Below are 120,317 nucleotides of genomic sequence, written 5' to 3' on the forward strand. Positions count from 1 at the left end.
GCTCTGATCAAACGTGAATGAAGCTTCTATGAAGGATTCTATGAGGCAAAAGTGAGGAAGACATACTTCAGGTAAGGGGGACAGCCTAGGCAGGGCACCTGTGGCACAGAGAATGCCAAATTTAGAGAAATCCATCGTGTTTGTGAGCAGGGAGTACAGAGAGGAATAATGACCAGGGAGTCACGTAAGTAGGCTGTAGCCAAATTGTAAAGAATTTTAGGAGGGGGTGAGGTAGGAAGTGGGAGGGAAGATTAAAAGATGACAAGGGTGACAGCTTTGCCATAGAAGAGAAGGGGACAAACAAGACAGGTGTGATGGATGAAGTATCTACTAGATTTGGAAACGGATTGGATAAGGCAGATGAGGATGTGATTACCATATTTTATTTGTAATGCACAAAAAAAGCTATAAAACAAAATACTAATGACATCAACAAGCCTCCTGAGCCACTGAAATTATGGACTTCATTCTCTTACCACTTTCAATACCTAGAAACTTTTTTTATATCCTTCTTTGTCCTTTGAAAGTAACCCATCTTCTTAGACACAAACTAAAGTCCCTCCATGAAATTCCATGTTCTATGAAGGTCCTCCCAGATCTGCAATTCTATATTCTAAAAAAAATCCCAACCATCCCTGGAATTCCATGTTCTAAGGTCCCTGTCAGCTCCATCATTCTGTATTAGAATGGAAGCCGGTCCTAGCTCTAACAACACTCTCATTTCCAGCTCAGACGTTCCCCGTTCTGGTTTCATTTTAAAGATCCAGAATTAATTTATGCCTTTCTTGCCAGGAAGCCAAGAAAACAAATGAAGTGGTATGGTGATTGTGCTTCCATTTATCCAAAGCCAAATATCCGAGGCCATCCATTACAAGCTCCTATTTCTCTCATTACACAGTACTCATTGATGCCAATGGACTGTTGACATCTTGACAGTGGTTCAGTGTGAGATGTGCCAAATTTCCCTAATTCCACTTAAGTTCCCTGGGTAGGTGGGGGAAGCAACAGGATTGTCAGTGTGGACAGCAGCAGAAATAGCCACCTAGCTTCTACCCAGCTCAGCTACTTCTAATTGTAACCACTCACCTCATAGCTAATATTTACATAGCATTTTATGGTTACTAGATAATTTCAAGGTCATTATCTTAATTGATCTTCCAAGTTGCCCTGTGAGGTCTGTGGTGCAAGAACTATTATCTTAATTTTACAGATTATAATCATCACTTTCATTTCTATAGCACCTTAAGGCATATAAAATAGACCACACCCTCCCAAAATTCTCATAAGTATTATAATCCCTAAATCACCAATGAGGAAACTGAGGCACAAAGAAATGGAGTGCCCTAAGTCAGTGAACCAGCAAACGTCCAGCTTGAACCTAAATCTGGCTTTCTTATGATGCAGTGGAATGAGTAATAACTGACTTCAGCTTGTAAAGACCTGTATTCAAATGTGACCTCTCATACTTGCACCCCAGGAAATTTGGGCAAATCACAACCTCCCCCTGGCCTTCATCTATAAAATGAGGCACTTGGATTAGATGACCTTTAAGGTTCCTTCCATCTCTCCAAGTGATGATCCTATAATGTCCCCAAATTGAGTATTCTTTCCACCTTCATGTTTTCCTTATTTTTCAAGGGGAGGAAATTAAGGTTCAGGGAGATAAAGAGGTTTGTCCAAGGTTACCAGGTAAAGCTGGCAATGACTCCTCAGGACCTCAGATCATCAATGCTACATAATCATAGCCAGCCCTGTGATCTGGGGCCATTTTTCTTTAAAAATAATAATAAGGGGATTTGCCTAATGGACTGAGGAGCCTTTCAGTTCTGGCTTTTCTATTCTGTGCTCCTTTTCAGATCTAGCTACTTTGTTGCACTCTGCATAAACTCAATTTATCAAATGTGGATAAAGCTCATTAAGTCTTGAGGAGGAAAACACATAGATAGAAGCCGCAGCAGCATCCGTTGTAGTGGGGCCAGAATTAGTAGCTGGTTCCAAGTGAAATTTATTTTCTAAGAAAAAAGTTGCTGTCGTTTCTGAAGCTGGGCCCATTTCCCTTTCCTAGCCGCCGTCCTGTAATTGGCAAGGACGAGTACTGAACTTCACGAAAGCTCTTGGTTTTGTCTGCTCTGGCTCGTCCCCCTCGGGATCGCAGCGATTCGAGCTCTGCAAGAAACCTCGGAGTTTCCAACCCAGTTACTCTAGAATTCGAAAAAAAAAAAAAAAAAACTGCGTCCCGAGAGGAGGCTGCGAAAGTCACCTCACGTCTCCTGGCATCCGGTTCCTCATCTGCTCAGAGCGGAGCTGGAGGGTCGCGGGGGTGTATGGTAACTCTTGCCTCACTCGCCCGCGTAGGGTGGAGAGGAAAAGCCCTTTGTGGGCTCTAAAGCTGGAGAAACTCACGGGAATTACTTTCATTCAAGCAGTCCACCCCTCCCCCGAGTTACCTGGGGGTTGGGATTTGCAGTTGGGAGAAACTGAGGCACGGGACGGAGAAATGATTTAACGGCTTGTCTAAATCAGGCTAAAAAATCAAACTCGTTAAAAAAAAACAAAACTTCTTTGGAAGGATTTCAGTAAGAAGAGGCAAAAAAAAAAGGGGGGGGGAGAAGGATGCTTGCGATTTTACAGCTGCGCCCTCTCATCCCTTCGAAATAGTTAATCTTCTGTGCTTTCCCCGGGGCTCCCGAAGAGGAGCCCCCGAAACCGCCTCCGCTGCCACGCAGCCCAGCACTGCACAGGTTAAAGGAAACTGGAGGCTGGTGGAAAGGGTTTGGGAGCACAGGTGTTCTGGTTCGGGTTTCGAAAGGGTTAAAAATCTAACCGTGTTTATTTTTCCTCCAAGGTCTCGGGGTTGTCCTTCCAAACGGGCAGTCCGGGATGGAGGGGAGCCCCTGTCCGAAGGACTTTGAAAAACGACCCGTTTCTGGGGATTCCATTTCGGTAATAACTTTCCGTTCCGGGAAACGTGCCCCGATCCCGGAGTTGTGCTCACCTTTCTCCCCCGCTCTAGGGTGCCCCCCTCCCAGCCCCCACCGCGAACTCCCCCCCGTCCCCTCCCCCGGACTGGGACAGCATCAAAGTCTGCCCGCCCCATAATCAGAGAGTTTCTTCCTCCCCCCGGCTCGCGAGGGCGCCGGGTGGGAGACCGGGGAACTCGGGAGGCGCCTTCTGGGCCAAGTTGGGAAGTGACTGGTGTGTCCCAGCTCCGGCCCCTGATTTGGGGGGTCCGCGTCGGCCCCAAACGCCGCTTTCTTCCGTTTTCCATGTCATTTCCTGTACTAATAAGATGGTGGTCAAAGCTGGGAGGGAGAGAAGCAGCGAGTCGCCGCCGCCGCCGCCGCCGCCGCCGCTCCCAGGCTGGCTGTGAAAGTTTCCCTCGCCTGGGACTAGGGAGCCGGCAGCCGGGGCGCTCCCCGCGGCCGCTGGGGGCTGCCATCCAGGGGGGGCGAGCCGTCCCCGCGCGCCCCTCCGCCCCCGCTCCCGCGTCCACCGAGCCGGGCTGCCGCCGGATTCCCGGGGAAGGTGAGTCAGCTCAGCCCCTCTGGTCGCCAATGTGGCCAATGAAAATGGCTTCGAAGAGCGCTCGGCAGTTTGCCAGCGAGAGCCGGGGCCGCTGGTGCAGAGGCCGCGGGGCCGGATCGCTGGCGGGGGAAGCGCGGGACTGGCTCCGGCCGGGCTCGGGGGCGGCCGGGGGCCCGGGAAGGGGAAGGGGACTGGGATCGGGCTAAGGCGGGGCGGGGGGGAGTAGCCTGGCCCCCGCTCCGAGGTGGGTTAACCCTCGGCAGGTAGCTGCTACCGCTGCGGGATTCGGGGCGGCAGCTGCCTCCGCCTCCTTCTTCCACTCTCGCTCTCTCCTTGTTACAATGTAGCCTTCCCCTTCCCCCCCCCCTTCCTTGCGTTCTTTCCTCTGACGGACGTCCGCCTCGACCAATGGCAGAGGCGCTCCGGGGCCGAGCGTTCGGAATTAGAACGCGGTGACATGAGCTGGGCGGAGCTTGGAATGTTGGAGGGATCGCAGCTGCCGCTGGCCTAGTTCTCCTGGTCAGTTTCACTTCTTGGCTCGGCTCGGGCTTGCACTTGGCCTTGGGGACTCCGAGACTCGATGGGAACTGTAGCGCGGCCTCTTTTAAGGGCGTTCTGGCTTTCCCGCTTAATGTAGCTAAAGCAGCGGGCGGTGTTTTTCATCTTGGGCTTACTTGCGAGCGTTGAGTCTTCAGGAAATCTCCCCCTCCTGAATTTACACACCCCTCCTTCTCCTGCCTCTCCCTAAGGCCCCAAGGTACTTTCTGATGCAGAAACTGCAGAAACTTTGTCATAGGGTGACCTTCCTCTCTAGCCCGGGAAGCCATGTATGCAGGTCGACTCCGGGAAAATAAAGCTGTCACTGGTGGGATGTACAGATGGAAAAGTTGAGGAAGAATACCCTCTCCCGGCCCCTTTGAGCTCAGAAGGGGGGGGGGGGGCCGCGGGGAGGAGGCGTCAACCCCTTTAAAAGCAGGCTAGTCATCTCATTCAGTTGCCTGTTTTACAGAAAAGGAAACGGGGGAAATCCGGGAAGGAAAAGTAATTTGGATCCTGAGATTATAGACTTAGAAGTGGGAAGAGCCTTGGGGGTCTAGCCCAACTTCCCTTTTTTACTATTGAGGAAAATGAGGTCATTAAACGAAGCGATCAGTCCCAGGTTACACAGGTCATTAGTGACAGAGGAAGAATTTGAACTAAGGTCTTGGAACTCCAAAGGTGCTTCCGTTTGCCCCCTACTCCAAGGTCACACAGGTAGTCAGTAGCTGAGCTCACAGTCTAATCAAGTAGCCAACCAGCATTTATTAAATATCTATGAAGCGTACCAGGCACTGAGCTAACCACATTAGGGATTTGGAGTCAAAGAGAACTAACTGTCCCTGCCCTCAAGGAGCATATATTCTACTGTGGAAGGAAGGCTCTGCACGGATAAATATATACAAAATAGGTGGGCATCGGACCTGCGCCTGGGATTTTGCTGGTCTTGGGAACTCCAGGTGAGCAAATTTTTCATGCAGTGCAGGTCAGCGCCTTCTCAGAAATCTATAATCTTAGAGAGCCCCTAGCACTGAGAAGGGGATTTCCCCAGGTGGCACAGCTCGTGTGTATCAAAGGTGTGACATAAATCCAGGTGTTCCCAGCTCCCCGTGTGGAGGTGACACATAGGCTCAGACTGGAAATCCAAGCTTGCTTTCTTCCTGCCTAAGAGTCTGGGGAAACGTCATACTTCCACTGGCAGTTGTTTTGATGTTTGTTCAGATCTATATGGACAATGATATGTAATTTCAAAGGGATATACATCCAATTCCCTGACTACTGTACTGGCGGAGTAATAACGAGTCCCTCTTTTTTCACTTTTACAAGTTTTGTCTAAACTTTGTCAAAAGCACCTTCCGTGGATTTTGGGATCTCTCATTCCTTGCATTGGGCTGTAGTAGAGAAGGCAAACGTGTGACTGCTTGGGCCATAGAATTCCCAGAATGACAACCACAGTAGCCTGCGGTACAAATAAGGAAACTGAGGCCAAGGAAAGTTAAGCAACTCATCTGATCTAGATCTGGAAGTAGAGGAGATATTGGGAGGCATTCTGGTTCAACTTCCCATTTTGCAGATGAGTATCCAGGAATTCACAAAGCCAGGGGATTTGTAGAGTGGTCTATTGGAGTGAGGACTTTAATTTTTTAGACTTAGGTCATACCTGTGATCATAGAACGCAACTTGGAAGAAACCCAATCGTTGAAATCTCCAGTGTAGTGTGTTCAGTTTTGTCAACCCCATTTTTAGGACGTACACAGACAAATTTGAACATGTCAAGGAACCCAGACAGAGTGGCCAGGGAACAAAATGCAGTGCCGTCTCCAGAGAATTTGGAGAAATCGGGATGTTTGTGTTATGTCTGAATTCAGTGAGCCCACAGTAGGGCTGGAAAAGATCTCTGACATCATCTAGTTTACTGGTGTCAAACTCTAATAGAATGGAATCCTTTTAGGCTTTGTATTGACTTGAAAAACCACAAGTCAACATTATGTCTTGTCTTATATTTTTATTTATTTTGTTAAACATTTCTCATTTCCATTTTAGAATGGCGAGGACCACTGCTGGGGAGTTTTGTGAGTTTGATAACTCTGAGTGAGACTAATCCCCTCATTTTACAAATAAGGAAACTGAGGCCAAGGAAAGTTAAGCAACTTATCTGATCTAGATCTGGAACTAGAGGAGATATTGGGAGGTATTCTGGTTCAACTTCCCATTTTGCAGATGAGAATCCGGGACCCAGGGAAGATGGAGATTTATCCAAGATTACTTAGGCAATGAACATGGGGATTCTGGGGATGTTCTCAGGTCTCTGGCTGTCTCCATATACCTGATTACATTCTTACAAGCAACTGAGAGGCCCTTCCTTTGCCCTGATAGCTCTGCTGGGGGAATGATACTTGACTGGCATGTCTCTATAGCGATAGTCCATAGGTGATCAGTCTCAGGGACTCCCAAGTGGAAAACTTCTTCTACCAAAGCAAGTTGTCACTTTCTCTGCCACTCAGAGAATTAACTAGAGCGTTAAGATGATCAGGATCACACAGCTGGCATGAGATAGCAGCAGAACCTGCACCCAGGTTTTTCCAGCTTCAAAGTTTGCTTTCTAACCTCTATATCAGATTGCCTCCAATCCTACACAGATACATGTGTGCACACACACTATTTTTGGAAGGGAAATTTTAATATATTTTTCTAATTAAATGTAAAAAGCAATTTTTAACATTTTTAAAATTTTGAGTTCCAAATTCTCTCCTTCCTTCCCCTCTCCCTTTCTTGAGAAGGCGAGCAGTCTGATATAGATTATACATGGGCAGTCAATGCATGGACTATTTCAAGGATTAATGACTTCATCATTGTGGATACTCAGTTTTTTGATGTAGATCCCAACCCTCCCCCCCTCCCCCCACATAACTCCCCTTCCCCCCCCACACACACACACCTTATTCATTTGTGATTATCGTGAGTTGCTTTGGACAGAAACCATCACACCTTGGCCAATCAGGTGATGGGTGACCCTGGATGACCCTCTCCCTGCTTAGCCAAGATTCTGTGCTCTTCTGGGCCCACATCTAAAGTCTTTCCAGATTTGTAGGAAGTGACAGAGGTGATATTCTGCTAATACAGCCTTCAAGAACCCTGGATAATCCCCATTAGATGTATAGAGTTGTGTTGGAACCAGTTCAAACCAGTTATCCAGTGAATTTTTACATTTTTCAGGACGAATATTTACACCTCAGAAATCAACAAAGCTACACATCAAGGGCTGATTTATTGTTTTGTGGGGGTTTTTGTTTTTGTTGTTTTTTTTTTGGGGGGGGGGGTTGCCTGCATTTAAGAAAGTAGTAATAATTCAAATTAACTTTGTGATTTGGGTTTAGGATTTTCTACTAAGTCCATTGTTAAACATTTATCAAACACATTACTGCACAGGATCAATCAGTCTATAAGTGTTAATATCATTAAGTGTTGGTATGTGTGATAGCTAGATGGCTCAGCAAATAAAGACCTAGATCTGGAATCAGGAAGAACTGAATTAAAATTAAAATCTGGCTTCAGACAGTTATTAGTTGTGTGACCCTGCATAAATCAGCCTCAGTTTTCTCATCTGTAAAATGAGCTGGGAAGAAAATGGCAAACCATTCCAATATCTCTGCCAAGAAAACCCCAAATGGAGTCATGAAGAATCAAAGATTCACAACAGCATGTGCCAGATACTGTGCTAGGTACTAGGGATATGAAAATAAAAATAGAATTAACTGTCCTTACCCTTGAGGAGTTTCCATTCTATTAGGAGACATCACCCATACATCATAAGTATATACAAGATCAATACAGCATACATTGGGAAGGAGGCATGAGAAAGCAGTACGGGGATTGGATTTTTGCCTCATCTTGGAAGTAGCCTCTGAGCTACAATTTGAAGGAATCTGGGAATTAAGATTCAAAGGTGAGGAGGGAGTGCCTTCAGCGCATGGGGGACGACTTCAGGGCCTCGGAGAGGAAGGACAAATGAGACTGTGTGGCCTGAATGCAGAATGGGAAAGGGAGTGGTGTATAATTGAGGTAGAGAAAGAAGGCCGCTGCCAGGTGGTAAAAGCCTTTAAATGCCCAACAGAGAAGTTTGTGTCTGAGCTTAGTGCTTAATAGACCAGAGTTTATTGAGCAGCAGAATAACGTTGTCTGAGATGGCTTTGCTGTGGTTGTTCAGTTTCTTCCAACTCTTGGTGATCCCGCAGCACTCCAATGCTCTCTGTGGGTTTTCTTGGCAAAGACACCAGAGTGGTTTGCCATTTTCTTCTCCAGCTTATTTTTACAAATGAGGAAACTGAGGCAAACAGGGTCAAATGATTTCCCCAAGAGCACCCAGCTAGAAGTAGCTGAGGTTGGATTTTAACTCAGGAAGATGAGTCCTTCTGACTCCAAGCTTGAGGCACCCAGCTGGGCTTTAGAAATGCCTAAGTGGGTGGATTCAAAAGGAGGGAAACTTGAGAAATGAAATCCAGTTATTAGCCATCTGTTGAAATAGCCCAGGTGAGAAAGGATGTAGTAGGGGTTAGTCTCATTAGTAGAGAGAAAGTGTGGAACAGAAAGGTGCCACTGGAGAAAGAAACAGCCAGATTCACCAGAGATTGGGATGGTGGGATGAGGGAGAATCAGGAGCTGGGAATGACTCCAGGAAGAGGTTCTGCCTGTAACAGTCATGGGGAGGCTCAGAAGAAGGGAAGGTTCGGGGTCAAAGGTGAGGAGTTCTGTTTTGGATGTGCTGGGGTTGAGACATCTCTGGGATATCCAGTTCAGCAAGTCCAGTAAGTAGTGATGTGAGGCTGGGATTCAGGGGAGGTTTCAATCTGGGAAGAGCATCTCTTCTAACACTTTTATTTTACCAATAATTAAATGAGGCCTTTAAACATTGTGACTTGGCCAGGGTCATCTAAGTGGGAAGGAGTCAGAATTAAAATTCAGGACGTCATTCAGTTACATCAAACTGCCATTATCTAATGATGAGCTAAAATAGAATTGAAGAGGATACTAATTTCAAGGAATATCAAAGAACACTCCCCCTCCCCCACACACACATGATCTATGGTTCATAAAGATCTTTCCTCATAGGAAGAGAGGATGGTATAGTGGGAAAATCACTGGATTTTAAGTCATGAGGGGGAGGGATGGAGGGAAGAAGAAATGAAGGAGGGAAAGAAGGAAGGAAGGAAGGAAAGAAAGATGAAAACATTCATTAAGTGCACTATAATAAATGTTATACAAATATTTTATCCTCACAACCATCTTGGGAGGTAAATGACCATAAAAATCACAGAGCAAAGAAAGAACCTTAGAACACAGAATATCATTAATAGAAGGTTCCTCCATGGGAAGGGATTTAAAAAGGTAAGGAAGCTTGGTCATCCAGCTCCTGTGTGAATATCCCTGTGACAGAGAACTCCTCACTTCCTGAGACTCTAAATCCCTAGCAGGGGCAGTGCATTTTGAATCAGTGATTTGAGTTGATCTCTCTATCTATCTATCATCTATCTCTCTCTATCTCTCTATCTACATCGGTGATCAGACCAAGAACTTGGCATAATAATAGCAGTATGACTTCCCAAGGATTATTGGCAGCAAGCTTAGAGGCCTTCACAGGTCATTACAAGGCTTCCTGGCAGGACCAGCCTTTGGCAGGATTGTAAAATAGGCAATTGGTCTTGAGCAAAGCTTCTGCCCCCTTCCCCTCTTCGTTTTTATGGTGTGCCTTGGGCATTGCTTTCCTGCTATTCTTCTCCCTTGGCACTGAAGAATGCAATGAACTCATTGACCACAATTTCATTTATGTTCTGGACCTGTAGGCAGTCTGGTGAAACCTATGGGCCCTTTCTTCGAATAATATTTTTAAATGAATAAAATAAAATACATAGGGTTACCAAGGAAGCCTATTAGAATGAAATTAAGTCATTAAAATGTTAAACATCAAATTAAAATCAAATTCGGGAGCCCTAGATTAAGAATCCCTGTTGAAAGTGTTCTAGGCTCTCCTCTGAGAGACATTTACACTGCAAAGGTGGAACCTGGAAAGTCCAGCCAGCACCAAAGGCAAGGAGGTACATCTCTGGCTAATAATTAGCACTGCCATTTATCTTGAATTAGATGATCTCAATTCTTTCCTACCTCGGACTTTCTCTTCTAAGATTCTCTTCCACTTCTGATGGCCTGTGCTCTGATGGTCCTAGCTCTGACATCCTCTGTTCTGAACACTGACCTCCTATGTTCTAAATTCTTTCCCAGCTCTGATATTACATATGCTAAGATCCCTCCCCTCTCTAACAGCCCATGTTCTAATGTCCCTTCCAGATCTGGCTAAATCCCTTCCAGTTCTGACATTTCATGTTCAAACGTCTCTCCCAGATCTGGTACCACGCTCCAAGTTCCTCTCCAGCGCTGACATCCCATGTTCTAATGTCTCCTAGATCTGACAGTTTATGTTCCGAGCTCCCTTCCTGCACTGACGTTCTCTTTCTAGAAAGTCTTAGTGGATGGGAAGGAAGCTATTCCTTAAGTTAGTAATGAAAAATAGACTGGTCAAGATAGTTGGGATCCAACATTAGTAACAGAGAGAGGAAGACATCATCAGAGCCCTAGCTCTCAGATATCCACTAGCCTTGTGAATAGACTTGTTTGAGTTCCCCAGACTCCCACCTTCTTTACAATGGGGAGCAGAGAGTTGACTGTTTATGCAGAACTATTTCAAAAATCAGCCAGTTTCAACTCATTTTACTTCAGGCTCTGAGGGTTTGCAAAATATTTATCTACCTTATAGTGACTTATGAAGAAGGTAGCGAACACATTGTTATTCTCGTTTTACAGATATAGAAACTTAGGGTCAGAGACAGTGACTCAGTTCACTAAAGGAGATACCCAGATTAAATAAGGTACAGTCTCTGACCTGGCAGAGCTTACAGCCTAGTGATATTTGAGGAATTCTAAAAGAACCAGAAAGGACATTAGAGCAGGGTTTCTTCAATCTGTTCCACTTGTGACCCCTTTTTGCTCAAGAAATTTTTATATCCCTCCAGCTATCCAGGTATAGAAAATACACACAAAAATCAAACATTTATTGATATTAAACCAAAAATTCATGACCTCCATGTTCAGTTTCACATAACTCACAGTTTAAGAAGTTTTGCCTTAGAACACAGAATATCTGAGCAGAAGAAAATCTTAGAATATATGCTTCCGTATGAAGCCTTTCACTATATTGGTCCTTCCTTCCTTCCTTCCTTCCTTCCTTCCTTCCTTCCTTCCTTCCTTCCTTCCTTCCTTCCTACCTTCCTTCCTTCCTTCCTTCCTTCAGGTGCCTAGTCCCTTGCATCCCACTCTGTCATGTAAATCATGACTTTTTATTGATTTGTATTTATTCTCTTTATATTTATTCTGTTATATAGTTACTTGTCTTCCCCCTGCCAGATGTAAGGTTTTGTACGGGACTGTTTCATTCTCTCTATGTGCACACAGACACAGAAAGAGAAGATATGTACATATATATAATATATATATATATATATATATATATATATATATATAAATATACATATAGTGTGTGATACAATATAATATATACATATTTAGAATAAAATAAAATGTATATACACAAAGAAACAATCCATCCATCCATATACATGTATATATGTTTATGTATATGTGTTTACATGTGTTTATATACATATTTATGTGTGTGTGTGTGTGTGTGTGTGTGTGTGTGTGTATTCCCAGGATTAGCACAGTACCTGGCACATAATACATAATACAAATGCTTTTGATTGATTTTTGGATGTCGGAGCTAGATGGGACCTTACAACATAGAATGTTTGAGCAAGAAAGAATCTTAGAACATAGAATAATATTAATAGAAGGTTCCTCCATTGGAAGGATCATCCATCTAATGCAATCAATTGATCAATAAGCTTTAATGCCTACTATGTGCCAGACACTGGGGATCCAAAGGCAATAGTGTTAGTATCTACCCTCAAATTTACAGTCTATCTAGGGAGACAACATGCATTTATAGATTTACATGCCAGATAGATAGATAACTAGTAAGTAGTAGATATTTCACGTATAGGACATCCCAAAAGTCATAGTACAACTTTAAGTTATTGCAGCTATTTTGAGCTATTAAAGCTTACAGCTGCACTGAGACTTCTGGGACAGTCTATATCTGTAATCTAGACAAGATGTTCTTGGTGGGAAGAGCTCTACCAGCTGTGGGGTTCAGAAAAGGCCTTCCTTCTTCTTTTATCTTTTGCCTTTAAAAACATTCCGAGCAGGGGACCATAGTCTTCCCTAGATTGCTGCCAAAGGGGTCCAGAGACTCGAGGTTTTTAAAGGTCAGTTTCAGTTACAATATTCTACAGCCTTTATTCTAAGCTTTCTTCTGGTTCTGACATTCTGGGCTCTACAAATGGTTTTTAAAGCTAAGGTAAAATGCATCAAGTTACAAAGGAAGCGATTGTTATTATGATTTTTGCAGTTCATCTGTCCCAGATTAAGAACTCCTGAATTAGTCCAGTGTCTCAAATTACAAGTGGATAAATTGAAGCCCAGCATGATTTAGTCACTGAGGTAAGAAAGTGAGGTTCATGGAAAAGCAGAGCCATCACTGTAGTATTAGCAGAAAAAAAAACATGAAATGTGGTGTAAGGAGTTTGCGGAAAGGGAACTTCTACAGGGCTCTGATTTGCTCCTGAAACAGGATTTAACCCCAACAGGAAATAATCTTTATTGTTGTCGTTCAGTCCTCTATATCCCTCTGTGACCCCATCTGAGGTTTTCTTGGTAAAGATATTGGAGGGGTTTGCCATTTCCTTCTCCTGATCATTTTATAGATGAGGAAACCGAAGCACCTTTTCCGTACTTGTTCTCATTCTGAATGTGAAAGCTGTACTGGGACACCTGAAAAATGACTAGAGTCACCCCCGATGACCCCTGAGGTCCCCTCTGAGGTCTGGGCTGTAGGTGTCCCAGTACAGCTTTCACATTCAGAATGAGAAGCAAGTGCAGAAATCTGCTTGGCTTTCAGAACCTTCTTGAGCTCTTCTGAGGTCCTGCCTTATCCAGGAAGCCCTCCTGTCTGTTCCTTCTTACTGCCCCCAATAACCTCTCTTACCTTTCCTGCTGAAATTGCTCTTTGCCCCCTCCAGTTTCTCAAAATGAGTTCATACAACTGCAGGTCTAGAAAAGGCATTTGGAAACAGTTCTATGCTAGGGCCAGCTAGAAAGGCAAGCCCCTTGTTAAATTTTTATTATTAGCATTTAAACCTCTGAAATCATCAAATCCTACAGATTAGGATTTTATTTGTTGTTTTGTTGACTGGATTGTCTAGTGATAGAGAAAAATGTCAATAATATACATTCAACTTAAAGGACTTGTGTACAGTTTTGTTTTATTTTTTGGAAAATCTTTTTCTTACTTTTTTCCTTTCCTTTTCTTCCTTTCTTTCTTCCTTCTTTCCTCCTTCCCTTCTACTTCCCTCCTTCCCTCCTTTCTTTCTTTCTTTCCTCCTTCCCTCCTTCCTTCTTTCTTTTTCTTTCTTTCTCTTTCCTTCCTTCCTTCCTTCCTTCCTTCCTTCCTTCCTTCCTTCCTTCCTTCCTTCCTTCCTTCCTTCCTTCCTTCCTTCTTTCCTTCCTTCCTTCCTTCCTTCCTTCCTGTCTGTCTTTCCTTATGTCTTTCTTTTTCTTTTCCCAAGTCCCCTATTTTACAGAGAAGAAAACTGAAGAACAGACAAATTCTGACTTAGCTAAGGTGTTACAGCTGGTTTATGGATTCTAGCATACCCACTTTCCCATCACTGTTATCTCTTTCTTAATATCTCTCGCTCTTGTATTTATAGTTCAGTACACAGTGTTTAATAAAAGTTTGTTATTGGTCTTACAGAAGCAGCATGTTATATATAGTCCACACAATAGTGCCGAATATTTAGTAGGCACTTAATAAATGTTTAGTGATTGGTTGCTTAATAGTAGGCAGAGCTTGAGTCAGGGAAGATTGTTTGCCAGGACTCCACTTTTCCTGACTCTTAGGGCTGCCCCTCTCTCTTCCCAGCATCAAAATGTCTCTTTCGAAGCAAAAACAGGCAACTTTTATATGCTGTCAGTTTATTGTTGGGTTCAAAACCTGATTTTGTCATTTCCTCACTGTGTGATCTTGGCTAAGTCACATACACTTTTCTGCCTCAATTATGAAATAGAGATAATGATGTCTGTAGTATCTACCTCACAGAATTGTGAGAGTCAAATGAAATAATAAACTTTGGAAACAGGTAAGGGCTTTAAACTTCTTTTAGCCATTATTTTATAGCCCTTCTTCCTATGTCATTCTCTTACTGTCTTTTAGTTTTCTTGGAACCCTGTCCACTTGCCCTGTGGGAGTTTTACAAGTGAGACAGAATAGGTACCTTCTTCTGGTGGTACCAGGTGCCATAGGAAACAAGCTGGTTTGTTTAACACTCTTTCTGTCTCTCTCTGTCTCTGTCTCTCTCTGTGTGTATCTCTCTCTCTGTCTTTCTCTCTCTCTGTCTCTGTCTCTCTCTCTCTCTCTCTTTCTCTCTCTGTCTCTTTCTCTCTCTGTCTCTGTCTCTCTCTCCCTTTCTTCTCTCTCTCTCTCTGTCCCACTCTGTCTCTCCCTCTCTCTCTCTTGTTTCTCTGTTTTTTTTGTCTCTATCACTGTCTCTGTCTCTATATCTCTTATGCACATACAAACACATGTACACACAGACACACATAGATACACATACTCTGTGTGTATCTCTGTTTCTTTGTCTCTGTCTCTACATCTCTTATATACATACACACACATACAGACACACACACACAGACTCTCTCTCTCTCTCTCTCTCTCTCTCTCTCTCTCTCTCTCTCTCTCTCTCTTTCTCTTTCTCTTACTCTCTCACCCCTTCAAAGTGCTACTTTTTTGAAGAAGCACCTTTCTTCCCGCAGATGTAAATCTACATTGAAAGATACAAATGAGAATGTTTGCCAAAAAAAAATCCCAATAAAGGTGACTTCCTGAGCAAAATATCTGGCTAATGACCTTGGAAGGAGGGTGTGGCATGTATAGGGTTGGGGCTAAACAGCTGACAGTGGGGAGGGGCAGCTGGGACTTGGACCTCCATCCTGGGCACCTGTTAGAGGTGCCAGAGGCTCCTTTCCCCTCCCTCCCCACATTATAGAGCCCCATATTGCTCTCCACTGGTGTTTGGGTCGCTGGAGCAGCAACTGGTGCCCCCAATTGGAAATGGCAAGTTGATCTTAAGACTAATAAGAAAGGGGTTGGGGTTGGGGTGGGGTACGTGGGAACGGAGAAAGCTTACCCTGTCAATCCTGGAATCCAAATGAGAGACAGCCTTTCTTCTTAGATACAAGGGAAGTGGCCCCCCGGCCATATTTAGACAGGCTAAGGATAGCAAGGGCACATGGTTTAGTGGGGAGAACTCAGTTTTTCTATCTAGAAGACTTGGTTTTGAGTTGTAGCATCAAAAACTTTTTTAATTAAAAATTTTCAATGAATTTGCATTTATTTCCTCTCTCTCTCCCTCCTTCCCCCCACCCCCCAGCTCCAGCACCATAAATTCAGGATTAGGGAATATACGGTATAATTCCCCTCATTTTGTAGTTGAAGATAGTGAGAAACCAGAAGCTAGAGCACAGAAACACCAGCTTGAAGGAGCTGATGATGTTTAAACTAAAGAAGAGGAGATTTAGAAACCTAAATTACTCTCTTCAGAGTTTATCTTCAGGAAAAAAAAAGTAGCCTTTATTTCCCCTTGTGCAGATCTAAGAGCCTCCCCTTGACTTCATTGGGCACATCTAAGAGCCTCTAAAACCCTCCTCATTATAAAAAATCCAGCCTCCTATGACCTAAAGAGACAGGCTAATTGTAAGAGGGGAGGGGGGTTGTAGACTGACCTCAAGGGGATGTCATCCACCAATCTAAGGGTAAAAAGATTGTATCCCATGCTTGCTGTCATAGCCTATCTTGGGATTTATCTCCTTTGTAGCCACGCTTTCCCCTGTCCCCTTTCACTCCCCCATTCTGTCCCTCTCTTCTGCTGTGTAAGCTTCCAACCTCTCCTCTTCCCAGCAGAATGTTATCCCTGTGGGACTCTCAGGCCCCCACAGCAAGAGCTGGGGGAAATCTGCCCCCCCTCCTCCTCACCTCATGGCAAGATCAGGCACCCCTTGGGTGAGTTCAGTGCTGGAGGCAGAGGGAGAATCCTGATGAGACACAGGGGAAAGAAAGACAAAGGAAGGTGGGAGAGGTCTTGGCAGATGTTGGGCATTGTCCAGTGGAAAGGTCAAATGTCCCGCTTTTGGAAGTTGGATACTCTTTGGTCCCAAGTGGGCAACTTATATGGAGACAAATAACACCTTTATGTGAGAGGGGGGAAAAACTTAACTAAATTAAAATTGAGTTTGCCATTTGGTTCATTGGGATTTTCCATTGTATTTTGTAAAATAGTTTATAAATAGGAAAGAGTATATACAAGGAATGACTATAGTGATGTGAAGAACAAGGACAGTTGAAGCTGAATGCTCTGCAGTGACCAGTTTTCATGATGGAGGAGAGAAAATCCATTTCTCTTCCTCTTTCCTTGTAGAGGTAGGGGATCACAGACTATTGCATATATTGTCAAGCATTGTTGCTGGAGCTCTTAGTTTTGATTAGGTGTTTCTCTTTGCTTCAAGGGAAAACTCAAGGGCACCAAGTTCATGGGGGGAATATTTAGAAGAGATTAACAAAAAATATTAATAAAATTTTAATTAAAAATGAATAAAGTAAGAGTCATTAGAACCAATCCGGCTGACCTAGAACACATGGGAACACAGAAAATGTCAGAGATGAGAGGGACCTTAGAACACAGAATATCAGAAGTGGAAAGATCATTAGAACATGGAATGTCATGGCTGGAGGGACTTTAGAACATAGAATGCCAGAACTGGAGGGGACCTTAGAACATAGAATGTCAGAGTTGGGGAAGAACATTAGAGCATAGGATATCAGAGCTGGGAAGAACATTAGAACACAGAATGCCAGAGCTTGGAAAGCCCTTAGAATTCAGAATTGTCAGAATTGGGAAATATGTTAAAGATCGTTTTATCCCACTTCCTCCCTTTCTAAAGGGGAAGCTGGGACTGCCTGGGTGCTTTGCCCACATTATCTTAGCATGTCAGGAGCAGAGCTTAGATTGGAATCCAAGTCCCTCGGCTCCCCAGCCCAATAGGCTACCCATCCCACCCGGCTCACCTTTACGCTCAGCCAGGTCCCGGGTCTCCTGTGGTCTTCCCCCACAACCCTGGCCAGATTTCCTCCCGGTGGGACAATCAGCCAGCTCCTAAAGGGCTGCCCGGCTCCCAGGTGCGGTGTGCGGTGCCAGTCGCCGGGCGGATTAACTTTTGACTCGGGAGCCTGAGCAGGGCTGGTTTGGACGTCACTGAGGGAATATATATGGATCCACCCCCACAATGTCATTTTTCCCCAAGCGGCTCCTCTATCTCTGCACTTTAACAAAAGGAGAGGGATGGGGGGTGGGGGGTGGGTAGGGGGAAGGAAGCCGAGGGCTCCAGAACAGGCAGATGGACCTACTGTCGTGGATCAGGGAGCACCCGCTCCTGCCTGAAGAGGGGCAGCTCCCGTCCCTGGCGTGGATGAAGCACCTGGGGGAGCCCCAGGTGGGATCCTCCTGGATTGGCTCAGCCTTGCCTCATTCCCAGGTACAGAATCCCGAGTGCCCCGGTGTGCCAGGGGCAGCAGATTGGGTGAGAAAGGAGGGCTCGAGAAAGAGGAATTCCAGCTCCCGCCAGCTTGGGGTAGATATTTCCAGACTTAACCCTAGGGAGAGAAAGGAGAAGGCAGAGCTGCTCCGGCCCCCAAGTCTGGGCTGATTTTTGGCAAGGCTGGCTGAGTTCCCTTCTCCTCCCCAGAACCAGCTGCATGGCAGACTGAGCCCAATGCAGAGGGCATCATCTCTAGAAAACAATAGATGGAAGAGTTAGGGGAAGGGAAGAAATCGGGGAAGTGTGGGGAACTTGAGGAGAGATTAAGGGGATGGAGATAAGGGTGTGGAAAAGAAGAGAATGAGGGAAGAAGGGAAAAAGCACACATGGAAGAAAAAAACAGAGGATGTGGTATGGAAAGAATATACTATCTTTGGAGTCAGAAGATCTGGATTTAAATCCTGCCTCTGCCACTTATTTGTGCCTCAGTTTCCTTAATTGTAAAAAGAGGGATTTGTACTAACTGACCTTTAAGATGTCTTCCAACTCCAAATTTAGAAGCCTATTATCTCTGGGCCTCAGTTTCCTTATTTTCAAAATGAGTGTACCAGACTAGAAAATATATGAAATCCATTTTATCCCCAATCCTGTAACAAGAAAAATTCTTGGAAGGAGAAAAAAGTGAGAAATTGATGGTTTACTATAAATTGATGGTTGGATAGAAAGAAAGTAGATGGATAGACGGATGGATCGATGGATAGTTAGATGGAGAGACAAAGAGCTATATAGGTAGATAGAGAGACAGACAGATAAATGAATAAATAGAGCTACAGCAGCCATATACAGTCTATAAATCAGAGTTAGTCCATCTGGGGCTACTGACAAGCCAATAATTCACTTTTCTTCCTATGCCTCAGTTCCTCATTTGGGAAAGTCTTAAGATTGTAGATTTGGAACAGGAAGGGACCTTAAAAGTCATGGAGTCCAATCTCTTCATTTTCTAGTTGAGAAAACTAAGGCAGAGAGAGTTCCAGTGACTTGCCTAGAGTCACAGAGTGTCAGAGTCAGGAATTGACTTCAGGTCCATCACAAGAGTTCCCATGGGGTCACCTTGACAGGAAAGATTGCTTCAGTTTCTGTCAGAGTAAACATCTAATAATTGTTTGTTGAATTTAATTTAATCGAATTGGTGAATATAGAATATGGCATACCTGATGGAGAGGGTGTTGTGAGGATGTGAGAAGGGATGGAAGAGTGTTGTGAAAAATTTAAAGTCTGATGGTATGTAATCAGAATGTTAGGGCTTGGCAGGACTTTAGAACATAGAATGCCAGAGTGGAGAATAACCTTAGAACCTAGAATGTTAAAACTGGGAGGGCTCTTATAGAACAGAATAGTAGAATTGGTGAAGGACCTTGGAATATGGAATGTTAAAGCTGAGAGGAATATTAGAATATGGAATGTTAGAGCTAGGAGGGACCTTAGAACATGGAATGTCAGAGCTGGGAGGGACCTTAGAACATGGAATGTCAGAACTGGGAGGGACCTTAGAACATGGAATGTCAGAGCTGGGAGAGACCTTAGAACACGGAATGTCAGAGCTGGGAGGGACCTTAGAACACGGAATGTCAGAGCTGGGAGGGACCTTAGAACATGGAATGTCAGAGCTGGGAGGGACCTTAGAACATAGAATGTCAGAGCTGGGAAGGGCCTTAGAACATGGAATGTCAGAGCTGGGAAGGGCCTTAGAATAGAATGTCAGAGCTGGAAAGGGCCATAGAACATAGAATGTCAGAATTGAGAGGATCCTTGGGATAGGGAATGTTATAACTGGAAAGGCTAATAGAACATAGAATATCAAACCTAGGGAAAACCATAGAACATAGAATGTCAGAGGACCTTAGAACATGGAATGTCAGTGTTCAGAGGGATCTTAGAATATCAGAGCTGTGAGGGACTTTAGAATATAGAATGTCAGAGCTAAGAGAGACTTAGAACCGAGAACGTCAGAACTGGGAGGATCCTTAGGATAGGGAATGTCAGAACTGGAAAGGTCATTAGAACATAGAACATCAAACCTAGGAAAGACTATAGAATATAGAATGTCAGAGCTGCAAAAGGACCTTAGAATGTGGAATGTCAGAGCTTGGAGGGATCTTAGAACAGAGAATGTCAGAGCTGGGAGGGACCGTAGAACCTTGAGTATTGCATGTTAGGGCAACCTTGAACATCATTATCATTCCCCACAGAGGCCATGCTGCCCTCTGCCACCCTCCCTCCCCTCCATTTCACAGATGAGGCAATATTGGGGCTGTTATTATTTATCAGTTACTGTTTCTCACTGCCCATGGCTAAAGCTCCATATTCTGATTGTGTCAGCAAATGGAGCTGTTTGCTCCTTCCCCTATTGAGAGCTGGGCTCTTTCTGATGAAGCCAGACGGCTTCTCGCCTGCTGCCCAATGAGTCATTCGGTGAGCTAATATTCCTCGGCAGTTGGGCCTCCCAGGGTGTGAGCGACACACAGCATTCCCTATTCTGTCCAGGTCACTGGATTGGCATCTGGGAGCGCCAGGAGCTGCCGCAACAGGGTCTTCCCTCCAGGCTTTGGCGCTACGAGGGTCCCCGGGGCCCATGGGTCGGTGAGTCAGACTTTGCTAGTGAGCGCCTTGGGGGGGGTTGGCTGTGTCTGAGGACCACAGGGGTGTTGCTTGAGCTGTCAGTGGTGGATGAGGCAGGGTCTGGAAGAATAAGAAGGAGGGGACAGAGAAAGACAATTCCTAAATGCACCTTCTGCTTCTAGAATCAGTCGCGATAAGATTTAGGGCTCGGAAGGACCTTAGCGATCAGTTAGCCTACTTAAGTGAGGAAATTGAGGCTCAAACTGGCAAAGAAACATGCCCAAAGTGACACCGTCCATCAGGAGCAGAGCCATTATTCAAACCCAATTCTCCCGACTGTGGACTCTGTTGTATTTTGATTCCACTGTCCTGGTAGGGAGCCCTTTTGTGGGCCTGGAGAGTAGCATTGAAGACTTTCTGATGGGTTCCCCATATTCCCTAACCGGGCTTAATCTTCCTACAGACTTTGGGTGGGGCTGTGGACTCAGGAGTCCAAGGGCAGATATAAAAACAGAAATACTTGTAGCTGATAGCTCTAAGGAAGCATCTTTGGAATCAGGGGCCTGGGTTCAAATCTCATCCCTAACCTGGGCAACTTTTGGGCAAATCATTTGATCTCTCTGAAACTCAATTCCCTCCTCCTTAAAAGCCCAGATCTCTAAGCTTCTTTCCAGGGCTTCTTTGGAAGACCTTGGGAAAGGGGGAAAGTATGTGTGGAGGGAAGGGTCAAGGTCAATCCCAGAGTTCTCTAGGCTTGGTGGGTATGTACTATTCCCTTCTTTCTGAAAGACGATGAATTTTTCTGCCTCACAGACAGCCAAGGTTCTCCTCTATCCAGATTTAGAGTCATCAAACCTAAGCAAGAATGGTCCTGGCACTTGCTGGTTCTGTGACTTCAAGGAAGTCACCTTCACCTCCCTGGGCCTCAGTTTGCTCCACTATGAAATAAGAGAGCGGGACTTGACAAGATCCCTTCCAGCTCTGTCTCTATGTCCCTGTGATCCATATGACTGGGGCCAAGAGAGGCTGGTGTTCGTCCCTAGATCTCTACCTCTCCCTTTTCCCTCAGCTTGGGAAACGGACAAAAGAAGCTGGTTTACCTTCCCTTTTTTATTTCCCAAACCACACCTTCCTATTCCCCTTCTCACCTCTCCTGCCAGGACTGGATGGTACTTAGCAGACCAGGGATGGCTAGATCTCCTAGAAACGGTGATTGTCCCGGAGCTCCGGTTCCTTGGGAGACTGTCGGGAAGCTGAGTCCGAGACTGACTTCTCTAGACACAAATTCTTCTGTTGTAAAATGAGGGGAGAATGCACCGGACAATTTCTAAGGTCCCTTTCGGAAAGAAATCCTCTGGTGACTAGGCTGGGCTTAAGGGGAGCATGAGAAAAATCCAGTAAAACTTTTATGAATCAGACCAAAGATGACCTCTAAGTAGTGACATTAAAAAAAATTGATACCTTTCTACCATCATCCTTATTTCTAAATATATTCCTTCCCCTGCCCTATGTAGCAGTCTATCCCCTGTAACAGAAAGAGAGAGAGAGAGAGAGAGAGAGAGAGAGAGAGAGAGAGAGAGAGAGAGAGAGAGAGAGAGAAGGAAGGAGGGAGAGGGAGAGGGAGAGAGGGAGAGGGGGAGAGAGAGAGAGAGAGAGAGAGAGAGAGAATAAGAGGGAGAAAGAAAAAAAGAAAGAAAAAAGAAAGAAAAGAAAAAGAGGCAGCTAGTTGGTATAGTGGATAGAACACCAGCCCTGAAGTTTGGAGGACCTAAGTTCAAATCTGGCTCAGATACTTAACACTTCCAGTGGTGAAGCCACTTCCAAGCTTAACCCCAATTGCCTCAGCAAAAAAAAAAAAAAAAAAAAAAAAAGAAAGAAAAGAAAGAGAAAGAAAAAGGGAGGAAGGAAGGAAAAAAAGAAGAGAAAGAGGAAGGGTAGGAGGAAGAACAAAAGAAAAAGAAAAGTCACTTCAGCAAAACTAACCAATACATCAATGTCGGCATATGTACTCTTCCATACCCATAGTCCTGTGCTTCCAAAAAGAAAAAAAGAAAATGCATTTTTATCTTTTCAAGGGGTATACCCTTGCTTTTTATTGTTCAGTCATTTTATCAGTCATGTCTGAGTCTTTGTGACCCCTTTTGGGGTTTTCTTGGCATAGATAATGGGGTGGTTTGCCATTTCTTTCTGCAGCTCATTTTACAGATGAGAAAATTGAAGCAAACAGGGTGAGGTGACTTGCCCAGGGTCATGCAGCTAGGAAGTGTTTGAGGTTAGATTTGAACTTGGAAGATGAGTTTTCTTGATTCCAGGCCTGGCACTCTACCAAACACCAGTGATTCTCACATACCATCTAAGAACTCCACTTCTATTAAATGAGAGGATGATGCGAGTTTACCTTCAAGGTCCTTCTCAGGCTAGAATGCTCTTGAAGTCAAAGCTTTTAGGTCTTTGAATGCTGTTAGGAAATTGTAGCATCATCTACTTCAATGGCTACATTTAACAGAAAAGGAAACTGAGGGAGTAAGGATTAATTAGAAGGATTAATTTAGCTTGACCAAGGTCACAAAATGCTCTGTGGAGGGGCTGAGACCATATCCCACATCTCCTTATTTCCAGTATCATATACTTTAGATTGTGTAATTTTAGTTTTTTGAATCTAAGAAATAGCCATATAGGAAATCAGAAGAAAGGATTAAGACTTGGCTTTACTACATTTTAGCTGTGTCTCCATGGACAAATCACTTTTCCTTGCTGGTCGTCAGTATTTTCAGCAGTAAAATGTGAGAATTAGATTAGATGATAGGTGGCCATACAGATATATAGACAGGTAGATGGATGAATAGATAGGTAAATGATAATGAAGATATATAAGGAGTGGTAATGACTAGATCAATAAATAGATGAATAGATACATACATATATACATACACACATGGATGGATGGAGAGAGAGAGAGAGAGAGAGAGAGAGAGAGAGAGAGAGAGAGAGAGAGAAGAGGAAAGGAGAGGAGAGGAAAGAAGAGGAGAGGAGAGAGAGAGAGAGAGAAAGAAAGAGATACAGTGAGAGAAAGAAAGAGACAGACAGACAGACAGACAGAGAAGGAGGAGGGAGAGAGAGAGAGGGAGGGAAGGAGAGAGGGAGAGGGAGGAAGGGAAGAAAGGAGAGAGAGAGAGAAAAAGAGAGAGAGAGAGAGAGAAGAGAGAGAGAGAGAGAAAAAAAGAGAGAGAGGAGGGAAGAGAGAGAGAGAAAAAAAGAGAGAGAGAGAGAGAGAGAGAAGGAGAGGGAGAGAGAGAAAAGAGAGAGAGAGAGAGGGTGGGTGGGGGGATTAGGTGAATCATTTTATTAAGTTTTTACTATGTGTCAGGCTAAGTTCCTGGGATACAAATAAAAACTTAGGCAAATATAAGACAATCGAAACTGTCAAGAAGGTTACATTCTATCTAGCTATCCAGCACTTAAGGAACTGGAAAATAAGTAGGAGATGTCCCCAGTAGGGTCAAAGTAATTTTTAAGGAGATGGAGAAATCTGATCATTGATTCAAATAAAGATGAAGACAGCATGGCTGAGACCCATCAGGAAATGGTGGTTAAGGGCAGAGACTTAGCTATCATACCCTCCGTGATCCTTCTCAGACTTAGCATTTTATGATTTTTATATCTGATATCTGAAATGAAAGACAGGGTTCTTAGTGGGTAGAAAGATAGCTTTGGAACCAGGAAGGCATGAGTTCAAGTGCTGCCTGTGACACAGATTTGCTATGATTCTCCCAGGGAAATTATTTAATACCATAAATTGCAGTGCAGGGACCCAGAGACATCGGCAAGAGTCACTGGGAATTCTCTAGACGGGTGAAATGTCAGATCTGTGCCCATCAGAAATCCAAAGCAAGATGAGGGTTACCTTGCTTGGTCATTTTTGTGAGCAAAAGTATGATTGTGGGATGGCTGGATGAGAATAAGTGTGAATGTGAGAGTTCGGGACACATCCATGATTGTGGCCAGGCAGACAATTTGTGCTATCCTGGGAAGCTGCTTTCTGAACCAATAGAACCCTCCTTTATAAGGATATAGCCTCTGGACCTGATTGCCAGGGTACCAGGAGCTACCTGAAGGATCAAACTAGAGCCTTGCCAATGGCGGGATGGTTTCGGTTTCTACCCATGTGGAGTCCTCCCCAGTGCTGCTCCCCGCCAGGACCCTACAGGGATCTTAACTCTTAGATGGCCCCTTGGTTGGTAGAATGGTGGGCAGGGAAGTTCAGGGATTAGCTGCCTTCCCTGCTGAAGGGGCTATCTCAGAGAGGCCTGAAAATAGCAGTTTGACAAACCATCATCTCATCTAGATAGGAAGCTTTAGAATTATAGAGCATTGTAAGGAAAGTATTGGATTGTAAGAAAGTGGTACTTATTTGCTGTGTAATTCTGAACAAGTCACTGAGCTTCTTGGAAACTTTTTCCATCTGTAAAATGGGCACAATAATACATATACTAGCTACATTACAGGAATGTTACACGAGAACTGTTTTGCAGAGAGGCAGCATACTGGCATAGCTGGATGTGGAGTTGGGAGGATCCGAGTTCAAATTCTACCTCAGACACTTGCTAGCTTTGTAGCTCTCAACAAATAACAAACTCTCTGATCTTTATAGATTTATCTATTGACAGGTGGAATAAACCTTAGAGATCATGTCATTTATCTCTTCAGCTCCCTTGTTTGTAATATGGTTAGAAAGAGAGAAAGTTCTTTGCTATCAATCCATCAATAAGCAATTATTAGCTATTACAATTACACTCTACTCTTGGAATAAGTCATGACAAAAGGGCTGAAAGTCAGCTACTGATTTCATTCATTTAAACAATCATTCATTAAGAGGGAAGGGAACAAGCATTTATTAAGCACTTACTGTGCACCAAGCACTGTGCTAAGTGCTTTACAAGCATTTTCTCATTTGATCCTCTCATCTAAACTCATTTATCCAACTTGTTTCATTAGGCAAATATTATGTGCCAACTATATATAGGACAGATTTGAACTCAGTTCTTCCTTGTTAAGCAAATATTAAATACCTACTGTTTATGGGCTACCAAACTCATTTCATTTAGCAAATATTAACTACACTGTGTATAGATTACTAGTGCTGAGAAATACTGAAAGCCAAGATAAAAGAAGATCCTATTGATTTTAGTCTAGTAGAGGAACAAGACAAATATAAATTGTGAGGTTCCTTCTAGCTCAGATATATAACTTCCTATAGGGAGTGAAACAAGGTCACTTATCTGGGAAAAGAAAAAAAAAAAAACCCAACTCTGCTTTGCTTCTTAAATGGGACCTGGTGAAGAATGGTGAGGTGGTTATTTAAGCTTTCTAGCTCAGTAAAATTCATCACTCTGGACACCTTGCCGGTGTATCATCTCCATATGACATTGCCAGAACTCTTCAAACAGGAAATGGCTCCTTAGGGAGGCAGTGAATTGACTGTCTCTCGAAGGCTCCCTCCAGACTCATTGAAGATTTGATCTTGGAGGTTTCTGTTCAGATACAGGTTTAAAGCAGATGACCTCTGAGTTCCCTTCTCATGCCAGATCCTATGTATCTGTAGAATGCTTTATTTTTCCCCCCAAAACCCTGTTACTTCTGTTAACCAACAGGATGATGCTGATCCTTGTTAGTAATAAAGGAGTCTTGAACTTATCTCCTAACCTTGGCTTCTCGGAACTTCCTCCTCCCTTCAAAGCAGCACCAGTGCCGTCTTCTTGACATGACTTTGTATTCTTATTGTAGCTCTTTCTCTTGTACTCATTGGTGCTATTTCTTGATATTTACTTATCTGTGTACATGCTATGCCCTCTTCTCCCCACTCCACTCCAGCAGACTGCTAGCTCTGTAGGCAGGAACTATTTTTTGTCATATTCCCACTTAAGTAAAGTAGGTGCTTAATAAATGTTTGTTGAATTGAATTAAATTCCTTTCCTTATACTACAGCGACAGAAAAATCCCTGGTTTTAAGATTGTTATTGAAAGTGATTTATGAGTGAACTTTTTTTGTTTTTGGAAAATGATTTATAGCTAGAGTTCTGGACGCCTTTTTTTTTTCTTTTTTTCTTTTTTTTAATTAAAAAAAATGGTCTTCATTGATACATTTTTGGCATTTTTTGTACATTTCCCAATATACTACTCACTTCCCCACCTAGCTCCCAGGCAACCATCCTTTCTAACAAAAAATAAAAAAAGAGGAGGAAAAAACCATTGAGTAAAGCTGACCAACATTCACATTGCTCACTCCCCTCATCATATACAGAATCCCATACCAGTAGCCCCCTACCTCTGCAAAGAAAGGAAGATGGTACCTTTTTTTTCTCTATTCTGAGGCCAGACTTGTCATTAAAGTTTCACAAAATCCAAGTTTTTCATTTTAAAAAAAGTACACTGGGATAGCAAGCCAATGGATTCTATTTCCCATAGGGAAATAAATATATTCCTCCCTCAACCCTTCCTCTCTTCAATGAATCAGGTTTGTTATTGGGGTCACATGAGATAATTATTGTAAAGCACTTAGCACAGCAATATAATAAGCAATATAGAAAAATTAACTGTTTTTATTTTTACATATTAAGTGCTTAATGGATGTTTGTCAAATTGACAAGTCTTGAATTGCAAGTCTTCACATTTTCCTTAACTGGGTCTTAGTTTCCTCATCTGTAAATCGAGAGGGTTGGACTAACTGACCTCCACGCTCTATTCTAACTTTAGAGCCATGACCCAATGGAAAGAATCCATCCCACTTAGGAAGAGCCTAGAGTCTGAATTATGCCTCTCCTGTGTTAGGGGGTTCTGGGAAGGGAATGTTCCCATGGAGGGCTGCCTCCCAGGGAATGCAGATAGTAAAGATTGAATTTCCTGGCACGTTTAAGCCCTGGAGATTCCAGGCCCAGTGAATGGAAGGGAAGCAGGTCAAACTGACCCCCTCACTTGGCCCTGGTCGCTGGAATACAGTAACCTGAATCCTGGATGGCAGACAGATTTACTGGCTTTGAATGGGGCCTGTTGTACCAGCTGATTTTATCTCTGTCCACATGGGAGGAGCACTGAGGAAGAAATGGGCCAGGCCTGGATTCTTGGCCGGCCTGAGAAGGCTACTCTGTCCACCTCTGCTAACCTTGGCTTGCCCTAGATGGGGACCTGCCTCTTAACCATACTCTAAAAGCTTGTAGTGGCAGGCGTTCAAGGCTCTTCTCCTGTTTTGTGACAGGCTCATGGGTGTTAAAACTAGAAAGATGCTGAGAGATCAGGCTTCTTGATCTGAGGTCTGTGAACATTTGTGTATGTGTATATGTGTAGGTTTATGTGTAGGTATATGTATGTGTAATATTTTGATTCTCAATATAATTGGTTTTCTTTGTAATCCTATTTCTTTTATGTATCTAAACACATTGTTCGGAGGAGGCCATAGGCTTCAGCAAACAATCAAAAGGATCTATGACACAAACCCCCTTATTTGACAGAGGAGAAGGTTGAGACTAGGAGAGGATAAGTAGCTTACTAGTAGTACCTGGCCTGTCAGGTCCCACACTGAAGTAAATATCAAAGGTGAGATTTGAGTCCAGATTTTCTAAATTTATTTATTTTTTTTTAATTTTTAAATCAATTCCACACTGCCCACCTCTATGAACCCAGGAGATAGACACATAGATAAATGGAGAGAAAAACAGAGACAGAAAGAGAGATGGAGGAAAAAAGGAAGGAAAGAAGGAAGGAGGGAGGGAGGAAGGTTGGGAAAGAAGGAAGGAGGAAGAAAGGAAGGTTGGGAAAAAAGGAATGAAGGAAAGAATGAAAAAAGAAAAGAGGGAGGGAAGGAAGGAAGGAAAAGGAAAGAAAAAGAAAGAGGAACAAAGGAAGAAGAGAAAGAAAAGACAGAGAAATGACAACAGAAAAAGAAGAGAGACAAAAAAGAGAGAAAAAAAAGAGAACAGAAAGAAAAAAGAAAGAGGAAGAGGAGAAAGAAAGAGAAAGAGAGAAAGGATGGAATGAAGGAAGAAAAAGAATAGAGAGGAAAAAAGGAAGGATACAAAGGATTGATAGATATAGAGTAAATAAGTATTTATCAAGTGCTTATCATGTTCCAGTATTAGAACAATACAAGCAAAAAAAAAAAAAAAAAAGTCCCTCCCCTCAAGAACCTTATATTCCATGGAGAAACAAAAATGCCTACTGAACAGGAATTCATGAATTGGAGGAAGGACCTAGGTGGGATAAAAGCATCTCTAGGGTAAGAAGGCAGCTGGGGTGGAAATATGAAAATATGGATAGTCAGAATATTAGCAGGAAAGAAGTGGAAGGAGACAGGAATCTCTATAAGGCAGATCAGGCTATTGATTGGTTATCCTACGGGTCTTGGGCTAGTGAGTGTGGTGACTTGGGCTAAGGTTATGGATTCTATGTCCCTAAGGGTTGGGGGGGGGTGGGCAACCCAAAGCACTGCCTTCCATCCAGCCTGAAAAATTGGGTATATAATATAGAAAGAACTTTTGATTTAGAACTGCTACATCTGGCAGTATAACTGATTAGAGATGAGGTGGAGAGAGAGTGAGTGAGCAGGTTGAAGAGAGGCAGAAGGGAAAGCTGGTGGTACCTCCCAAACAAGGACAGAAGTTAGGAAGAGATGAAGGTTTGAAGAGAAATAGAACGAGTTCTTTTTGGAACTTGATGAGTTTGGAAATATCCAATAGTGGGAATCATCAGCCTGAAGAGGATCATTGAACTCATGAAAGCTGATGAGATCACCAAGTGAAAGAGTGAAATTGAAGAAAAGGGGACTCGGGACAGAGCTTTGAGGGAACATCCACAGACAGTGGGCTTGACCTGGATGAAGACGCCACAGAATAGAGTGATGTATAGTTAGACAGGTAAGAGAAGACCATGGAAAGAGTCAGGGTCCCATAAAGAGAGAGCATTCAAAAAAGAATTGTGTCCCATGGCGTCAAATGCTACAAGAGATTAAGAAGAACAAGAACGGAGAAAAGACCTTCAGAGATCATTGATAACTTTGGAGAAGAGTAGCTTCAGTTGAATGATGAATTTGGAAATCAGATTGTGAAAGGTTTGCAAGTTAGTGAGAGGAGAGAGAGCAGGGGTAGCCAGCTTTCCTGCTCCCCCTACACCCTCCCCCCACCTCCAATCCCAGGAGTTTGACTGAAAGGCAGTGGAGAGATGGTGGTAGCATCCAATGGGAGTGCTTCGAAGACCTATGATTCCCCAAGTTTTGGTCTGCTGATTCCAAAACTAGTGGTTCTTTTTACGGAACCAATGCCCAATGCTTTAATCCTTATTCTCAGACCTATTTTCAAGTGAGCCTTCCTCCCCTCAATCTCATCTTCCTGAAGAGGCTGAGTCCAGAGACAGAAGACACCGTCTGGGCAGATCCCTTATGGGAATAGGGGATGCCAGGTGGAGCTGGGAGCGTGGGCTGGCCAGCCTGGGACTGTTGGGACGCATAAATTATTTTGCTGCCTTCTGGCTAATTTTACCCTCTTCGTTTTCATGAATCATTTCCCATCCGGGGGCGGGTGTGTGAGAAGTGGAAGCAGCCCCTGCCAGCTGGAAGGGCCATGCATGCCAGTCTAAGCTTCTTGCTGCACTTGTGTTCTCTCCCTTCCTCCCTCCTTCTCTCTCCCTCTCTCTCTCATATTTTTTCACTCTCCCTCATTCTCTTTTCCTCATCTTTCCTTTTTCTTTTTCTTTCATTCTTATTTTCTTTTCCTCATGCTGTCTTTCTCTTTCATTCTCTCTCATTTTTTCTTTCATTCTCCTCTTCTTTCTCTTTCATTCTCCCTCTCATTCTTTCATTTTTTGCTTTCATTCTCTCATTTTTCTCTCATTCTTTCTCATTTTTCTCTTTCATTCTCTCTCTGTCTGTCTTTCTCTTTGTTTCTCTCATATTTTTCATTCTCCCTCATTCTCTTTTCCTCATCTTTCCTATTTCTTTCATTCTTTTTATTTTCTTTTCCTCATGCCACCTCTCTTTCATTCTCTCTCATTCTTTCTTTCATTCTCCCTCTCATTCTCTCATTTTTCTCTCATTCTTTCATTTTCATGTCTGTCTCTCTCTCTCTCTCTCTCTCTCTCTCTCTCTCTCTCTCTCTCTCTTTTTCCTTCCCTCCCTCTCTCTCTTTCTCTCTCTCTCCTCCCCCCCCTCTCCTCTGGCTCAGTATGAGCCCATTTGGAGATTACCTTTCTAATCTGGTAGCAGATCCCTCTGAATTGATGCCCCCGAATACCCCTGCTCTGGCTATCTTAGCTTAGCAGATCCTGAGACTATTTCTTGGAGAGGATGTGGAGTTTCCCTTTTAGCCATAAGCACACAAAAGAGGAGCAGGAAGAAGTGTGTATGTATTAAAGCAAAAGTGATGGGTAGTAGCATCTGACACTGCTCTTCGTGCCTTACTATTTGCTGTACTCCCCAAACTGCCCTCCAATGCAGGAACCATTGTCTGCTTTTTTAATGCAAGCCTTTAATTTTAGAGCTGGAAAGAGACCTTAAAATATAGATTAAGTATAGTTCAGAGATTTGGAACCTGAAGAGACATTAGAATTCACTTATGTAGCTCCACAGGGAGTACATACTCCCTGCTTGGGATGCCCTTCTTCTTCACTTCTATCTTTTACAATCCCTAGCAGGTGGATGACCCACTGAATGGACCACTGAGCATAGAGTCAGGATGACTTGAGTTCAAATATGACCTCAGACACTTATTACTATGTGGCCTTGAGCAAAGCATTTAACCTCTATCTGCCTCAGTTTTCTTATATGTGAAATGGAGATGATAATAATAACATCTACCTCCCATGATTTTTGTGAGAATAAAATGAAATAATATTTATAAAATGCTTGCAAACGTTAAATGCTATATAAGTCCTATTATTATTATTATTGATTTTTTATTTTTATTAAAAGAAATGTGACCTCCTGTGAGAACCTCTTCTCACTCATTGTCAGCATTCTCTCCTGTCTCCTCCAATCATAGTTAAGGTAGTAGAATATAGCAGAGCAGTTGTAGGAGTGAAGAGTAGCGGTCCAGAGTTCGAATCCTATCATTTCCACTTAAACTGTTTAACATGCTTTTGGTCAATAACCTCAACTCTTCATCTCCTTCATTTGAAAGTTGGAAAGAATGGGCTAGTTGGTCTTGGAGGAACCTTCTCTTTTAATTTTTATTTTATGTTTTTGTATTTTTTTTTAATGAAAGCTTTTTATTTTCAAAATATGTGCATAGGGTAATCTTCAACATTCACCCTTGCAAAACCTTGTGTTTCAATTTTTCCCTCCCTTCCCCCACGTCCTCCCTAGACAGCAAGTAATCTGATATATATTAAACATGTGCAATTCTTCTGAACATATTTCCACAATTATCAGGTTGCACCAGAAAATTCAGATCAAAAAGGAAGGAAAATGAGAAAAATAAAATGCAAGCAAACAATAACAAAAAGAGTGAAAATACCATATTGTGATCCACACTCAGTTCCCACAGTCCTCTCTCTGAGTGCAAATGGCTCTTTTCATCATAAAACCAATGGAACTGGCCTGAATCATATCATTGTTGAGGAGAGCCAAGTCCATCAGAATTGATCATTGTATAATCTTGCTATTGGCATGCATAATGATCTTAGCATCAGTACATGTAAGTCTCTCCAGACCTTTCTGGATATCATCCTGCTGATTGCTTTTTTATAGAACAATAATATTTCATAACATTCATAAACCATAATTTATTCAGCCATTCTTCAACTGATGGGCATCCACTCAGTTTCCAGTTTCTTGCCACTATAAAGAAGACTGCCACAAACATTTTTGTGTGTCCCTTTCCCTTCTTTATGATCTCTTTAGGATATAAGCCCAATAGAAACACTGCTGAGTCAAAAGGTATACACAGTACTATCAAACTGTGTTTGGGGGGGATAGTTCCAAATTGCTCTCCAGAATGGCTGAATCAGTTCACCACTCCATCAATAATGTATTGGTGTTCCAGTTTTCCCACATCCTCTCCAACATTCATCATTGTCTTTTCCTGTCATTTTAGTCAATCTGAAGTGTTTAGTGATATCTCAGAGTTGACTTAATTTTCATTTCTCTGATCAATAGTGATTTAGAACATCTTTTCATATGACTAGAAATGGTTTTAATTTCTTTTTCTATTTTAATTTTTTTGGGTTTTTTTTTTTTGTTTGTTTTCTGAGGCAACTGGGGTTAAGTGACTTGCCCAGGGTCACACAGCTAGGAAGTGTTAAATGTCAGAGGTCCGATTTGAACTCAGGTCCTCCTAATTTCAGAGCTGGTACTCTATCCACTGTACCCTAGCTGCCCTGGTTTTAATTTCTTCATCTGAAAACTATCTGTCCATAACCTTTGACCATTTATCAATTGGAGAACAGCTTGAATTCTTATAAATTTGAGTCAATTCTCTATATACTTTAGAAATGAGGCCTTTGTTAGAACCCTTGAATATAAAATTTTTTCCCAGTTTATTGCTTCCCTTCTAATCTTGTATTAGTTTTGCTTGTACAAAATTTTTTAACTTAATATAATCAGAATTATCCATTTTGTATTCAATAATGTACTACAGTTCTTCTTGGACCACAAATTTCTTCCTTCACAGATGTGAGAGAGAGACTATCCTTTGTTTTTCTAATTTGCCTATGATATCATTCTTTATGTCTACATCATGAACCCATTTCGATCTTATCTTGGTATAGGATGTTAGGTGTGGATCAATTTCCATACTAATTTGCTGTTTCCCAGCAGTTTTTGTCAAGTAGTAAGTTCTTATTCCAAAAACTGGGGTCTTTGGGTTTATTAAACACTAGATTACAGTAATTATTGACTATTTTGTCCTTTGAACCTAACCTATTCCACTGATCAACTACTCTATTTCTTAGTCAATACCAAATGGTTCTGATGATTTCTGCTTTGTAATATAGTTTTAGGTCTGGTACAACTAAAGCCACCTTCATTTGCATTTTTTCACTAATTCTCTTGAAATTATTGAATTTTTGTTCTTCCAGATGAACTTTGTTATTATTTTTTCTAGCTCTGTAAAATAATTTCTTGGGTGTTTGATTGGTACGACATTGAATAAGCAGATTCATTTAGGCAGTATTGTCATTTTTATTATATTAGCTCAGCCTACTTATGAGCACTTGATAATTTTCCAGTTGATTAGATCTGAGTTTGTGTGGAAAGTATTTTGTAATTGTGTTCATGTAGTTCCTGACTGCTTTGGCAAATAGACTCCCAAATATTTTATATTATCAACAATTATTTTAAATGGAATTATTCTTGCTGTTGGATTTTGTCAGTGATGTAAAAAAATGCTGATGATTTATGTGGATTTATTTTGTATTCTGCAACTTTGCTAAAATTGTGAATTGTTTCTAGTAGTTTTTTTTTAGTTGATTCTCTAGAATTTTCTAAGTATAATATAATATTATATGCAAAGAGTGATAATTTGGTTTCCTCATTACCTACTCTAATTCCTTTAACCTCTTTTTCTTTTATTGCCAAAGCAAGCATTTCTAATACAATATTGAGTAGGAATGATGATAGTGGGAAAACTTGTTTCACCACTGATCTTATTGGAAATGGTTCTAGTTTATCCCCATTACATATGATGCTTGCTGGTGGTTTTAAATAGATGCTACTGATCATTTTAAGGAAAACTTAATTTATTCCCTTCCTCTCTAATTTTGTTTGTAATAGGAATGGATGTCAGATTTTGTTAAATGCTTTTTCTGCACCTATTGAGATAATCATATGATTTTTCTTAGTTATTGATGAAGTCAATTATGCTAATAATTTTCCTAATATTGAACCAGCCCTGCATACCTAGTATGAATCCTACTGGTCATAGTGTATTATCCTGGGGATAGAACCTTCTTAATCTGCACCTGAGCTCCATGTTCTCCAAGGTCTCTTCCAACATTAAGTTCATGATCTAAGCATGTAGTCCTCATTTTATATGTGATATTGTCTAGTAGTGTATAAGCTCCTGGAGGGCAGGAAAATAAATGGTTATGAAAGTTTCTATTTCTGTAGGTTTCTATAGCACTTCTCCCATACCTACTATGAAAGGGCAGCAGAACAAGTTTTATTATTCCCATTTTACAGATAAACAAGATTAGGTTCAGAGTGTGCAGGGATCTATAACTAGCAAATAGCTTTGCCAGAATTTGAAGTAAACTTATTGGCTTATAGCCTTAGAAGAGGCATCTGAACCAGCTTTCTAATTTTAGAGTTTAGAAAATTAAGGCTTAGAGAAGTATTCAATATCCTAACTGCCCAGCACACTTGCTTTATAATAGGGATTAGGAAATGTTTGGATTAGATTGGATTGGCTCTAATTCAAAGCCATTCTTTGACAGATAAGGAAATTGACCCCCTTAGTGGCTGAGACAAAACTACAATCAAATCTTGTGATTTTTAAGAATCACAATCACATCTTGTGATTTTTTTTTTTTGCTTCAGTGAGAAAGGAGGAAAGGAACAAACATTTATTAAGTGCCTATTAAGTGCAAAATATTTTACAAATGTTATTTTATTTGATTCTCATGAAAACTCTGGGAAGTAGGTATTGTTATTATCTCCATTTTACAATTGAAGAAACTGAGGCAGACGGAGGTTAATTGACATGCCCAAAGTCACACAGCTAGTGTCTGAGACTGGGTTGGAACTCACATCTAACTACTTCAGGCCCAGTGTTCTATTCATTGCACCCTCTGGCTGCCATTTTTGAAGGACTTAAATTTCTGCCCTTCCTAACACTTTCCTGCCTGTGGTTCGAGGACTTTGCACCTCAGTGGTCTCTCAGCCAAAAACAACTAGAAAGGGAGATGCCTCCTTCTCATCCCTACCCAGACATCTCCTCTGTCTTTTTCTCATAGCTAAAGGACCAATCTTCTGGTCCCAGCTTAGTTACAGGACCAGTCCCAGTCTTCTTAGAGTTGGTGTACAAATGGTTTCCAGGAGACCCTTGCCTGGGCCCTTGAATGTAAGCTTCTTATAGGCAGGGATTTTTTCTATTTCCTTCCTTCCTTCCTTCCTTCCTTCCTTCCTTCCTTCCTTCCTTCCTTCCTTCCTTCTTTCCTTCCTTCCTTCCTTCCTTCCTTCCTTTCTCTCTTTCTTCATTTCTCTCTGTTTTTCTCTTTTCTTGCTTTCTTCCTTTCTTCTCTCTCTCTTTTTCCCTCCTCCTTCCCTCCCTTCCTTCCCTCCCTCCTTCTCTCCCTGTCTCTTTTCCTTTCCTTACTTCCTCATTTCCTTTTATTCTTTCTCTTATTTCCTCTTCTTTCTTATTGTCCTCTCCCTAGACTCCTCTCTCCTCATTGTACCATTACCCACACTACACTACACCATGCATTGGTGCCCATATGAGTAGAAAGAAAGGACTGATAATCCAGAACTGATAATCTTTAAGAATCTTCAGGATGATGACCCGCAAGTACCCCAATCCTGAATTACCCAAGAAAAAAAGTCAGTGATATTTGGTATACATTACTAAAACAGGAAAATGGGATAATGATGCATTTTGAAGATCTCTCTCTCTCTCTCTCTCTCTCTCTCTTTAGGAAATAAACATTTATTAAACTCCAAATATTGTACTAAACATATTCAAAATATTATCTACAGCCTCAAAAAACATGTAAGATTGACAGTATTGTTAGCTAAGTCTCTGCCCTTAACCACCATTTCCTGATGGGTCTCAGCCATGCTGTCTTCATCTTTATTTGAATCAATGATCAGATTTCTCCATCTCCTTAAAAATTACCTTGACCCTGCCCAGGACGTCTTCTACTTTTTCCAGTTCCTTATGTGCTGCCTTCCATACTTAGATAGAATGTAACCTTCTTGACAGTTTCGATTGTCTTATATTTGCATAAGTTTGTATTTGTATCCCAGGAACTTAGCTCAGTGCCTGACACATAGTAAAAACTTAACAAAATGATTCACCTAATCCCCCCACCCACCTTCTCTCTCCCTTCTCCCTCTCTTTCTCTTTCTTTCTCCCTCTCCCTCCCTCTGTCTCTCTCTCTCTCTCTCTCTCTCTCTCTCTCTCTCTCTCTCTCTTTCTCTCTCTCCCTCTCCCTATCTCTCTCTCTCTCCATCCATGTGTGTATGTATATATCTATTCATCGATGTATTCATCTAGTCATTACCACTCCTTATATATCTTCAGTATCATTTACCTATCTATCCATCCATCCACCTGTCTATCTATCTGTCTGGCCACCTATCATCTAGTCTAATTCTCACATTTTACTGCTGAAAATACTGACGACCAGCAAGGAAAAGTGATTTGTCTATGGAGACACAGCTAAAATGTAGTAAAGCCAAGTCTTAATCCTTTCTTCTGATTTCCTATATGGCTATTTCTTAGATTCAAAAAACTAAAATTACATAATCTAAAGTATATGATACTGGAAATAAGGAGATTTGGGATATGGTCTCAGCCCCTCCACTGAGCATTTTGTGACCTTGGTCAAGCTAAATTAATCCTTCTGATTAATCCTTAATCCCTCAGTTTCCTTTTCTGTTAAATGTAGCCATTGAAGTAGATGATGCTACAATTTCCTAACAGCATTTAAAGACCTAAAAGCTTTGACTTCAAGAGCATTCTAGCCTGGGAAGCCTGAGAAGGACCTTGGAGGTAAACTCACATCATCCTCTCATTTAATAGAAGTGGAGTTCTTAGATGGTAGGTGAAAATCACCAGTGGGGTTTTTTTTTTTTAGGATAGTTAGGTGGTACAATGGGGTAGAGACTCCAAAACTTCAGCTAATAAGCTTTTGTCAGGGGCAAAGTGACCTCTTTGTGTCCTACTAACTGGCTAGTAAGCCTTAATCAAGAAAGTCTTTCTCCCCACCCTATCCATTTATTTGTGACTCGAGAACTTGTTTTTTAAAATCTTTAGATAATGTATTTCAGTATAATGGGTTTACTTTGTACCCCTATGCATTTAAAAACATGCTGAAAAGGAGTCCATAAAATTTTCCAGACTACCTGACATACAAAAAGCGTTGAGAAGCCTTGACTTATTTCAAATCTCGTAGATTTCCAGGAGTCAAAATGACAGAATAAACAGTAATTCGCTTCAAAAAAACATAAAATAGCACCCTGAAACAAGTCTTGGAACCACAGTACCAGCAAAAACATGGGGGGAAGCAGTCTTTTAGCCCCCAAAACTTAGAATATTGGCCAAAAAAGGTGTGCTTCACTTAGGCAGAAGGGGAGCCCAGTACAGGATAGGAAACATCCCAGTAAGCCAGCAACAAGCCCCACCTCAGCAAACATCAGGAGATCCTGAGCCCCAGTGTGCTGGCACAGGCAAATGCCCACACCAAAACTCCTCACATGCCCCAGGAGAGCCAGGGGAATGGGCAGACTCCAGCTCCAAGAACCTCCCCATGCTTCGGCACAGTTCAGGGCAAACAGGCAGCCTCCAGCAGCCAGACTTCCTTGTGCTTCAGCATAGCTTCAAGCAAACAAGTAGATGCCAGCCCTACAAGTGCCTAAGCAAATAGGCAGCTGCCAGGACTGGGCCCCTGCCATGTGCTTCAGGATAGTCAAGGGCAAGCAGGCAGTCCCAAGTGGCCAGGCTGCTATGTGCCTCGGTGTAGCCCTTTGAACACCCTACAGACCTCAGCCCATATCAGACGGCAGCGGTAGGACCTTGGCTCAGCACCAGGTACATTGCCAGACCTCTACAGCTGTCAGCAGTGCCAATCACAATCCCATAACATCCCATCAGAACAGCACCAGACACAAGGATCCCCTTTAGGCTTCAGGGAAACATCGGTGCCAGTACTTGGCACAAGAAGCCTGAGAGTGTTATTTCCACCCTAGAAGCAGTGCTCATATTTAAAAGAAAGAGAAAAAGCCAAAAAAGATGAGTAAAACCCAAAAAAAATCTGGCCATAGAAAGTTATTATAGTGAAAGGAAGATCAAGATACAAACTCAGAAGATCACTACAAACACCTATGGGCAAAACCCAAAGGAAAATGGGACATGATCTCAAGCCCAGAAAGAACTCCTGGAAAAGCTCAAAAGAGAGCTTAAAATCATCTCAGAGGTGGAAGAAAAATTGGGAAAAGAAAGGAGAGTGATGCAAGAGAATTATGGAAAAAACTCAACAGCTTGGAAAAAAATAAGACAACTACTGAAAAAGAATTGGCCAGGTGGAAAAAGGAGTACAAAAGTTCACTAAAAGTTAGAATTGGGCAAGTGGAAGCAAATGACTCTATGAGACATCAAGAAAACTCAAACAAATTCAAAAGAATGAAAAAAAACAGAAGAGAATTTAAAATATCTCATGGGAAAAAACAGTTGATGTGGAAAAATAGATCCAGGAGAGAGAATGTCAGAATCACTAGATTTTTTAAAAGCTATAATCAAAAGGAGGACTTGGACAGCATCTTTCAAGAAATTATCAAGGAAAACTGCCCTGATATCCCAGAATCAGAGGGAAAATAGCCTTGAAAAAATCCACCAATCACCTCAGGAAAGAGATCACAAAATAAAAACTCCAAGGCAAAATTAAAAACTATCAAGTCAAGGAATAAATACTCAAGCAGCCAGAAAGAAACAATTCAAATATCAAGGAGCCACAATCAGAGCTACACAGGACTTAAGCAAGTGCAACATTAAAAGATCAGACCTCATGGACCATGATATTCTAGAAAGCAAAGGAATTAGCACTACAACCTAGAATCACCTACCCAGCAAAATTAAGCATAATAATTTGAGGGTAGAAAAAGGTCATTCAATGAAATGGAAGAGTTTCAAGCTTTCATAAGGAGAACAGAATTGAAAAAAAAAATTGATCTCCAATATCAAGACCAAAGACAAGCCTAAAAAGGGAAAAGAAAACATAAGAAATTCTAATCCAACTCTCTCATTTTACACTTGAGGAAACTGAGGCCCAGAAAATTTTAGCAGTTTCCTTACTACCATCCAGGTAGCCAAATTAGGATTTGAACTCAGTTCAAGTTCAGTGTTCTTTCCGTAACACTATACCCTTTGTGGGAAGGCATATCTTTTAAAATCTGCGTAACTTTAATATGGCCTCCATTGATGTGAAGCTCACTGAGAATCATGATGTCAGAAGGGAGGCAACCTAGTACATTGGAAAGGGAAGGAGACATGGATCTGCCATTTGTTGCATGACTATAGGCAATTGATTTCCCCTTTCTGGGATTCAGTTTTCCCATCTGTAAAATGAGAGGGTTAGGCAGAAATTCTTAATCTAGGGTCCATAGATAGATTTTAGGGGTTTAGCAGCTTGATTGAAGGAAAAAATCCATATCTTTATTTTCTTTAACCTCTAACTGAAATTTAACATATCTTCCTTCCAATTATTTAAAACATCATCCTAAGAAGAGAATCATATGTTGGAAAACTAGTGAGCTTCCTTCAGCTTTAGCTAGCTATGAAGTTCTTAGATCCTCATTCTCTTAAAACAATTTTCATATAGTTTATTTGTTTGCTTATTTGAAAACTGGATTTCATCCAGGCTGAAAATGCAGTGACTACTCTGGACCAGATCCCTTTGGTAATTGGCTCAGGAACTTTGACCTCCTTAGGCAGCCTGGTTGCCCTTTCCTCTCAGGAATTCTTTCCTATCAGTGTCTATTTTCTTAATATGGGCATACTCTGGAGTTTAAGTAATCCTCCCGCTGAAGCCTGATGTACACTGTCATACCTAGCCATACAGTTTCTTTTAGTACAGAGTCCGATTCCTTTAGTTGTTTTTTTTGTTGGGTAATTTTTCAATTGAGTTCTACACTTCATGACCCAATTTGGGGTTTTCTTGCAAAGATACTGGTTTGCCATTTCCTTCTCTGGCTCATTATACAGATGAGGAAACTGAGGCAAGCAGAACTGAGTGACTTGTCCAGAGTCACAAAGCTAGTGAATAACGGGGGCAGAATTTGAACTCAAGAAGATGAATATTTTTGACTTCAAGCTAGGCATTTTATATATGGGATCACCTAGTACTTTCCACTAAAGAAAAAAAAAAAAAAATAGAAGCAAAACCACATTGTATCCCTTGTGATTGATGATGCAGGTCAACTCTCTTCTCTTCAATTAGTAATCAACATTAGCCATTGTGGTTCATCAGAAATCTGCCTATTAAACTATTTAGCTTTTGGCATTGCTCTCCTAGCTATATAATTCTCCAGCTCTGGCTTTCTCAACTTTACTCAGCATCATGTTTTGTGAGTCTTCCCTCATTTCACTTACAGCTCAGTAATATTGAAGTCAGCATAAGGTGGTACATAGAGCTCCAACTTGCAGCAGGAAAACCTGAGTTCGAATGTTGACTATATGACCTGGGCAAGGTTATAATTGTCAGAGAAGATGCCAGTTAGCATTGGGAGAAAAAATTCCCTGGATCAGTAAAATCCCTCATCAGGTCCCTTTCTCTAGTCTCTGCTTTCACATCAAAATAAGTATTAGAATGCAAGCTTATTGAAGAAAGGCATCACTTCCTGGTTTTGTTTAGCACTGTGCTTTATTTATTGAATGAATGACTATGTCCTGTTTTGTCCAATCTCTGAGTACTTGATTTATTTTTAGCTTTTGAGTACTATAAGTAGAATCATGAAATATAGTTTTTAAATAGAAAGGAGTCTTGCTTAATTCAAGGTTTCTTCACCTGGGGCTCAAAGCTTTGCAAAGAATCTGTGGATAGATTTTAGTGGAGGGACTGTGAATTTGGATGGGGAAAAATATCTTTATATATCTATATCTGCATGTGTATATGTGTGTATGTATATATGTATATATATGTGTATATATATGTAAATGTGTATGTGTGTGTGTGTATATATATATAAAACATAGTGTGTGTCTGTGTGTGTCTGTGTGTGTGTATGAAATTTTCACTAACTCCTAATTCAAATTTAGGGTTTTTTTCAAACATGAATTTTTAAAAAGGCAGAAATAAAAAATATATAGAATAGAATAAGAAAAGTATAAGAAATGGTCCACAGGTTTTACTAGATGTCCCAAAGGATCCATGACATATACTAAAAGCTAAGAATCCTTGCTTTAGAATGACAACCAATCCAACTTATTAATTTTACAGGTGGGGAAACTGAGGTTCAAAGGATTTAGTTGTTTGCTGGGCAGCATGATGCACAAATATTCTTCTTGGAGTTAGGAAATCCCAAATTTTAATTCCACCTCAGTCACTAAGTGGATGACCCCTAACCTCTCTGCACTATGGTTTCCTCAACTGAAAATAGGATTGATAATAGTACTTATTTCATAGAATTGTTGTAAGGCTCAAATGCGCTCGTCTTTGTAAAGCAATTTGCAAATCTTAAGGCATTATGTAAATGCAAGCTATTATTATTAAGTGACATGTCAGAGGTCACACAGGTTGGAAACTAAAGGATTTGAACCCCATATCTGGTATCTTTTTACTTCTCCACACTGCTTGTTAAGAATAATTTTGTGTACATATCACCTATCTTTCTGTCATTCATCCTTCAGGTTTAGACCCACATAGTGAGATTGCTGGATCACAGGATATGAATAATTTAGTGATTTTATGCACTTTTGCCAGTTATTTTCCAGAGGGATTGGATTAGATTCTTTCCCTGTTGACAGGTCCCGCAGTCCAGAGGTTAACAATAGGTCTACTTCCAAGTTACTCAGGGTTGATGTAAGGGTGAAAAGTATGCATAAGTTACTGTATTATATTATTTATTATTATTAATGATGATACACTGCTCCCATCAAAGGGCTCCTGGCAGAGACAAGGTAGACACACCTCAGCATTCACCAGCACAGAGGGCTCCCCATTTCTTGGAGTTCCAATCCCCCTGGTCAGACAAGAGTTGGCATTTCACGATCCCTTGGGGTTGGGCTGGGTACCCATGCTGGGCTCTAGGATTTTGAGGTGGGGCCAGTTGTCTCCTCTAACCCCTAGGGCCTCCTGGAGCTCCTACTGTTTGCTGGACTTGGAGCCTGACTAATCTCTAAGCCTCCAGACTTTGAGGAGCCAGCTGGCATGGCATGCCCAGCCAGCTGGCACTGAGTCCCGTGCTCACAGAGGGGCACCTGCAGGCCACCTTTCTGCAAGCCCTGGGTGACCTCAGACTTCTCTGCAGGGACGCTTCAGGCAAGAACCTCAGCTAGACTGGGAAGCATTGGACTGGAAATCCAGAGATCTGGATTCAAATCCTGTCTTTCCCAGTATCTAGTCTGTGACATTCATCCATCATTTCCCTTTCCAAGCTTTCTATTTTCTTTCACATCCATGAAAAGTCTGCACAAGGTACTAGTTCAGGCGTTAGGCATCTGGAAGCTATTTATCTCAGAACCTGCATTCTAGGGTCCCTCCTTCTTCTGGCACTCTGTTCTGAGGCCCCTCTCAGCTCTGACATTCCATGTTCTAAGGCCCCCGCTTTTACATTCCACATTCTAAGATCCCTCCCAGATTGGACATTCTGTATTCTAAGTTCCTTCTGAACTCTGACATTTTGTCCTTATGGCTCCAAGATTGTAGTCAATAATATAAATCTATCCCCTTAATAATTTCTGCTGTGGCAGGTTGGGCAGCTTGAGGTAGGAGTGGGCGGGGGCAGCAAATAGCAATGAAACAGCAGCCAGTAAGGCTTCAGACCGGTTTTCTCTGAATAGAATTAGAGTGGTGTGGGGAGGGAGGGGACAGACAAACAAGAGACAGAGAGAAAAAAAGAGAGATGGAGAGGAGAAAGACAGACAGAAAGAAAGCAAAAGGGGAAGGAAAGAGAGAGAGAGAGAGAGAGAGAGGAAGGAAGAGAGGGAGGAAGAGGGAGGGAGGGAGGGAGGGGAGGAGAGAGAGAAGGAGAAGGGGAAAGAGAAAGGGGGGACGGGGAATTGAGTTCAAGTGAGTTCAGTCATCTGCCATCCTCTTTCACCATCCCTGCAGAGGTCTGGAGAGAAGAGGGACCTACTTTCAAAAATAGCACACATACAGAATGAGTATGACCAAGTATTGCCACTAATTCCCAGAGTGACTTTGGACTAATGACTTCCTGCCCTGAATCCTTAATCTTTCTTAGGAGAGTGAAGGGGACAGAGGTCTGATCTTTCAGGACTCTCTAGGCTCTAAAATCTAAATCAAGCTCCAAATGGAAAGAAAGTGACCTGACAGACTGTTCATTCCCTGAAATCTCAGGGATCCTAGCTCAGTGTTGGCTCACTCTGCCATCCAAGCAATAGCCAAGGCCTAGATTCAACCTAGGAGGTTGAAGTTGGCTATTTCACAAATATCTATGTATGTCTTAAATGAGGAACAGATAGGAAGTGGAAAATAAGGATTTTTCCCATAGGAGACAGTGCTATACAGTGGAAATCACCTTGAATTTGCAGTCAAAAGACTTCGATTCAAATTTTGCCTCTGCTCCTGTTGTTGTGATCTCGCTCAAAGCACCAGCCTCTTTGAGCCTTAGCTTCCTCATAAAGTGAAGAGAGTGGACTTGATGATCTCCAAGATAGTATACAACTCACGTTTATATAGAGCTTGTCACGTTGTCTCATTGGAGCCTGCCACCCAACCTGTGACATATGTTATTTATCCTCACTTGACTGATGAGAAAACTGGGGAAGGAAAGCGGTTGTTATTGTTGTTCTTTGTCCTTCATTGTTGAAGAGGACCATGACGTCAGGGAGATGTTGCCATGACATATAAGGGAATTGGATTTGAGGGAGGGCGGGCTGGGCAAAGTCACCTGTCTCATTTTTCCTCCAGAGCCATCTGGGTTCAGTGGCCAGATATAGATCAGAACTAGAGATGGCCCCAGATGAAGAGGGAGACCCAGATCTTTTAAGCTAAGGGTTTTAGTTTGACTGAGGAAATGCCCATTCAGTGACTAAGGCTAGGTAAGAAATGAGGCAGAGAATGGCCTCATATTTAAGATTTTTAAAAAATCAATCTGGGAGGGGAAGACCCTGGCAAATAATAGCAATTACTCTTTACATTCAATCTAGATGAGAAAACTGGGGACAGAAGGAAGGAAGGAAGGAAGAGAGGGAGGGAGTGAAAGAAAGGAAGAAAGGAATGAAAGAAGAGAAAAAGGAAGGAGGGAGGGAAAGAAAGAAGGAAGGGAGAAGAGGGACAGAAGAAAGAAGGGAGAGAGGAAGAGAGGGAGGGGGGAAGTAAAATAGGAAGAATGGAGAGAGAGGGAGGGAAATAGGAAGGAGGGAAGAAAGGGAAAAAGAGAGGAAGGGACAACTAGATGACACAAAGCAATAGCTCTGTTCAAGAAGACCTGAGTTCAAATGAAGATTCAGACATTTGACACTAGCTTTGTGACTAGACAAGTCACTTAACCCTGACTTTCTTTAAAAAGAGAGAGAAAAAAAAAGTGGGAAAGAAGGAAGTAAAAGAGAGGGAGGGAGAAAAAGGAGAGGAAGAAAAAGAGAAAGGAAAGGAAGGGAAGAGAGGAAGAAACTATGCTAAATGTTTTATAGATTACCTCATTTGATTCACACAACAACCCTGAGATAAAGGCTATTATCCCCATTTTACAGTTAAGGAAACTGAGGTAGAAAGAATAAGGGACTTGCTATGTCTAAAGTCAGATTTGAATTCAGGTCTTTCAGATTCCAGCATTCTTAAACACTGTGCTACCTTGCTGTCTTCAGCTCTCATCTTTTGAACTTGCGCTCTCTAGGATTTGGCATCTTCATCTGAGAGGAAAAAAAAGCCTTAAAAAAAAAAAAAAAAAAAAGCCCCTTCAACTTTCCAGGGATTGTCATGTGGTTTATCTTGGGGATGGGAGGAGAGAAACGTAAACTACATTGGAAAACCTAAGTCGGACTTTCAAGGCCACTGAGCCCTACATCTGGCTGCAGGAGGACCTGCAATCAAATCCTGCTCTTGGATATATGCCTCAGTCTCAGTGTTCCTCATCTGTAAAATGGTAGTAATAATAGCTCCTACCACAAAGAGATGTTGTTATCTAATGCTTGGAAAGTGTTTCATAAGTGCTTCATAAAGGTGGGCTATGCTTTTTGTATCATTCATCCTCTGCTTGAATCCCACCCTTGCAGCTCAGTCTGCAGATCCGTTCTGGGCTGGGTGGGATAAACTAGAGGGAAGGCAGACAAAGTCTCTGGGGTGGGGAGCACTCATTTCCATTTGCCAGATTCAAACAGAAGGGAGAAGGGAGCCAGGGGAGTTTCAGCCAGGTACTGTTCAGGGCACTGGCCCAAGGCTAATAAGGAGCAGCTTCCACCGGCAGGCAGGCAGGCAGGCAGGCAGGCCAGCTCTCCCTCTCCTTCCGCCCAAAGCACCCTGGTCCCCGGGGCCTGAGCGAGGCCCCCTGCCCCCCTCCCCCATCCTCAAGCGCTGGCCCTGAGCTCAGCCCTGCCCCCACCCCAGCACCTATCACACAGAGCCAGACACCCAAACACCCGCCTCCTCTTCTCTTCCTCCACCATCCCCCTCCACCCCCTCCTCCTTCCTCCTCTCCTTTTTCCAGTCCTGTGTGTCCTGGTGAGGCTTCAGGCCCCCAAAAGGAGCTCTGTTGATTTCCCCCTACACACACACACACACACTCCTTGGGAAGAAAGCCAGGGGCCCCCAAAGTGGCCCACTTAAGGGGCCCCTCTCCAGCTGGGCCTGCCTCCAAAAGGGCTCCACTGAGGGTGGGAGGGGGAGCTGAGCTTCTGAGGGAACTCCCCCTCTTCTCTCCCCCTCTTGGGCACACAGCAGCCCAGCTGCCCCCCTCCCTGGCCTCCCGGCTTCCGCCACCCTCCCGAAACCCCAGCCAACTGCCTGCCCCCAAGGCCAGCATGAAGGCACATGTCCCTGCAAAGAATGTGGCCCCGCTGCTGCCTGCTGGGAAGGTTAGTAAAAAGCAAAGAAGCTTCCCCCTCTCCCCGCTCTGCTGCCCCTACGGCCTCCTTCCCCCTGGACTGCACCCCCTCCTCCCCTCCTAGGTCAGTCTCCTCAGCCTGGCCTCTCTCTGAGCTCTGTTTCTTGCCTCTTTTTTCTTTCCCTTTTCCTGCCTGGGGTCAGTGACGCGGAGAGTCAGCTGGGAGAATGGGAGCAGCCCAGAATCTGACACCATCTGTTCCTTACCTGGGTGGCCTTGGGGAAGCCATTCAGCAGCAGCTGGTCTCAGTTTCCCTGTATGTAAAATGAAAATGTTATATTAGTTGCTTTTGGAAATCATAGATCCAGTGCTGAAAGTGATCTCAGATGTAAACCCCCTCATTTTAAGGTCCAGAGAGGGGAAGGAAGTGACTCACCTAGAAGCCCTTATTTTTGCCTTCCTCTCCTGTATCCCTGACAGCAAGCCTTCTACATACAACAAGTGCAGAATAAATGCTTACTCAGTGACATTGCATTGATATGGCACATTGCCACCCTGTATGGCTCTGGCCTGTACGGGTTTGTCTTGGACTTCTCTGCCCTGTTTTGGACCCAGGAGGACCATAATTACCTGCTTATGTTGAAGCTTGAGTTTCATTCTAAGATATCATAAGGTATAGGACTCAGAGAGACCTTGAAGATTAATGAGCTTATACAGCCATACAGGTTTATACACACACACACACACATACACACACACACACACACACACACACACACACACACACACACATATATATATATATCAGAGTTGAGATTGGAACTTGAGATGGAACATGACCATACTGGTCATATAATGAATGGATTAGTCACTTTCTGTCCTGTGCCTCAGTTTTCTCTTCTATAAAATGTGACTAATACTGCCTTTATTACCTGCTTCAGAGGGAAGTGCTTTGCAAACTATAAAGAAGGTTGGAGATGAGGGGATAAAAAATAGAGTTAATTGTGTTTACCAGAGTCAGGCTGCTAGCCAGCTGCCTAGCTGGATTTGGGGACCCCAGTATTGTGGCTAAAAGGGACTTGACTGTTTTGAAATGGATATAACCAGGCAAGGCTTACAGGAGTGACTTTTTATGTCTGAAGTGCTGGGAGTCCTCTTTCACAAGATGGAAGACAGTGAAAAACAAACAAACAAACAAAAAAGGATTTGCAGCTGTCAAAGGTGAAAATTTACCTATGCATATATTTGTAAATAAAAAGCTATAAAAAATAAAAATAAAAATAAAAAGGGCCCTAGAAACTTAAAAAAAAAAAAAAAAAGATGGAAGATGGTGGCCTGTGATCCATCCTTCAGGCCTTGAGTTTGAATCCAACCCTATGTTTCCTAAAGAGTTTACAGGATCCTGGAGACATTTCCAAGCAATGGGTCTTAAAAGGAGGGGCTAAAATGTGGGGGGAGATGCCCTGGCCGTGGCAATCGGAGATATGCAGCCTAAACATAAACTCTAAGCTTTTCTCTCCCATTCAAATGCACCATCTCCTCCCCTTAGCTTCTTTTTGCCTTACTTGAGACTTATACTTTGTAGGGAGAGAAGGATCTCACGTGGATGGGCGGAGAGGGAGATAGCCATTGCTGGAGGGTCTGTGAAATGATAGAATCAAATACAGTGTTGATGGAGCTCAATGAATCCAATTATTCTGGAAAATGTTTCAGAGATATTTGAAAGCAGTGACCCCCCCCCCTTTATTTCTTTGTATCTTCAGAGCTTAACACAATACCTGGAACACGACAATTGTCGATTGATGGATTGACTAATTGAAAAAAAGTGATTAATCTATTCATAATTCATACTCTCATCCTGGGATTTTTATCTTGATGGTCAATGGCAGAAAGAAAAACTCCATTTGCCTCAAAACATCCACAGCAGCATTTTTCTCAGGCTAGCTGGATGCCCAATGACTGAGGGAAATGGTTACTGAAACTGCAGAAAATCAATGTACCGAATGGTCACTGAACTCAAGGAACAGCAAAGTTGAAGAGCAGGAGGAGGAGGAGTTTATAAACAGACAACTGCCTGGAGGAGGGGGAGAAAGGGGGCAAGAGAGACCTAAGTTCATGCTTTGCCTCTGGCCACATGACCACTGGCAAGTCCTTGAACTTCCCTGACCTCTCAATTCCAGTGCCTTCCTTCTGTTAATTATTTCCTAGTCACTCTGTATACAGTCTGATACATTTGTTTACTTGTTGCTTACTCTAATACATTGTAAACTCTTTTCCATCTTGGATTGGTTCCTTTGTATCTTTGTATCCCCAAGGAATACACAGAGCCTTAGTAGGTGCTCGGTGATAACTGATTGGTCAGCAGTTCTTAAACTATGGGTTACAGCCTCATATGGGGTCTCTATTAAATGTGGGGGCTACAAAATGTTGATTTATTATCAGCCCGTGTTTGATTTGTGTAACTCTTTTACACACCTCTGTACTCAGTTTGCATAAAAGTTTCTAGGGGAAAAGGGATTATGAGTGGAAAAAGCTTAAGAAGTCCCAGACTAGACAAAGTTCAGCTACTAGAAGCTGAAGAGGAGTTGCCTCTCTTATGTAGTTAGAGGAAATTTTTCCCCCATCAGTTTTTCCAAACTGATTTAATGATAGTTCTAGAGCCCTTTTCCCCTTCAAAGGAATAATGAATATGAAGAATTTTTTTTATTTATTTTTTTAGCAGGGCAGAACAATTTTGTTACTTTCTCTTTGTCAGTTGTCTTTCCATTGATATAGATGGGAAAGGCTCCATTCTTTTTTTTTTTTTAAATAGCTTTTTATTTACAAGTTATATGCAGGGGTAATTTTACAGCATTGACAATTGCCAAACCTTTTGTTCCAATGTTTCCTCTCCTTCCCCTCACCCCTCCCCTAGATGGCAGGTTGACCAATACATGTTAAATGTTAAAGTATAAATTAAATACAAAATAAGTATACATGTCCAAACAGTTATTTTGCTATACAAAAAAAATCGTAGTTTGAAATAGTGTACTATTAGCCTGTGAAGGAAATCCAAAATGCAGGTGGACAAAAATAGAGAGATTGGGAATTCTATATAGTGGTTCATAGTCATTTGCCAGAGTTCTTTCACTGGGTGTAGCTGGTTCAGTTCATTACTGCTGTAATGGAACTGATTTGGTTCATCTTTGTTGAAGAGGGCCACGAACATCAGAATTGATCATCATATAGTATTGTTGTTGAAGTATATAATGATCTCCTGGCCCTGCTCATTTCACTCAGCATCAGTTCATGTAAGTTCTCTCCAGGCCTCTCTGAAATCATCCTATTGGTCATTTCTTACAGAACAAAAATATTCCATAATATTCACGAATGTGAAGAATTTAGAGAAACATGGAAAGATTTATCTGAACTGATGCAAAGAAAGAAAGAAAAAAAAAAACAGTAGAAAATACATTCAGTGCCTACAATAATGCAAACAGGACCACAGAATTCAGGTTAAAAGTAGTGACCAGGGTTGTTCTGGAGGATTGCGAACAAAGAACACTTTCTTCCTTTCTGTTAAGAAGTAGCAAAAAATTGCACGTGCTTCCAGTCACAGTTACCATGTTGGGTGGTGTTTTTGAGTTGTTTTTGAAGAAAAAGCTCTGTACATATTTCTGAGTATCAGGGAGGAGAGGTAGGGAGATTTGCTTATTGGCAGGAAGTTGTATTAAAACAAAATTTGTCTATAATGCATAAAGGAACATTGAAATCTGGATTAGGAACAAGCATTTATTAAGTGCCAACTGTCTTGGCTAAGCTCCTTAGAGATATTATCACATTGGATCTTTGTAGCCCCCTGGGAGAGAAGTGTTGATATCATTTACATTTGAGAATTGAAGAAACTGAGTCTAAGTAGTTTAAGTGCCTTGTCCCAGTGTTGAAGACTGAATTTGAATTCAAGCCTTCCTGATTCTAGGATCAGTGCTCTATCTACTGGGGCCACGTAGTTGCAATAATATTTGAACAACCTCCTATAAATGCTTTTCTGACTCTGGTCAAGGCATTTAGCATTTCTGGGCCTAAATTTCTCATCTGTGAAATGAGAGGGTTTTCCTCTGTGATCTCTAGTCCCTCTCAGAGCTAAAGCATCTGGTGCAAGTGGGACTCGACTCAGGAAGAGTTCACATCTAGTCTTAGTTCTTACTATCTATATATCCCTGGGCTTAGAATACTTACCCTCTCTGTATCTCAGTTTCCTCATCTGTAAAATGGGAATAATAATAATAATACCTATTTCCCCCCATATTCCAGGAGGTTTTGAGGAGAAAATAATTTAATATAAATTAAAAGCCGCATATATGCTAGCTATTATGATGATGGTCATCATCATCATCATCATCATTAAACTCTTGATCCTGAAACCATAAGTATCCATTGGCGGGGCACAAAAGAGGTAGGATTGTCAAAGCTTCAGAGCTATGGATTTGAATTTAAGGCTGCCTCTCTTGTCTTTATCCCCTCTCTAGTCTGTTCTGCTACATGCTCAGGAACTGAGTGGAGCCTTCTTAGCCATGCACTCTATGACCTGGACTGGGGGCATGTTTGAGGGCAACCTTTCCTTGTACCCGGGCCAACCACTGGGCCTTGATGTCGCTGAGTAACTTCCTATTTAGCCTAGGCTGCTTCGTGCCTACTCCGCCTCCAACCCCGTGTCTCTCATGGCTTCAGGCAACCCCAAGACCGGCTTGGGATAGAAATGGCATTTCCTCTTGGCCAAGATACAACTGTTTTTGTCATTGATGTTCTTAGAGTTTCCTCCAGAAATGGCCAGGGTTTACTGGCTTCAAGGGTAATAAGAAACTGATTCCTATCCCCCAGCCATTCCCAACCCTGCCTGCTTCTTCACTCACCCCTTTCCCCTTCCTTCTTTGTTCCTTTCCCCCATCCCCTTTTCCCCTGTCCCTAGAACAGAATGACTGAGAACCTGAAGGCCTGCTTGGCTCATACCCAGGCTTCCATGGGGGAGATGGTGACTGTGAAGACAGAGGTCTGCTCACCCCGACAGGACCAAGAGTATGGCCAGCCCTGGTAAGGCATCTCCTCCCCTCAAGCTGCCAGAGAGGGCATTTAGGGTAGTATCTGGGTTGGGGTTCATTTCACTTATAAGGAAAAAAGCCTCAAGTCATAAGAATCATTGGATTTGAGAGATTACAAAAGGGGCCTTCAGACATAGAATACCGAATTTCCATGAGTACCTAGAATATAGATTTTCTTTTCAAATTTTATTTTTGCTAATTTATAAGCATTTAATTTTTTTTCTTCCTCTTCACTGGAACTTGTAACATGTGCATAATCAAGCAAAACAAATTCCTGAATTAGCCATGTCCAGAAATGCAGGTCTCATTCTTTGTCTTGAGTCCATCCACTTCTTTGTCAGTAGGCGGGGAGCAAACTCCATGATTTGTCCCCTTAGAGTAGTGGTTGGTCCAAATTGCATTAATCAGGGTTCTTAAGTCCCTCCAAGTTCTTTGTTTTTGTGATGTTGTTGTTATTGAATACCTTGTTCTCCTGGTTCTGTTCTGAGTGACCAGTTCATATGGGGTTCATAAGAGTCTCCACATTTCTCTGAAACCATACCCTTTGACATGGGACAATTTCTTGTGGGACAGTAGAATTCTGTTATATTTTTAATTTGTTCACCGTTTCCCCAATTTAATGGACCAACCCTTGGTTTCCAGATTAGGTTTGGTTTGGTTTGATACTACAAAAAGAGCTTCTCTAAAAACCTTGCTACATTTAACTCTTTCTTTGATCTCTTTGAGATATTAGTCAAATAGTTGTATCGCTTCAGAACATAGAAGGTCAGAGCTGGAAGGCCCTTAGAACATAGAACATGGCATCAGAACTAGATAGAACCTTAGAACGTAAAATTTAAGAAGTAGATGGTACCTATTAGAACAGAATGGACATAAGGAAAGAGCATATAGAATGCTAAAAATGACTTGATCCTTAGAAGACAGAATATAGGAGATCAGAGTTAGAAGGGCCCTTGGAACGTAAAACATGGGTTTCAGAACGAGGTGGGATCTTAGAACATAAACTGTAAGGAATGAATGATACATATTAGAGCAGAATAGACTTAAGAAAAGAGCATAAAGAATGTTAGAGATGACTTGGTCCTTAGAAGACAGAACATAGAAGGTCAGAGTTAAAAAGAGTCTGAGAAAATTGAACCTAGAATTTTAGAAACAAAGAGATATTAGAACATAGAATGTTAATACTAGGGAGATGGCAATATCATAGATTGAGATCTAGAAGAGATTTTAGAGATCATGTCATTCACACTCTCCCTCTCCTCATTTTTTTTAAATCAAGAAAAGGCCCAGAGGAGCTGCAGGGAATACCCTAAGATCAAAGAGCTCCCAGAACACAGTGGATTAGCCAAGTCTTGAACCCATTCTACCAACTCTTCCCATACTGCCTTAATATTTACATTTGTCCAATTTTGAACTGAGACCATATAGAGGATTATTATTAGCTTAAAGATCTAGGCAGTCCTTGATCAAGCCAAGGGACATTTATGGTAGGCGGGGCACACAGGACCTACCTTGTCAACAGGTGGGGTGGGTCTGGCTTGATTAACTGGGTAATTAAAGGTGATGGGGAAGCTAGGCTGAGACCTGGAGGGGGTGGAGGCAGGGGGATGCCCTTCTAAGATAGTCATCCCGGCCTCTAGCTTTTCTTAACTATCCTTAGTGCTTGGCCCAACCGAGTTTCTCCTCTCTGTTTCCTTGTCTCTTTACCTGACCTTCCCAGCTCCGGAAGGCCTGACCCTTCATCCATGGAAGTGGAACCCAAGAAACCGAAGGGGAAGCGAGAGCTGATCATGACCAAGAGTTTCCAGCAAGTAGACTTCTGGTGTAAGTGGGGCCTTGGCTGGTATTCCCTGCTCCCTTTCTATGAATCTTCCTCCACCCCGTTGGGGAAGGAAGTTAGGAGGGACCTCAAGTTTGGAACAGGATGACATGCTCAAGCAAGTTCTTAGAGACCCTAGAAGATTATGGTGAGGTGGTAGTCATTGACAATTACTATTAGAACATAGAACCTTAGAACCTTAGGAGATAGGAGAAGAGAGACTCAGAACTGAGGAACTGAAGAGTTCCCTACTCCTTCTCTGGGCCTGAACATTCGGAGGGATTGAGTGGGGCCAGAAACCATGTCAAGGAGACAATCTGGAATCATGGTCAGCAGGCTTCCTTCCGTGCGTTCTCAAGCAATGGGAGCCCAAGTTCTAACTATAAATGAGCCCAGTCTTCCATATGCAGAGTAGTGATGGAAAAAGTCAATCAATCACTTATTCAACAAGTATTTATTAAGGGCTCACTATGTGCAGACACTGGGCTAAGTCAAGGGATACAAATAAAGTCAAGAAAGCAATCCCTGCCCTCTTGGAGCATACAATCTAATGGGAGAAACAAGGTGTAAAGAATCATGTCCTTACAAGGTGTTTTCAAAATAAATAGGCAGTAATCACAGAGGGAAGACATTAGCAGTAGGAGGAGAAAAGGTATCAAAAAAGAGAAGGTGAAAGGGACCATTCAACTCTAGCTTTATACTATGTTTTAATTACAAAACCTCAGAGATAAAAGGAACCCCAAGGGCTTTTAGTCAAACCTGTCATTATTCATTTTTTTTTTAGTCATGTCTGACTCTTTGTGACCCCATTTGGGGCTTTCTTGGCAAAGATCCTTGCTGTTTTCTTCTCTAGCTCAATTTACAGATGAGGAAACTAAGGCAAACAGGATAAAATGAATTGCTCAGGGTCACATAGCTAGTAAGTTTCTGAGCCCAGATTTGAACTCAAGAAAATGAATCTTTCTGACTCCAGATTTAGTCCTCTATGCACTATGGCACCACCCTAGCTGCCCTATGAACCCATCATATCTGGCACAAGGAACTGCATTATAAAGTACCAGAGAAGTGGTCCTCTAGCCTTAGCTTGAAGGCCATCACTGGACGGGGGGCTCCCTACCTCCTATGGCAGCAGTTTGGATAGCTGCAATGATATAGAAGATTTTCCTGACATAAGGCTTAAATTTGCCTCTTGGAAACGTGTCCCCATTGCTCCTAATAAGAGTGCAAGCGTAGCAAGTCTGCTCTGTCTTGTACATATTAATCTTTTAAATGTCAGACAACAGGTACCATGTCTCTGCTTGGGCTTTTTCTCCTTCAGTGGATTGGTTAACTGCCACATGTTTCTTTGGCTGATCTTAAATGGCATGAATTCAGAATCTGGGAATGGCCTTCCTTTAAATGTAAAAGAGAGAACATTAGAGCTTAGAAGAGGCCTTAGAACACAGAATAGGAGAACTAGAAGGAACCTTGAAAAATGAAATGTCAGCACTGGCAGGGATCTTAGAACCAAGAATGTTAGAGCCAGGAGGGATCTTAGAAAATACAATGTCAGAGCTGGAAGAAACCTTAGAACACAGAATTTGAGAGCAGGAGGGACTTTGGAAAATGGAACGTTAGAAGTGGAAGGAAATTCAAAACCTAGAATATTAGCGCTTAGAAGAGGCTTTAGAACACAGAATATGAAAATTGGAAGGAGTCTTAGAACCAAGAATATTAGACCCTGAAGGGATCTTAGAACATAGAATGCCATAGCTAGAAAGGATCTTAGAACATGGAATATCAGAGCTGGAAGAAATCTTAGAACTCGGAATATGAAAACTAGAGGAATGTTGGAAAATGGAATGTCAGAGATGTAAGGAACTTTAGAGCACAGAATATCCTTAGGACACAGGATTTGAGAGCAAGGGACTTTGGGAAATGGAATGTTAGAACTGGAAGGAAATTCAGAATATAGAATATCAGAGCTAGAAGAATAGGACACAGAATCTGAGAGCTAGGAGAGGGTCTTAGAACCAAGAACATTAGAGCCTGGAGGGATCTTAGAGCATAAAATATCATAGCTGGAAAGAGTCTTAAAACATAGAATATCAAAGCCAGAAGAAGCTTTAAAACACAGAATATGGGAGCTAGAAGGCACCTTGAAAAATGACCTGTCAGGGCTGGAAGGGGTCTTAGAGCCAAGAATATTAGAGTCAGGAGGGACTGTGGAACATAGAATGTCAGAGCTGGAAGGGACCTGATGATAAAGAATCTCAGAGCTAGAGGACAGCATAATGGGAAGGCCCATAGATCAGTTATCAAGAATTAGTTTATTTACTATTATTTTTTAAAATCCCTCCTATTTCTGTCCTCTTTGAAAAGAGAAAAACAAAACCAAAATCCTTGTAATGAACGTGTATAGCAAACAGACACATTCTCTCAATGGCCGCCTCCACAAAATGTGCTTTCCCACCTAGGCTCTGGCTCTCTCACCTCTTCGTCAGGAGCTGGGCGACATATTTAATTATGAATCTTTGGAATCGTGCTTGGCCATTGTTTAATAAAACTTTATTTAGTACCTACTATATGTATGCCATGGGCCAGGTGCTGGGGATACAAATAATAAGAATGAACCAATCCCTGCCCTCAAGGAGCTGACTCTAATGGGGAAGGGAGCAATTGTTTCTAGAAATGCCTACAAACTAACTGCGAATAAATACGATGTAGTCGAGTGCTGTGGATTGGGTGGGAGGGAACTGGCTGTGGTGGGGCTTGGGAATGCCTTCTTATGGGAGATGATCTCATTCACGGATCATAAATTTTGAGTTGGAAGGAACCTTGGGACATTGAGTTCAACCTTCTCATTTTATAGATGAGGAAACTGAGGTCCAGTGATGTTACCCAGAATCCCAAAGAAAGAAACTTGGACAGTTGGGATCTAAATTTACCCCAATAACAGCTTTAGAGTAAATCCAACTCTTTGATTTAAACAATACCACCACCACCAACAAAAATAATAATAACTAATATTGCTATGGTACCTACTATGTGCCAGGAACTGTACTTAATGCTTTTTACAAATATTCTATCCTTCGATCTTCATAACAATCCTGGGAGGATAGAGGATATTACTCCTACTTTACAGATGAGGAAACCAAGACAGACAGAGGTTAAGTGTCTTACCCAGGCTCCCACAGGTAGTAAGTGGCAGGTGTGAAATTTGAACTGATTTTTTTTTTTTTACTTGAAGCTCAGTAGGCTATATACACTCTACCGTGCTGCCTGCCCACGCCCAATTGTTTGGTCCCTGCCATCCCTGGTCAGGTGAAGCCATGGAGAAGTGCCCGCTGTAAAAACTAATTCCCTCCTTCTACCTTCTACCCCCTCAGTCTGTGAGTCCTGCCAAGAATACTTTGTGGATGAATGCCCCAACCATGGCCCCCCCGTATTTGTGTCCGACACGCCTGTGCCCATGGGCATCCCTGACCGAGCGGCCCTCACCATCCCGCCTGGCATGGAAGTGGTCAAGGAGGCCAGTGGGCAGAATGATGTTCGCTGCATGAATGAGGTTATCCCAAAGGGGCACATCTTCGGGCCATACGAAGGGCAGATCTCGACACAGGATAAGTCGGCCGGCTTCTTCTCCTGGTTGGTGAGTCTTCCCTCTGCTGCTCACGAGGGGCCTCCTTGGGGGGATTCAGTGCCAGAGAGCCTAGGTTTCAGCTTCCTCCACAACATAAAAGATGTGGGTTGTAGTAAATCCTGCTGTGCCCACAGAGGTCCACGGTGGCTAAGGAGCTCATCCTGCAATAGGATTGGTACATTGGCAAAGACACTGGGTTTGGATTTAGGGGCCCTGGGTTCAAATCCAGGTTTACCACCTCTGTGACTTTGGGCAACTTTTTTTTAACCTCTTTCTGCCTCAGTTTCCATATTTGTAAAATGAGGGAGTTAGAGTCATTGATCTCTAAGGTCCTTCTTAGCTAATATTATAGGATTACAAGATCTGCTTGGTGCAAACAAAATGGCTTCAGGATGAAAAATGTCAGAGTTGGATGAATATGCTACAGCCTTCTGCATTTCCTCTTTCTTCCAAAATTTCTGGGATGCAATATGCCTAAAGCTGGAGGACATAGTGGACCCTCTTCAGCAAAGCTTCATATTTTCCTAACATCTCCCAATAGAACCCTTACCAATTGTGCCAGGAAAATAGGGCAAAAACCTGGACATCTTCATCAAAGAAATTAAGGGGAGGTGGAGGGGCTGAAGCTGGTGAAGACAGGGTGATGGGTATGGTCAGGGAGGGCAAAGCAGAGCTCCTAAAGGAGATCCCTCTGGTAGCGGTGCTCCAGTGGTGAGGAACAAAGGACCTTAGATCTGAGAATGTCAGACCTGGTAGGATCTTTTGTACATAGAAATGCTTTAGGATATAAATGTTAGAGCTGGGCAAGCCTTAGAATGTGGAATGTTAGAGCTGTGAGGGATTTTAAGACAGAACATGGAAATTCAGTGATGGAGGGACCTTAGAACGTAGAATGTCAGAGCTGGGAACAACCTTAGAACACAGAATGTCAGATCTGGGATTGTCCTTAGAACAACAGAATATCAAAGCTAGGAGGAATCTTAGAACATAGAATGTTAAAACCATGAACGATCTTAGGACATGAAATATCAGTGATAAGAAGGACCTTAGAATACAGAATGTCAGATCTGGGATTGTCCTTAGAACACAGAGCTGGAAGAGACCGTAGAACACAGAATATCAAAGCTAGGAGGAATCTTAGAACATAGAATGTTAAAACCAGGACTTAGGACATGAAATATCAGTGATAAGAGGGACCTTAGAACACAGAATTTCAGAGCTGGGAGGGATCTTAGAATATCAAATGTCAGTGATAAGAGGGAACTTAGAACAAAGAATGCCAGAGCTGGGAGGATTTTTAGAACACAGAAGGTCAGAGCTGGGAGAAACCTTAGAACACAGAATGTCAGAGCTGGGAACAACCTTAGAACACAGAATGTCAGAGCTGGGATTATCCTTAGAACACAGAGCTGGAAGAGACCTTAGAACACAGAATATGAAAGCTAGAAAGAGTCTTAAAACAGAATGTTCAAGCCAGCAATGTCTTTAGAACATGAAATATCAGTGATGAGAGACCTTAGAACACAGAATATCAGAGCTGAAAGGGAGATTAGATGTTATTTGAACTAGTCCCACTCCTCTTTTGTGTGCAATAGAAAATTTTCAAAAAGCTTTTTCCAGCTCTAAATTTTTGATCTTATGATTCCAAGCCCCAGAGAGACAAGAGACTTGCCAGAATTACACTGCTGGAGAGGGGAAAGAGCCGTGACTCCAGCCTGGATTTCCTGTCTACCAGTCTGGAGCTATTCCTATGTTGTGACTTTTTCAGAACAAGGGCGTCCCCCAGGAAGCTGGAGACAGGGTGTGTTGGGATGACAGAGGCAGCCTTCTTGACTATGGGCTGGCGAATTTGGACCTCTATTTGGGCAGCGACTGAGGCAAAAAATGGCCCACTTTTGTGGCCAGTGTGGTGTCAGGGCTTGACCTTGAACTCAGCACTAGCAGACTTGGCTTTGAGTCCCTGCTGCCAGCTCTTGGGCAGTTTCTTTCTCTGCGCCTGAGTTTCCTCATCTGTCAAGCGAGGAGTTTGGAAGCCTAGTTTTGAGACTCCTTGTGGCTCTCAATCTGTGCTCCAAGGAAACCACTAGCGCCTGTCATTCGCACTTTTGAAGTCCCATCTCCTTGTAAAGGCTGGAGTGACAAAAATGAAACTATCCCTGCCCTCAGAGAGCTTCTGCTCCTCTCTGCAAGATGACGTATCACCAGAATGGCCATAAATGTGCCTCTTTAAATTTTTCAAAGCACTTTAATGTTATTCTGTGGGATCCTTCCAACCCTTGTGAGATGGAGACTTTGGGAATGGCTGCCCTTGTTTTAAAAGTGAGGAAACTGAGGCTCAGAGAGCCTCCATGGTCACTTGGTTTGTAAGAGCAGGATTTGATCCTTTGTCACTGTAGAATCAAAGTCCGACATCTGCCTCCCAATATCAGTTGCTGGAGCAGAAGAGATCATTTGGTCCAGTCCCCTTCATTTCACAGAGAAGGAAACAGGCCCAAAGGGGCTGGGTAGGGGGGAAAGATTTATCTAAAGTTACCTAGCTAGCAGGAGCAACCCCCAAATTTCTACCCCATTCTTCTTCCAAGTCCAATCTTCTTCCCCCCCATATCACAATGATTTTCTACTCTCTATGGAGACAGATATTTGAAGCTTCACCTTTGTTAATTGTCAACAAGCATTTCTTTTTAAATATATTTTATTTTTTTAAGAATAGTATTTTTTCAATTATACATAGACAATTTTCTTTCCTCTTTTTTGTTTCTCAGTTACATGTAAAAACAATTTTTAGCCTTCATTTAAAAAACTGAGTTCTAAATTCTCTCCCTTTCTTCCTCCCCACCTCCTTCACTGAGAAGGCAAGCAAATTGATATAGGTTATACATGTATAGTCTTGCAAAATATTTCCATATTAATCATGGTATGAAAGAAAATGTAGACAAAAATAAAGAAAACTAAAGAAAGTTTAAAAACTGTGCTTCAGTCTCTATTCAGACACCATCAGTTCTTTCTCTGAGGATGAAGAGCATTTTTCTTTTTTTCTCCACTTGAGTATCTTATTTTTTTCAATTACCTGTACAAATAGTTTTCAACATTCATTTTTATTTCTTTGTTTATTTGTTTGTTTATTTGTTTTTGCTGAGGCAACTGGAGGTAAGTGATTGGCCCAGGGTCACATAACTAGAAAGTGTTAAGTGTCTGAGGTCAAATTTGAACTCAGATCCTCCTGACTTCAGAGTTAGTGCTCCCTTCACTGTGCCACTTGGCTACCTCTTCAATATTCTTTTTTTTTTAAAATAACTTTTTATTGACAGAACCCATGCCAGGTTTTTACAGCATTATCCCTTGCACTCACTTCTGTTCCGATTTTTCCCCTCCCTCCCTCCACCCCCTCTCCCAGATGGCAAGCAGTCCTTTACATGTTAAATAGGTTACAATATATCCTAGATACAATATTATGTGTGCAGAACCGAACAGTTCTCTTGTTGCACAGGGAGAATTAGATTCAGAAGGTAAAAATAACCCGGGAAGAAAAACAAAAATGCAAGCAGTTTATATTCATTTCCCAGTGTTCTTTCTCTGGGTGTAGCTGCTTCTGTCCATCTTTGATCAGTTAAGGCTCTCTTTATTGAAGAGGTCCACTTCCATCAGAATACATCCTCAAACAGTATCGTTGTTGAGATATATAATGATCTCCTGGCCCTGCTCATTTCACTCAGCATCAGTTCACGTAAGTCTCACCAGTCCTCTCTGTATTCATCCTGCTGGTCATTCCTTACAGAACAATAATATTCCATAACATTCATATACCACAATTTACCCAACCATTCTCCAATTGATGGGCATCCATTCAATTTCCAGTTTCTAGCCACTGCAAACAGGGCTGCCACAAACATTTTGGCACATACAGGTCCCTTTCCCTTCTTTAGTATGTCTTTGGGGTTCAATATTCATTTTTTATAAACTTTTGAGTTTCCAATTTTCCATCCTCCCTTCTTTACTATATACATCCCCAACACAATAGCATGTACAATCATTTTTTTAACATATTTCCAGTCATTCAATAAGCATTTTTTTTTTTTTTGGTGAGGCAATTGGAGTTAAGTGACTTACTCAGGATCACACAGCTATTAAGTATTAAATGTCTGAGATCACATTTGAACTCGGGTTCTCCTAACTTCAGCCATCTAGCTGCCCCTCAAAAAGCATTTCTTAAGTGCCTAATGGGTACCAGCCAAGCAGGGAATATAAAAACCAGCCTAAAGAAAATAGTTTTTATCACCAAGGAGCTTGCATTCAAATAGTACTTGAGAGAAAGTTGAAGGGTCAGGATGAGGATGCTGGAGAAAGAAGACAGAGGATGAGGCTCTCAGAAAGGAAAGAAAAATGAGTGGGACTGGCTGGATCTTTCACCAAAATAAGGTGAATAAGTCCAGGAGGGAGTGACCGGTCAGTGAAAGGGGCTATAAGAGCAGTGGATAGTACTCTCTAAGAGCTTCTCAAACGCTTACTTGGTGATGATGTTGATGATAATAATAATAATGTCACATTTGTGACATAGAATTGTAGGATTGCTTCAAATTGAAAGGGATCTTAGAGGTGATTGAGTCCAGCTCCCTCATTTTACAGAGGAGGAAACTGAGTCACAGAGAGGTTGAATGCTTTAAATCTCTTTCTTTCCAATCCAGTGTGGCAAGAATTGGGAGTATCAGCCATTCTGTTTTACACATGGCGAAACTGAAATTCAGAAAGGCAAGCGACCTGTTCAGAGTCAAAGCCAACATGTGTCAAGTTCAGGTGTCCTGACTCTCAAATGGAGCTCTTCCCATCATAGCACAGAGCTCGCAAAACCTCAGATTTCCATAGTGTTCTCAAGTCTCAAGTACTTTCCTTAGGACACCTTGTAAGTCAAGGAATATTATTATCCCATTTACCAGTGCTGTAAAGCAAGTCACTCAGGACCACATTACCACCAAAGCCCTGGGGAGCTGGGACACCAGTTCAGGCTGCCTGATCCATGACCAGTAGCTAACTGGGGGATCACCAACCACATCATGACCTTTCCACAATTTCTTGTATTATCAAGAGGAAGGACAGGAGATTCCCCTCCTCAGGCCTCTTCTAGGCCCAAATCAATGACCCTGTGATCTTCACTCCCCTCCGAGGTCTTGTTTCAGTTCCAGCCTCTCTCCCCCAATTTCCCATTCAGAACCTTTGCTGCCATTTTCTCCCTACCCAGAAGGCTTTGGGCAAAGGAGCATCTATTTCTATTCATAGCCGTGGTGGGGAGCCTTTTAAGAGGAAAAAGGGAATAGCAAATAAGTCACACTGTCCTGTTCAAATCAGAGATCTTCCAAGGCTCCCAGGTACCCAGGCTCCTCATAGCCGGTATACACCATTGTCTGGAGTTACGCTCCAACACTGCAGTTATCACTGAGGAAAGAGTTAAGTAAGCAAGCTTTTATTCAGTTTCTGTGTGCCAGGAACTGTGCTAATTACTGGGGTTACAAAGAAAAGGGAGGAAAAACAATCCCTGCTTTCTAGGAGTTTAGTTGTGGAAGGGCAAATGCAAACAAGCGTGTACAAATCATTTATTCGAGATCAGAAGGAAGCCAGAGAAGCCAGAAGACAGGGAGGGAGGAGGGAGACAATCCCAGATTTCAGAGACCCCGTTTGAAATGCAACGTTAGGAATTGGAGTGTCACGTGTGACTGGCAGCAGGGAGACCCATATCATTGGCCCTCAGGCGTCTGGGAGCATATTTATGAACAGAGGAGGAGAATGTCAGAACTGTTTAGAAGTTGGGCTTTATACATCCCCATCCCCATCCCCATCATACAGATGGGAAAGTAGAGGGTGTTTTTTCCTTAGCATGCCCTAGTTGTTCTATATATGACTGGGTTTAGGCCAGGTCAGGGATCATATCCTATCTAGTAGCACTGTCATCTCTTTGCTGTCCACATAAACATTCCATTTCCCCATTTTTCAGCTTCTTACTGTGGGAACCATAATCAGATTGCTGATATGCCATTTGAGGCAGCTAGGTGGGGCAGTGGATAGAACTTCAGACCGGAATCAGGCAGCTCTGAATACAAATTTAATCTCTCTCAGATACTTACTAACCACGTGACTCTGGGAAAATCCCTGAGTCTCAGTCTCAGTTTAATCATCTATAAAATGGGGATACTGCTCAGGGTTGTTATAAGGATCAAATAAAATAATATTGGTAGAACATTTTGCCAGCTTTAAAACCCTGTATAAAAGCTGATTTACATTATCATTGCTGTTTCCTTGTGTACCACTCAGCATCTCTGGGACTTCCCAGACCCAAACCCAGATCCCTTATCACCACTCCCATGATTCTTTGCTTTTTTTTTTTTTTAATGTCTCTAGCATTTAGTGCAGGAATTAGAGACATATTGTCGTTGTTATTCAGGTATTCCAGTCAGAAATGATTCTCCTTGGGAGCTTTATTGGCAAATATTGGAGTGGCTTGCTATTTCCTGCTCCAGCTCATTTTACAGATGAGGAAACTGAGGCAATCAGGGTTAAGTGACTCGTCCAGGGTCACAGTGACTGATCTCCTTCAGGTTTGAATTCAGATCTTCCTGACCCCAGGCCTGGCACTCTATCCACTGTGCCATCTGGTTGCCTGGATTGGAGATACAGTAAAGGTTTAATAAAATGCTTTCATTCGTTCATCCAGTGAAGGACTTAGAATGTTGACAGAGCCGTGCTGGGGCCTGTTTGCAGGAAAGGGCCCCGTGGAGCTGAGCTCAGGGAGGGAGGGTGAGAGGGGGCTCTTCCCCCATTCTGAGTGTGAGGGGAGGGAGGAAGCGCCTTGGCTTGGCTGGTCCGGTTCTGCCCTGGTTTTGCCAGTCTCTCTCTCTCTGCCTTTCCAGATTGTTGACAAGAATAACCATTACAAGTCTATCGATGGGACAGATGAAACCAAAGCCAACTGGATGAGGTGAGTCCTGCTCTGTCACGGGCGCCTCTTTGTCGCCCCCCTAATGAGGGAGTCAGGGAGTGGGGGGCGTGGGGGGGAGTGCCATGAGAGAGAGGGAGGCAGCCTCCATCCTCTCATCTTTTCCCATGCTTTGGAAATATCTTACTCGGTGTGACTCGACTTCCTGCCACTGCCCAGCCAAAGGGTCAGAAGAAATGACTCTGATGCCATGGGAACCCTGAGAATAGAGAGGAAATTGGCCCGTGGCTGGTTTTCCGCAAGGTTTTCCTTGAAGGGCTACTGCCAGGCAGTGGAGGCTCGGGCCTCTTGGGACCGGGGACGGGCCAGGCCCTCCACCCAGCTCTCCAGGGCCTTGTGCTGCTCCACTGCCCGTGTCCTACGCGGGAGGGACTGGACTCTAGGAAACTGTGGACGAGGGCAGCGGGTGGATTTCTCTGCTTCGCCAGTATGTCCCCAAGCCTCCCAACTGTTCCTAGATAGCTTCTGTCCCCAAGAGGACGCCATCTTTGTCCTAAAACTTAGTATCCTGTCGGGTACATTGGTTCCTCCCATCTTTCATAGCATGTTCGCTGTGGATGGGCCATTGTTGTCAGGGCTGGGAAGCAACTAGACCAACCCCTACATTTCACAACTAGGGAAACAAACTCAACAGGTCAAGCAATATTTCTCCCCCTCCCTTCCCCCGTTCACCCAGATACTAAATAGCAGAACTGAAATTTGAACCCAGAACCTCTGATTCCAAAACCCTTGATCTACACCTGTACACACACAAATATCTGGGGTAGGGGAATTTGGGACTGTGTGTCAGAGCCATGTTCCCCAACAGTCTTAAGTGAATTCAAGCAGGATTCCAAACCAGGCCGAGAAATCCCCATGCACCCACGGGTGCCACAGACACAGCCATGGTGTCTGGCACATGAGCAGTGAACTTGACCTCTCGGGCTGGGGGCGGAGCATCAGTGGCCAAAGTATACGTGTGTAGACCTATGTGTGCAGGGGAGAGGTGGACAAGCTCATGTGGTCCAGCTGCTCTTTGTTCAAGGGATTGCCTGGCGAAGGGGGTACCTAGAAGGAGAGCCACTGGAGAAACCCAAGGGCGATTTGGGGGAGGGGTCAGGAATGGGCTTGACACAAATGAGATGAGACTGTTGGGGGAATTAGAAGCTCCCTGGTTTCAGGAGCACTGCTGCAGTGGAGTGGCTACTGTTCTGGGCTGTCAGAATGAATAAGGATGAACTCCGGTGGGATGAATCGGTGATAAGGGTTAGAAAATCCTTCTTCAGTCTTTAAAAATGCTCCTGTTTATATGCTTTCCTGAGCATGCAAATAATCATGATGATGATTTTTTAAGGTGTGTAAAGCTTTGTATACATATATGTGCATACTAACCAGAACTCATAATATCTGTGTGTGGCTCTATTAGGTAGATGGACATTTAGATAGAATAATAGACAGATTAGATAGATGGATGCTTGGATGGATGAAGAGATGGATGGTTGGATGGATGAAGAGATGGATGGTTGGATGGATGGATAGATATATACATATATAGTTACATGGATAGACCAGCGCTCACCTATATGTGTAATCTTATTTGGTCCTCATTACAACAGGGATAAGTGCTATTATTGTGTTGCCCCCTTCCTACAGATGAAGAATCTGAGACAGAGAAATTAAATATTTTCCCAAGGTCACATAGCTAGGAAGTCTAAGGCAAGATTCAAACTCTGGTCTTTCTTAGTCCAAACCCTGTGCTCGGCCCACTTTGCTCACCAGTTGTGTGCTCTATAATATTCCCCACAAGTGGTCAAACAGCTTTCCATCACCGAAGTGGCTCGGGACCACAGATCTTAGTTTTGGGGGCCAGGAGTCCTGTCTCCAGTTCCATGGAGATGAGCTGGTCACTTTCAGAGAAACAAGATCACTCAGAAGAGCCAGGTTGCCAACCTCCTATACTTTCTCCTTGTACCCTCAAATGTGGCTGCGAGTGGAGATTCTTTGGAGTCAATCGTAGGCTCTAGAGGGGACCCTAGAGGTTATTTCATTCAACTTTCTCATTTTACGAGAGGATGACTCACAGGATTAGGATTTTAGGTTTAGAGGGGGAAGAAGTCCCGAAATCAAGGTGAGTGACTTACCCAGTCATGCTAAGTCAGAAGGGGCAAAGCCAGGGTGGGAAACCAGCTTATTTGGTGACACAGGAAGCAGGTGGCAGAACTTCCTTTGTACCCAGGTCCTCTGCTTTCCAACTCATTGCTTCAACTGTGCCTGACACATGGTAAGCGCTTAATAAATGGGGTGCCTGACTGATTCTGTGAGGAGTGAATGAGCCTATCCACCTAGTCCCCTAGAATGGTTTCTCCAGATGAGCCAAGCTGTGGACTCGACATCGGTTCTCTCTTTTCACTGTTTTCCTCAACAGCCTTTCTTAGGTAGAGATCTCGGGGCTAGTAGGAGGCTCAGCAGCATTGCCCAGGAGCCTGGTCTCCATATGAGTATTCAGGAGAGGTCAGGGACTGTGAGCTTGCTGATGTCCCTTCCCCATCCGCTCAAGGCCGCCTAAGTGCCTGCTTGCCGAATGGAACCTCCCCGATGGGGCTTAGGTTTGAGAAGTTGGTCAATGTGGACCTTGGCGTGAAAGCTCAGGCGTGCCCACATTTTACCAACGGGACATCCAACGATACTGAGTTAAGCCTCCTGCCAACTTGCCCTATCTCCTGTCACCCAGAGCCTTCCTTGAATTCCAGCCAGGCGGCTTCCTCCTTTTGTCATCCCTTTCTTGGTTCTTTGTGTCCTTGGAAGTCATGCGTCGTTCTTGTGGCCACAGGGCTGGTGTGGGCTTGGAGCTCCCCCGAGGTGACTCCTTCGCCCTTGGGGGTGCATTGGAAGGATTCTGGCCAGATTCTTTTCTTTGGGGCCTCCGACAGATACTACATGGCCTGCATTCTTATCAGAATTCATAAAGACCCCCCCCCCCTTTCTGCCTATGCCCTTCTGCCTGTGCGCTTCTGACCATTCTCTCTTGGACTTGGTTGTCCCCTCTATCTGCTGGGGGAAGATAGAGGGGGGCTAACTTAGATAGGAGTGGAGAGGAGGGCAAGAAGCCAGTTCCTGTTGGCTCCCCCTTGGGGAGTTCAGCAGTGTAGGTAGGAGCAGGACCCCCCTTCCCCACCCCTCATTGATTTCTATTTACCCAATTGTGCTTTGTGGGATATTCAACCCAAGGAACATGGCGTCCATGACTGAACGTAAGAGGAAGCCTAAATTCTCCAAGGATGAGCTGGACATTCTGGTCACTGAGGTGACCCACAATGAAGCCGTCCTGTTTGGGAGGGAGACCATGAGGCTGTCCCATGCCGACAGGGACAAGATCTGGGAAGGAATAGCTCGGAAAATCACCTCAGTCAGCCAAGTCCCCCGCTCAGTGAAGGACATTAAGCACAGATGGGATGATATGAAGAGGCGTACTAAAGACAAACTGGCCATCATGCAGAAGTCGCTGTCTGGCCCTGGCAGTGGAAGCCACCCCCCTACCATTATCCTTACTGCCCATGAGAGAGCCATTGAGTCCACGTTGCACACCTCCCACTCGGTCCGTGGCTTCCCAAGAGCAGATGTGAATGGCGTGGACAGTCCTTCGACTAGCTGTAAGTATCACTTCTTTAACCTGCCTTGTTCTCTCTCTCCCACTGATTCTTCCCTATTTTTTCTGGGCCTCCTGGCTCTTTCAGCCTCCTCTGGGCTTTTGTCTGTATGCCTTCTCCTTGTTTTGTCTTCATCTTTTCTGCTTTACAATCTCTCTCTCTCTCTCTCTCTCTCTCTCTCTCTCTCTCTCTCTCTCTCTCTCTCTCTCTCTCTCTCTTTCTGTCTCTGTCTTTTTCTCTGTCTCTCTCTTTCACTTTCTCTTGCTTTTGCTCTTGCTCTCCCCCCATTCTTTTCTGTACTTTCCCACTATCTCTCACTTCTGTCTCCTTGTTTTCTCTAATATTTTCCTCTCTCTCACAATTCCTTCCTGCATATAACAGACTTGACTCTCTGGTCAGGGTTTGGGGGAGCAGAGTATCCTTTCCTAGCCTCTTAGAGTCCTTTGGGACTTTGGTATCAGGTGGAACTGCTCAGCATGTGAGGGAGCCCATCCAGGGACCTGCCTTTCTTCCCATCACAGGACTTCCAAATTCTTCAGGCCCCACCTTGTTCCATCCCCACCATCCTTGCTGAGGGATAACCTTCTTTAAAAGCCGAAGTAGCTCCTGAGGAACTAGAGTGAGGGCAAGGGTGCCTAGGGTACGGGGAGCCCAGCTGATGGGAAGTTGACTTTTAGAGGCCAGAGCCACTTACCCGAAGCCCCGTGCCAGTGGAGTGCAGGCTTGGGGCCAGGTTGGATTTAGTTTTGTCTGGGAGCCTGTTCAAGAGGCTAGAGTTGGATGTGAGTTTACTGGCTGTCTGTCCCATCCCACCCTTTTTTTTTTTTTTTAAACAGATGATGAAACTCAATCTTAGAGAGGTTAAGTGGCTTGTCCAGGATCCAAATGCTAGGTCTTCCTGATTCTTAGTTCAACACTTTGTATTCTGCATGTTTCATGGTCTCCGAAGTCATTCCTTAGAATGATCAATTGAACCCGTGCTGGCTTCCTAGTGTAAGACACATTAGAAATAATAGGATCCAAGATTTCTAGATGGAAGAGATTTTAGAGGCCATTGAGTCCAACTCTACCTATTTTACAGATGGAAAAGTTGAAGGCTAGAGAGGCTATGACTTTGACTTGTCCATCATCATACAAGTATTAAGTTTCCAAGGTGGGATTTGAACCCGGGCCTTCCTGCCTCCAAGTTCAGTGCTCCATCCAGTACGCCATGCTGCCAGCACTCTACAACCCTGCCCAACTACAGGGTACAAAGAGGAGATACTGAACCTTGACTCCCTCGGCCCATCAACTTATGAAATTCCCATTCTAAAGGGCAGGTCCCTCATCATTCATTGCTCGTGGATTTTCTGGTCTCCGAGATCTCGACCGTGGGGCTAGGACTGTGTGCGTGGGTGTGCATGTTCCCCCGGGAGATAAGAGCAGCACTGGGGTGACAGATGAGATTGGGGGGAGTGTAGTCTCTTGAGACTGACTGCCACTCGGAAGCTTTCCATTCCAAGATGGCGGAGAGGTCGTGGAGTCTGCTGCTGTGGAAATCCCTCTCCCAGTTATTGAGGGGCCACATGCTAGCTAGTTGTCTTATTGAGGGGCCACATGGATAAACTAGTTGTCTTGCTCTGGACGGCCTTTGCGTGTGGATCAGGGGGTGCAGAGGTCCAGCCCTAGTCCACATGCTGAAGACAGCCTGATGTGATTCTTCCTTAGTCCTCCCTCTGGTCTCAGGATCTGTTCTAGTGACGAGGAAACGGTAGCGGTGGGGATGTAGACCCCGAGGTGTGATTTCTCCTGTCCTTCACCATTCTGGGCCCACCCCCAGCTTCAAAAACAATTCTTCTCTTCACTTTTCCCCATCCCAATTCCAATGGAAATTGACATTTTCAAACTGCGATATCCACGGTGGCCACGAGGTGGCACCAAAAAACTCGTGAATGGTCACTCAAGGCTTGGAGTCCAGAAAATCGTAAGCCTTTAAACGGAGTCACAAGACATCAGAACTGGATGGAACCTTAAAACATATAATGTGGACTATCGGCACTAGAAGGGAAATACTGAACACAACATATTAGGACTAGAAGGAGCCTTAGAGCCTAGGATGTCAGAACTAGGAGGGACCTTAGAACATGGAATGTTAGAATTTAGAGGGACATAGAATGTCAGGGCTGGAAGGAACCTTAGAACATAGATTATTAGAGTTTAGCAGGACCTAGGACATGGAATGTCAGAGGTTGGAGGAACCTTAGAACAAAGAATGTTAGAGCTTAGAGTCACCTTAGAACATAGAATTTGAAAACTGGAAGGGACTTTCAAACATCTAAAATGGACTATCAGGACTAAAGGGGAAATATTGAACACAACATCTTGGGACTGGAAGGAGCCTTAGAACGCAGAATGTCGGAGCAAGGGAGAACCTTAAAATGCAGAACATTAGAGCTTAGAGAGACCTTAGAACATAGCATGTCAGAGCTTAGAGGGACCTAGGACATAGAATGTCAGAACTGGAAGAGACCTTCAGACATATAATATGGACAATCGGGACTAAAGGGGAAATATTGAACACAACATCTTAGGACTGGAAGGAGCCTTAGAACATGGACTGTCAGAGCTAGGAGGAACCTTAGAACAAAGAACATCAAAGCTTTAGAATGTCAGAGGTAAGAAGAACTTTAGAACAAAGAACATTAGAGCTTAGAGGATCCTTAGAACACAAAATGTCAGCGCTGGAAGGAACCTTAGAACATAGCATATTTGAGCTTAGAGGGATCTTAGAACACAGAATGTCAGAATTGGAAGGGACCTTCCAATACATATATAATGTATATTCAAACATATAATATAGACTATTAGGACTAGAAGGGAAATATCAAACACAACATCTTAGGACTGGAAGGAACCTTAAAACATGGACTGTCAGAGCTAGGAGGAACCTTAGAATAAAGAACATTAAAGCTTGGAGGAACCTTAGAACATAGAATGTCAGAGCTTAGAGGGACTTTGGAACATTGAATGTCAGAATAAGAAGGGTCTTTATAATACAGAATGTTGGAGCATAGAGGAACCTTAGAACTTAGAATGTTAGAGCTTAGAGTGACCTTAGAACATAGAATGTCAGAGCTTAGAGGGACTTTGGAACATTGAATGTCAGAGTAAGAAGGGTCTTTATAATATAGAATGTTAGAGCATAGAGGCACCTTAGAACTTAGAATGTTAGAGCTTAGAGTGACCTTAGAATATAGACTGTCAGAGCTGGGCAGGAACCTTAGAAGTCATCTAGTCTAACATTTCATTTTATGATTGGGAAATTGATGCCCAAAGAGATGTCCAAAATCCCATAGGTCATTGGTGGCAAGACTGGGAATGTCTTGGTATTGTCATCCCTAGTTCAGTGCTTTCTCTAAAGCAGAATGTTCCCCAAGGAAATGGTTCCCAAGGACAGTTGTTGATCCTTGTTTCACTTCCCCAGGTGTACCCCTAACCGGAGAGCATGATATTCTTTCCTACACTGCGTTTCCATTCAATCAGGGTGTCCCAGACACTACTATGAGAAGGATAACAGATTTGGGAGTGGGGGAGGCAGCTGTCTTATTTAGTTTAACTCTGCAACGACCACCATCCCCTGTCCCCGGCAGAATTAAGAAAGACCTGGCAGTAGATACTCTGGAACAGCCAATTTTTCTGCCTTACTAATCCTTTGTATTTCTGATTTCTCTCTCCCAAGATGATGAAGACGAGGAGACTCCTGGACCTTCACATCAACCCCCTCTGACGTCTCTGCATCGAGAACAAGAAGAAGTTGCCCAACTGGCCAGGCCCGCTCTCTTCCAACCTTTGTCCTCCTCCAACCAGTCAGAGACAGTGGGAGTAAAGCCAGAGGATGTGCCACCGCCATCGCCCCAGGCACCCCCGCAGGCCCATTCCCAGAGCCCCCCACTCTCAGGCTTTGACCAACATCGTTTCCACTCTCATGTCCAGGAGTCTGAGCCCTTCCAACGGTTTTGCCAGGAGCTGGTGAACGTCCACCGGGGCATGGCAGACAGTATGCACGCTATAGGCCAGGCTATGGCCGAACTGACTGGGTGGGTCAGCCAGATGTGCCAGATGCTGAGCGAGATCCGAGATGGAGTCCAGGCACTCCAGCGAGGACCCAGCCTGGCGGCCGCCACAGGAACACCACTCCAGCCTCAGCCCCAGCAAGCAGAGCCCGGCCTGGAGCCAATCCCAACCGTACGGACTACTCGATCTCGGAAGCGAAAACACCATTTCTAACCAAACCCGTCTGAGCTGGAGAGAAAAGTATACAGAAAGGGGTTAGCTGTCCCTGAGCATGGGAGCCTTCATTACAGAGAAGGGTTTCCTCGTCTCGATTCATAATGTTTAGGGACATCATCAGGAAAGTCTCGGGTTGATCCCTTAGGCATGTCTAGGGCCAAGCCATCACCTCCTCCTCCTTGTCTCCTGCCAGAAGTGGAGGTTTGCAGGAACCCGTGGGTGCTCGCTGGCTTCAGTGAGTCACTCCCCGGAGTCTTCATCCTATTGGGCAGCCAGCCTACGTTGGGTGGGTCTGGGTGGGAAATCTGACTTTCCACTCCAAAGAGATTGGAATGGTGACTGGCCGAATGGTCTAGCAAGTGGGCTCCACCTTCTTGAGCACAGGCTCCAGGCATGGTTTCTGTTGATGAAAGATGGGGAGAGGGTGGTGGTTAGAGCTCAGCATTCAGACAAGCTGGCCATGTCTTCTGCTCGGTGGTGTCCCTGCCTGGTCACTGTGCCCAGCCAGCTAGCCTGCTTTTGTGAGAGCCATCACATGAGTTTAGTTTTGTGTTTTTGCCTCTGATGGGGCAGGATGTCTTAGAAGGAATACAGAAGGAAGTGGAAGGAAATCCCCCTAAAGCCTTGCCTGCCCGTAGCTGATGCGCTGTACTTTATAAAGCTCACTCATAATATACTGTCTCACTGAATCCTCCGAACATCCTCTGAGACTGGGAGGCAGGAAGAGATTCTGAGTTTCATTTGTGAAAAATGAGGTCCAAGGAGGTTTAAAGTGACTTGTCTTGACTTGACTTGTCAAGGGGCCAAAATGGTATATTTGGGCCTTCTTTTTTCTAGACCCCCATCCTTTCCTTTCCACCAGCCAGGCTATCAATCCTTGATAGAACAGAGGAGGAGGATGTATCCCCCTTTATGGATGAGAGCCTGGCCTTTGTCCCAGCCCCATCAACCTTCCTGTAACTGTTCTTGACCCTGATCCCTTGGCTTTGACACTGAGGAAGCAGACTTCTCAGGAGTCTAGTGGAGCTTTCTACTCTGCTCTAGGAGAGGTCCAAATGGGTCAGGAGTGAGTCACAAGAGAACACTTGAGATGAGCGATTCTCTTCCCTTCCTCCTGACACTCCAGGGACATCAGGACCCTCTCCATTGCTCTGGCTGTCCAGAGCTGTCTTGCAGATAAGCTAACATGTGTAAGGGTATAAATACTCACACCCATAACTTTCGCTGGGTTTTGTTTTGGTGTTTGGCCTCTGGCATGAAAGCTGCATTCATGGTGTCAAGGAGAGAGTTTCGAGGTGGCTTTAATGAACGTGAATGTGGAGGGTTCAGCCCCATGTTCTTTTTGGCCTCCTGTTCCAAAGGCTGGCCCAAGCAAGAGCCCCCTGAATCAGGACTGATACCCTGTGCCCACCTAGACCTGGAAAGCGGGTCCTTCCCAGACTCATCATAACAATAAAGCCCATGCTCTCAAGCCTGAGGTAGGAGAGGAGGTATTAGGTGCCTCAGAGCCTCCCCTCAGCCTTCTCTCTCCACTCTGATCTCTTAGAATAGATAGCATTGCATTGCTACCTGAGCTGAGAATCCCCTTATCCTCTACCCCGTGGCTATGCTTCCCCCCGCCCCTTCCCCTACAAACAATTTTCCTTTGGAAGTATTTTTGTTAAAATGGTAATAAAAAGAAATATCTAACACTTCTAACATACCTAGCCTTCAAGTTCTTTCTTTGGTGTGTGCTCACTTCCTATCCTTCCCTACTCCCATCCAACCCTCACCCAGTTCACCATAATATGTCCTTGAGCCCTTAAGAAACTAGTGTAGTTGGTTGAAAAGAAGCCAAAGGGAATAAAATGCTTTCTAAATCTATATTTAGATTTATCTAATATCCACTCGTCAGGAAGTATCTTTGGAGTACTGTCCCCATCCCATTATACCTGTTCACATCCGACTCATTCTTTAGGGTTCAGGCTACCTCCTCAGACAGAATTCCTACTGGAAACGAGTTCTTCCTGATCTGATCTCATAGTATTTTGTACTCCTTTCATGCACTCACAATATGCCAATTTTTATTATCCATCTGATCCCCTTTAATAGACTGTAAGCTCCTTGAGGTCAAGGACTATATAGCTAATTCTCTTTGTACCTTCCCCAGTACTGTTAGCTATGCATCCCATATAGTAAAACACTTAAGAAATACATGAACGAATGAATGTGCCCAGCTTTATTCTTGATGTCATTCAGGATTCAGAGAAACATAAGATACGGATGGATGGATGGATGGATGGATGGATGGATGGATGGGTGGATGGATAAAAATTAAAGCTACTTTTCCAAAAGACCATGATGTAAATGTAGAAAATAATAAAATGAATGAATGTGTTTGCCCTTGTTCTTCATGTTATTCTAGATACAGAGAAGCATAAGATGGATGGATGGATGGATGGAAATTGAACCTCTTTTTCCAATAGACCATGGTGTGAATGTAGAAAATAACAAAATGAACAAATAAGTCCAGCCTTCCATTGGTGATATAGAGGTTATTGTTTTTCCTTCATTCTGGAAAAGGACTATAACATCAGGAAATGAAGCCATGAAATGCAAGTGAATTGGATTTAAGTGAGGGAAGGCCGTGCAAAGTTACCTGCCTCTTTTTCTCCTCCAGAGCTCTTCAGGGCCAATGGCAACATATAGATCAGGACAACTAGAAATAGTCCTGGATGCAGTGGGAGTTGCAGCTGGATGGCACTGGTCCTGGAGTCAGAAGGACCTTAATTCAATAAAACCTTAGATACTGTGTGACCTTGGGCAAATCACTTAACCCCAATTGCTTCAAAACAAGAAAAAAGGGGAAAAAATGATGTAGAAAAGCATTAGATGAATGAATAAATGAATGGATGGATGGAGGGATGAAAAATTCATCTAGCCTATTCACAAGGCTTTGTGATTGATAAAGAGAAGCATAAAATACACTCCCTATTCTCAAACAGCTCATGGTACCTTTAGGAAGGTGACATACACATGAAACAGGGGAAGTATCAGTTAAACTCTTAGTCAACACAAATTTATTAAACACTTACTTTATATAAGGTCCCAAGGCAAGTATTTAGCACTGGTCTTTTCGATGTACCCAGGTTGGAGATGGTAAAATGTTTTTAAAAATATACCTCTTACTGCTGGGTAGGAAGGAGATTGAGAATCTTTCTTTGATGTGCTTGAAATACCTACTTCCTTTCCTCCCCACTCCCAAACTCCCTTCCCCCATTTTCATTCCTCAGTCAACAACTACCTTAGAAATTTTATTTCTTCAGAAAGATTCAACTTTGAGATCTCCTTCAACTACTCCTTGCTCATGCCCTCCAGCAAAGTGGATCTATCCAGGCTTATCTTTCTTAAGTTGGATCTGAGGACTTTCTGGACCTGACTGGGAAACCTGCTTTGTTTAGAGAAAAGTCCGAGGACAATGGATTGAGTTTTGGAGCCGCTCCATGTCTGAGTCAGCAACATCGAGGGGAAAACTTTGAGTCTGCCTTGAGACATCTAGTCTAGGACTCTTTGGTATTTTATTGATTTGTCTAACTTCAAATGAAACAGAAATAGCCAGTGAGGTTTTCACTATTGGCAGTCATCCGGATTTTTTAAAGGTTTTTGCCTGCCCTTTCCCTTCCCCCTCCCATCATGCATTCTGCCATCCAGGGTTATGATACGACTTCCTCCAACATGGCACCTGCCATAAGATGGCCTTGCCATCTTGCACAGAATCACTCACTTAGAATAATCAGGAAAGATTACTACTTTCTGTGTTCTTTTTACAGGGCAGGGCAGGCACAAAATGGGGGACTGAAGTCATGTGAGATTTATTATGGAGAAATTTATCACATTGGGGAAGACCTGGACTCCTGGGAGCACATCTAAAGGTCTTCATATCTTCACAAAACTGATTGAAACAATAGGAAAACTTACTTGAGAGTCAGAAGTCTCATATTCAAATCCTAAATCTGGTACCACCTGACTAACTGACATTGGCCAAGTTCCTTCCCTTCCCTAGGGTTCAGTTTTCTCAGTGGTAAAATGAGGTCATTGGACTAGGTGGTCCCTGAGGTCCCTTCCAGCCCCAAATTTTTGATTGGATGCTTTAGACCTTTTTTTTTTTTTAAAGGTTCACTTCTGTGGAAAGAAGATGCCCAATTATCTGGAATAGTAAGGCAAAGACTCCAATGATTTGGGTGGATTGAGACTTGTTATATGTACTATGCCTGGAAAACTCAAAAGACATCAAAAGACATTTTGTACCCATTCCATACCTTAAGGCAATATAGGGAACCTTAAAAGTCTTAATTCAGTTTTAAGGCATCGAATCATAACAGCACTAAAGCTCTTGGAACATTTCTAACATGACTCTGGCTAAAATAATGCTATAGGATTTTGAAAGCCCCATGATTTGTTTACCACAGTTACTTGCTCCAGACACAGGTCATAGAAATCCCCCCCGCCATGACCTAAGTAGATGGCGCCATGAGTTGCTATGGACAAAAATTGTTCAGTCAACAAATCATTATTAAGTTCCTTCTATGTGCCAGCCACTGGGCTAGAAAATTGTCCCCTAGTGACCAGCTCTGGTGATGTGCCTTTCCACTTTCAGTGAGCTAGGTCTTTGGATGGTAGAAACACAAACCATTATATGGGACATAGCAGGGTAGAGAAGAGAAGGGAGAAAAGGGGTGTAAACATTTATACAGTGTCTCCTATGATAGCTAGATGTGCAGTAGATATAGGAAGATACAAGTTCAAACCTGAGATACTTAGCTATATGACTCTGCACAAGTCACTTAACCTTTTTTTGCCTCAGTTTCTTCATCTGTAAGATGTGCCAGAGAAGAAAATGGCAAACCCTCCAGTCTTTGTCAAGAAAACCCCAAATGGGACCAAAAGAGTAGTGTACAATTAAATCAACTGGGCAACAACAAAAGTGCCCACTATATGCCAAGCGCTTTACAAATATTATTTCATTTGATCCCAACAACAGCCCTGCAGGGTAGGTGCTATTATTATTCCCATTTTACAGTTGAAGAAACTGAAGTAATAGAAGTAAAGTGATTTGTAAGAGATTGCTTCAAAGACCCAGGGTTACCTTTGTGTCATGATGAATAAGGCATCAAGGCAGAATCAAGGAGGGTGGGCAACTAAAATGTCCCTAATGGGAAATTCTCTTTCTGATAGGCTGTATTCAGAATCCTGGAGAGCTCCGGAATCTGTGTCCTGAAAGTCAGTTTTCATCATCAGTTTTTCCTGGATCCTTTGACTCACCTTATGATTTATTTTTAGATTTCTTTCTTTCTTCCTCATTAGTAGTCAGAACCAAGTCTGAATACCAGAACCTGAGGGCCAGATACCAAACCTTGGTTGTTGGATCAGAAGGATAGAGTTCTTAGACAACCCCACAACCCTCCGTGTCTCATAGACCAGAAGATTTAGAACTGGAACTGACCTTAGCATCCCCTAATCTAACTGCTTCAGTATGCAGATTATGAAATTAAAGTAAAGAGAGGGAAATCAACTTTTCTGTAGTCAATCAAGTAATCGGGGCAGAAATGGGATTTGAACCCCAGTCCTCTGACGTGAATGTGAGATTTAAAACACAAAGGTATCTCAGAGGCCATCTGGTGCAACACTCTTATTTTATCAAAAAAGAAATTAAGATCCATCCAAGGGAAATGACTCGTCTAAAAATAGCCCAACAATTAATAATAGTCAGAACTTGAATGCAGGACCTTTGACCACAATCTATGTTCTTTCCACTGCTTCTAGGCAATATTCCTTGCAGTTTATCTTCTGTCCCAAGGCCATTTGTATTTTCAACTCTATGAAAGACTAGATCTTTAAGATTTTTTTTCATCCATCTGAGGACAGTTGGATATAATCAGGACTCACTTTTTTTGTGTCTCATTTCCAACCCTCTGTGAGCTCACAAGATCCTAGGACTGAAAGGAGATCATTTAGCCACTCTATCCTTTTACTGGGAAGGAATTAGAAACCTAAAGAAATTGCTTGCCCAAGAATATAGAGAGTAAATGGCAGAGCCATTTGAATTTGAACCTAGGCCATCTACCCATAAGCCATTGTTCTTGTCAATAGACCATATTGCTTTGCACAAGGGGACAGTTATTATTATCCTCATTTTACAAGCCATTGCAAACTAACAAGCATTGATAAAACACCTACTATGTGTCAGGCTTGGAAATAATGAAAAGGAACAATAGTAGCCACTCCCATCAGTTAGCTGACTTCCACTGGGAGGATACAACATAGAAACAGATAAGTATATACCTGATTGTTGAGGAGGAAGGAGAGACTAGGAAGTCTTTTCTACAGGTGATATGTGAGCTTAATCTTCAAGGGAACTAGAGATTCTAAGAGACAGAGAAGAGGAGAAATATATTCCACGCATGAAAAACTGCCTAGCAAATGTATACACATGGGAGATGAGATACCCAAGTATCCTTTTGGTCCACAATGTGACCAGGCGTAATATGCAATGACCTGAGAAAGGGATGCTGGAGCATTCAATGACAAGCTGAGAAAATTGCATTTTGTCCTAAAGGCAATAGAAAGGGAAAGCTACTAAAATTTTATGAGCAAAGGAATTACTTGGCGAGGACAGCTTTTTTTTTTTTTTTTTTTTTTTTTTTTTTTTATTTTTTTTTATTTTTTTAAATTTTTTATTTAATAATTACATTATATTGACACTCATTTCTGTTCCGATTTTTTTTTTTTTCCCCTCCCTCCCTCCACCCCCTCCCCTAGATGGCAAGCAGTCCTTTATATGTTGGATATGTTGCAGTATATCCTAGATACAATATATGTTTGCAGAACCGAACAGTTCTCTTGTTGCGTAGGGAGAATTGGATTCAGAAGGTATAAATAATCCGGGAAGAAAAACAAAAATGCAGATAGTTCACATTCGTTTCCCAGTGTTCTTTCTTTGGGTGTAGCTGCTTTTGTCCATCATTTATCAATTGAAACTCAGGTCTCTTTGTCAAAGAAATCCACTTCCATCAAAATATGTCCTCATACAATATCGTTGTCGAAGTGTATAATGATCTCCTGGTTCTGCTCATTTCACTTAGCATCAGTTCATGTAGGTCTCTCCAAGCCTCTCTGTATTCATCCTGCTGGTCATTTCTTACAGAACAATAATATTCCATAACATTCATATACCACAATTTACCCAGCCATTCTCCAATTGATGGGCATCCATTCATTTTCCAGTTTCTAGCCACTACAAACAGGGCTGCTACAAACATTTTGGCACATACAGGTCCCTTTCCCTTCTTTAGTATTTCTTTGGGATATAAGCCCAATAGAAACACTGCTGGATCAAAGGATATGCACATTTTGATAATTTTTTGGGCATAATTCCAGATTGCTCTCCAGAATGGTTGGATTCGTTCACAACTCCACCAACAATGCATTAGTGTCCCAGTTTTCCCGCATCCCCTCCAACATTCATCATTATTTTTTCCTGTCATCTTAGCCAATCTGACAGGTGTGTAGTGATATCTCAGAGTTGTCTTAATTTGCATTTCTCTGATCAATAATGATTTGGAACACTCTTTCATATGAGTGGTAATAGTTTCAATCTCATCCTCTGAAAATTGTCTGTTCATATCCTTTGACCATTTATCAATTGGAGAATGGCTTGATTTCTTATAAATTTGAGTCAGTTCTCTATATATTTTGGAAATGAGGCCTTTATCAGAACCTTTAACTGTGAAAATGTTTTCCCAGTTTGTTGCTTCCCTTCTAATCTTGTTTGCATTAGTTTTATTTGTACAAAGGCTTTTTAATTTGATGTAATCGAAATTTTCTATTCTGTGATCAGTAATGGTCTCTAGTTCATCTTTGGTCACAAATTTCTTTCTCCTCCACAAGTCTGAGAGATAAACTATTCTATGTTCCTCTAATTTATTTATAATCTCGTTCTTTATGCCTAGGTCATAGACCCATTTTGATCTTATCTTGGTATATGGTGTTAAGTGTGGGTCCATGCCTAATTTCTGCCATACTAATTTCCAATTATCCCAGCAGTTTTTATCAAATAATGAATTCTTTTCCCAGAAGTTAGGGGCTTTGGGTTTGTCAAACACTAGATTGCTATAATTGACTATTCTGTCTTGTGAGCCTAGCCTTTTCCACTGATCCACTAATCTATTTCTTAGCCAATACCAAATGGTTTTGGTGACTGCTGCTTTATAATATAATTTTAGATCAGGTACAGCTAGGCCACCTTCATTTGATTTTTTTTTCATTAGTTCCCTTGAGATTCTCGACTTTTTATTGTTCCATATGAATTTTGTTGTTATTTTTTCTAGATCAATAAAATATTTTCTTGGAAGTCTGATTGGTATAGCACTAAATAAATAGATTAGTTTAGGGAGTATTGTCATCTTTATTATGTTCGCTCGGCCAATCCAAGAGCACTTAATATTTTTCCAATTATTTAAGTCTGACTTTATTTGTGTGGAGACTTTTTTATAATTTTGCTCATATAATTCCTGACTTTCCTTTGGTAGATAGATTCCCAAATATTTTATGGTATCAACAGTTATTCTGAATGGAATTTCTCTTTGTATCTCTTGCTGTTGGGTTTTGTTGGTGATGTATAAAAATGCTGAGGATTTATGGGGATTTATTTTGTAGCCAGCTACTTTGCTAAAATTATGAATTATTTCCAATAGCTTTTTGGTAGAATCTCTGGGGTTCTCTAGGTATACCATCATATCATCTGCAAAGAGTGATAGTTTGGTTTCCTCATTGCCTACTCTAATTCCTTTTATATCTTTCTCGACTCTTATTGCCGAGGCTAGTGTTTCTAATACGATATTAAATAATAATGGTGATAGTGGGCAACCTTGCTTCACTCCAGATCTTACTGGGAAAGGTTCCAGTTTTTCCCCATTGCATATGATGCTTACTGATGGTTTTAAATATATGCTCCTGACTATTTTAAGGAAAAGTCCATTTATTCCTATGCTCTCAAGTGTTTTTATTAGGAATGGATGTTGGATTTTATCAAATGCTTTTTCTGCATCTATTGAGATGATCATGTGGTTTTTGTTTGTTTGGTTATTGATATAGTCAATTATGCTAATAGTTTTCCTAATATTGAACCAGCCCTGCATTCCTGGTATAAATCCTACTTGGTCATAGTGTATTATCCTGGTGACAATTTTCTGTAATCTTTTTGCTAATATTTTATTTAAGATTTTAGCATCAATATTCATTAGGGAGATTGGTCTATAATTTTCTTTCTCTGTTTTCAGCCTACCTGGTTTAGGTATCAGTACCATATCTGTGTCATAAAAGGAGTTTGGTAGGACTCCTTCAATCCCTATTTTTTCAAATAGTTTATATAACATTGGAGTTAATTGTTCTTTAAATGTTTGGTAGAATTCACATGTAAATCCATCTGGTCCTGGGGATTTTTTCTTAGGGAGTTGATTGATAGTTTGTTCTATTTCTTTTTCTGAGATGGGACTGTTTAGGATATTTACTTCTTCCTCTGTTAGTTTGGGCAAGCTGTATTTTTGGAGGTATTTTTCTATTTCATTTAAGTTGTCGAATTTATTGGCATAAAGTTGGGCAAAGTAACTCCTAATTATTGCTCTAATTTCCTCTTCGTTAGTGGTGAGTTCTCCCTTTTCATTTTTAAGACTAACAATTTGATTTTCCTCTTTCCTTTTTTTAATCAGATTTACTAAGGGTTTGTCTATTTTGTTGGTTTTTTCATAGAACCAACTGTTAGTTTTATTAATCAATTCAATAGTTTTTTTACTTTCAATTTTATTGATCTCACCTTTTACTTTTAGAATTTCAAGTTTAGTGTTTGACTGGGGGTTTTTAATTTGTTCCTTTTCTAGCCTTTTTAATTGCAAACCCAATTCATTGACCTTCTCTTTCTCTATTTTATACAAATAGGCCTCTAGAGATATGAAATTTCCCCTTATTACCGCTTTGGCTGCATCCCATACATTTTGGTATGATGTCTCATTATTATCGTTTTCTTGGGTGAAGTTATTAATTATGTCTATGATTTGCTGTTTTACCCAATCATTCTTTAGTATGAGATTATTTAGTTTCCAATTATTTTTTGGTCTACTTCCCCCTGGTTTTTTGTTGAATGTAATTTTCATTGCATCGTGGTCTGAAAAGGATGCATTTACTATTTCTGCCTTACTGCATTTGAGTTTGAGGTTTTTATGCCCTAATATATGGTCAATTTTTGTATAGGTTCCATGAACTGCTGAAAAGAAAGTGTATTCCTTTCTGTCTCCATTACATTTTCTCCAGAGATCTATCATATCTAGCTTTTCTAGTATTCTGTTTACCTCTTTGACTTCTTTCTTATTTATTTTCTGGTTTGATTTATCTAATTCTGAGAGTGCAAGGTTAAGATCTCCCACTATTATAGTTTTACTGTCTATTTCTTCTTGCAGCTCTCTTAGTTTCTCTTTTAAGAATTTAGATGCTACCCCACTTGGTGCATATATGTTTAATATAGATAGTGCTTCATTATCCATGCTACCCTTTAGCAAGATGTAGTGTCCTTCCTTATCTCTTTTAATTAGGTCAATTTTTGCTTTAGCTTGATCTGAGATCAGGATGGCTACCCCTGCTTTTTTGACTTCACCTGAAGCATAGTAAATTTTGCTCCAACCTTTTACCTTTAACCTGCATGTATCTCCCCGCTTCAGGTGTGTTTCCTGTAAACAACATATTGTAGGATTCTGGCTTTTAATCCATTCTGCTAACCGCTTCCTCTTTATGGGGGAGTTTACCCCGTTCACATTTATGGTTAGAATGACCAATTCTGTATTACTTGCCATCTTGTTAACCCCGATTTATGCTTTCCTCCCTTCTTTCCCCTTTCCCCCCTTCCAAGTATTAAGCTTGTGAGCACCCCTTGCTTCTCACAGCCCTCCCTTTTTAGTGTCCCTCCCCCCGCCTTAGAGTTCCTCCCCCTATCTTACCCCTTTCCCTCCCAGTTCCCGTATTCCCTTCCGCTTAGCTTATTCCTTCCCTTTCCACTTTTCCCTTCTCACTTTTCAATGAGATGGGAGAAGTTTCACCATAGATTGAATATGTCTTAAGATTTTTCACTTAAAGCCAATTCTGAAGGCAGTAAGATACCCACTATATTCATCCCCCTCCATTCTTTCTCTCAGATATAATAGGTTTCCTATGCCTCTTCATGTGATGTACTACCCCCACTTTACCCTTTTTCTGGTACAGTGTCCTTTCCACATCAATTTCTAGAAAAAGGTATACATGTATTCTTTATACATCTATATAGTCAAAATATAGTTCCCAAGATTAATCTTTACCTTTTTAGATTTCTCTTGAGTTCTATATTTGTAGATCAAACTTTTTGTTAAGTTCTGGTTTTTTCATCAGAAATAGATGAAATTCGCTTACTTCGTTGAATGTCCATCTTCTTCCCTGGAAAAAGATGCTCATTCTCGCTGGGTAAGTTATTTTTGGTTGCATACCAAGTTCCTTAGCCTTTCGGAATATCATATTCCAGGCCCTTCGATCTTTTAATGTGGATGCTGCCAGATCCTGGGTGATCCTTATCGTGGCTCCTTGATACTTGAATTGGGTTTTTCTAGCCGCTTGCAATATTTTTTCTTTCATCTGAGGGTTCTGGCATTTGGCCACTATATTCCTTGGTGTTTTGATTTTAGGATCCCTTTCAGTGGGTGATCGATGAATCCTTTCAATGTTTATTTTTTCCTCTGTTCCTATGACTTCTGGGCAGTTCTCTTTGATAATTTCCTGGAAGACAATGTCCAGGCTCTTTTTTTCATCATGTGTTTCTGGGAGTCCAATGATTCTCAGATTGTCTCTCCTGGATCTGTTTTCCAGGTCTGTTGTCTTCCCCAGAAGGTATTTCACATTTTTCTCCATTGTTTGATTTTTTTGGATTTGCTTGACTGATTCTTCTTGTCTCCTCGAGTCATTCAATTCCACTTGTTCAATTCTGATTTTCAGTGAAGTATTCTCTTCACTCACTTTTTTAAAATCTTTCTCTAATTGTCCAATTGAGTTCTTTTGTTCTGTGGAATTTTTTTCCATTTCGCCAATTTTGTTTTTTAGAGAGCTGTTTTCTGTTTCCAGTTCACTAATCCTATTTTTCAAGGATTTTACTTCTTTATCCACTCTCTCTTTAACTGACTTCTCCAGGCTCTTTTCCCACTTTTCTTCTAGCTCCCTTGTGAGAGCCTTTTTAATCACTTCTATGAGGTTCATCTGTGCTGAGGAACAGACGCTCTCCTCCTTTGGGGAATCACCTGGGGACTGCCTGTTTTTAGTCTCCTCAGGATTTAGAGTCTGCTCTCTATCTGTATAGAAGCTGTCAAGGGTTAAAGTTCTCTTCAGCTTCTTGCTCATTCTGTCTATTAATCAGAGACAAACTAGCAAAGAAAAACAGAAAAAACTGGAGTCTTTCTTTGGGGGGGGCTGGGTGTGTTATCGAGCTTCCTCTACAGACTGCAGGGGGCAGCAGTGAGGCACTAGCAGGACTGTGCTGCGCCTGCGCTCTGAGATCCCAGAGCGTGCTGAGTCACTGAGGGGGGGAAAGGGGGGGCGGCCAGGTCCTGAGAGACTCCAGCTGTTTGCGGTTGTGTTCTTCAGCCCCGGTGTTTTTAGCTTCTCTGCTGGGCTGTTGACTTGCTGCAGGTTCCAAACCTGTAGTGAAGCTCTCCCCGCAGAGACGGCTACGATCACTCCCCACCCCCTCTCCAGTCTGCTCCCGTGCTCTCACTGCCGCTGCCCTCAGCCTGCACCCGATCTAAAACCGCCCCAGCCCTCCAGTAAAGACAGACCTTTCTTGGCGGATCTCAAGGATGGCTTCTCTTGGTAACTATTTGTGGGTTTTTTTTCAGTCAAGCATTGATTCAGAGGCTTGTAATGAAGTGGATAGTGAGAGAAAGCGCGGAGCTTATGCAACTGTGAGCCTCCTCTCCGCCATCTTAACCGGAAGTCCCGAGGACAGCTTTTAGAAAACTATTTTGGCAACTGTATGGAAGAGAGACTGGAGGGGCAGAGACCAGAAACCAGGAATCCGATTATGAAGCCATTAAAACAGCTGAGGCAAGAGGCGATGAAAGCTTGAACTAGAGGGCTGACCTTTAAGTGTAGAAAGGATGACAGGTGTGAGAGATGTTGGGATCGAATTAAGGAGATTTGATAAGCGATCAGATACTGATAGTGAAATTGAGGGAAGTCAGAGATGACTTTCTTGAACCTGAATGGCCAGAAGGATGGAGTCCCTCAACAAAAAGGGATATCATCAATTGGAAAAAGCCTGAACAAGTTATGATACATGAATGTATCAAAATATTATTGTTCTGTAAGAAATGATATGCAGGCTGATTTCAGAAATGCCTCAAGAGGCTTAGAGATCTGATCAGCATCAGATGTGAAATGAGCAGAACAGGGAAACATTGTACACAGTAACAGCAATGATCAGCTATGATAGACTTGGCTCTTTCAGCAATACAATGATCTAAGCCAATTCTAAAGGATTTGTAAAGTCTGAATGCAGATAGAAGCGTACAATTTTCACTTTTTACAATTTTTTTTTCTTTCTCATGGTTTTTCCCTTTTGTTCTGATTCTTCTTTCACAACGAGACTAATATGGAAATATGTATAACATGTTTGTACGTGTATAACTTATATCAGAGTCTTTGCTATCTTGAGGAGGAGGGAGGGAAGGGAAGGAGAAAGAAAAATATGGAACTCAAAATCTTACAAAAATGAATGGTGAAAACTATCTTTATATGTGATGGGGGGGGGAGGTAATAAAATACTACTGAGTGCAAAAATCCCAAAATAAAACAAAGGGGGAATTTTGGAAGGAAGTAGGTTTTGAATGGAAGATAATGAAGGCCATTTTGAACCTATTGAAGTTAGGTTGTCTATAAGAGGAATAATTGGAATTATATACTAGGCACTTAGTGATAAGAGCCTAGAGCTCATAGAACTCCAGGAGGGACCAGCCAGATAATCTAGTCCAACCGTCTCATTTTACAGACGAGTACTTGGACATTCAGAGTAACCCAGAATTACCTAGAGTTGCCTAAATCAAATTGACTTATCCGAGCTCACACAGGGAGATCTAGGATTTGAACTCTTGTCCTCCAGCCCCTATTCTAGTGTTCTTTCCCTTTGTTTCTATGTGAATACATGTACATGAGGATGCACATGGAGATGTGTTATGGACCTGTTGCCTAAGTTCGTGTCATTTTTACTTTTGTTCCCCAGATATGTGATCATCTCACGAGAAGAGAGAGAGCAAAATTTGATGGCCTTCCAGCATAGTGAGAAAATCTACTTCCGAGTGTGCCGTGATATCCGACCTGGGGAGCGGTTACGAGTGTGGTACAGTGAGGATTATATGAAACGTCTACACAGCATGTCCCAGGAAACAATACAGCGCAATCTGACCAGAGGTGAGTCTTTCCCTGCCCACGGACTTTCTCCCTGCCCCGACTGCCTCCTTCCTGGTTGATGGATTATTGCCTAATTGAAGATATTGAGCAAGATGTCCCAGTCTTCTTCACAGTTCTCACTACTCCAATATACTACCCAGATGGCCACTATCTTTGGGGTGAAAGAAAGGAAAAATTAATAAATTTCTCATGGGAAACTAGCGAGAAGTTAATTTAAAAAAAAAAAAAGAGGAAAGATGAATGAAACCAAGTGAGGAGATTTTAGATTATTTGGTTGAACATTTGCAAAAACCCATCCTATAGATTTCTGAGTAACTAGAGGAACAGAGACCCTGATCACATATTAGAAAAGGAGAAATGGAGACTCAGTGAGGGGAAGAGGGAAAGGACCTTATTAGGACCTATTTTTCTATTTCCTACTAAGGCTAAACTCTTACTACTCCCAAGCTTTATATTTTGCTGAGCTAATGGCTCCTCTTCTTCCTTGGCCATTAGGCCTGTCCAAAAGATAATTTTGAGGGAAGATGGGAAAACTTATGTAAATTAGGAGGTCCAGAGAGAGAAGGGCAGTGGGTCTCTGTCGATAGGGACATATGTACACTACAAGAAAGTAATTTAGAATATCCTCATCACCACAAGTCGAGCCACATTTGGACTTGCTGTTCAACTATAAAAGCCATGTTCTTTCCAGTATCACCTTCAGACTAATTCTTTAGTCTTCTTAGTCCATGGAATTTGTCCAGTAGACCTAGAGTCCATTTGGTTCAATCACAAACTAGAGGGAATAAGTTCAAACTCAATAGATCATGAACCTGACAACTAATGGAAGAATGGAGGGTATGGGAAAGGAGGGAAGTGGTCCACTGAAATTAATTTTTTAAAGAAAAAAAATTAAAGCTACCAACCATCACAGCAGTGAACATGTGAAGTAGGCTACTTTAAAAGGTAGTGAGTCCTACTTCATCAAGGTGAAGCTCCTTGTTCTGGTACATTTGGACTAGATGTTCTCAGGGGTCCCTTTCAGTTTTGAAATTCTGGAATTCCATTAAGCACGCAGCAGCTACACGACTTGGTAAAAGGTGTCTCATGACTCAGTGGACATTGGTAAGGGAAGTTCTGGCTAAGTTCATTTCCTGACTGTTCTAGCTCCTGGGTTTGGGGATGTTAGCACTTTCCTGGTGAACAGTTCCTCAGTGGGATTCAATCTGACCTTCAGAGAGACCCGAACATGGTCATGGAGCTTCTCTTGAACATCAGCCACGCACCAGGGGCTACACAATGGAGTGAAGCAGCGTTAAGGCAGCATGGGGCCAGAAGAAAAGGACGCAAGGAGAAGTCTTGTCTGGGGCCAGCAAAGTTTCAGCTCTCGGTTTCAGCTTTCTTGGATTCCCCCAGGAGGGTTTATAATGTTTTTGGGGAGACTTTCCTGGTGGCTTCTCAAATATCCGTCATTGTGAGGAGAGGCTGAGAGACATAAGGGAAGAGCTTGTTTAAGGGAGTGAGTGATAGGGAGCCATTTGGAAGAGAGCTTTTATGGAAGCTGATCCCGAAGCACAGGTGGGAAAAGATGTGAAGACAAGTGGGAATATGCAAGACGATGTCCCTGCCCAGGGGAAAACAATAAGAGAGAAGAGAACCACAGGCTTTGGTCTACAAAAGATTATAGGGAGGGCCCCATCAATGGAGATCTTTACCAAAAAAAATTGGAATTTTTTACGAGCTTCAGAGGAAGTACAAAAGAAATGGATGAACTTGGATCAAAAGCCCAGAAGCGCTGATATGTTTAACTTTTTTGGACCATGGCATGGTGTGTGTGTGTGTGTGTGTGTGTGTGTGTGTGTGTGTGTGTGTGTGTGTGTTTGGCTATGTCCTCCTTCTTCTGGATATGCCCACCTTGGGATGCAGAGATTCCCATGGAGCTGACACAGGTCACAAGATAAATCCATGATTGGACATACTTGGAAACTGTTCTTCCTCATGGACTTGCCTCTTTATTTCACTTCAATTCAGCAACCATTTATTAAATGCTGGATTTGGAAGCCTTTTACTCCTTCTCTTAAAGATCTGCTTAGAAGGATACAGCAGCTCAAGCTGCTTAGAAAGTAGGCCGGCGGAGACCAGATACTCCATGATCAGAAATCCTATTGTCTTTCAGTGACTTTTGATCAGTGTCCCATAGTGGAAAGAGATCTGACTCTGGTCTCAGAGGTCCTTGATTTGAACGCCACCTGAACTCTTCCACAACCTGTGACCTAGAATATGGGATTCATCTTTGATTTCCTCATTTCTGAAATGAGATGTAGGATTGGATGATTTGTGAGGTCTTTCCAGCTCTAAGCTTCTGGCTTACTCATCAGAAAATTGGAGATCTCATTGTCGTCTGAATACATCAGGGGATCTTTTTCTCTCTAGATCTCTGTGATCTGGGATATCTCTGTGACACATGGACTTCGTGGTCAACAAATATTTGATTGATACAAAGAGGCTTATTTGGGCTCAGGATAAGAAAGGATTTCCTAACTATCTGAACTTCCCAGCAGCTCATAAGGGAGTGAGTTCCCTGTCACTGAAAGTCTTCAACTTCAACTTGGATGACCCACATGGCGGAGCTGATGTTGCAGATGATATAGAAGAAATTAGAATGACTTCTGAGGTCTCAGAATGTCGGAACTTGAAGGACCTTTGAGATCTTTTCCCGCACCTTTATTTTTCTGATGAGCAAACCAACAGAGGCTCAGGCTGGGAAAATGACCTGCTCAGTGGCGGAGTTAAGATTTGACCTGATTTCTCTTTCCACTTTCCTTTCTGATTGTAAGATTCTATTGATTTATTGTGGGGGTTTTAAGCCTTCCCGATAACCAGAGGATGTATTCCATGACCACAGTGGTTTTTCATGTAATCCTAAGGCTGAAGGGACAGCCTCAAAAAAAACAGATAAGCCCCAACTTGGCAAGAGAGAGAATTCAATGCTGGGGACTTATTACCCACACTTCCCCACAGCACAAACAGATGGCAATTCTAAAATAAGATACATAGATCAAATGGCTTATGAGGTCCCATTGTTCCCTAAAGTTGTGATCCTGTAGTATTGTGGGGAAAGTGTGTGTGTGTGTGTGTGTGTGTGTGTGTGTGTGTGTGTGTGTGTGTAGAGAGAGAGACAGAGAACTGAGACAAAGAGACAGAGAAAGAGATAATGCAGTCTCAGTTTAGCAAGAGAGAAAGAAGAGAAGTCCCTGGTCTCTAAGGGCCTCGTAAAATCAGATGTTTCTTCTGGACCATTAAGTAGGAAATGGTGCTGTTACGAAGAGGCTAGCTGTACCTTTCCTTGTTCCCTTCTGACTCAGTTTCCCCCATGGTTCTGAAGTCATTCAGGCATGTGAAAAGATTAAGAAAATGAGAATCTGATCTCTTAAAAATCCTATCTCCTTTCTCCTTATCTTTGTGGCCTCAGAGAAAACTCTCTAAATTTGGAGCCAGAATCTCTTATTTGAATCTTGCTTCTGCCATCTAAGTATGAATTGGACCTCTTACTCCCAACCTCTGAGCTACAGTCCTTTTATCTATAAGGTGAAGGAAGTTGCTTTGGTCAAGATTTCTTAACTTGGGCATCCATCAACTAGTTTTTAAAACTGTTTTGATGTATGTGAAACCATGAATCTCTATTCTATTACTCTTGTTTTTAAATAAATATTTTTAAATTGGACTTGTTATTTTCAGGGAAAAAAAGATATTTTGATAACTATTTCAATGGAATCAATTTCCTTTGTGATTCAATGTCTTTCATTTTTAAAGCATTCAAAAAACATGTTTCTGAGATGTCCATAGGCTTCACCAGGTTGACCATCAAGGGGGTCCAAGACATAGAAAAAGTTAAGGACTCCTGGATTACAAAGATCTTTAAGGTCTTTCCACTGCAGAAGTCCTTAACATTTTCTAGATTTGTAAGGACCATCCATCAGCCGCTAGGTGGTGCCATAGTGCATAGAGTGCCGACTTGGAGTCCAGAAGACTCGTTTTTCTAAGTTCGAATCTCATCTCAGACACTTATTAGTTTTATGGCCCTGGACAAATCACTTCAACCTATTTGCCTCAATTTCCTCATTTGGAAAATGAGCTTGAGAAGGAAGTGGAAAACCACTCTGGTATCTCTGCCAAGAAAACCCCAAATGGGGTCATGAAGAATCAGACAGTATTACAAAATGACTGGAACAAAGGTCCGTTCCAGACGAATGTCCTGTGAGCCTGTGAAGCAAGGTTTCAGAGGCAAGGGAGAATGCAACACACACAGGACATCCCCAAAATCTTGTTGTAGCTTTACGACTGTCAGGACAATCATTGCATCTGTGTGTTTAATTGTATATATACATCTATAAGCATATGTATATATATACATTTATATACATGCATATGTTCATTCACAAATATCTATAACAATATGTTAACATAGATAAACAGACAGACAGACACACATACCCCTTGCACTCAGGACTCAGCAGCTAGATTGCTGAAAGACTCTCTCATTTGTTAAAGTGGTTTGGGGATCATTGATTCAAATGTCTTTGGCTGGAAGGAGTGTTAAAAATCCCTTCTATTAGAGTATGGTATAATGGAAACTACATTGGATTAGGAGACAGATGACTGGCAATACAATGGAAGCCCCCATAAGGGTAATGATAATTTTTTTCTTTTGATTCCTGGTGTCTAACCCTGGACGTAATACATGAGTCCTTGATTTGGTTTTTAAATGCATATTGACTGATTGTCATGAGTTCAAATACTAGCTCTGCTGCCTATTAGCTACAGGATTTAGGCAAATCACATCATATATCTGTACCTCAGTTTTGTTATCTGTAGCATGGGAAAAAGGATTTAATTTCCCTGAGTTCCATTTCTTAATTTGTAAAATGGGGTTGCAAAACTGGATACAAGGACAAAAGTGAAATGATCCCTGTTCTCAAAAAGTTTCATTCCTTTCCAGGGAAAGAGACATAAACATGGATAAATAAATGTAAGATATACACAAAATTTCATAGATTGAGAGTTGGAAGGAGCCCCAGAGTCCATCTAACCCATCGGTCATTTTACAGATACTGAGGCCAAGCTCCAAACCTCCCTTTCCTTCTGTACCACACTATTTCTAAAGTATTTCTCTCTCCTTTCTTCTTCTTCTTCTTCTTCTTCTTCTTCTTCTTCTTCTTCTTCTTCTTCTTCTTCTTCTTCTTCTTCTTCTTCTTCTTCTTCTTCTTCTTCTTCTTCTTCTTCTTCTTCTTCTTCTTCTTCTTCTTCTTCTTCTTCTTCTTCTTCTTCTCTTCTTCTTCTTCTTCTTCTTCTTCTTCTCTCTCTCTCTCTCTCTTTCTCTCTCTTTTCCTCCCTCCCTTCTTCTCTCTCTTACTCTCTTTTCTCTTCTTTTCTGTCTTTCTTCTTCCTTTTCCCTTTCTTTCTCTTCCCTTTCCTTCTTTTTTCTTCCTTTCATCTTTCTTTTCTTCATATCTGTGTGTACCCATTCTATTTCTAAAGTAACTTCTCCCTCCTCCTGTTTCTCTCCTGTTCTTTTTCTTTCTTTTCACTTTCTCTTTTCTTTCCTTCTTTTTTCCTTCCTTTCCTTCATATCTGTGTGTGTATCCATTCTTTTCTTCTGCACCACACTATTTCTAAAGAAACTTTCCCCCTCCTCTCTCTCTCTCTCTCTCTCTCTCTCTCTCTCTCTCTCTCTCTCCCCTTTCCTCCTCTCTGTATGTGTATGTGTGTGTGTGCGCGCGAGTGAGAGAGAGTGTGTATATGTGTGTACACACATTCTAGGGAGGGATTTTGGCAGAATACTAACAGCTATGAGAATGAAAAAAAAAACCTTGCTTGCTCTTATTTCATCTAGCTTTTTAACTAAGAAAAAGATTCTTAGATCTTAGATCTTATTTGGAAGGGACCTTAGAGGTCTTCTAGTTCAACTACCTCATTTTACTGATGAGGAAATTAGGACACAGAGGGCTTAAGTGGCTAAAAGTCACAAGGGTAGTGTCTAAGGTAGGATTTGAATCCAAATCTTTTAACTCCAGAACCAGTGTGGTTGGTTTTTTTTAATTGGGGGGAGGGGGAGGATTTCCACTAGAGAGGCGTTTATAGGAAAAGTCTTCTTAAAAACAGGTTGTCTTGGGATAGAGAACAGGAAAGTCATGTTGTGTGCTTGACACCTTTTACCAAGTTGAAGCTGAAATCCTCAGATTGTTAGGAGGGAAGTTGGGAGGAGGGAGGAAAGAGGAGTCCTTGGGAATGGGGCGGGGAGGAGGGTGATGAGTAACATCACTTGGCTGGCCTTTTATCTTCCCTTAGCTTGATCATGTGAACCATCCTCTGGGCTCCTGAGATCCTTTAGGGATCTTAAAGATTATTTCTAGCCTTTTCTTTGTCAATGAATGAATGAATAACTCATGAGATCTTGGGATTTCCAGTGGGAAATTACCTTAGAATTCATTTAGTGTAAACCTCTCATTTACAGAGGAAACTGAGGACTTGTTCAGACCAAATTATCAAATGAGATAATATCCCTTTGTGAACCTTAAAGCACCATATAAATGCTAGCTACTACTGTGGTTGTTATTACTATCTTTGATCCAGTGGAGAGTAAGTAGAAGAGCTAAGAATTGAACCCATGTCCGCCAACTCCACTTCTGGGTTTCTTTCCATTACAGAACTCTGCTTTCCCCATAAGCCTCCATCTTCACACCTGCTCCTAGGGCCCTCCATCCATCTTCCTCTGGGTGACCCATCTGCCATTTTGGGTAGGATCTGGAAGCCAGCCCCAGCCACGGCTGGCCAGAGGACAGTTGTTTTGATCTAGCTTGGTGTTTCCCGTTTGATCTTTTCTCCCCACCTCCTCACACCCTGGTTTTCCTTCCTAGGAGATAAAAAGCTGCAGCGAGAGAAGCCTGAGAAGGCTCTGGACCACCCGGAGGACCTTCGAGGCCCTCTCCAGCTCACGGTCTTGAGGCACGGCAAGAGCGCCTACAAGCGTGGCTTTGATGAGGTGGATGCTCATCCTCCGCCCAAGAAGAAGAAGATCGACCTCATCTTCAAGGATGTTTTGGAGGCTTCCCTGGAGACGGCAAAGATAGAGGAGCCCCCTCTGGCCCCAGGCACCCCCCTTGTCCTCAGGAAAGCTCCCAAGTTCCACACGGAAGACGTATATGATCAGTGTGGGATGGCCGTGCCCCACGAGCCCCAGGATCTCTCCAGGAACCAGGGGGAGAAGGAGTGGAAGGCTCCCCAAGGGGCTTCCTATGGTCCCTCCAAGGACACAAGCTTGCTGGAGGATGAGGAGGAAGAGCCTTCGTCATTCAAGGCAGACAGCCCTGCCGAGGCTTCCCTGGCATCTGATCCTCACGAGCTCCCCACCACCTCCTTCTGCCCTAACTGTATCCGCCTGAAGAAGAAGATAAGGGAGCTGCAGGCTGAACTGGATATGCTCAAGTCCGGGAAGCTGCCCGAGCCCCCTCTGCTGCCACCCCAGGTACCGGAGCTCCCCGAGTTTTCAGACCCCACAGGTGAGTTGGTCTGGTTGAGATGATTGCTAGAGGGAGGAGCGCACAGTAGGCAGTGCAGAGGGTGGCCAGAAATGCCTCAGCTTGAGCGTTCCAAAGGGAGATGTGGCGGACCCAGAGCCAGGGCGGACATTGGGCAGAGGGCATCCGGGACTTCAGGGTGGGGAGGCTCCAGGTCTGTGGCGCTGCGTCCAATGGGTGGACAGTTTTGTGACTTCCCGTTGTACCCCGAGCCTTTGTCAATAAAGCAAGTTCCACCACAAGAAGGGGGTGTGTGCTGTGTTCTTGACCTCTTTGTGGTGGAACCCAGTGGAGATTGTCCCAGAGCTTGGCCCCTGAGTCTAGCCGATCTCCATTCCCACTTCGAGGCTGTGTCCAGAATTGGAATGGGGGCTAAAATTGGGAGGAGGGGGGGTGGGTCTTCAGAGAGTGGGGAGAAATGTTGCCTTGTTTCCTCTGGCATAATCTATGTGCACCTATTAATATTCACCAAGATTATATTCATATTGAATTAATACTCACCAATATTAAGTCCAGGAGGAAATATAAATAAGGAGTAATCCCTATCCAGCTAGGTGACAGAATGGATAGTGCACTGGGCTTGAAATCAGGAAGATTCATCTTCATGAGTTTAAATCCAGACTCAGACACTTATTAACTGTGTGATCCTGGACAAATATCTTCTCCTTGGCTGCCTCAGTTTCTTCATCTGTAAACTAAGGATAAAGATAGCACCTACTTCCTAGGCTTGTGAGGATAAAATGAGATATTATAAGGCACTTTGCAAATGTTAAAGTGCTATATAAATGCTACTTATTAGTAGGGATATGAAGATTCTTTTCTTTTTTTATTATTATTATAACTTTTTATTGACAGAACATTTGCCTGTGTAATTTTTACAACATTATCCCTTGCACTCACTTCTGTTCTGACTTCCCTGGCCTTCTTTCCACCCCCCCCCCCCTTACATGGCAAGCAGTCCTATACATGTTAAATATATTATAGTACATCCTAGATACAATATATGTGTGTAGAACCAAACAGTTTTCTTGTTGCACAGGAAGAATTGGATTCAGAAGGTAAAGATAACCTGGGAAGGAAAACAAAAATGCGAACAGTTCACACGTATTTCCCAATTTTCCTTTCCTGGTTGTAGCTGATTCTGTGAAGACTCTTTTTCTAACATTAGATATCTGATAGTAGCTGTCCTTTTAAATTAAAAAAAAAAAATCCTGATCTGACAAAAAGATACTGTGAATCTATACCCAACATTTATCTGTTTGACAAGTTGAAAATGATGGAAGGTTAAATCTCTTATGATTAGGGATAGAGGGAAAATGATTAACTAGAATTAGGAGAGATCACAAATGCCAAGATCAACAGATTTAATTACATAAAATGTAAGGCGTTTTGCATAATTAAAATCAGCATTGATAACATCAGAAAGAAAGATATAGAATGGGTTAAAAGAAAACCACCTTTGAAATAAATATCTCTGACAAAAGTTGAAGATTTAAAACTGAAAGGAAATTGACAGAAATCTATAAGAAAGAAATATATATTTTTAATCACAATCACACAAACACATGAATGTATTTATATATAGAGAGAGAGAGATACATACACATTATACATTTGCATCTACAGATAGAACAGTGGTGCAAAAATGTATGAGACATATTTATGTATTCAGTTTGCAGAAGCTGTTTGCTATTTATGCATTTATAAAGCCTTTTCAAAAACCCAGAGACTGAGATGGAGTATGGCCCAAGAATACTGCTCCCAAGAGACTGTCTGACCCATCTCCCTAACTTTCCCCCACTTTCCCACCATTCTTTCATCTTTCCATCCATCCATTAAAGTGACAAGAGGGACAGATTGTCCTTGGGTGGTAAGTTGCAGAGCCCCTGGTAGCCAAATTTGATGGCTTTATCTATTAGCCCTGGCTAATCATGAAACCGAATGGCCATCTCTGGCTCATCAGGAGTACCTATTTACCTACCCAATGATATAAGTAGTCAGTAAGTCAACAAGCATTTATTAAGTATCCATTGTGTGCTAGCTATTGGGGATTAGAAGGAAGGAAATAAAGCAGGCCCTGCTCTCTGGAAGCTTATCTTTATTTGGGGAGACAATGCGTACAAATGCAAAATGTTGGGTTTTATCGGAATTGTTTTGCCACAAGTATAGGCTTATGACTTCAGAAACTCTCTCTTTTCGGTGCAGATTAGTATGCAAATTGCATTTATTAACTAATATCAACTCATTTATTATTTATAAATCTTAGAGAATTACCAAATGACAGTGAGGTTCCATGGGTTGTCTGGGATCCCGTGGCCAATACATGCCAGAGGCAGTACTTCAACTTCTGGGTCTTCTGGATCTAAAGCTGAATATTGATCCCCTATACCATGCTGTGTATTTAAAAATAAATTCAAAGTCACTTGTGGAAAGGATATTGATTTGGTGGGTGGAGATGGGGTATTAGCCAAATCTCATCGAGCTCTTATGGAACGTCTGTCTCCAGGTCTGTTAGCTATTAGTTGGCTATAGGCGTGGTAGGGAACAGTGACCCAGAACACCCAGAAGTCATTGCTCTGTCTCACGAATGCCTTCTTGGATTCTGTGCATTAACATCCAGTTTGCCATGCTGAATTACCCAGCCTATAATATATTAGCTATTCTGTTCCTTCTCTCAATTCTACTTTAATATCTCATCAAGTGAAATAAAGAAGCCAGGCTCTCAAAGATTAAGAGAATGGGATTTAGCTGTGACAAAGTCTTCTGAGGACCGGCCTTGCTCACCACATATCAGCTCATCTCCAGTTTGGTCTCTGGGCAATAGGTTTCCTTATTGTTGCTGGACAATGTGATAGACAAAACAGTGTTCCCTAAGGCAGGGAGGTTTGTGATCTGCAGAAACTACAGCTCTTTGTACTCCTCAGGAGCCTAGTGCTTTAAGAATTTTCTGTACAACAGCTCTGAGAGGTGAGTGCTATATATCTTTATCGCCCCCGATTTACAGGTGAGGAAGTTAAGATCTAGAGAGGGAAAGGGACTTAGTTACGTCTGGCTACCTGGTAAATGATATTAGTCATGAAAACCAGAATACTGGAAGTTCGTTTGGATTTGAAGAGCACGGCCTGGCTCTGGCTGGTGGGAGCTAGCCAGGTTGGTATTTATAGGTGTGTCCCGGATGGACATGAGTCACTAGTGTCCCTTATTATTAATACGGAAGTATGTTTTGCGTGCCTTGATCGATATCCCGTGGTTTGCCTTCTTAATGAGTGGGGGAAAGGGAGGGGAGAACTTAGAGTTCAAAATTTCCAAAGACGAGTATTTAAAATGCTTTGAAACAATGTAATTTGGAGATATTTAACAAGACAATTGTGAAATAAAATAAAATTAGATCCAAAATGGGATTCAAAATTGAGACGTTACCTTGTTTACCTTGGACAGTAATGCATCGGCTTTGGGAGATTCCACCGTCGTTCCAACATGTCGTAAACTTCCCTTTCCGTTTGTCTTGCAGCTTCGGAGAGCGTGGTCTCCGTCCCCACCATGCTGGAGGACGACGACCAGGAGGTGGACTCAGCCGATGAGTCCGTCTCCAACGAGATGATCGCCGCCACGGACGAGCCTTCCAAGATGTCCTCCGCCACGGGTCGCCGCATCCGGCGCTTCAAGCAGGAGTGGCTGAAGAAGTTCTGGTTCCTACGGTACTCCCCCACGCTCAACGAGATGTGGTGCCACGTGTGCCGCCAGTACACGGTGCAGTCTTCCCGGACCTCGGCCTTCATCATCGGCTCCAAGCAGTTCAAGATCCACACCATCAAGCTCCACAGCCAAAGCAACCTGCATAAGAAATGCCTGCAGCTCTACAAGCTCCGCATGCACCCCGAGAAAACGGAGGAGATGTGCCGGAACATGACTCTGCTCTTCAACACCGCCTACCACCTGGCCCTGGAGGGCCGGCCCTACTTTGATTTCCGGCCCTTGGCGGAGCTGCTGAGGAAGTGCGAGCTCAAGGTGGTGGACCAGTACATGAACGAAGGCGACTGCCAGATTCTGATCCACCACATCGCGCGGGCTCTGCGGGAGGACCTGGTGGAGCGCATCCGCCAGTCCCCGTTCCTCAGCATCATCCTGGACGGGCAGAGCGACGACGTGCTGGCCGACACCGTGGCGGTCTACGTGCAGTACACCAGCAGTGACGGGCCCCCGGCCACGGAGTTCCTGTCCCTGCAGGAGCTGGGCTTCTCCACCACGGACAGTTACCTCCAAGCGCTAGATCGCGCCTTCTCCTCCCTGGGGATCAGGCTGCAGGACGAGAAGCCGACCATCGGCCTGGGGGTGGACGGGGCCAACATCACGGCCAGTTTGCGCGCCAGCATGTTCATGACGATCAGGAAGACTCTGCCCTGGCTGCTCTGTCTGCCCTTCATGGTGCACCGGCCCCACCTGGAAATCCTGGACGCCATCAGCGGAAAGGAGCTCCCGTGCCTGGAGGAGCTGGAGAACAACCTGAAGCAGCTGCTGAGCTTCTACCGCTACTCCCCCCGCCTGATGTGTGAGCTCCGGTTAACAGCCTCTACTCTCTGCGAGGAGACGGAGTTCCTGGGGGACATCCGGGCCGTGAGGTGGATCATCGGGGAGCAAAACGTTCTCAATGCACTAATCAAGGACTACCTGGAGGTGGTGGCCCACCTCAAGGACGTCAGCGGGCAGACGCAGCGCGCCGACGCCTCGGCCATCGCTCTGGCCCTGCTCCAGTTTCTCATGGACTACCAGTCCATCAAGCTGATTTACTTCTTACTCGATGTGATCGCCGTGCTTTCCCGCCTGGCCTACATCTTCCAGGGCGAATACCTCCTCGTGTCCCAGGTGGACGACAAGATCGAGGAGGCCATCCAGGAGATCAGTCGGCTGGCCGACTCTCCGGGGGAATACCTGCAAGAGTTCGAGGAGAATTTCCGAGAGAGCTTCAACGGAGTCGCCGTGAAGAACCTGCGGGTGGCCGAAGCCAAATTCCAGTCCATCCGGGAGAAGATCTGCCAGAAAACGCAGGTGATCTTGGCCCAGAGGTTCGATTCCCGCAGCCGGACCTTTGTGAAAGCCTGCCAGGTGTTTGACCTGGCAGCCTGGCCCAGAAGCACGGAGGAGCTCATGAGTTACGGCAAAGAGGACATGGTCCAGATCTTCGACCATCTGGAAGCCATACCATCCTTCTCCAGGGAGATCTGCCGAGAAGGGATGGACCCCAGGGGAAGTTTGTTGATGGAGTGGCGGGAACTCAAGGCGGACTACTATACCAAAAATGGTTTCAAAGACTTGATCAGCCACATCTGCAAGTACAAACAGAGGTTTCCCCTGTTGAATAAAATCATCCAGATCCTTAAGGTCCTCCCCACCTCCACGGCCTGCTGCGAGAAAGGGCGAGTCGCCCTCCAGCGAGTGCGCAAAAACAACCGCTCCCGCCTGACCTTGGAACAGCTCAGTGACCTTTTGACAATTGCTGTAAATGGTCCCCCCATTGCCAATTTTGATGCCAAGAGGGCACTGGATAGCTGGTTCGAGGAGAAGTCTGGCAATAGTTACACACTGTCTGCTGAAGTCCTCAGTAGGATGTCTGCCCTGGACCAGAAGCCAATGCTTCCAAGCATGGACCACGGGTCAGAATTTTACTCGGATCTTTAGGAAGTCATTGCCTCAGATTTTACCAAGCTGTTGAATAATTTTTTTAAAGAAAAATATCTATACTCCTAAGCTTTGATATATTATATAAATATATATTATATATATATAAACCCACACTGAAAATTAAAAAAAAATTAAGGGGACATGCATCTGACTGAAGCTACTTGGAGTTTTCAGAATGGGATGATGTCGAACACTTTCCTCTTATCTACAAAACTTGGCAGCTGCAATATCCATGGCAATTCACTCTTACTCATCATGGCCCATGCTGGGGGCCACTGGGGTTCCAGTCTAACTATCAACCAACAGTATAAGCTAAAATGACGGGTCTCTGTCAACCACCTCTCTGGTAGCTCACCTCATGTATGTTCTCGTTTGGGGTTTTGGTGTTTTTGTTGTTGTTTTTGTTTGTTCGTTTGTTTATTTTTTGGTTCCTCTGGTTGGTTGGAAAGGTTGTTGTTTATTTGTCTGTATGTTTGTTTTGGGGGAAAGTGGCTTTGTTCGCTGGTTCTGGCCCAGTTGGAGTTGGGTTTCTTATTTCCGATGGCAATTTGTAAAACGGGAGTGTTTCCTCCCTTCCCCTTCCTCCATTTACTTCAATTTGGGAATCCACATCCTGATTTTAAGTTTCTCACTGTCTTAGAAGCAAAAGTGTCAGCCAAATAGTGACACTTTCACCCATCTCCTCCCCGGTTCCTGCAGATGGGAGGAGGAGGAAATCCAAGCGGTTCTTCTCCCCTTGCTCCTCCCCTGGGCTCCACCCAGGGACCTCTCGATACATGGTCTCCAGTGGTAATAGTTCTTGGGGGTTGAACCCAGTGGAAGAGGGTCAACTTTTTGCACTTCTGTTGTGATGTCATAGGGGATAAGACAGTAAGACTTTTTTTTTCAGTTCCAGCGCCCTTGGGAACAGCCAACAAGCCTTCAAATCCATTCCCCAAAAGAGGCAAAGATTTGGGGCTGAAAATAAGAAAATGATAACAAAAAAGATATTTTAATTATTTATATTCAATAGGCATAGATTGATGTATTGGGGGGTGGGACGGTGTTATTATTGTTTCATAATAGAGTCACAGAATACCTGCTCTTCTTCAGTAGCAGGGGCTATCAATGCAAGGTGAGTTCTGGGTCAGTCCTATCCGGGACTTCCCAGAGGTTCACTCTTTCTCTCGTGACCAAGGTGATCACACAGTCAGTCCACAGCCTGGCAGGAAGCTGGATGCTTTGTCTATCCCTGTGAAATCTTTCTTCTTTGAAGGGTAAAAATGTTCTAAAGAGATGCAAAAAACCAAGCAAAAGGCCTCTCAGTGAATTAGCTTACACATAGCCACACTTCTCTGGTTGCGCACATGGTCACACAGATGCACTTTCACAATGCACAGCCCTGGACACACAGACATTCACACACTTACGTGCTTGGCTGTGAGTCCAAGAAAAGCATAGCTGATTGCATATGGATGCATAGTCTCACACACACACACACACACACACACACACTCACACACACACTCACACACTAACAAATGGAAATGTCATAAGCTTTAGAAATAGCCACTCACCTTCCCTCTCCGACAAGTACCAATTTAGACCAAGAAAGTCTAAATTCGGGCTGTTTCCTTCATTTGCTACCACTGTACCTCCTAAGGGAGTCACAAATAATTGTGTGGGCTGATAAAACTTTTGTACTTATTTATAAGGATGACATATATGTGTATTTAAATCAAAATCCAGTTCCCTGTAATACGGACGTTGGGTGGGGGTGGGAACCGTTCGCATTTCATCCCCCTCATCCTAGGCAGCGGAATGGGTCAGCTGGGGAACAGCCCGGTCGGGTCACCAGCATCCTCAGCCTGGCTTGTTGAGAAAAGCCGGGGCTGGGAAGATTTCCTCTTTTGCTTTCTCCCATCTCAGAGGACGTGGTCCCTTACCAGAGGCTGGCCACCCAGAACCCATAGTGTCGAGGTCATCAACACTGAACCTTTCACACTCTCCCTTCCCTGTCCTTCCACTCTCTCCTGTCCCCATCCCCATCCCTCGTTCCCCTTGGTCTTGGTGCTAAGAGAACTCTAGAACCATTGCTGCTAGTCGATAGCTTTTCATTATATAAATATATTATATATTATATATATATATTATATATTATTTTTGAAACTTTGTTTGTTTGTTTGTTTTCAACAGTGATGTAGCATGTTGTCAAAATCCAGTCTTTCCCACTTACTTGTTCCACTGCCGGGTCTCATAAGCTGCCTTCTATGATGAAACTAAGCAACCTTGCCCGGCTCTCACTCAGCATCCCCCCCCCTGCAGCTCCCTTGAGCCCTCCCCTGCTCTAGCTGAGGAGGGGGGTGGGCAGGACCCGTACCTAAGGACCCAAGCACTTCCTGCCTTACCCCCAAAGAGAAGGCCCACTTACCTGGCTTCTCACTGACTCCTGACTCCCCTACGTCCCTCACATAGGCACGGTGACGGGAACTAGTGATGATGTCATGGAAAGAGCACTAAATTCAGAGCCGGGACACCTGGATTCAAATCCTGACTCTACCACTTAATCCCTTTGTGAGTGGGCAAGTCACTTCTGGCCTCCTCCTCTGTCCAGTGGGCGTGCTGGAGCCCATGACCTCTAAGGTCTCTTCCAGCTCTAGGTCTTTACCCAAGTAGGGTACTACCGGAAAGCACTAGACTGACCCCTCCCTTCGTTCCTTCGCTTCCCCACCTGGACCACGCTCAAACCACAAGCATATCTCCTGGAGGCAGCTCGGGAAGGCTGGACAAGACAGGGAGAAATGTGTGAGGGCAGGGCTGGACTTTCCTAAGATTAGTGCCAAGGCAGCCCCAAAGCTGCACGGGCCTCCAGGCCAACTGGCCCCATGCACCTTCTAGCCTACCCCCCCAGGACGGGCATTCTTTCCCTCATCTGGAAACCACTCAATGTAGAATCAGGAGGGGAGGTTCCATATCTGGACCTCAAGGAGTGACCCTTTGGGGTTGAGCGCTGGGCTCTGACTCTGGAAGGACAGACACATGTGTCCCCAGAATTCCTTGGTCAGCATTCCATCCTACACCCTCCTTCAATGGCCTTCCAACCTGTGGTAACAGTATACCAGCAAGGGACAGGAGTCTCTCCAGACTTGTTGGGTTGACCTGGATTAGCCAGGCCTAGGGGCTAGTAGAATGTACTGGGGCACCCGAGGAAGTAGGAGCTTCGGGCTGCCCCAGACTAGACTTCCAGGGGGACGCGGACCCCTTGGCAGAAAAGGCCCACGGCAGCATCCTGGGTAACCCCAGCTCAGAATTATAGGCCTTCTCTCACATGTCATTTAGTTCCAAGCAGTCTGAACCTCCTCCAGAGCCTGTGAATTCTTGTGCTTCCAAGCTGATCTTCCCTTTCAGCCTCCTTGAAAGGGGTCTTTCAGTGGGTAGCACTTTCAGGTGAACTGCCTGGGATACCATATTTCTTATGCATTCAAGCAGATCCTCAGACTTCTTCCTCTCTGAGTCACCACCGATGGTCTCCTATTTTCTTGGGGCCCCAGGCCTCCCAGTTACTGTCACTTTAGTCCAGAGCAGGACCCTTTGCCCAGCTTTTGGCTTCCAAGTGAGAATGGTGGACTTGGAATTCAGCACTTCTATCTCTCCCTGATCAAGAATGACCTCTCTCTCCTTCTAGGCTCATGGAGGAAAATGCAGTCTCTTGTGCTTGGGCAAGCTCAGAGCACCGATTTCATTTGAAAACAGGTCAAGTGGGTGCAATAGAAACATGACAAAGAGAGAAGCCCCAGTGACTGAGACATGACTTGCTTTTAAACTGGGGTCTGTTGTTGCCATTGAATATCTATTGGGAGAACTATCTGGTGTGCTTCTCAGCGGAAGCACTTGAGAAATGACTTCTCTGAATGATCCCCTCACCCTTGATAAGATCCAACTGGGTTCCCAGTTTCTAGATAAGTAAACAATGTCTTTTAATGTCCCACCGATGTTCTAGGTTGGGTTGTTCATAAGAGCTCTTCCCAAAAGTTTCAAGATGAAAGGGCCTGTATGAAGTTGGGAAAATCATATTCCTCCCCCCATTCTGTGGCCCTCAGTTTCATCATCTGAAAAATGATGGAATTGGACTAGATGATCTCTGAAGATCGAATTTTCTGTGTTCTCAGGTCTCTTCTAGCTCTGACATTCTATATTCCCAAAGCCTTTTTCAACTTGAATATTCTAGGTTGTAAGGTCTCTTCCTGCTCCAACATTCTATAATCTATCCAAGGTTCAGTCTAGCTCTGGCATTCAAAATTCTAAGGTCACTTTCACTTTCAAGAGTCTATGTTCTAAGATTCCTTCCAGATCAGACATTGTTTTTTTCAGTTCTAAGGTCCATCATGGCTCAGACAGCCTGTTCTGAAGTTTCTTTTAGTTTTCATATTCTAAGATCCCTTCTACCTCAGACATCCTATGTTCTAAGGTTCCTTCCAGCTCAGATATTCTGTTTTCTAGATTCTAAGGTCCATTATAGCTCAATCTATGTTCTAAAGTTCCTTTTAGTTCTAATGTTCTAATATCCCTTCTACCTCAGAGATTCTATGCTCTATGATTCCTTCCAGCTCTGACATTCTATTTTTTAGGTTCTAAGATCCATTGTAGCTCAGACAGTCTGTAGTCTAAAGTCTCTTCACTTTAATGTATTATGTTTTAAAATTCCTTCTACCTCTGAATTCTGAGTTCTAGGTTCCCTTCCAATCCTGATATTCTGTGTTCTGTAGAGTCATCACATTCTGACATTTTGCATTCTATTTTCAGAGTGAAATTCTTTCCGGCTTTGACCTTCTGGTCACTATGTTCATACGTTTCGTAGTATGTATTGTAGACTTTCCTATTGTCATATTAAGCTTTTTAATGCAGGATGGGGTTCTATTCAACTCTACATGTTCTAAGGTGCTTCCAAAATCCAATATTCTATGTTCTGAGCTTTCTTCCAGCTTTCACATTCCTTGTTCAGTATTCCGAAGTTCTTTCTGGTTCTGAATTCTGTGTTCCATTATCCAGGGTCCCATCTAGCCCCCAGACCTCATGGTCTCCCATCCTTTTACTCTCACCTTCATCTGGGAATAGGGCCCTCCCTGTTCCGTTGCCTCCAAGGTGTTCGCAAGGAGCACCATCCCGTTAATATCGTTCAGGGTTGCATGTCTGTGACTTGGATCCTTGCCCTGTACTTCTGTGTCACCTTTGACCAGTATCCCTGCCAGTGTCATAGCAATTGGTGCCAATTTGTTTTCCGGAAAGGGACTTTTTGATTTTGATTTTGTGATGCGTTTGTGTGTGTTTTTTCAAAAGTATACCAAGAGGAAGGACACGGGAGACTGTAGAGCAGAGGATGGGACGATGGAGTTGAAGGCTTAGCCTTCATGGGAGAGGCTGACGAGGGAGGCCAGGATGTCTCCCATCCTTTCCCTGGTGGCCTGAGGGAACGAGGCAGGAGGCCAGGTTCCTTCTCAGTGGGAGAAGATGTCAGAAAGACATCTCATGATGTTCCTTTATCCTGAGAAGCGGCATTAGGAGCTGGGGCAACTCCAAATGCAAACTTGGGTTACCTTCCTTTCCATTTTTCTCTTTTCTGTTCTTTAGCTTCTTATCTCTTCACTTTTCTATTTGATCCCATCTTTTCTCTTCATGTTCTACATCCAACCTTCAGTTTTTGGACTAGGAACATCCAACTCCCATTCTCCCCTATTGCCGCCGCCCCCCCCCCCCACCTTTTTTTAATTTTTAAAATTTTTTTTTACTTTTAACACCATCAGATCCAGGTTTCTGACTTGGAAATCTGAATTAGAATACTTTTTTTTTTCCAGTTTGAAAAATGTCTTGATTTTTTTCCCTTCTCAACACTAAGCTAGTCCCCCGTCCCCATTTCTACTGAGCCTTCCCACCCAGTATTTCGGGTAGGGGGCTCTACCTCAAGCTCTGACTGGCCATACTGCCCCAAGCAGAATGCCCTAGGCTGAGGTCAGACTTTCCGAGAGAAGAGCAGGGTCCTTCGTGGACCCGGGAGACCCGAGTGCTTCTCCCCACCTGCCCCATGCCACATTCCAGCCTCCCGGGAGGCTGCTCTGGAGATTCTATCTCCCAGAATCCTCAGAGTGGAAGAAAACTCCTCAGTGAGATCACATAGAGCCTCTCCCCTCTTCCGAGAGAGGAGAGTTCCTTTGCCCTATTGGCCAGTATGCTTTTCTTGGGTAGAGAAGGGGACAGCCGGTTCGTCTTTGCATGTTAACCTAAAGAACGATGTCCTCTTGGGGAAGGAGGAAATGGTACGTGCCTCTTTTTCTAGAGCCTTCCCTCCCGGATCTTTAGAATGGTATCACCCCCTTAAGACCTATGCAATTCCAGTCTCCCTTGGAGACGCATAGAGTATGTACATGGACACAGGGGTTATATCGGTGTATACTATAGGTGCATACATACATACATATATATACATATATAGAGAGAGTATATATGGACATATGCCGTATGTATACATGCAAAGGAACAGATTAAATCGTGTCTATATATCTATAAATAATATCCTATATATTTATACATTTCTATGTTTTGAATAGATATAAAAATAGATTCTATTGAGAGTTGAGGCAGCCCCGCGGAACGCCTATCTCTGGGGGGCAGAAGGAGGTGTGGGGGGAAGAAAGCATGCTCCTTCTGGAGTTCTGGGTTCCGAGCGATGTTCTTATCCCACACGACTTTGTGGGGACGGCCCTCGAGGTGGAGGAGGAGAGGGAGCCGCTTGCCGACTTCCCAAGGCTTATCTCCCGTCCCCACCCATGGGATCGACCGTCCATTGTCTTGGACAGGGAGATGGACGGGAGTCTCCAAGGTAGCGTTTCTTCCTCTCCCCAATCCCAGGCCAGGGACTCGCAGGGCCTGGGGGGTTTGGCCGAGGACATTCAGAGGGGCCGCCACCCAAGAGTGCCTAGTACCCAAGGGACACGAGGTAGAGAGCGGGACCAGGTGCTATGGTGGGGTCGGCAAGCAGAATAAGCCAGAGCTCGGTGAGCTCCCCTAAACCTCCTCAGCCCCAGCCCAGCAGCCCAGCAGCCCAGATCTGCCTCTTGGGGACTCACCGGTGTCCTTGCAGGTGAAGACGTGCCCTGTGGTCAGAGAAGGCACCTGCTGCTAGAATGGGGTCAGCACACACACACACACACACACACACACACACACACACACTAACTACTCAAGTTCAGAACCAAGGGCTTCAGCCCAGTCAACTTTGCACAACCTGGCTTCAGCTCAGGACAGCACTTTTTCCCCCATCCTCTTCCTCTTCCTCCTCTCGAGGTTCAGCCCGACCCCACCCTAGGCAGGTTTATTTAGTCACTGTTGTGATTCTGTGATTCCAGGACCAGTGCCTGGGGTCCCGGCAACGGGGCCTTTTTCTCCCGCACTTCCCCGGCTCCCGGGAAAGCGGGGCAGCCGTGGCCCTGTCCATCGAGCAGCTTGTATGTACCGTAGACGGAGGGCTGAAGCAGCCCTGACGGGATCAGAAGCACCTGAAGCTGATTAGTTTTCTTTTTACAGGAGGGAGGGGTCAGAAGAGGTATGGCAGTCACCCCAGACGTGGGCAGCTGGATGGCCCCTCGGCTCACTCCACTCTCCAGCTCTCAAACTGGGTCACTTCCTAGAATCTCTGAGCCAGGTCCTCCGGTCCAATCCCCTCTCCCCAATTCATTTTACAGATGAAGAAACTGAGACTCAGAGATGAAGCAGCCTCCTCTGACCCCAGCCCTGACCCCTCCTCCCCACCATTCTACCGATGTACCTCATCTTCCAGTAGATCCCCATTTCTACTGCAATCCAGGGTCCTGGGATCTTGCCTCTGTCGTGCCAACCTCCCGGCTCCACCAGTGCTCCCCGCCACCCAATCCAGCGCGGTCTCTGCTGGGCTACAACTGCCAAACAGGCTTTCCGAAGCCCCTCGGTGCCCAGCTTGAGATACATACAGTCCTGGCTTGGTCTCTGCCTCTCCTTCCGTAGAAAACCAATCAAGTGGGCTGTCAGGAAATGGGGCATTCTGGGTAGGTGGGGATCCCCTATGCACTGTACCTCAGCTCCTTAGGGCATGGAGGCCATCCCAGACCCTCCGGGAGAGAAGACGGGGGCCCTGGAGGGACAATGCTGAAAAAAAGTGAAGGCACAGGTTTCCCCACGTCCATCCATCCCCTCTCTCCAGATCTTCACTTTTGTCTCTGGGAAAATCAAGAGATTGATTTTGGGGCTTTTCCCACCCTGTTTTCTCTCCTCCCTCTCTCTCCCTTTGCTGCTGAACAGTTCATTTCAATCACCCAGAAAAGCTAAAATAAAAAGGGGGAGGGAAAGGGGAATATCTAGAAGTCTATTATTACATATGTATTAATATGTTAATATCACCTTTCCAAAAGAAAATAAAACCTCTCAATGTTATTATTTGACAGACTCTGCTTTATAGTACCTGTGTGAGGGGCCCTAGAACACTGGATACAAATAGAGCTATGTTGGTATATCATAGTATGTACACGGAGACTTTCCTTTTGTCATATTATCCTTGTAATGTAAGATGATTGTTAATAAAATCATTTAAATCTATTATTTGCTGGTCTCCAATTCTTGCCTTTTCCCATCTCTCAATGTCCGTCCTGGGGTTCTCCGTTGTTTGTCAGAACCAGCAACAGTAAACATTTATTTAGTACCTACGGTGTGCTGTGTACAAATCTAAGGGTAAGGGACACAGAGCTAAGTTAAGTACCATGTACATGGAGGGAAGGAAATAGATTTGAGAGATGGACACCTGCCAAACCGAATCTTGAACTACCTGTTCTCTAAGGTCCTGTCCATACTGTTTCTTCCCTTAGAATGCAAGCTCCTTGGGGCAGCTAGGTGGGGCAGTGGATAGAGATCCAGCCCTGAAGTCAAGAGGACCTGAGTTCAAATCTGGTCTCAGACACTTAACACTTTCCTAGATGTGTGACTCTGGACCAGTCACTTAAACCCAATTGCCTCAGCAAAAAAAAAAAAAGAATGTAAGCTCCTTGAGGGCAGGGACTGTTTTTGCCCTTCTTTGTCTACCAAGCCCTTAACACGGTGCCTGACATAAGCCTTAAATAAGGTTTTTGATTGATGATATAATATTACATGTAATATTAACATGGGGAGGCAGCATGACTTAATGGAGAGAAGCAAGCCTCCAGGGCAGGACCTGGATTCGAATCCTCTGTCAGCTGTATTACTGTGGGCAAGTCAATTAACCCTCTAGTCTTCAGGCAATTCTGACTATAAATTGCTTGTCAAACAGATTGTAGTCTGCCCCGAGAGAGGGAGCTTCCTCCTGATGGACATCACTGTTCCTATGGAAGTGCAGGCTCAAACCAAAGCAATAATAGTGATCACAGTAACTACAGAAAGAGAAAACCTGCTAGAACATGGGGAGACCTCCATCTTCATGTCACCAAATCCCAAACTCTCTCCCTGGGAAAGGAAGTTGGCAGGGGCAAGAGGCCAGAAGAGAGGAACAATTGGATGTTAGTTCCATGATAAAAGCCAAGCTAAATTAGAACAATTTTCATCTTAGGTTAGAGACTATTGGATGCAGAGAAGCAGTCCTAGTCGTTAGGGTTGGGACTGGCAGGGACCTTAGAACAGAAAGCATAAAGTGTCAGAACCTTAGAACATAAGGTTCATAAACTCTAGATCACAGAGTTTAGAGCATCAAATGTCAGTTGCAGAGGTCCTTTAGAGGTAGAAGGAACCCCAGAGACCATTCCACCCCGACTCTCACTTTTTGGGAAAGTGACTTGTCAAATGGCTAAACTGGGATTTTAATCCAGAGCTGCTGACTGGTTTTCCTTCTGCTTGCATCTTTTTCTGGGGAATTTGTCAAAGAGCTGAAAGGTCACTTAGAACAGAGATTGTCAGAGATGTCGGAGATCCGATTAGAACTTAGAATGTTAGAGCTGGAAGGAACCGGCGAGATCACCTGGTCACACTCCTTCGTTTTACAGGCGAAGAAATTGCCTTTCAGACATATCAAGTTTCTTGCACAGGACCCTATGGCTAGCAAATATACGAGCTGTCATTTAAACCAAGTCTCCTAATGCCCAGTGTAGTCACTTTCCTCCACCTGGCTATTATGGCTTCTTAAATTTGGGGGGAATGAGAGCAGAAGAGTTTTTTGCTGTTCCTTGCTAACAGCGTTTCCCCCTCACGACTTCTGATAATGCCCAGGGCAGAGAGATCTCACTGTCTTATGCCATAATGGTTCTTTTAGCAAAATGGTAGCCATTTCCTGAGACTGCCCATATGCCAGGCTCGAGATTATGTAATTATAATGCTTCATTTGATGACTAGAACCAAATCCATTTCAGCCACCTACTTTTCAGAAGCACGTTGAGGTCTGTAGTTCTTTCCCCTCTCCCCTTTCTATTACTCAAATTTCCTTTGAAACTATTATAACACTCAGCAATTGGAGGAGACGGCAGAGAGTATTTATTCCTTTAATAACCAAGTCCCTCCATGTCCACCCACTGGGTCAGTTTTTCTAGCTGTAATGGGACTTCTATGGGGCACAATCTCTGTCACTGCTCTCTTGATAATGGACTCCCAAGAAGAGACTGAGGGAATGAGAGAGGAATACACAAGGATCTAAATGAAATGTCTGAGAAATGGTTAGAGAGTGGGCAGAACTAGGGGTCTGTGAAAGATGGGTAGAGAGTGGGCAGAACTGAGGGTCTGTGAGAGACAGAGATGGGCAGAACCGAGGGACTGTAAGAGATGGTCACAGAGTGGGCAGAACCGGGAGTCTGTGAGAGACGGGTAGAAAGTGGGCAGAACTGAGGGTCTGTGAGAGATGGGTAGAGAGTGGGCAGAACCGGGGGGTCTGTGAGAGACAGTGGGCAGAACCGAGGGACTGTGAGAGATGGTCACAGAGTGGGCAGAACTGAGGGACTGTGAGAGACAGGTAGAGTGTGGGCAGAACTGGGGATCTATTAGAGACAGAGAGTGGGCAGAACCGAGGGACTGTGAAAGACGGGTAGAAAGTGGGCAGAACCGAGGGACTGTGAGAGACAGGTAGAGTGGGAGCAGATCTGGGGGTCTATTAGAGACAGAGAGTGGGCAGAACCGAGGGACTGTGAGAGACGGGTAGAGAGTGGGCAGAAACAAGGGTCTGTCTTACTCTCCATGTGATGAGATTCTTCAGTGTGCGATTCTCCATTGGGAAACAGGTTGACTCTAGGTTGGTTTCTATGGCAACACTTGCTTTCAAAGCCAAGGGCTACCTCTGCTCTATCCCCTTCACAGGTGGGTGCCTCCTCCATTGGACTAGAGGGACTTGCTAAGGGAAAAGCTCATGCCAAAAGGGCCATCTGGGCTGACTCACCTTCACAGGGTGAAGGAGGAGAGAATAGGGGCAATGATCCAGTACTTCCATCAGGAAAATGGCTGGAACTCTGAAGTTGCTGCCTACCACATTCTGGGCCTCTCCCCTTGCCAGGTGTCTGCCCTGGGAGGAAGATGGGCTCTTATGGTTTGCCTATCCTGCCCATGGGGGGTGGAGTGTTTCCAACTGGCTTTATAGATCTAGAAAGTGGTGGAAAATACCACTTGGGCACTTAAACAAATGAGAAACGGTTTATCCAGGTCCTTAAGTGACATGGCTAAGGGCAGAGGGCCAAGGCCTGGAAGGGCTCCAGAAAACTAAATGTTTGAGCTGACTGAAATATTAGAGCATAGAATGTCATGGCCAAAAGATACATTCAAACCTAAAATATGCTATTCGAACCCCAAAGGCCATCAGAGCACAGCACAATTAAAGCTAGAGGCATCAGAACTTAAAACATAGACTATCAGATCTGGAATGAACTTAGGAAAAACTGTCAGGGCTAAAAGGGACCTTTGATCATATAACAAAGAATATTTGAGTTGGAAGGGTGATTAAAACATAGGACAATGGATGTGATGGCCAGTCGGGAAAACTATTAGAGTTGGAAAAGGCATTAGTCCAAAAAACATACAATGTCTGAGTTGGAATGCTCTTTAGAATACAGAATGTTGAATGTAGAAGCTAGAAAGGATGTTGGAAGTGAGCTGGTCCATCTGGGGATGAGGAAGGGCAGTCCCTGGAATACTCAGAGCATGGGTAATGTTGGGGATCTAGGGGGGACTGGGAGTGTCTGAGCTAAGTGCTCTAGAGAGGAAATTTTTAGCACATAGGTATAGACAAACAGCACCGGTGAGGTCCTCTTTCAATATTGTGTGAAGTTTTCCCCAAGTCCTAGAGATCTTTACCATAAGAGAGAAAGCTCTAGATCTGATCAACATGAAAGTGCTGGAGCTCCGATGGGGATTCTAGGGGACACAGCGCAGAGAGGCTCATGACCGAGGAGTTTGCCAAGGATGGCATCTCGATAACATCTCTGCTGGCCCAAGATGAATGGATTTCAGCAATGCATTTGTTCCCCTCTCGCTCTTGGGCCTATGGACATCAGCCCAGTTTCTCCAACTTTTTATCCAAGAAAGATGATGTGGCTTCCTGACTTTTTTTATTGGCCGGGAACATAAAGATCCCTTTGTGACACATCTCTTAGGATACCAGGACCAAAGGATGCTGAGCAGGACCTTAGTAATCTTGCTGAACTCTACTTATTTTATAGAGGAAGACATTCAAAGCTCTAAAGATGAAATATGTTGCCCCAAGGTCACATGAGTCAATGGATAGAAGAAGTACCAGAATTCAAACCCTGGACTGTGTGATTCAGGGAAAAAATTGGAGTCACAGATCCTAAGTTTGAATCCCAGCTACTTATGGGACTTTGGACAAACCACTTGATTCCAGGATTCAGTTTCCTCACCTGTAAAATGAGGATGTCATACCAAATAATCTCTAAAGTCCCTTTCAATATGTCTCATGTGCCAATATTCTTTCCTCTGTACCATATTGCCTCCTACTCAAATTCTGTGTGTGTTTCTGACTTTGGAATCTAACACAAGTACATGTCATTCTTTTCTCTCTCTCTCTACCCAAATAGACTATGAACCTCTTGAAACCAGGGGTTGTATTGTTGTCCCACCCACCCCCATTCTTGAAAAAAAATATACAACCCAATGGCTTAATGACATTAATCAAACAAGGCTTTAAGATTTCAACAATGGAGACCGCTAGGATAGATAGGATAGACCAGCCAGAACTTAGTAAATCCAACCAATGGATACTCCTGAATGGTTTAAACTTCACTGAGATAAGTGTGGGGTGGGTCAGAACATGTCTTCTCTCATTAACTTAATCATCATAAGTTTCCTAAATCTTAGAGAGGGACTAGAGGCTCAGAAAGTCTGTGACTCACTCATAGTAAACAATCAGTCCATGTGAGTGGTCAGATTGTAATCTGGGTTTTTCTGTCTCCAACTCTAATACTCTATCTACCGTGCCTTTAATCTTGAACCCAATAATCACTTAATAAATGGGTTTTAGCTTCACATGCATCACATTGGCAAAGCTGATCTCCCCAAATGGCAATGACTAAGGATTGTGAAGAAACAGGTATAGTAGTGTACTGCTAATCCAGCTGTAAACTTATTCAGTCATTCTGGAAAGCAGTTTGTAACCATTCCCAAAAGCTATGAAACTGTATATTCTTTTGACCCAGAAATGTCAATACTAGTCTATATCCCAGAGAGCAAAGGAAGAAGAAAAGGATTTGCATGTACAAAACTATTTATAGCAGCTTTTCTTATGATGGCAAAAAAAAGGGAAACTAAGGGGTGATTGTCAATTGGGGAATGACTGAGCAAGTAGAACACTACTGTGTTCTAAAAAGAGATAAAAGGGACATTTTAAGAAAGCCAGGAAGACTGATATGAATTGATGCAGTGAGGTGAGCAAAACTAGAAGAAAAACATATACAATATTGCACAAAGTTTATTTGTCTGTGCAATATTGTTATTATTCAAAAGATTAGGAACACTAATCGACACAGTAGCCACCCTCATTTCAGAGGACTCTTTATGAAACATGCTATTCCTCTCCAGACAGAGAGATGATGGTCTCAGATACATTTGGAGCTTATTCTTTGGACATGACTGATGCAGAATTTGTTTTTATTTTACTGCACATTTTGGTAAAAGAGATTTTGTTTTTCTTTGGACATGAGCGATGCAGAATTTGTTTTTATTTTACTGCACATTTTGGTAATAGAGATTATATTTTTCTTTGGAAATGACCGATGCGGAATTTGTTTTTATTTTACTGTACATTTTGGTAAAAGAGATTTTGTTTTTCTTTGGACATGAGAGATGCAGAATTTGTTTTTATTTTACTGCACATTTTGGTAATAGAGATTATATTTTTCTTTGGAAATGACGGATGCAGAATTTGTTTTTATTTTACTGTACATTTTGGTAATAGAGATTTTGTTTTTCTTTGGACATGACCAATACAGAATTTGTTTTTATTTTACTATACATTTTGGTAATAGAGATTTTGTTTTTCTTTGGACATGACCAATACAGAATTTGTTTTTATTTTACTGTACATTTTGGTAAAAGAGATTGTGTTTTTCTTTGGATATGACCAATGCAGAATTTGTTTTTATTTTACTGCACATTTTGGTAATAGAGATTTTGTTTTTCTTACTTTGTCAATGGTGGGTGAGCAGGGGAAGGTGAAAGCAGAAAACACAGATCTTCATTTGAAAATAAAATAAGATTTAATTAAAATGATTTTAAAGTATTTGTTGAATATAATTGAACTGAATTGAAAAGGCTCCAAACACAGATAGTCCCATCAGAGCCTGAAAAAGAAAGAAACTGTCACTCAGATCTCCCAGTTGAAGGTTATTTATTTACCACAGGATGTTTCTGTTGTCTGGCACCATCACACCAGACACATGACAACAGAAGCCCCATGCTGTCTCCTTGTGCTTCACATCATTATTGAAATACAAAGACCAAAACACTTAGCACTGAATAGACAACAGGAAATAGGAATACAGGGTCACCAGGGATAGGACTCTCTCGTTCAGCTTCTATACCCCAATGCCATTTGTCTTTTCGTTCACGTCTCACATCCTGGTCTCCTTGAGGTCCAACAGCAACCAGGTTCCTGGTAAAAAATACTTCCTGGGATTCCATCTGGTCATTTTACTAGAGGATTTGCAGCTAGGATCACATCTGGAATAGACACACATATGCACGTAGCATCCTTTGTCCATAGCAGGTGCCCAGCAAATGGTGGCTGATCCATTTGGATTCAGTGCAAGACATAACAGTCAGAGCTCAGGTTGAACTCTGGAGGAAGCAGATTTTTTTCTTTTGAATTTACAGGTAATTGTGTCCCTGCCTGAACTAGTATCTCAATCATCTCATCTTTGATTCCATGTCCTTCATTCAATTATTTAGAAACTTCTCCATAATGAAATGTACATAGGTCTGTCCCAGACTGATGCACTAACTTTGCATGGGTTCAAGTACCCTGGCTTTGGGGACCATCACAAACAAGTCCAATACATGGTCAGATGACACAAGGATCTTCTCACACACACAAGGGCAACTTAGAACAATCAGAGGTTGAACATTCACTGAGACAGAGATAGAGAATTTCAGCTATGGTGAGATATTCTCTCTTGCTCATTACATCAATATAACAATATACATTTATATGAAATGTGTAGGTTTGCAAAGCTTTTTCTTTACCAACAACTCTGTAAGGTAGGGAACACTTGTCAATGATTTACAGACCAGAGGCTTGGAGGAATATGATATTGAGACAACTTGCGCATGTCTATCCTGATAGTAAATGTCAGCGCCAAGATTTGGACCCAGCTCGACTGACTCCAAAGCCAACTTTCTGCTACATCAAGTTGCCTTCTAATAATAATAGAGACATTAATGATATAACAACAACAACAATTCACTGAATCTACAGATGAGACTTGATCCCAACCCTTTGATTCAATTACAAAATCAGTCACTTTCTCCAACAGTGCAATAGTTGACCAAATATGAAACATGAAAAGACAATAAAAAATTGATCCTGAACTTTTTATATCCAAACATTAAAATGAGAAAAATTAGGGAGAAAAAAGCTGAACTTTTTTTTTTAACAGATCTGTGATTTCAATGGTTTAGGGACACCCTCCTCCCCCACACAATAAGTAATTTCTTCTACCAATACAGATAGGCACCTTCATGGCAATTTTTGTTTTTGCTTCAGTGAGTTGCCTCAGACACTTAGAGGTTGAATTGTCCGGGGCCATATAGCCAATATGTGGTCAAATGGGGTCTTAAATCTAAGCTTTCCTGGCTTTAAGACTAGTAGACATTTATTCTTATTCTCAATTCACATTTTCAAGATTGAACCATAAATTCACAGTTATGGTTTGCAAAATAATGCATTATCTCATTTGGCCTATTCAACAATTCTAAGAAAGGTACTATTGTTTTCTCCATTTTAAAGATGAGTCAACTGAGGTTTAGAGGTGTTACATCATTAGGAAGCAGAAAGGCACTGTAGAAAGAGATGAGCCTGAAAATCCCAGGGCCAGTTTCACTCTGTGTGACATCAGATAAGTCATTTCACCATTTTTTTGGTATCATGACCTCTAAAATGGGGATTGAGCTAGATGACACTCTACAAACCTCCTTAAGAGTAAAGTAGAGTAGAAGAATTGATGATTTCACCAGAATTACACTGTTAGTATGTATCTGAGGTGGGATTTCAACCTTCGTCTTTCTACTTTTCAATCCAGCATTCTATCCACCATACAAAAGATGTTTATATCTAGTTTCGATAAATGACACCAAGATAATTATAATGAAATCTGGATTATGAATTCTGAACTCGGGGGCCAATAGCTGAAACATGATCTTTCTTATTTTAGAACTCTTTTTATTTTATTTTAGAACTCTAAATGGATGCAAACTCAGGTTCTGTGATTTCATATCTAATACTCTCCATTATTATTAAAGCATCTCATTTGCTTTATCTAAAATCCAGAATAATGGGGGCAACAAAAATGGGCACAATTTAAGAGTCAGGCTTAGAGGGCTTTTGGTGAGAGGGAGGGAGTAGAACTACTAAAGTTCCTATGGCCCAACATGCTTAAGGGCATTGTCAGGTAAGAAGATGATGATTTAAGGAATAATTCTTAAATGTGTTGGCTCCTTTCAGAAAGTTCAGCCTTTACACAGCTGGTCACCTTCAATGTCTCAGTTCTTATTATATGAAAGCTGTATTTCATTAAAATGATATGAGAAGTCAATGAGTCATGATTGGCGAGTCCAGGTTGTATATCTTAGCAAACTTTCTATATGAACTCTGAAAATATAGTAAAGAGCTGCCAGCCTCAGAAGGACCTCAGGTCTTCTAGTCCAAGAATACACAAAATAATGAAAAGGTGGCTTTGTTCACAAAACTCATAGCACAACCTGATTAAAATATAATTGGGCCACGATTAGGCCTTAGTCTACTTACCTATAAAACCAAGATAATATTTTCACTAATTACAACCTGTGAGGAAAACAGCCAGCAAAATTTAATGAGCTATATAAATGTGAAATATTTTGATTAAGGGAACTGGGGGTATGGAGTTTGGAGAGAAAATGTGGAAAGGGATGAAGAATGAGGGATGGGGTCAATATCTTCCAATTCTGAAGTCCTACCATGTAGGAGAGTATAAGACCTGTAAGTGAAGAACCAACAGCAATAAAGAAGAGCTTTAAGGAGACAGATTTTGATTCACTAGTCAGAAAAAAAAAGCTTTCTAACAACTAGACTTGTCCAATAATGGAGTGGCTCCCTTATGTGGTAATGAGTTCCTTATTATTGGAAGTAAGCAAGCATAAACTGTGTGAATCCTGTCGAGACTGTCATAGAGGTTGAGATATCATTATGTTCTCATTTTCAGATCCCACGACCATATTTGCATTACCTGGAAAGCTTATCTAAAAGTTGCTATGTCTATAAAGCTCATTCTAGTCTTGATCAGAAAGTAGCCAGTATCTTTAAGTTACATCAGCACCCACAGATGGTTTAGGTAAACTGTGTACCCAAACTCACTTCCTTGGTAATGACTTATGCATCAGATCTTTGTTCTGCATCGTATTATTGCTCAACACATCCACAAGTGAAGGGGATTGGAGATATATGAATATGCAAAGATGCGTTTTAAGAGCATCACTTAGCCTCCGTTTCAACTTTTACCCTCAGTTCCCAAAACAGGCAGATGGAATTTGTGGTCTTTCTTCTTCACTGACTTTATTTCATAAAGTGATGGGACTGTATTTCACAAAGTAAAGGGATTTCATAAAGAGCTGGAAGAAGCCTAAAAGGTAAAAGCACATGTTGTTCTTAAGTCATGTCCAACTCTTTATGACCCCATTTGGGTCCTGACTCTAGACCTGATACTCTATGCACTATGGCACCTCCTAGCTGCCCCTTTGTGGATAGTGTCCTTATGGTGGTCATCCTCCATGCCTGGAATGCTCTCTCTCCTTCCTGCCCCCATTCAAGATTCAACTCAAATCCTTCCTTCTACAAGAAGCTTTTCTCGGTCTCCTCAGCTGTAATGTCTTTTCTCTAAACTGCCTTCCATCTATTCTGCCCATATTTTGTGTGCATCTATTTATTTATATGGCATCTCACGCATTGGAATACAAGCTTCTTGAGGGCAGAGACCTTTTGCCTTTCTTTTTTTTCTTTTTCTATTTTTTGACTTAGGCACTTAATCCATCTGGCACATAATTGATGCTTAATAAATTCTGGTTAACTGACTAGTAAATGTTTGCTGAATAGGACTAAAGTCAAAAGACCTTCTGAAATGAATCCCACAATGTTTATCCACATTCTCTGATCTAAACATATGTATACACATCAAGGTACGTAGAATGCTAAGTTCTAATATTCCATGGACTATGTTCTAAGTCCATTCCAGTACTAATATGCAATGGTCTAAGGTCCCATTCTGCTCTGACATTCTGTTCTGAGGTCCTTCCTACCACTGACATCTTACGTTCTTAAACTTTCCATTCATTTCTAATATTCTCTCTTTAAGGTGCCTTCCAGATCTGACATTCTGCTTTCTGTGTTGACATTCTGCTTTCTGTGTTCTAAAGTCTTTCCCACTTTTGACATCCCGTGTTCTAAGTTCCTTCTCCATTTCTAATATTCTTATTTTTAAGGTTTCTCCCAGATCTGACATTCTGCTTTCTGAGTTCTAGTCTCTCCCAGTTTTGCCGTCTCATGTTCTATATTATAAGTTCCCCCTCCATTTCTAATATTCTATTTTTAAGGTCCCTTCCAGATCTGACATTCTTCTTTCTGAGTTCTAAAGTCCCTCCCAGTTTTGACATCCCATGTTCTAAGTTCCTCCTCCATTTCTAATATTCTTACTTTTAAGGTGCCCTCCAGATCTGACATTCTGCTTTCTGTGTTCTAAAGTCTTTCCCACTTTTAACATCCCATGTTCTAAGTTCCTCCTCCATTTCTAATATTCTTATTTTTAAGATTTCTTCCAGATCTCACATTCTGCTTTCTTTGTTCTAAAGTCTCTCCCAGTTTTGACATCCCATGTTCTATGTTATCAGTTTCCCCTTCCATATTTCTATTATTCTCTTTTAAAGGTCTCTTCCAGATCTGACATTCTGTTTTCTGTGTTCTAAAATCCCTTCCAGTTTTGACATTCCAAACTCTTTGTTTCCAGATCCCTCCCGGCTCTGACATTTTATATTTACTGACACAATGTAGCTATAATATTCTACATTGTAAAGTCCCATTCATCTGTGACATTCAACGCTCCCTCTCTCGGATATTCAACTGCTATTGGATCCTCCTAACTCTGTTTTGCATTTTGAAACATTTTGTCTACTTTAACATTCAATGACCCTTTATTCTAAGGTTCCTTCTACCTTTGCTATTGTTTTAAGGTGCCTTCCAGCCTTGACATTTTATATTCAGAGCCCAGTCTTTAAGAATAAGATAAATGTCATCTGACTTGGGCCAGAAAGATAGAATTTGTGGTCTTTCTTCTTCACTGACTATTTCATAAAGTGAGGGATTTCATAAACAGCTGGAAGAAACCTAAAAGCTCACTGAGTCTGATTCTCTCCTTTTCTCTATGAGAGAACTTGAAGCTCAGAGAAATGAAACATCACAAAGGTGTGACTCCCATCCACAAATAGCTACCAAATCTTTCCCATTTCTACTAAGACTTCTCCAGAGTATCCAGCTCTGATTCCTTCTACGACAGTCTTTCTTCATTGCTTTTCTCCAGATATAATTACTTGTTCATTTCCCTTTAAAACAAAACTGAATACACAGCTAAGGATACAGAACAGCAAGATTAACTCTCAAAAATATCCATCTATTAGATAGAGAATCTGGATTAGTTCATCCTTAAGATCCCTTCAGATGCTACATCCTGTGAGCCTCAAGCAGATTGATACAGCATTCCTCCGCTGCCTAGAAGTGCCCAAGAGATGCCAGGAAAACCACAGGTCCCAGCGAGCTTAATTACCAAGTCTAATGGACTATTCTTCATCTTCAACCTTCACGACCGCTCTGTGGCATCTGAGAGCACTGACCACATTCTCTAGGATAGTCTCTTTTCTCTGGGTTTTTGTGATGCTGTTTTCTCCCGGTTTTCCTCAGATATATCCTCCTGCTCTTTCTTGGTCTCACTTACTGGTTCTTCATTCATGTCACACACATGTTAACTATGTGGGTGCCTGCCCTCAGTTTCTATCCTGGGTCCTCTTTTCTTATCTCACTTGGTAAACTAATCAATTTCCATGGGCTCAATTATCATCTCTATAGAGATGATTACAAGATCTCTATCTACAACTCTACTGTTTCCTGAACCTCCATCTTGAA

General features: G+C 42.9%; 1 protein-coding gene across 3 annotated transcripts; it reads left to right on the forward strand.

The window, feature by feature from the left end:
- Positions 1-3,444: 3,444 nt before the first annotated feature.
- On the forward strand, positions 3,445-100,930 carry PRDM11 (PR/SET domain 11). 3 transcript variants are annotated; one of them, XM_051966188.1, is made up of 8 exons: positions 3,445-3,525; positions 51,252-51,373; positions 53,102-53,205; positions 56,569-56,831; positions 63,719-63,786; positions 86,020-86,207; positions 93,104-93,745; positions 97,275-100,930. In XM_051966188.1, the coding sequence occupies exons 2-8, from the start codon at positions 51,258-51,260 to the stop codon at positions 99,437-99,439; spliced, it is 3,546 nt and encodes a 1,181-aa protein (XP_051822148.1). In that variant the 5' UTR covers positions 3,445-3,525; positions 51,252-51,257; the 3' UTR covers positions 99,440-100,930. The 3 variants fall into 3 exon arrangements, with proteins under 3 accessions (XP_051822148.1, XP_051822150.1, XP_051822149.1); XM_051966189.1 differs by having other exon boundaries at positions 3,454-3,525; positions 51,257-51,373; XM_051966190.1 differs by lacking the exons at positions 86,020-86,207; positions 93,104-93,745; positions 97,275-100,930 and adding exons at positions 67,012-67,433; positions 71,149-73,401.
- Positions 100,931-120,317: the final 19,387 nt, after the last annotated feature.

This window comes from Antechinus flavipes, chromosome 6 (genome assembly GCF_016432865.1).
Source record: "Antechinus flavipes isolate AdamAnt ecotype Samford, QLD, Australia chromosome 6, AdamAnt_v2, whole genome shotgun sequence".
NCBI lineage: Eukaryota > Metazoa > Chordata > Mammalia > Dasyuromorphia > Dasyuridae > Antechinus > Antechinus flavipes.

Coding starts and splice junctions, on each gene's coding strand:
- PRDM11 (XM_051966188.1), top strand. CDS start 51,258: ATGACTGAGAACCTGAAGGCCTGCTTGGCTCATACCCAGGCTTCCATG. Junction 56,832..63,718: donor CCGGCTTCTTCTCCTGGTTG/GTGAGTCTTCCC, acceptor CTGCCTTTCCAG/ATTGTTGACAAGAATAACCA. Junction 93,746..97,274: donor CGAGTTTTCAGACCCCACAG/GTGAGTTGGTCT, acceptor TTTGTCTTGCAG/CTTCGGAGAGCGTGGTCTCC.